At 49.5% G+C, this 142133-nt stretch overlaps 3 protein-coding genes, 1 long non-coding RNA gene and 1 pseudogene across 6 annotated transcripts; 2 read left to right on the forward strand and 3 right to left on the reverse strand.

Annotated features, from left to right (window-relative positions):
* Nucleotides 1–19510: 19510 nt before the first annotated feature.
* On the reverse strand, nt 19511–33232 carry LOC136147279 (uncharacterized). Its single transcript, XM_065906615.1, has 8 exons — nt 33083–33232; nt 28842–28934; nt 26923–27008; nt 26714–26787; nt 25292–25421; nt 22758–22864; nt 21601–21764; nt 19511–20201 (listed from the first exon to the last, which is right to left on the reverse strand). Exons 3-8 carry the CDS (start codon nt 26962–26964, stop codon nt 20110–20112), a joined length of 609 nt encoding a protein of 202 aa, XP_065762687.1. The 5' UTR covers nt 26965–27008; nt 28842–28934; nt 33083–33232; the 3' UTR covers nt 19511–20109.
* A 24569-nt stretch (nt 33233–57801) lies between these two features.
* On the forward strand, nt 57802–64207 carry LOC136147278 (liprin-alpha-1-like). Its single transcript, XM_065906614.1, has 5 exons — nt 57802–57922; nt 60005–60106; nt 60577–60741; nt 61392–61585; nt 63362–64207. The coding sequence occupies exons 1-5, from the start codon at nt 57875–57877 to the stop codon at nt 63726–63728; spliced, it is 876 nt and encodes a 291-aa protein (XP_065762686.1). The 5' UTR covers nt 57802–57874; the 3' UTR covers nt 63729–64207.
* A 3322-nt stretch (nt 64208–67529) lies between these two features.
* On the reverse strand, nt 67530–93287 carry RHCG (Rh family C glycoprotein). 3 transcript variants are annotated; one of them, XM_065906611.1, is made up of 10 exons: nt 93050–93287; nt 83961–84147; nt 80399–80549; nt 76905–77052; nt 75941–76107; nt 74277–74414; nt 73977–74113; nt 73526–73650; nt 73247–73320; nt 67530–68115 (listed from the first exon to the last, which is right to left on the reverse strand). In XM_065906611.1, exons 1-10 carry the CDS (start codon nt 93234–93236, stop codon nt 67882–67884), a joined length of 1548 nt encoding a protein of 515 aa, XP_065762683.1. In that variant the 5' UTR covers nt 93237–93287; the 3' UTR covers nt 67530–67881. The 3 variants fall into 3 exon arrangements, with proteins under 3 accessions (XP_065762683.1, XP_065762685.1, XP_065762684.1); XM_065906613.1 differs by having other exon boundaries at nt 67974–69542; XM_065906612.1 differs by having other exon boundaries at nt 67974–69584.
* Nucleotides 93288–93298: 11 nt separating this feature from the next.
* LOC136147280 (uncharacterized) lies at nt 93299–103802 on the forward strand. The gene is made up of 4 exons (XR_010659131.1): nt 93299–93722; nt 95247–95402; nt 95773–95827; nt 96038–103802. It is a non-coding gene; the product is annotated as an uncharacterized lncRNA (long non-coding RNA).
* A 26597-nt stretch (nt 103803–130399) lies between these two features.
* Nucleotides 130400–130500, reverse strand: LOC136147561 (U6 spliceosomal RNA; annotated as a pseudogene).
* Between the last annotated feature and the right edge of the window lie 11633 nt (nt 130501–142133).

The raw sequence follows: 142133 nt of genomic DNA on the forward strand, positions 1-142133 counted from the left end.
CACCACGCACCACTAGAGAGCAGCCCCCGCTCGCCTCAACCAGAGAAAAAGCCCACACAGCAACAGAGACTCAGCACAGCCAAAAATGCATAAATAAATAAAGAAAATTATTTCAAAAAGGAGATTCAGGACTGATGTACATACACCATACATACTATGTACGAAACAGATAACTAAGCAGAAAACCTACTGTATGGCACAGGAAACTCTGCTCAGAGCTCCATGGTGACCTACATGGGAAGGAAATCTACAAAGGAGAGAGAGAGAAAAAAAAATATATATATATATATATATGTATATATGCATCGCTGATTCACTTTGCTGCACAGCGGAAACTAATACATTATAAAGCAACTATACTTCAATAAAAAATTTTTTAATGTAGATTCATATGTCTGACAAATTTTTGAGGCACTGAGGGGCAGGGGTGGTGGCATACATGGCCCTCAGGCTGCTGAGTTTGAGAGCTTTGCTTGTGACCTCACCGAGACCCCCATCCTCAGTTCCCAGGACTGCAGGCGAGGCAGGTTTGAATGTGGCCACGGGCTTAGACTCTCCCGATGCCGCGGTCCCCGCTGGCCCAGAAGCCAGAAGCAACTGTGATGTGGGCTGGTGTCCGGGTCCCCACTCTGCTTCTCCTTGGTGCCCCAGGGCCTGCCTGTCTACAGCCCTCTGAGAGGGCGGCTTCTGCTTTCAGTTGTCAGCCCCGGCTGAGACGTCTCATCTCCAGTGACTGCACTTCCTCGCCTTCCCTGAGCCCCGCTGTTTTCCCCACTGGAGGCAGAAGTGACAGGTTAATGGCTGTCTGCACTGATCTCTGCAGGGCGCCCTGACCTTCCCTCTGGGCTTGGCATGATCCCACAACACAGATCAACCCCCAGAGGGGGCGAGAGGGAGGAGACCGCAAGGGACAGACACAGAAAGAGAGATGGAGACTGCCAAGACAGAGAAGAGCAGGAGGGCGAGGGAAGGAGACAGAGAGAAGAGAAAGAAAGAGAAGGGGAGTCAGGCAGATACACAGCGAGAGACAGCAAGAAGTCAGAGACGGGGAGAGACAAGAGATGGTACAGAGACAGAAGGAGAGATGGGGAGAGATAAACACAGGGGGCAAGACTGACAGGTGGAGAGAGAGCCAGAGGGAGGCGGCAGAGAAGAGGGTGTGGCCAGGGCAGGAGAGGACAGAAGGCTGGGGCCCCAGACCCCCTTCCCCAGACTTCCTCTGGCAGGGCCATCTCTGCAGTTTCCAGAGGCTTTGAAGGGTGAGAATTGGAGCCCTCTGAGACGTTCCCTCTGGGCTCTAAGACCTGGGGGTCGTGCACGCCTGCATTTGAAGCTCAGGTGAAGCCTCAATACCTCTGTTCTGGTCCGTGAATGACTCCAGGGCTGATCTATTTCAAGGGATCGGAGAGGCAGAAGGGCAGCTCTCAATGGGCTCCAGGGATCACCCCCCTCCCCCGACCTGTTAAAGGAGTTGACATTTATTTGGGAAGGATGAGACCAAAATTTTGAAGTTCTTAAAAAAAAATCCTTTTAAAAATTGTTATTCAACTTTAAGAAGATAAAGAAAAAAAAAAAAACCCTACTGTGACAATATGACAATATAGGAAGGGGTCAAGTGAAGGGTCAATTCTCCTCTCCTGCAATGCCCCCAGGAGCATTCTAGGGGACAGGATTCAAATCCAGAGCCATCTAAGCCAAATTCACAAGGTGTTCCCTAAACCTTCCCTCCCCTTGGCCGTGGGACTGGGGCTACTGGTTGGCATTCGTGCCAGATCTGCCTACAGGACCCCTCGGTGGCATCTCTTAGGAAGATACAGAAGGGCCAGATTCTCGATGAAGCTGCTTCTCACCAGCACCCACATACGTAAGTGCACATGAGCGCACGCGCACATGCACAACCCGTCTTCCAGGTGTGTCCAAAGAGAGCTCGGTGACCTTCCATTACAATCATTGGTAACAGTCAACCAGAGAAGCTAAAACATGTATCTGGCACTGTGCATGCGTGCTAAGTCATTTCCATTGTGTTCGACCCTTTGTGACCCTATGGACTGTAGCCCACCAGGCTCCTCTGTCCATACGATTCTCCAGGCAAGAGTACTAGAGTGGTTTGCCATGCCTTCCTCCAGGGGATCTTCCTGACCCAGGGACTGAACCCGCATCTCTTATGCCTCCAGCATTGGCAGGCGGGCTCTTTATCACCAGCACCACCAGGGAAGCCCATCCGACACTAATGTGCGGCCTATAACTATGATCTTTGGGACACTTGACCTGTGCGCCTTGGTACTCAGTGACTCAAGGGGGGAAATTTCAGGCACAAGAGAAAGATAAACAGTGCTGGGCCAGTGGGGGAAGAAGTTTGAGGGGATAACGAGCAGATGGGCCAGACCCATTCCTTTGTGTCTTTATGATTGATACCTTCTTCCAGCAAACATTTACAGTGATGTTTATCTCGTGTGCATTTAATTATGTGCATAGACATTAAAAATGTTTTTAATTAAAAATACTGTACAGGGACCTCCCTGTTAGTCCAGTGGTTAACAATTCATCTTCCAACGCAGGAGACATGGGTTCAATCCCTGGTTGGGGAAGTAAAATCCCACATGCCATGGGGCAACCAAGCCCACATGTCACAACTACTGAGCCCATGAGCTCCGGAGCCCTCTCACTGTACCAAAGATCCCACATGTCGCACCTAAGACCTGACGCAACCAAATAAATAAATAAAAACAAATATTAAAAAAATACTGTACAAATACATTTGAATACGGACTCTCTCTTATATCCTACATACTAGTACATCCATTTATACAGGTATGTTACTGTTCAAATTTATATATACAAAACCATGGATACTGACTCGCCAGGCAAATTTTAAAGGTTCATTAGGAGTAATTTTGGCTCTATTGGACATTGACCGTTAAGTACCGACTCTGATCCCACAAAATATGAGTCCACTGTGCCTGTTCCCTCTTCTCTGCCAAACCCTGCATCATGCCAGAGGGAGACTGAAGCAGAAGTCTCACCTTGTGGGATATTGTGCTCTATTGGGGGTAGCCGTGTAGGCATATGATGTGAATATACTGTGATGGGTGTTAGATGGGAGGTGTGCCCATGGGGAAATGGCACCCAGGGAGGCTTTGTAGAGCAGAGAATACTGGAGGAAAATCTCAAAGGTGGGGATAGGAGAGGTCATGGGCAGTAAGTTTCAGCCTTGGTCCAGATGTCTGGGAGAGAACCTAGGTTCAAATCCTGGCCCTGCCACAGACTAGCTGTGGGACCCTGGGCCAGTTCTCTCATCTCACTGGACCTAATGTCCTCAGCAGATGCTGTTGGTCACCCACCAGCAGCCATTGCTTTGTCCTTGTTGGCATGGCTCTAATTTTGTCCCTGGCTCAGAGAAGGGGAACCCAGTCCCCAACCCAGCCTCAGAAGGGAGGGTTCTGGAAAGTTTAAGTCCTAGTTCTGATGTCAGTGATTGGTTTAGGCACTGAAATGAGTTGCACCATTGGTACAACTCCCTAACAAACCATCTCAATTAAAACAATCATCTTTCAATGAAAAAAAAATTTTTTTTAAAGAAATTATCATCCAATTAAAAATTAAAACAAAAAACAAAACACCTCAGCACATCAAACAACAGTCATTTCTTTGGCTCAACACATTTGTGATTGGGGCAGGAATCAGTGGGATGGCTTCTGTAGGTCCCACGTGGTATCAGCTGGGTAGTTTGAATGGAACTAGAGGATCAATTGCCTGGCTGCAAGTTGGGGCTGGCTGTGGGCTGGTCACTCAGCCTAGCCTGTGGGCCAAGGGCCTCCATCCCTCATTGCTTGAACTTCTGCAGACAAGGCTGCTGGTTTCCTAGAACAAATGTACCAAGAGACAGGAAAAAGAAGCTGCCGCTTCTTAAGATCTGGGCCTGGAAGCTGACACAGTGTCATTTTGTCCTATTCTATTGGTCAAGCATCACTGATTCAATGGACATGAACTTGGGCAAACTCCAGGAGATGGTGAGGGTCAGGGAAGCCTGGCATGCTGCAGTCCACAGGGTGGCAAAGAGTCGGACACGACTTGGCGACCAAACAACAAAAATTGGCCAAGCAGTCACCAAGGTCAAATTCAAGAGGGGGCGCACTGACTGCACTTCTTGATGTGAAGAGTCTGGAAGAACTAGGGTTGGGGAGCATGCTTTAAAATTGCTATAGCCAGTGAAACATGGGGAGAAGTCTATTGAGAAGGATTTCTCTTTTTATTTCCGGCTGCGCCGCACAGTTCTCCCCCAGGAAGTGGAAGCTCAGAGTCGTAACCACTGGACTGCCGGGGAAGTCCACAGGGGATAGTTCTAGAAAAGTCTCCTTTGCTCCCCCAAAAGACATAGGCTTGACTGAATCACAATTGAGAGGCCAAGACTTCCCCGGTGGTCCAGTGGTTAAGAACCTGCCTGCCAATGCAGGGGACACGGTTTCGAGCCCTGGTCTGGGAAGATCCCACATGCCACAGAGCAGCTAGGCCCACCACTAAGAGAAGTCACTGCTATGGGAAACCTGCCCATCGCAACGAGAAAGTGGACCCCACTCACTGCAACTACAGAAAGCCCACACACAACAATGAAGACCCAGCACAGCCACACACACGCACGCACACACACGCACACACACACACAGACAGACACACACACAGACACACACACACACCCACAGACACACACACACACACACAAGCACACAGACACACAGACACACAGACACACACACACACACACACACGGACCCAATTAAAGAAACTGAGAGGCCAACATAAGAAATTCTGAGACTATCCCAACAAGAATAGGATGATCGTACACTTGATCCTTTGTGATTATATCCTTAGTTTCATAAAATCTAGGGAAAGAAGACCATTATAATAATATTTTCTGCAGTTGTTATATTTGGGATCATAACAAAGCATGCCTAAATTACATATAAGTATATGAATTACACTTAAAATCCTGTAGAATTTCAACAGTTGATGGGAAACTCAATACTGTCAAGATGCTGATCCTTCCTAAGTTAAAGTATATATACAATGCAATACCATTGAGACTGGAATTTAGAAACAGATTCTAAAGTTCATCTAGGGGACTTCTTGATGGTCCAGTGACTAAGACTCCACACTCCCAATGCAGGGGGCCCTGAGTTGGATCCCTGGTTGGGCAACTGGATCCTATATGCCACAACTAAGAGTCTGCATGCCACGACTAACACCCAGCACAGTCAAATAAATAAGTAAAAATAAATATTAAAAAAATTCATCTGGAAGAGCAAATGTGAAAAATTAACCAAGAAAATTGTGAGAGAGAAGAACTGTTCCCATAGGACAGAAAAATACATGTAAAGGGATGAGTTGTAACACAAGCTTCAATAATAAAAAACTGGAAAACCTTGAATGTCCAACCGCAGGGGAATAGTTAAAAACATTAGACAGTAGGTCTCAAACTTGGGCATGCATTAAGATCACCTGGAGACTGTCAGGCCTGCTCTCAGAGTCTCCGTAGACTGAGGGAGGGAAGGCTCAAGAATTTTGCATTTCACAGCCATGAAAAGGAACAAATTCGGGTCAGTTGTAGTGAGGTGGATGAACCTACAGTCTGTTATACAGAGTGAAGTAAGTCCAAAAGAGAAAAACAAATATTGTATATTAATACATATATATACGGAATCTAGAAAAATAGTACCGATGAACCTATTTACAGAGAAGTGATGGAGACACAGGGGACTCCCAGGTGGTGCTAGTGGTAAAGAACCTGCCTGCCAAGGCAGGAGACGTAAGAGATGAGGGTTCAATCCCTGGGTCGAGAAGATCCCCTGGCAGAGGGCATGGCAACCCACTCCAGTATTCTTGCCTGGAGAATCCCATGGACACAGGAGGCTTGTGGGCTGCAGTCCATGGGGTCCCAAAGAGTCGGACACGACTGAAGTGACTTAGCATGCATGCAGTGGAGACACAGGTGTAGAGAATGGTCTGGTGGACACAGTGTGGGAAGGAGCTGCTGGTTAGTTGCTAGGTCGTGTCCTACTTTTCGAGACCCCATGGACTGTAGTGCACCAAGCTCCTCTGTCCGGGGATTTTCCCCGGCAAGGGTATTAGAGTGGTTTGCCATCTTCTCCTCCTGGGGATCTTCTTGACCCAGGGGTCAAACCTGCATCTCTTGAGTTGGCAGGCGGATTCTTTAACACTGAGTCATCTGAAAAGCCAGTGCCCGAAGTATAATATCCAAATTGGCTTTTGAGTTGTCCCCTACCTTCCCCTCTGGCCACAGGCCTGGCCATTCCTGAGCCAGATGTTCTGTCGACCTCCCAGAAGGTGGTTTCTCCACCTCCAAACCCTTTGCTTGAATAAATCCTATTTATCCTTCAGGATTCCGATTAGACATCATGGCCTCTGGAAAGTTGGGCTAAATACTCTCCTGTTTGTCCCACCAAATCCACGGGTTTTGTGCGGGTGTTATCAGGAGGGAGGGGAGTGAGGCTGGGTTGTCGTCCTGTGGTCTCCTCTCCTCCCTCCCTCAAGGGTCACTTGAAGCTGGCTATGGCCCTTGACAGGCATCACTGATCTGTTCGAGGCAGCCATCTCCACGTAATCCCACCACCTGGGATCCTCCCTTCCTTTGTCTCCTCAAGTGACCTGAGAGTGGTAACAGCCTGTGCTACGTGCTAAGTCGATTCAGAAGTCACTTCAGTAATATTCGGCTCTTTGCGACCCTATGGACGGTAGCTTGCCAGACTCTTCTGTCCATGGGATTCTCCAGGCAAGAATACTGGAGTGAGCTGCCAAGCCCTCTTACAGGGGATCTTCCTGACCCAGGGATCAAACCCACGTTTTCTGCATCTCCTGCCTTGGCAGGCGGGTTCCCTACCACTAGCACCATCTGGTACATAGGCACAAAGAGTGGTCACAGCCTAGCTGTGACTAAAGTGTGTGACTCAAAGCTGCGTGGGCCTCTGGGGCCACAGTTTGAATGCCAGTTTTGCTATATATTTAGCTGTGTGACAGGCGCAAGTTACTCAACCTTTCTGTGTTTCAGTTTCTTCATGAGGTAAAATGGGATTAATAACCATTCTCGCTTCATAGAATTATCGTGAAGATTAAATGAAGTGATATATGTAAAGTGCTAAAAACAGCACAGAGTAAGTGCTCCTCATTGTCATTATTCACCTTTAGTCCTCTCCTAGCCTGACCCATTGCCGGATCTGTGCCCTCCACAGGGCTGTGGAAACTCCCTTCCCCCTGCCCCTCCCCTCACCCTTGTCTTCCAGCACCTGGCCTAGTAGAGTCAGATGACAACTGCCCACCAAATCGGATTTGCTCTAAGAAGGATTTCGGGCCATCATCTCTTTCAGGGATAAACAAGGATTCTGGCCTTTTCTCCCAGTTGGGGAGTAAGGGGTGCTGAGCTGTGACTGCAGACCCTCCCTCAAATCTCTTTTCCTGCCCCAATGCCCAGAGCCACCCTGCACCCCAGCCTCCTGCCAGCTTCCAGCAGGGCAGATCCTAACAGCCCTGAGTGGCACAATGAGGAGGTACCTGGGGTTGGGGGGTAGATGTGGGTAGCAGCCCTGTGAGCATCTATTGGGGGGAAGGACGGCAACAAGCCAGGAGGGTCCAGCAGGGAGCGGCCAGAGCGCGCAGGGCCCCATCATCTGAGAAACGGGGGTGTTGGGTTGCCACACCCAAGGGAGACAAGGAAGGTCCTCACATGCTAAAGGGGAACCTGAGGAATGCAGGGGAGCCCAGAGGGCAAGGGAGTGCCCTGGACAAGGGAGTTACCTGTATCTGGTCTGCTGACAACCATTCTTCCTGACATCCACCATGGCTCCCAAGCAACATGTCCAATGCCTGACCATCTTTGTGGCCGTAGCCCTGTGCTGACTGTAGAGGGTGACTCCAGCTCACGCCAGTGTGCCTGTGCTAAGGACTCCCATGACCCTGACCTTCCTGGGTCATCTTAGGTCTCTGCACCCTCCATGCCTTGTACAAAACCAGGTGTTTCTGTCATTTCTTGTTTGCTGCTTGAAGGAAGCAATGAACTCCTATGAGTTCATAGGAGTTGGTGGCTGGGGGTGGGGGTAGAGGCAAACGGACAGAGGGATCAGATAGACCTGGGTTCAAATTTCTGTTCCTCAGGACCTCCCTGGTGGTCCAGTGGTTAAGAATCTGCCTGCCAATGCAGGGGACAAGGGTCTGATTCCTGGCCTGGGAAGTCCCACATGCCTCAGAGCGACTAAGCCTGTACACCACAACTACTGAGCCCGCACACCCAGAGCCTGAGCTCTGCAACAAGAGAAGCCACTGCAATGAAACCCTCGCACCTCAACTAGAGAAAGCCTGAGTGCAGCAAGGAAGACCCAGTACAGCCATAAATAAATAAACAAACAAATATTTCTGCTCCTCACCCACTGGCTGTGTGGCCTTGGGCAAGTCACTTAGCTTCTCTGAGCCTCAGTTTCTGTGAAATGGGAAGCCCAGTGCCTACCTCCCTGGATTGCTCTCAGGTTCAGCGGGTTGCTGTATATAAATAGCGGCATAGTGGCTGGCCCTGCATAAAGGTTAAGTAAACAAATAAGAAGTTATTTCAAGTCTGCACATTCCTCAGTCTCACCCTTTCAGGATCCCATCTCTCTAGCATCTCCCAGGTCCCCTTTCGCAGTGGTCTTCAATCTTTTTGGCATTAGGGATCAGTCTCATGGAGGACAATTTATCCACGGACTGGGGGTGGGGGCATGATTTCAGGATGATTCAAGTGTGTTATACTTACTGTGCACTTTGTATTATTATTACGTCAGTTCCACCTGAGATCATCAGGCATGAGATCCCAGAGGTTGGAGAGGTTGGAGGTTGGAGATCCCGGCCATCTAGTTCCCAAACCGCTCCAGCCTCAGCCTGGCCCTCAGAGGACCAGGCATAAAGACAGCAAGCTGCCCACCTTCACCTTGAAGGAACCCGGAGGTCACCTCTTCTGTCCCCTATGGGGTCCTCGCCTCCTTCCCCATCCTTCATCTTGACAGGCCCCAAAGGATATCCCAGGGCACAACCCAAGCTGGAAGTTTCTGGAATTCATGGGACAAAGCCCCACAGTAGCTAGGAGAGAGTTCCCAAGGCCTGGGTGCCTACACCCCCAGCCCACCTGCTCCCTCGAACAAGGTCCGGCACCTCCTATTTTCCCAGCCAGGAGGCCTGCCGGTTCCCACATTACCACATGAATGGGCCACAAGCCCCCCTGTCCACTCGAGCAAACAATTTGGCTAGCAAATTGACATAATTACGAGAGACAGAGAGGGGAGAAAGCCGCCCCCACCCCCACAGCCCCCCAGCAGGCGGCTCCTGCCGAGCTCCTCCTGGGCTTTGTGGGCTGGGGCGCTCAGGGCTGATTAGAAACCTTGTGGCCTTTTCAAGAGCCCTAAGTGATTGGCCCCCTTAATCTGATTACAATTTGCAGAGCCCCTCCAGCCGCCTCTGAAGGGCCGTTCTCAAGCACCCTGCTCGATGGCGCGCACACACACACACACGCACACACTTAGCACCCACTCAGGCTTGCTGGTGGGAGCGCTGACTCTTCTCTCTCGCCAGGCTCACCTCTTTCGTCGGGGACCTCTGAGTACCTCTGGGTCGGCCTGCTCTCTGCCTTCAGGGACTGTTCCCCTCACGAGAGCCCCTAAATCTCAGACACTCACAAAGGGGCTGACGCTGCCCCAACACACTGGGTCACCTATCTTTTTTTTTTAATTTCTTAATACAATTTTAAAGGTTACTCTCCGTTTACAGTTATTACAAAACATTGACTCTATTCCCTGTGTTGTACAATACTTGCGCCTGTCTTACACCCAACAGTTCGGACCTCCTCTCCCCCACCCCATACTGCCCCTCCCTACCACCCACCGGTAACCACTAGTTTGTTCCCTGTATCCCGGGTCACCTATCTTTTGAGGGGCCCACTCAAGCACCCTGCCAGACCAGGGGCACAGGTGTACACTCACACCCATGGGCCTGCCTCCCCCTCACCCATTCCTCCTCAGAGCAGCCACCCCGGGCGTCCTGGACCAGCCTGCCCTCCACCCCCACTCCCACCAGGAGCAGCCCTCTCTCCAGAGCAGCTGTATTCCCGGGGCTTCTCGGCCTGCAGCTCCCAGGGGATTAGGCCCAGCAGGCCGCCCGGACACGGCTCGGGCACAGGCTGCTCCAGCCGCCCCCCCTGGGAACCCAGCTCGAAGGGCTACCCTCAATGGCCTCAGCCCTCCACTTTGTAGCTGTTAATCCCCGGGCTCAGCCACAATGGCCCCTTTTCCCAGAGCTGCTCCTGCCTCTCACAGGCCCCGGCCTGGCCTCCCACCCCGGTCGGAGCCCTCCTGGGTCACAGCTCCGGATGAGGGTGAGGTGGGGGACAAAGCTGAGCCAAGGCAGAAGGGGACAGAAGAGAGGGCTTGGCCTTGTTAACGAACCACCCCACTCCAAGAGATGCAAAGTCGGCAAGCATGCAGGAGCAGGGAGCAGGCCTAGAGGCCTCCAGAGTGACTCCAGGTTGCTGCACACCCATCTCTCAGGCCACTCGTCCTGGACGCCCGAAGAAGAGGTTCTCAGGGCTTCTCTGGTGGCTCAGGGGGTAAGGAATCTGTCTGCAATGCAGGAGACCTGGATTTGATCCCTGGGTTTGGAAGATCCCCTAGAGGAGGAAATGGCAACCCACTCCAGTATTCTTACCTGGAGAATCCCATGGACAGAGGAGCCTGGTGGGCTACAGTCCACAGGGTTGCAAACAGTCGGACATGACTGACTCACACACACGTAGGAACCCCACTCTTGTCTCACAGTGTCCTGAAGACCCTCATCTCCTGGCTGGACCAGGAGCCAGAGAGCAAGAAATGTGGGGTCCAGGCTCAAACACTGACATCAGAGGGACCTGGGCTCCAGTCTCACCCTAGCACTACCTTTAACAACACTGTGACCTTGGGCTGGTTACTTATCCTCTCGGAACCTTCGTTGCCCATCTGTGAAATGCACCCCCCCACCCCCTCAAGTTGCTGGGAGGTTATATACCAGGACTTGTAATGATAGCACAGTGCCCAGCACACAGTCAGGGCTCCATACACGACTGCTGGCATCACTTGTGAGTAGAGAACAGGAGGGGACTTGGGATACAGCCACCAAGCCACAGAAGGGGGACAGTCTCCGGGTCTCCCTACAACCGTGCTGAAAACTCTGGGCTCTGCAGGGCCCTGAGAAAACCTTCAGAGCTGGGCCTTCCAGGATAAGCCTCTCAACATTTTTAAGCCCTCACTCCCAATCACTTTGGAGTAGGAAATGGCAACCCACTCCAGTATTGTTGCCTGGAAAAGTCTACAGACAGAGGAGCCTGGCAGGCTACAGTCCATGGGGTAGCAAAGAGTCCACACAACTGAGCAGCCGATCACAAACAAGAGCCCACCTTAGTCCAGGTTATCTCATCTCAAAACCCACAGTCACCCTGGAGAAGGAGATGGCAACCCACTCCAGTACTCTTGCCTGAAAAATCCCATGGAAGAAGAAGCCTGGTAGGCTACAGTCCATGGGGTCGCAAAAGAGTCCGACACGAATCACTTTCCAATCACTTGACCTGAGCTAGTTTGGGCAACAGCGGTCCAGATCCGGGTCTCTCCCTGCTGGGGTCTGGGCTTGGGTTCCCAGGGCAGCCTCGACGATACAGAAGCGACTGCAGGACCCTCGCCCCCTAGAACTGCGGTCGTGTCATCAGGGGAAGGGGCCTGGCCCAGGACCCCCAAAACCTGGTCCTCGGCTGGGCCTCATACTGGGCGAGGCTGCCCGCAGGACCTGGAGGACTCGGGATCTCCTCACCCGCGCCGCCGCCCCTCCCGCGCCCTCGGGGGGCGTGCCGGGCTGGGCTGGGCCGGCTCCGCAGGGGGAGAGAGGCTGGGGCGCAGATCAGCTGAAATCAAAGCCGCCGCTCCCCGCCCCGCCACGCCGCGCCCCTGCCGAGCGCCGCGCACCTCCTCCTTTGTCACAATGTTTTTCAATCCGGAGAAGCAAACTGTCCAATTAGAGCCGGGGCCTCCGGCTTCCATCTTTGCCGACGTTTAATTAACATGCTCCTCTTGGCAGCTGCTGACAAGTTCCAGAAACAGGTTGTAAAGGCTTTTTGTCTTTACCCAGCATGGAAAATGAGGGGTGTTACATCGCGGGAACATGAATAGGTTGCATTTCAGCTCCTCCTCCCCTCCGCCTCCTCCCCCTCCTCTGGCAAGGGGAACGGAGGCCCGAGTGTGTGAGTGTGTCTGCACGTGTGAACTGTGAGGGGGGCGGGGAGGGTGGACCGCGAGGCAGGAGAGACCTTCTCCACCCCCTCCCCTCCCCTCACCCCTTCTTCTTGGAGCCTCTGCTCCACAAAGGATCTGGAATCTGCTTCTTATTCTCCGGCGTGCACACTGTCGCCTCACCTCCTTGTTACCCATGCCAAACCTGGCCACGTGGATTCTCATCTCTGGTCTCTGCTCAAGCTATTGGCCAGGCTTCTGGTGAACTCCTATTCAACCTCCAAAGCCCTGGCTCAGTTTGGTAAGCCCCCCGAGCTCTGAAGGCCTGCTGGAGTTCAAGGTAGATTCTGGATGTCAGGTGGAGCCCCCAGCTACACTGTGCGCCCCCAGGGGGCTGGAGCTGTGTGTTACCCAGACCCCAGTGGTGGCAGGCCTTAATAACTGGTGGGAAGATGTGAACGGCTGCAAGGTTCTCCCAGTGTGGAGGGAAAGCAGGACTGGTGTGGCGGGGAGGAAGGTGGGAAGGGTTGGGGGAGGGGGAGTTGACCACAAAAGCCCTATCTCCCTACCCCCTCACCCTGCCTGAGTGCCCTTGAAAGGGTTCCCGGTCACATGGAGGGCACATGGGCATGGTCTCATGCAATTGGTATTTCTGGACGGTCGTTGGATGTGAATGAAATAAGGAGGGGTCTTGGGGAAAGAGCCCAGTCTAAAAGCTGAGCTCTGCTAGGGGGCACTCCCGGCTGAGCCGACTCCAGCACCCCAAATTCTTCCTCTTGAGCCTAGGATGGTTTTCCCTGCAATGTGAGTGGCAGCTGGGTGTGCAGGGTCAAGACTGAGTCTGGAGGTTTCTTGGGTCTTATGCTTCCCTGGTGGCTCAGTGGGAAAGAATCCACCTGCAATGCAGGAGACCCAGGTTCGATCCCTGGGTCAGGAAGGTCAACTGGAGAAGGGAATGACAACTCACTCCAGTATTCTTGCCTGGAGAATCCCATGGACAAAGACTATAGTCCATGGGGTCGCAAAGAATCAGATACGACCGAGCGACTCACACCCCCTCAAACTGGCCCTGTTGGAGAATTCACACCCATTCTACAAAGAACACCAGGTATGTTTATTCACGGAGGCCGCCATCTGCATGGCACAGGGAGGTCTGGGGGATTCAAGGGGCATGGAAGACACTGGCTTACGGGCAGGCAGGGGGTGGAAGAGCTCAGCAGACAACTGGCAGCTATGTTGTCTCCGAGGACTTGGGTCCTCCTCCAGCCCCCAGCCCACTCCTGCCTGTTTTTCTCAGGATGTGACTGCCAAGACCCCCGGTGGTAGGCCTCCTGCAGCTGGAACCTGGCTTGGATGCCCACTTTGTCTACAGCTCCTCTTCCATTCTCAGACAGGCCCCCTGGATGAAGGCAGAGGGGGAGATGGAGGCGCCCTGGACCAGGCCAGCAGGCGGGGCGCCACTCGCCTTGCTCTTGTGTTCCCAGCATGGTCAGCACTGGCTCCTTGGGGAGCAGCAGGACAATCTGTGGAGCCTGCAGGGAGACAGCCAAGAGCAGCAGGCCACTGTCAAGTCCTGCCCAAAGCCCCTTGGGCACCTTTTCTTTTTCTGGACGAGATGGGCAGCATCAGAAGCAGCTGGTCAGAGTCTCGTTTTTCCCTTTCCTTAATCCTAGCAACCTCTCCTGCCACATCACTCAGCCTTTTATCCCAGAAACAGTTCTTTGCAAGCTCTAGTCTCCAAGGAGGTCAAATAGCTATGGTAAGAGCAATGATGCTAAGTCACTTCAGTCGTGTCCGACAATGTGTGACCCCATAGACAGCAGCCCACCAGGCTCCCCCATCCCTGGGATTCTCCAGGCAAGAACACTGGAGTGGGTTGCCATTTCCTTCTCCAATGCGTGAAAGTGAAAAGTGAAAGTGAAGTCGCTCAGTCGTGTCCGACTCTTAGCGACCCCGTGGACTGCAGCCTACCAAGCTCCTCCATCCATGGGATTTTCCAGACAAGAGTACTGGAGTGCGGTGCCATTGCCTTCTCCGAAGAGCAATGATAGTGACCTGGAAAGACCCCAGTTCCTCCACGTGTGCTGTGTTGGCTTTGAAGCACCTGAACCTCTCTGAGCCTTAATTTCCTCATCTATTAAAAAAAGCCCCCAGGTGGCACAGCAATAAAGAATCCAGCTACCAATGCAGGAGATTCAAGAGACGCAGATTCCATCCCTGGGTTGGAAAGATCCCCTGGAGGAGGAAATGGCAATCCACTCCAGTATTCTTGCTTGGGAAATCCCATGGATAGGGAGCCTTGTGGACTACAGTTCAGGGTGTTGCAGAGTCAGACAAGACTGAGCATGAATGCACGCACACAGTAAAAAGAGGGAAGTTGGGGTTTCCCTGGAAGTCTAGAGGTTAAGACTTCACCTCCAAATACAGGGGGTGCAGGTTCAATTCCTGGTGCAGGAGCTAAGATCCCACATGCCTTGTGGCCAAAATAAAACAAAACAAAACATAAAACAGACACAATATTTATTGTAATAAATTCAATAAAGACTTTTAGACAAATGGTTCACATCAAAGAAAAAAATATCTTTAGAAAAGTGGGAAGTAATTGCACTTGTAGAGCTAAGTTGTCAGGTGCAAAAGGCATGAAAAAGGGTTCAGTGCATCTCAGAGGGAGCAAGGAAATGTTAGTAGATGGGGGGTCAAAAAAAGGAAGGAGAGTGAGAAGGAAGGAAAAAAGGTTCTTGCCGGAGTTGATCAACTGAATAGAGCCAGCCCTGTCATTTCCATTTTTTATAAATGAGGAAACTGAGGCTCAGTCTCTGGGGTGAAGAGATCCTCAAAGTCATGTAGGCAGTAAGCAGCAAAGCCATGGGTGCACCCAGGTCACTTTCCATATATTCTTTCCAGTCCAGAATGCCTTCCACAGATTCCTGTGTCTGTCCAGTAGGCACATGGTCTGACACCAAGTGCCCCTCCCACCAACCCCAGCATGACGCTGGCGGGTAGAAGCTCACATCATCAGTTCTTGATGCTTTCTTTCTGCCCCTTAGATGGTGGCATCTGATTCCCAGAGCTGGGCCCCTACGGACAAGCCAAACCCATGCTCACCTGCTTCTCTCTTGCCCCGGGAGTTTAAGGTTCTGAGGGCCTGAAGCTGGAGTCCTCAGGATGGAGGGCAGTGCTTTTCGGCTCCTTGGGTATCTGCAGAGAGAGGAGGCGGCTCTGAGGGCCCTGCCCCACGTGGGGCAGGTGTCCCTGGTGGAACTAGAACAGCCTGGGCAAGGCCAGGAACGGCGAACGGTGTGTGGTGGGCGCCACCTTGTGGTCACCATGCAGTTTGCATGCCGTGAAGCATGGCAATCCACACACGTATCCTGCTCCTAGTTCAGTTAGCCACTGTCCAGGGTGCTTGGGCACTGCAAGGCCAAGCAGGACACAGTCCTTGGCCCACTAGAGCAAAGGAAAGGGGTCCAAGTGAAGTGCACAGTGACAGTAAGAGTGGTACATACACGCAAGAGGTTGATAACCCAGCCTGGGGGAATTCCAATTGTGCCAAACGCACTTTTGAAAGAGCAATAATAATGCACCAGGTAAGAGACAGCTTGGCAAGCTCCCTGAACTCCAGGATGGTCCAAGAGTGAGGTTGGGGTGGGGAGTGGGGATGTAGGGACAGCCGGAAGTGGACTGGTAGATGGATGGTTTTATGGATGAGGGAGATCAGCCCAGCCTTGGCCTCAAGGCTTAGATTTGATCCTAAAGATGTCCTCACCTGTGCTCCTGGGGGACATCTGCCTCACCTCTGTCCTCTGGGAAGTCACCTCATCTCCCAGGTAAACTGCCAGAGGCCAGGGGCCATGAGAATGGCCTGATGGTGGCTTACTTCCAACACCATGGGATTGTGTGACTTGAAACTGAGCACTGGTGATAATATAGCACAGAGAAGGTGTGAACTTGGAAGAAGTTATAAAGATCAAAGTCCCATGGACAGAGGAGCCTGGCAGGCTACACGGGGTCACAAAAGAGCCAGACACACCTGAGTGACTAAAACAACCACAATGTAAACGATCAGAACAGAACCAAGAGGGAATTCCCCAGGGGTCCAGGGGTTAGAACTTGGCACGTCCACTGCTGTGGCTGCCCGGGTTCAATCCCTAATGAGAAAACTAGAATTCCACAGAAAAGGAAGAAGAAGAAGAAAAAAAATGGAACCAAGAGTGAACTTCTATGTATAGAATAGATACATTTTTTTTTTTTTAGTTTATTTCATTAACTTTAAATCTGTGTGGTTTCTAAAATAATTTAAGTTCCCACTTCAAATATAGAATGAAAATAATTATGCTGCTAAAAAATAAAGTTTATTCATAATGTAATAACACAAAACAGTTCTTATGATAGAGGAAGAGCAGGATATGAAATCAAATATAATATCATCTTAGCTATTTAAGAAAAGCCCATGTAAATTTAAAAATGGGGGCTGGAAGAAAATATACCCAAAATATTAATAGTGCTTGAATGAGGATGATGGAATTTCTATTTATCTCTATTTCCAGATTTTCTTTAATGAGCTTCTATTCATGTTTTAATTTTAAAAATAATTTAAAAGGCTTATTAGTTATGTATATAATATTGGGTTTTAGTGGATATTAGTTAAGATTATCCTGAAAACTTCTGGTATGATTTTAAAAATACAAAGCCAGCTAATGATTAAAGATGCAAATCAAAACCACAATAAGTTATCACCTCACACCTGTCAGAATGGCTGTCATCAAAAAATCTACAGTGAGACCTGGGTTCTAGCCCTGGGTTGGGAAGATCCTCTGGAGGAGGCCATGGCACCTACCCCAGTACTGTTGCCTGAAGAATCCCCATGGACAGAGGAGCTTGGTGGGCTACAGTCCATGGGGTCGCAAAGAGTCAGAACCGACTAAGCGATTAAGCACACAACAAATGTTGGTGAGGATGTGAGAATAGTGAACCCATGTACCCGCCGCCGCTGGGGCCCAACTGTCCCCCGGGGATCCTTTCAGCCCTTGAGGTTGGGTGTTCCCAGCCCTCCACCACACCAGACTGGGACGCAACTCAGGATTTGGGCTTGAGATATCAAGGCGACTCTCAATCTGGAAGGACACGGTCCTGGGGCCCGTGAGAGAGCAGCAGAGCAGAGCCCCCACGGGGAGGAAGCAGAGGCGGGGAACGTGCCCACAGCCACGGCTCCCTCCTGCACAAGTGCCCCTTCGCCTCTCCTTGACCTGAAACAGACCCCGGCTGCTGCTGCTCCGCAGGTGATTCCTGGAGATGCACCTCCTGCAAGAGCCATTGTCCTGCGGCTCTGGGGCTGCCCAAGGGTGCTCAGGAGCATCAGACAAGTGGAGCTGCCACACCTCATACTGGAGGTGGGGGGCCTGATACTGGGTGACGGCCTGAGGCCGGGGGAGGGTCTGAGGGTGAAGGAGGGCCTGATGATGGACTAGGGTCTCATGCTGCGGGAGGGTCTGATGCAGGAGGTGCCTGACGCTGTGGGAAGGTCTGATTCTGGGGGAAGGTATGATGCTGGATTAGGGCCTGATGATTGTGGGGAACATCTGATGCTGGACTAGGGTCTGATGCTGGGGAAGGGCCTGTTGTTGGGCAAGTGTCTGATGCTAGACTAGGGTCTGATCCTGGGGGAGGGTCTAATGCTGGGGAAGGTCTGATGCTGGACTAGGGCCTGATGCTGGAGGAGGGCCTAATGCTGGGGGAAGGGCCTGATGCTGGGGAGTGTCTGATGCTGGAGTAGGGTCTGATGCTGGACTAGGTCCTGAAGCTGGGGGGGAATGCCTGATGCTGGACTAGGGTCTGATGCTGGACTGGGCCTCATGCTGGGGGGCAACCTCTGATGCTGGGGGGCAACCTCTGATGCTGGACTAGGGCCTCATGCTGGGCGAGGGCCTGATGCTGGGTAGGGTCTGATGCTGGACTAGGGCCTGATGCTGGAGGAGAGCCTAATGCTGGGGGAAGGGCCTGATGCTGGGGGAGGGCCTGATGCTGGGGGAGGGTCTAACTCTGGAGGAGGGTGTGATGTTGGGGGAAGGTCTGATGCTGGACTAGGGCCTGATGCTGGGGGAGGGTCTGATGCTGGGTAGGGTGTGATGCTGGACTAGGGCCTGATGCTGGGGGAGGGTCTGATGCTGGACTAGGGCCTGATGCTGAGACAGGGTGTGATGCTGGGGTAGGGTGTGATGCTGGGGGAAGGTCTGATGCTGGACTAGGGCCTGACTGGGGGAGGGTCTGACGCTGGAGGAAGGTCTGATGCTTGGGGAGGGACTGATGCTGGACTAGGGCCTGACGCTGAGGGAGGGTCTGATGCTAGACTAGTGTCTGATGCTGGGGGAAGGTCGGATGCTGGACGAGGGCCTGATGCTGTGGGAGGGCCTGATGCTGGGTAGTGTCTGATGCTGGACTAGGGCCTGATGCTGAGGAGGATCTGATGCTGGGCAAGGGTCTGATGCTAGACTAGGGTCTGATGCTGGGTAGGGTCTGATGCTGGACTAGGGCCTGATGCTGGGGGGGAGCATCTGATGCTGGGGAAAGTCCTGATGATGGTGGACAGCCTGCTCCCAGATATACACAGAGCTGTGATTATAAATCTCTATGAGAAAGCTTTTTCTCATACTTTCCTGACGACCTTGCTGTGTTCTTTTCTTCTGAAGCATAACTGCTGTGCAATATCAGTTTGATTTCTGCCATACATCAATATGAATTAGCCATAGAGGAACGTATGTCTCCTCCCTCTTGAATCTCCCTCCCACCTCCCCTTGCTACATTCTTGTTTCTATGGATATATGAATAATAAAGACTGTTGACTAAAATAACATAAAAAGCTCCCACACACAGGCGTGCACACACACACTCCCTGGTGCGTCATTCGGGTGCCCTCGGCCACCCCGCCCTGGGATCCACAGTGAGCCTTGACACCCGCACTTTGTTCCCATCCTCAGCCCGCTGCCCACGCCTCCGCAGCAGAGGGGCCCTGTCCCCGCAGGTGCTGAAGTGATGGAGCCTCTTGCCTCCAGAGCCAAGAGCATGAATATAAGGGTGGTCGTCCTCTGGGGACATCTATGCTTCCGCCTTCTAGCCTTTCCATTGTATCCATCCGTTTCTCTTAACAATGTCGAATGACTCGGGCTCCCATTACCAGCTCTGGTCTGTTCTAAGAGTACAGCTTAACCTCGACACACTCTATTGGCAGTGGGAAATTTTCCTTCAGTACTTTATTGAAAGAAAGCAATAAATAATACTGTGATAAAAATAGTTCAAAAGTAGACTGTACGTACTTTGTCACATATTCAGGAAGTTCACCAAAGATTAGTAGAAAAACAGAATGGTAACAATGAATTGTACAAGCAAATTAAACGTGGAACCCACATGTAAAGAGACATGCCGTCTCTGTCTACAGAGACATCACTGCATAATAAATAACGCACTGTGAACTGAACACATCTCTTGCTGGCTTTTAAATGTGCTCCTGGAAAAGTAAGTTACATTTGCTGCTGATACAATCCAAACTGGCTATGTCATCAAAATCTACAAACGTACGCCTAGGTCCATTCTTTAAACATGTTTACAGATATAAAAAGATGCTTTACATAAGAAAACTAAGGTCGATGTCAGAGTGCTCTACACTGTCTGTCTGTCTGGATGTGGCTCTTTCACCGTCCAGCGCATCGGCTCTGCAGCAGGTGAAGGGCATGGCGATTGGTCCCCGAAGAGTCAGTTCCACATGTTCCAGGGTGGCTATAGTCCAAAAAACTGGAAACAAGTTTGGTGAGGGTGTGCAGAAATCAGAAGGATCTTATGCTGGTGGTGGAAATGGAAAATCAAAGAATCTGGCAGTTCTTCCAAAGGTTGAAACACAGAGGTGCCACAGATCCCAGCAACTCCATTCCGAGGTATAGAGAAAACGTGTTCAGAGAGCATGACTCCCAGCAGCCCAAAGTGAAAAGAACCCAATATCCTTCTGAAGTGATAGACACGCAGCAGGTGGTCTATCCAATCAATGGAATGCGACTACTATCTGACGATAAAAGGAGTCAAGCACTGACATCCACTACAACATGGACAACGCTTTACAAATCGTCCACGCTAAGTGAAGAAGCCGGACACAGAAGACCATACATTCTACAGGCCCATTTCTATGAGACGGAACACGATACAGTTTCTCAGGTGATGAAACCACCAACACCGAGGTAGCCGTCCACGTGCCCACCCTCTCCAGTGTAGCAGAGGAAACAGCCCTCACACGGCCCACTCTCCACCACACCTCCGTGACCCAGAGGACTCCCCTCCCACCCTGCCTCCTGCACAGTCAAAGACAAGACCTCTGATGGACAAGGGCCCCAGGACGCAGCCCACTGCGACACAGGGCAGACCCCAGGGCTCCCGACGTTCTCTCTCAACCAGGCGCTTGCCCAGCCCCTGCTGCACTGCACGGACCAAAGCTCAGAATCACCAAGGACTCCATGCAAGTGAAGTCTCCTTCAGTCTGTTTCTCAAAATGCTCCAAGGAAAAGGTCATGGGGGACACGCTGCCAGTTACTGAGGGGGGTCTGCAGCAGAGCATCATAGACAACCCCGCACACCCTTGCCATCTCGGGTCTGGGAACACTTTCCACCCCGAGAGGCACGGGCCAGCCTCCGGCACCAGCTCCCTGACACAACCGCCGTCAGGCTCTGCCCAGCGCCGGCTTCTCCACTTCCCTCAGGCCCGGCCCCTTCCCGTCAGCTCCCCCCCAACACCCCACCCCAGTCCCTTCCCCAGAGCCCCCGGCCACCCCTGCCCTCAATCCCAGCCTGCTTCCTCAAGCCCGGGCCCTTTCCTCAGCCCCCAGCCCGCCTGCCCCTTCTCTGACCTCTGCCCCCAGCCCGGGGAAGTCGCGCCAAACCGCCAGCGGAAAAGCAACAAAACCGCTCACCGACGCCCAGGGTCGGTCTGGCCTGGCTCGACACTGCCCAGCCACCACCGCGCCGGCCGCTCCCAGGGGCCCCGCTCCACTTCAGCTTCCACAAATGGGGCGGGCCACATTTGGGTCTAGGGAGCCTCTCCTTGCATCAAACTCCTTTAGAACTGGGCTCTCCTGATCCCGGGGGTGAGGGTCGACGGTACAGTCTGGGAGTCAAATGGGACTGGACAAGGACGAGGACGAGGACAAAGAAAATACTAGTTCTGTGTCAATGAGGGAAGCCACCACCTTTCCAGATCTCACAGCGGGGCCTGCACCGAGGGCCCGGGGGAAGCAGAATCACAAGAGATAACTCCGAACCCCCACAGCGGGAATGGAGCCTACCTGGCAAGAACCTTCTCTCTGGTCCGGGCTCCAGTGTGCTGTGCTGCTGCTATCTCCACCGCTGATACACCAGGAGCAGCTCACACGTGTTCTAGAGAGTATGGTCACATGACCTGGACCAGGGCAATCGGTGTCTTCCACCACTCCACATCGTCCAGGGTGGCTATGGTCCAAAGAACAGAAAACAAGTTTGGTGAGGATGTGCAGAAATCAGAAGGCGCTTATGCTGGTGCTGGAAATAGAAAATCAAAGAATCTGGCAGTTCTTCAAAAGGTTGAAACACAGAGGTGACACAGATCCCAGCAACTCCATTCCTAGGTATATAGAAAACGTGTTCACAGAGCATCACTCCCAACAGCCCAAAGTGAAAAGAACCCAATATCCTTCTGAAGTGATAGACACGCAGCAGGTGGTCTATCCAATCAATGGAATGCGACTACTATCTGACGACAAAAGGAGTGAAGTACTGACATCCACTACATCACAGACAACACTTTACAAATCGTCCACGCTAAGTGAAGAAGCCGGACACAGAAGACCATACATTCTACAGGCCCATTTCTATGAGACGGAACACGATAAGGTTTCTCAGGTGATGAAACCACCAACGCCGAGGTAGCCGTCCACGTGCCCACCCTCTCCAGTGTAGCTGAGGAAACTGGTCGCACACGGCCCACTCTCCACCACACCACCGTGACCCAGAGGACTCCCCTCCCACCCTGCCTCCTGCACAGTCAAAGACAAGACCTCTGATGGACAAGGGCCCCAGGACGCAGCCCACTGCGACACAGGGCAGACCCCAGGGCTCCCGAAGTTCTCTCTCAACCGGGCGCTTGCCCAGCCCCTGCTGCACTGCACGGACCAAAGCTCAGAATCACCAAGGACTCCATGCAAGTGAAGTTTTCTACAGTCTGTTCTCAAAATGCTTCAAGGAAAAGGTCATGACGGTTTGAAGCAGGGGCAGGTTCCAGTACTGTCCTCTTCTGAGGTCTTAAAACCATCTCATGGGAGCTTCACAAATGTGCCAGAGAGAGGCACACACGATACATTTTTGGTAATGAAGCACTTGCGCACGGCCAGCACCCATGAGCCCCCTTCCTGACCCCCAAGGGGAAACCACTACCCGATTCTTGTCTGCTCACAACGCTTCACTCACCTGGTCCACTCTGTTCCACTGGACACCAAACTCGCCTCCAAACCCCCAGATGGAGTCAAGCTACAAGCAGAACTTGGAGAGCTTTGACTGATACTCATGGCCGAGAGCTGACTGAAACAGGTGCAAAAGTGAAGCATCAGACAACCACCAGCATGGCCACACTGGACCCTCCCCCCGACCCTGAGGCAGCCTGCACTTCTGGTCGGCATGGGTGATGCAAACAAAATCACTCAATGTGGAAGCCGGCCCACAGGGAGGTAACTCCAGGGGGCATCACAACACCAGGGCCCCCCAGTCACGTGTTCCTGAACCCTCTCCACAGCAGGCTCCCCAGAAGTCTCCCAAGAACCCCAGCCACAGGGGGCCTTCTGAGGTGCCTGGGTGTGAAGAACCAGGAAGCCAGCCCCAACCAGAACCACAGAGCCAGCAGCCTGCCAACGACTCCTAAGCCCACTTCCAGGAAGACTGCTGGCAGTGATCACCCTTTTCAGGTGGGACACTGTCAAAGCACGTGGCCCAGAAATCAGGGCACAGACTGCAATATAGATGGCATGCTTCAGGCACACCGCACGTTCAGTGTCAACACCTGCCACACACCCAGTCCACGCAGGTGTGCAGTGGGGCGTGCCACGGCCCCGCCACGCCCCAGTCAGGGAAGCGGGTCTGGTGACCTCTCAAGGCCACATGCACACCGAGCAGTCCACCCTGAGCTCCCGTTGTGTGGTCAGCAAGCCATGGCCCACGGCCCACATCCAGCACTGAGGTTCTTTGTAAAGAACATACAAAGAACATACAGATGTTTCTGAACATTGTTCATTCACAGAAAATCTATGTCTAACTTCGTGTCAAGACAATACAGGTAGTTCAGGAGCCACCAGAGACCCTGTGGTGGCCGGGAAGCTAAAAATATTTACACCCCGGACGCTGAGCGGCCCCATGCTGCTCCAGTCGCCCAGGCATGACCCTCAGAGTAAGGCAGCAGGCGCCCTCGGCAGAATGGAGAGTGATCACGGACCTCTTTGTGGACACTGAGGATGCAGGACAGATGACTGACGCATGACCCAATGCCGGGCGAGGAGGCGGCTCGTCCAGCCTAGCTCCTCCCCAGGGAATCACCCCCACCTTGGCCCCCTCCTTCAATACAGTGAGGGACCTGCCAGCGCACTACCAACTCCTCTCCTGCTTGTTTATCCGGAATTTCAGCGGCAGCGCTTAGGGTCCAACCCCCACAGGGTCACCACCACCTCTAGAGACAACTCTGCAGGCAACTCAGGGCACGCGTTCTTCCACAGCCGGGGAGCAAAGCAGGATTTACTTTCCAGTCTGGAGCTGTTACTTTCTCTCCCTCCCAGGCTGGATCCGAGGCCCACAGCCAATAGCCGATCTGGAGCACCGCAGCCTCCAAAAACCTGTGGCAGAGACCACCCATCTGCAGCTTCAGGGGTCTCACCCAGAAAACATCAGCAAGGTAACATGGAGGCAGCAGCATGCCCAAAGGATACGCCAGCGTGACTCTTCATCACCAAGAAGTCAGAGAGAACTGTTCCAAAAATATGGCCAGAGTGAAAGCTTAGCGATTCTCCCAACTTTCCGATCAAAACAGCTTTCTCCCCCAGATTGGCCTTGGTCTCACACTGACGAGACTCTATTTATGAGATAGTCAGCACCAGGCAGAGCACTGTGGGAAGCAGGGATGATGCTCTGGTCATGAGAGGCGCCCCTCTCTCAAGCAGGTGCTGGCTCACCAGTGTGACAAGCCCTGTCATTCTGGGCTGAGGCCGATCCAGACACAAGGCAGATGGGGTGGAATTACAGAGGAATCTGACCCCAGCTGATACCTCAGCACAGAATAAAGGCAGACATCTCAAGTTACCCAGCCTGGGAAACGCACACCCGCTTCACTGCAGATGCAGCACACCTGCTCCAGTCTACTGTCCTCTCTGCAGGGCGGACACAGCCCCCAGCTGATCCAGCCCCCTCCCTGAGTACCAGCAAAGGATGCTGCACTCTTAACAGCTACAGTCCCACCTACTTAGACCTGCCTGTCCTCAGCCTGGTGGGCCACGGTTTGACGCCGGAGGACAGGGTCCTCTCTGAAGGTCACCAAGTGTGCAAAGGACAGCAGCACGCTAGGTGGCTGACTTTCCAGTGAAACCAGGCACTGAAACTCAGCTCTGGGCTGCAGATGGGAACCACTAAGGCTGCAGCCTGAACTACACAGGACGCCCATGCCAGCAGTCTGGCTGCCTGTGGGCCTCTGTCCTGGTCACAGAGCTGGCCTCTGGTAGGACCTGATCTCCAGCTGCAGGCTTCCCCAAACACCTCCCTCCCCAGCAACTCAGAATCTGAAGAGCTTCCAGAAAGCACAGCCCTTCTCGGCTAAGGTCAATTGAGATAGAGTTACTTCTGGCAAATCTCGGGCTCAACAGGTGGATTCCCAACTTTTCAACAGAAGGGGAGGGCTGAGAGACGACCCTGCTGACCCTGGCGAGGTCAAGCACGCCAGGACTGACACCACGTGGGTCGGCACTTGCCTTGTCCATCCTGTCCTGCTCCACGCCAAACTTCCCTCCGTAGCCGTGCGAGGCTTTGGGTCCCATTTCCAGCTCTTTCTCCTTCAGGGTCTGGTGTTCTTGAAACACATTCTCCCACAGCTGGGGGATACTTGGGAGGGAAGAGATGGAACACAAACAAATCGGTCAGACAGACAGCCAAGACACGCGTCTGTGCTTTCTGGGAGGACAGACAAGGACGTTATCTCTGCAATCTGTGAGGGGTCGTTCCCCGGTGGCTCCCCAGCCCGGCCTCCCTTGTGTTCACTTTACTGCACCTCCAGCTGCCCCCAACTCCAGCAGTTTTCAGAGTCAGATGCAGGTTAATGGGGAAAAAAGCAAGTCTGAACACACACAATGAGGCATCTCCAAGCCCCTACAGCACCTGGGGCTACGACGTGGACAGCATTCCACCACGTGGAGGATAGCTCCTCGGGGTTCACCAGACACATGAACCGGGAGACTCAGCTCGATAAACGTCACCAGAGGCAAAGGGGAGACAAAGCCAACAGGCTTGCACCCGGACGACCCTAGGCCAGGAACCAAGAGACGTGGACTATTCAGACGGTTTCTCTCAACATGAAGCACCCCGGCTTTCCATTCTAAGGTGAAATGCGAGGCTTTCAGAACTTAAGATGTAAAAGCCATTTTCACTTTAAGCGCTAGGAGCAGCGGGACAGATCACAAGATGCAGCCAGAACCGGGCAGGCCAGGCAGCTGTCACCCAGGGCAGCCGAGGGCCACCTCACTCCACATCCGGGTGACAACCACACATGGACACTTAGAACACCAACCTGGACTGGCCACCTCCCAAGCCCCTGATGAGCTGGGGAAGAAGACTATTGATACCTCCCAACAAGAAAACAAGCTGCCCCGGAGGTGGCGAGTTAAGATGGGCCAAGTCAGGGACAATCCGTGCTTTGTGCAGTCTCCTATCTCGACCTTCATGACAACATGAAGTTCAGGATTCAGCTCACGGGATTCGACTGACAGCAACAGAATGATCACATTATAACAAAATAATACACATTAAGGAGGGGGTGTTTTTGATCTCAGGTCTTCAAAGACAGACCATGCTTTAGAAATCTCCCTTCCGCAGAGAGAACAGCTTAAGTAACTGTGTTCCTGGATGAAAACTACAAGGTTGAAAACCAGACTGGAGTGTAAGAAGTACAGCAGTCATGGGCAATGAGGATTTAAAGTCACTGAGCACGTCTTTACACCAGCACGTACACAAACACTTACGTATATACATGTCAGACCTCATTTTTATCTACTGTGTAAACAAGGGAACAGACAACGCAGAAGCAGGGCACTCGCGCTACCCAGCGGGGAGCGTGCCCCACCTCACCCCTTCACATTTCAGAATGTCACTGTCACACAAAGATCGAGAAAGTCTCTTACTTGATGTGTTCCTGGTGCCCATATCCTGGCACGACCTTGGCCCCCCGTCTCTGCTCTTTTTCACTTACGTCATTCTGAAAAGGAAAAGAAAGAACGAGTACACCCCACACCCTGGAGTGTAAAACAGCCCCCCACCCACCCACCCACCCGAAAACCTGGGAGGATCCACTTCAGGAGACGGAAAAGGTGGGCAGACTGGCGGCTCCTACCACGAAATCAGGATCGGTCCTCCCAGGTGTCGGCTCCCCCATCGTCCGGGATGATGGACACTGGGGCCGGTCGAGGCTTTCCACATCTGGAAGAGCAACACTGAGCGTCACAGATGCCAGGAGAGCCCTGCCCAGAGACCCACACAGATGCTCTGCCCGGGACCCCAAAACCCTGGACAGCCACAGGGAGGGCAGGGAGCTACATGCTCAAGAGGTCCACTCATGGGACTTCCCTGGGGGTTCAGCAGCTAAGACTCCTTGCTCCCAATGCTGCGGGCCCAGGTTCAATCCCCGGAGAGGGAAAAAAAGGTCACTCATAATCCCCATGCCTGAGTGATACCGGAAAGATCAGAAGAAACCTAACATGAGAGCAGTCACAGGGCAGAAACACAGAAGAAATACTCCTAGCTACAACTCAAATGAGAAAATTTTCTGCAAAATAAAAAAAGTCCTGTGTGCTACTTCACTCAATGGGAACCTCCCCGACTAAGTCTCCTGACAACAGGGTTGTCCAACACTGGGAATGGACTGTCGCCAATGGTAAAGATTGCTGTATTTTGTCACAATTGTTTTTAAAGCACCCATTTTGACTTAAAAATAATTACTGGAAACCCTACAATGATTTTCTTAACTTAGACTCCTGACAAGTCAATAAATCATTCAAGGGCTGCTTTGCCATCTACTTGGGGAAACGCAGAACACAGAGAATGCCAACTTCTGTGCCGGGCAGCCCCGAGGCAGGCCGCCCTGCCTCCTCAGCAGAGCCCTGAAACTCTGGAATTTATAGGCTCAGAAAACAATGACACAGCCTCACAGCTGGACCACACTGCTCTTTGCATAACTGCAAAGGCAAAATCTAGCCTTTCAGGACTTCAAAAGAAAGTGATGAGAAGAACGGTTTCATTCTCCCCAGAAGTACTCATAAAACTGCACACAGGCCAGGAAGAAACTGAAGGCTTGTTTGCACGCAACCAGAAGCCCCCACCTTGGTGTCTGAGCTGAGGACACTGCCAGTCTCACGTGGTGGGGCCACATGCTCTGTGCTCTGTGTGGATCCAAACAGGACGGGAGCCCTTCGCAGGCCTGAGACTCCCCCAGGCAGGTCCACCTGCGCCCCCAGCTCTGCTAGGTCACAAGTCCAAGGTGGTGGCGGGGATGGATCGAGGGGAACAGCTCTGATTCCCAGCTTGGACTCCTGCCACGTCACCTGGGCAGGGAAGCATGTGCCACGGTGGGCAGGATCAACGCAGTCCCCTGGACACTGTCCCACCAGGACCCTTGCTCCCCTCTGACTAGGTGAGGCAAGGCAGGAAGCGCCCAGACACAAACTGCTTCGGACACAATCTTCGGGAACTGACAGACCGGCACAGCACCGGCAGGCATAACCAGCGTGCCTGTTCACAGATGGAGACACAGTTCCCCGAAAGCCAAATGCTCTGCCCTAAGCCTCTGCCTCCCCAAGTCAAGACTGCCCGTGGTACCACACTGGCCTGAGAAGGGGCTGCCCACCCACAGGACTCCGGTTGCCTAGTGGTCTCCTCAGCCAGTGAGGGGACGGTCGGTCACGCAGAAGGACAGGGTCTCCAGCGAGACTCACTCCCCACCCCAGGCCAAGGTCGCCCCAGCGTCATGGCCACAGGCTCCCCACCCCCCCAGGGAACAGGAAGAAGGGGCCAGGTGGCTGCCCGGGGGGAGGTGCCCCGAGTCCTCCACTCCAGAGTCCTGTGGAATCCCCTCCGCTTTCTAGACCACAGGCAACACCAAAATTGACTTTATCTTTCAAACAAGAAAATTTCCTCCCAGAAAGTTATCGTCCCTATCTCTGCAAACCCAGTGAGAAAACACCCCTCGCATTCCTTGTCCAAGGGGTTTCCCTGCCTGCCCAGTGGAGCATAGGAGCACGCTCAGGGTGCACAAACCTTTCTTCTCCAGGTGCAGATGTGAGACGCTCACAAAACTCTGCTGAAAACGCAGTAATCCAACGAAGAATTCCCAGGCACTGGGGAGAGTTTCTGTCTTAAAAAGATTAAGAGTAAAAAGCTCAGAAGGATATCTGCTGACAGGCACCCTGGGCAAATCTTTGTGTGCTGAGATCCTTTGAGAATACCTCTGAAATCCTCCCCAACATAACAAGGTTTTGTAAAGAAATTTGTATTTCCCTAACCAAAGACTTCAACTAACTTTCAGCCACAGTGAGAAACTACAGGAAATAACCAAAGACTTCAACTACCTTTCAGCCACAGTGAGAAACTACAGGAGCTAAAGAAGTTCCATAAGATTTACAACTGTATGAAGTTTCTTCTTAATGCAAACAGAAATCATTGCTTCAATGGCTGGTGTCCATTTTTGTTTGCTAAAATCCTGAGAGCTTTCCATTTCTGGTTCATCCTAATTTATTCTGCGATACAATTACTCTGGGTGTGTGTGTATATGTGTGTATGTATATATATATACATATATATATGTATGACTTCCCCAGTGGTTCAGACAGTAAAGAAGCTGCCTGCAATGCAGGAGACCCAAGTTCAATCCCTGGATGGGGAAGAGTTTCCAGAAAAATGAATGGCAACCCACTCCAATATTTTTGCAGGCAAAATTCCATGGATAAGGCAGCCTGGCGGGTCATAGTCCATGGGGTCACAGAGTCGGACATGATGAGTGACTAGCATTCTCACACTTTCATATAGATGTATGTATGAGAAGCACTCCCCAAAGGGATGGTGACATGACTGGGCTAGAAATCAGAGCAGTGACTGCTATCGGAATGTGAAGAATGGTGACTCAGGGAGCAAAAGAGAAGCAAGCTGCGTCTCTAATGAACAGGTACGGTTACTTCATAAGACCAAGACTCCAATACTCCGAGCCACCAGCTCAGCACCTCTTCCCTAAGACCACAGGGCAGCCCTGACTAGACACCGCACTGACATTACAGATGCCTAGAATCCCCTTGTTCCCCAGGACCAGACTAGTCACAGGCATACACCGTCTGTGCTGACATGTGGCCTGGCATGCATTAGCAACCAGACAGAAGATGCTCTGTTGGCCTTCCTCAATTCTGCCATTAGAAATCCTAATTTGTATAGGGTGCTTAGTACATTCTGTGTACTACAGTTATCATCCAGCATCTATGAAAATCTTGCATGGGTAGCTAGTGATAGGCTCAAGTCTATAATAATCTATTCCATCTCAATATTTTTAATTAAAAAAATCATGAAAACAACTCTTTGAAAAATTAAAGGCCTGTTTTGGTTTTGTTTTGTTTTTTAAACCGAAGATAATGCCTCTAGAACCCTACCTCACACCACACACAAAAATTAACTGGAAAAAATGGATCAAAAAACCTAAGTGTCTGAAGTAAAACTATTAAATTCTTAGGGAAAAAAAAAAAAACATAAGCATAGATTTTCATCACCTTGAATTCGACAACAGACCTTAAAAGCACAAGTGAAAACAGAAAAGAACAAATTGGACAAAATTTTAAACTTTTGGCTTCAAAAGACACCCATCAAAATGAACACTATTTACAGAATGAGAGACACTATTTTCAAATCATCGATCCAGAATATATAAAGAATTCTTACAAGTCAATAATAAAAGGGACAGTTAACCACATTTTTAAATGGGGAAAGGATCCGAATATACATTTTTCCAAAGACATATAAATGGATGATAAGCTTGTGAAAAGACAGTATCATTAACCATCAAGGGAATGCAAATGAAAGCCGACATTTGAGATACCACTCCACACGTTCCAGGGTAGCTACATTCCAAAAAACAGAAAACAAGTTTGGTGAGGTTGTGCAGAAATCAGAGGCTCTTATGCTGGTGGTGGAAATGGAAAATGAAAGAATCTGGCAGTTCTTCAAAAAGGTTAAACAGAGGCGCCACCTATCTCAGCAACTCCATTCCTAGGTATATAGAAAACTTGTTCACAGAGCATCACTCCTAACAGTCCAAACTGAAAATAACCCACTATCCTTGTGAAGTGATAGACACGCAGCAGGTGGTCTATCCGTTCAATGGAATGGTACCAATATCTGAAGATAAAAGGAGTGAAGTACTGACACCTACTACAACATGGACAACTCTTTAAAAATCTTACGCTAAGTGAAGAAGCCGGACACAGAAGACCATACATTATACAGGCTCATTGCTATGAGTGGCCAGATCTGGTAAGTCTACAGCGAGAAAAAGTAGATAGTGTTGCCTAGCGTTGGGGAGTGAGAGAACATGATAAGGTTTCTGAGGTGATGAAACCACCAACCCTGAGTTAGCCAGCAGTCCACTTGCCCACCCTCTCCAGAGTAGCAGAGGAAACAGGTCTCACACGGCCCACTCTCCACACCACCATTACGCAGAGGACTCCCCCCACACCCCTGCCTCCTGCACAGTCAAAGACAAGACCTCTGATGGACAAGGGCCCAGGACGCAGCCCACTGCAACACAGGGCAGACCCCAGGGCTACCAACGTTCTCTCTCAACCAGGCGCTTACCCAGCGCCTGCTGCACTGCATGGACCAAACACCTGACTCACCAATTATCCCATGCAAGTGAAATTTTTTACAGATCTGTCACTCAAAATGCGTCAAAGAAAAGGTCGTGGGGACACACTACCAGTTACTGAGGCGAGAATGGAGCAGAGCATCAAGGACAACCCCGCACACCCTTCCTCTCGCGGGTCTGGGAACACTTTCCACCCCAGGAGGCGCGGGCCAGCCTCCGGCACCAGCTCCCTGACTCAACTGCCCTCAGGCTCTGCCCAGCGCCGGCCAGCGGGGCGGCGGGGCGAATCACGCGGTCGGCCCCGGCGGGTTAAGCCACTACCAAGCTCGGGGGCCAGGTCGCAGCAGAGCCCAGCGGGGCACGCTCGCCCGGGACACCTCAGAGTTCTGCCCAGCGGGAAGTGCGTTCCTCACCCCCGCTCCCCCGGGCCAGACGCGGACAGATTCCAGGGGGAGGAAGCCCTGTCCCCCTCGTCCCAGACCCTCTGCAGGGGCACCAGGCTCCCACGAGACTGACTCCCTTCCAGGTGACTCCCAGCCCGCACCCTGAGGGGCTGTTCCCAATCCAGAGCCGCTCCACTCTGCCGCCGGGCCGGTCGCTGCCTTTCCACTGACCTGGCTGCAACATCTCCCCGTCGGTGTGGGACCCGGAGCTGGGAGGGAGCCGCCCGCCCGGCCTTCGAGAGACCCCGGCCCCTCCCCCTCGGCTCTCCGCCCCACGAACTCCCGAGTCCGGGACCCTCTCCTTGCGGTAGGGCTCCTCTCTTTCCCTAGACCCTCTAGGCTCTCCGCCCCCTCCCCCTAGCCCTCCGGTCCTGGACCCCCTCCCCGGGGTTCCCCGTTCTTCCCGGGACCCTCTGGGCCCTTGGCCCCCTTCCCCGAACACTGGGGGTCCGGCCTCTCCCCCACCCGTTCCTCCCGAACCCCAGGTCCTGCACCCCTCCTGGAGGGCCCCTCTCCTATCCTAGACGCCCTCCTCAACTCTCTGGCCCCTTCCTCCCAGGAGCCCGGGCATCCTCCCCTCAGACCCCGGACCCTCCTTCCTAGCCACCTAAGGACCGCGGGATCTGACCCCTCAGGCTCTGCCTCTTCCCCTTTCCCCAGCCCGCCCCGCTTTCTCCAACCTCATTCCCCTCCCCAGGACTTCCCTCAGGCCTGGTCCCGTCCCCTCAGCCGCCGGCCCATCACGTCCCTCAGCCTCCCAGTCCCCTTCTTTCAGCCCCCGGTTCCTACCTTTCCCTCACCCCCCGGTTCCTTCCCTTCCCCTCAGCTCCTCATTCCCCTACTCTTCTCTCAGCCCCGGGCCCCTTCGCTCAGCCTCCACTTCCCTCAGTCCCCCGGTCCCCTTCCCTCAGCCCAGCCCCTTCCCCTCAGCCCCACCCCGTCCCTTCCCCAGAGCCCCGGGCCCCCGTCCCTCACTCCCGGCCGGCTTCCTCGAGCCGGGGCCCTTCCCTCAGCCCCCGGCCCGCCCATCCCCTTCTCTGACCTCCGCCCCCAGCCCGGGGAAGCCTCGCCCACGCTTCCCCCGCGCGCCAAACCGCGAGCGGAAATGCGACGAAACCGCCGCTTTCTTGCCATTTCGGGACCTGGGGGCGCCCAGGGACCGCAGCTGAGGAACAAGCCCGTCCCTCCGCCCGGCGGAGGCCGAGCTCACTCACCGATGCCCAGGGTCGGTCTGGCCCGGCTCCACACTGCCCAGCCACCGCCGAGCCCGCCGCGCCCGCCACGCCCGCCGCTCTGGAAGTGCAGCTCTGCTTCTGCCGGAAGGGGTGGGGCTGGGTGAGGTCTGGCTACAGCAGTGGGAGGGGCGTGAGGTCAGCCTGGGGCAGTTGCTGGCCTTCCTGCACAGGTCAGGGCAGAGCCGCCGGCCTGAGAATGAGGGCGCTGCTGAGCCCAGCGGTTGACAGCGCTGGTTCCTGCTGTGGTCCCGGAGCTCCACCTGAAACCGGAGGGAAGCGTCTGCCCGTGAGTCCTCCGCTGCTTGTCTGTCAGCTTGTTTGAACCAGGCTGGGTTTTCTGCCCCGCTGGCTAATAAGTGTTGACCCTGGAAATGCAACTGTGTGGGTTTTGGCTGATTCAGGGAAGAAATGCCAGATGACACTTGGAGACTCCAGTTTAATCTGGATTCAGGTCATCCCTCTTTTTTTTTTTTTTTTTTGCGTTTTTTCAATGAGTTTATTTATTTGTGGTTGTGCAGGGTTTTCATGCTGTGTGGGCTTTCCTCTAGCTGCGGCGAGCAGGGGCTGCTCTCCAGTTGGGGGGGCGTAGGCCTCTCACTGCGGTGGCTCCTCTTGTTGCAGAGCACGGGTTCTGGTGCCCACAGACCTCAGTACTGTGCCTTCCACGCTCCAGAGCACCGACCCAGAGGCTGTGATGCATGGACTCAGCTGATCTGCCATCTGGGGTCTTCCCAGACCAGGGGTGGAACTCGCGTCCCCTGCTTTGGCAGGGAGGCGATTCTTTACCACTGAGCTGCCAGGAAAGCCCTCAGGCTATTTGAGATTCTAGTTTTCCACGCTCCTATCTGGTGAGAGAGGCCTGGGACGTGGCAGTCCTCAGCCACAGTCCTGGCTCTGCCGTCAAAAGCGCCGGGGCCTCTGGCAAGCACCTGCTCCTCCCTCAGTCGTGTCTGACCCTTTGCGACCCCTCGGACCCTAGCCCGCCAGGCTCCTGTCCATGGGATTTCCCAGGCAAGACTACTGGAATGTGGTGCCATTTTCTTCTCCAAGGTCATATCTCTTGAAAGTGAAGTGAAAGTCCGTCATTCGTGTCCGACTCTTGCGACCTCATGGGCTATACAATCCATGGAATTCTCCAGGCCAGAATACTGGAGTGGGTAGCCTTCCCCTTCTTCAGGGGATCTTCCCAGTCCAGGGAATGAGCCCAGGTCCCCCGCATTGCCATCAGATTCTTTACCAGCTGAGCCACCATGAAGCCACCAGAGATGTCCATGAAGACTGGAGTGGGTAGCCTGTCCCTTCTACAGCGGATCAGGATTCCCAACCCAAGAATCAAACCGGGTCTCCTGCATGGCAGGAGGATTCTTTACCAGCTGAGCTATCAGAGAAGCCCAGTGTCTCTTAAGGCCAGCTATTCATTGATCTCTCTGAAGGCCAGCTATTCTTTGTAGGATTTCCCTAATTAGTCTTCACAGGATTAAGGTAGCAACCTGCTAAAGTCGCAATTGATGCCCTTTTTCTAGAAAACAAAAGTGGGGCTCAAAGGAGTGGGTAACACAGCTACAGCAAGGAAGTGTGTAGCTAGACAAAACCCCCAGATTCTGCTGTTAGAACTCAGGGAAGCCATGTGGTGTGGCTTGTTCATGTGACAAGGGCTAAGGCTCCCAGCCCACACTGGATACTGTGGGGACCCGGTTTGGTAACTGCCCTCTGGCAGCTCTGAGACTCACAGAAGCAGTTTGCACTGAAGAGAGGAAGGACACGTCCCTTCATCCTCCCAACCACACCCTCTGGGTACTCCCACACCCTGCCCCCTTTCTCTGACTTTGTGAGGGAATAAGAGTCACGCTCAGGTGACCACATTGGCTGTCCACTGTTCACGAGCTACCAACTGGAGCTGCTACAGGAGAGGCCAAGAGCCTTTGCCCCTGAGTACCTCTCTTTCCTTTGCACTGTGGGGGCCCTGCTCCACACTTGCACACCAGAGGCCTATTCTGAGACATGCAGGGAACCTCCCTCAGTTTGCAACAGGTTGCATCCATCGCTGTCCATTCAATGCCTCCCTTGATATTCAGCTCATGAGCTCCGTTGTCTGCTTCGCGGCCCACCTGGCTGCCACAGGACCGACAGAGCTGACAGTGAATCCAAAGCTCAGATCTGACAGCTGGGAATCTGTGTAGAAAGGACCTGATTTTTCTCGCTGTAGAGGCTGTAGTAGGCTCCAGGGATCCGGGCCAGGGCTTGGGCCAAAGTGACTCCACAGCTGTTTTAATGCCTGGGGAAGGTTCTGGCTATAGTGGGGGTGGGGTGAGTGTCCTGAGGTTCTGAAGGCCCACTGTGTGTAGGTTCACTGCGCACAGAGAAGAGAAGGCAGAGTCCTGCCCTGGAGGTGGTCACAGCTCATGGACGAGCCAGCCAGGCAGGCAGGGCCCGATAGCACCTGATCTGACTTCCTGAGTGAATGGTGTGGGGGCAGCGGAAGAGAACCAGGTCTGCTCCCTTATGTGGTGCCCGGGGAAGGTTGTCATCAGACTAAACACGAACTATGGTGATGACCATCACTGCTGTGTGCAAAGGGTTTACATTGGTGTGTGTCTTCATCTGAGCGCTCAGGCTGTCTCTAGACAAGACTGGCCATGGGCATTACCTCTCCTTCGAACTTGACATGTTTCATCTCTTCCTTACTGAACATTCATTTCCAAGAGGGTTTCTGGGCCATAAGGATATTGGGATTTTCTCTAGCTTTGTCTCAGGAGGAACGCGTTTCCAGTTGTTGGTGTGGTTTGTTTTTCCCGCACTCTTTCTTGGTTTATTTTGTGAATTTGTTTCTGCCAGAGGAATAGCTCAGACTCTGCCTTCTGGCTGAGATGTGACACTCACAACAGCAAAGCCTACCTGGATATCATGACCACATTTGCCGAAAGGGCTTTGTTTTGCAGAAGACCTCTTGAAAGTACCTACACGGTCCTTTCAGATACCCAAAGGCTATTTGAAATGAAATAAAAAACAAGAATTCTCAAGTTTAGTCTTACAATATGTGGGGAGTCAGCAAAATCCGCTGGAGAAGAGAAACACTAACCCACTCCAATATTCTGGCCTAGAGAATTCCATGGACTATACAGCCCATGGGGTCGCAGAGAATGAGACACAGTCGCATGACTGAGCCACAACAGCAGTGAGGGTTCAGCGTTTGTCAAACAGAGACACCAGCAGTGTTTCCATGGCTCTGCGCGTGCTCAGGTGCTCATTCGTGTCCGACACTTTGGAGCCCTGTGGACTGTAGCCCCCAAGACCCTCTATCCGTGGAATTTTTCAGGCAAGAATACGGAAATGGGCTGCCATTTGCTCCGCCAGGGGATCTTCCCGACCCAGGGTTTGAACCCGGGTCCCCTCCAGGTCCTACATTGCCTGGCGGGTTCTTTTCTGCTGAGCCACCTGGGAAAAAAGTCATTACATCCCTGGCTTATCCTAAAGTGCTTCACTTAGCGTCTGGTACTCGGGAAATTCTCACTGGTGATGTGAATATTCAGTCATCTATCATTATTGCTCATAAAATAATGGAATGGCCATGCTCACAAAGGAGAAAGAAGAGCCTGTCCAAGTCCAATCAAATCCTTCGCCACACATATCTTTTTTAAAACTTCTCACTTTGAAATAAACATGAAGCATAAAGACATTGGTTATGGCCACCAGAAAAGGTCGAGTCGTACTAATAAGTGACGAGGCTTCTCCCGGTTCCAACATGCATGCGTTGTTTCCCTGGCACGACCCAGCACTTCTCTGACAGCAGCTGGGGGTCCTGCAACTTAACTCAGTGTGGACACTGCCTATCTGGGGGTAGTGCCAGACCCCACAGGTTAAAAGCCCAGCCCTACAAGAGCCTCCCACCACTCCAGCCATCATTTGCAAGCCCAGATTATCACCTGCACCTAGACCCACCGGCTACCTATTCAGAGGTTCTAACTACTTTGGATTCTATTCATTTGTCGAGTGGTCAGGGAACTCAGAGAAACAAGTTGCCTACTAGGTCACAGCTTTAATGTTAAAGGTAATAAACTCAGGAAGGGCAGATGGAAGGGGATGCACAGGACAGGCTGTGTGGAGGGGAGGCACGGAACTTCAAGCTCTCCAAGCCCCGCTTTCCCCAAATCTGCGTGTGTTCATCAACCCAGAAGCTGTCCAGACCCTGTTTGGGGGTTTTTATGGAGGAGTCATCACACAAGCACGATTGATTAAATCACTGGCTGTTGGTGATGGCTTCAACCAGAAGCCCTTCTGGCTTTCCCAGGAGTTGGTGGGGGAGGTGGTGTGGGGGAGGGACCGGAAGTTCCAATCCTCTAACCAAGTGCTTCCTTACCCTGGCAAGCAATGCCCCTCTTTGGAAAGGAGGCACTCTTGGAACAGTCACCTCATTCACCTACCAAGAGACACCTTGATTGCTCTCCCCACTTAAGAGATTCCCAGAGTGAGGAGCTCTGTGCCAGGAGTGGGGGACAAAGACCAAAAATATCTTTCTTATTATTAGTACAAATCACAACATCACAGTGACCCCAAATTTCAGTGATAATTTGGTTCTAGAGCCTTAAAAGTTTCTCAGCAGTTGGTTGGACCTTTTTTAAAAAACAATTGGGGGGCCACACCTCGAGGCTTGCAGGGATCTTAGTTCCCCAACCAGGGACTGAACCCACACTCCCTGCATAGGAAGGCAGAGTGTTAACTGCTGGGCCACCAGGGAAGTCCCTGATTGGGCCTTTTTTAGATGAAACTGTTACCGTGGCATAAACGAAACGATTCAAGATTTCAAAAAGCTGGCGCTGAGCATGGGCCATCTTCCTGTGGTGTCTTCAGATCATAACCGACTCTTCCATGGCCGCTGCAGCCCCAAGCTTTCCCCTGAGATGAGTCAGGCCCCAGGAAGCCTGTTGCCTTCCCCTGCTCTATTCAGGGGCTGCCAGGCACAGGCAGCGTGCAGGGTGTGCGCGGGTCCAGCCAGCACCATTAGCGGACAGATGCCCGGGATGACTCATTCATGGGGTGCTCTGATTACAAGTGAGAGGGTTTGGAGAACAAGATAGCCTAGGAGAGAGCCCAGCCCCACCACCTTGCTCATTGTGAAACGAATTTGGGGCTTATGCGTCTTCCCCAGGGAGAAAGAAATCCATGGACTCCATTGGATACTCAAACAATGACCCCCAAAAGATGAAGAGTCTTAAAGTGGGATTTCTCAGCTTGGGGTTGCTGGCATTTGATATCTTGCAGCATTCCTAAACACAACCAAAAATGTCCTCAGATGTCACCAGTGTTGCTTGGACTCCAACATGAGGGCTAGCTGGACAGGCTTGACCAGGAGCAGGGATGAATGAAATGAAAGTTGCTCAGTCATGTCCAACTCTTTGCGACCCCATAGACTATACTTATAGAGTCGATGGAATTCTCCAGGCCAGAATACTGGAGTGGGTTGCCTTTCCCTTCACCAGGGGATCTTGCCAACGCAAGGATCGGACCCAGGTCTCCCGCATTGCAGGCAGATTCTTTACCGGCTAAATCACAAGAGAGGCCCAAGGGAAGCCCAGGAGCAGGGATGGGGGGATGCAAAAGGACAGTGAAGCAAGAGGAATGGGGGCAGATGAGCAAGTCCGCCCTCCTGAAATGTCTGCTGGCCTGGTCGTCTGCAGTTGTGACCAGGCAGGGTGTGGAGGTCACAGGGGCGCAGAGGGGTGTGATCCCCTTTGCTCCCCCTGGGCCAGCAAGTGTGTGAGGCTGAGCCGCTCCGAGGCAACATGGGCTTTGAGCCCCACACAGGCGAGGCCCCTGTGTGCAGCACGAGCCTTTCTCCCAAGTCAGGAGGTTTATTGTTGAGAAGACATCCCGTGATGACCGGGGGAAGACTGGCCTGGCTGAGGTCGTGATCAATTGGTGGATTTTAGGGACACGGAACATTGAGTGTCCCAGGTGGGGCTTCTGATCCCGACATCCACAAACTGGGGTGGCGGGGAGGCTTAAAACAATACGAACCGACTCTCTCCCAGTTCTGGGGGCCAGAAGTCTAAAGCCGAGGGTCAACAGAACCGGGACCCCGACCCGGGCTCTGGGGGAGCATCACTCCCGGCTCTTCCACTTTCGGGGGCTCCAGGCATTCCTGGCTTTGTGGCCATAGCCCCCCAGCGTCTGCTTACCCCTCACACGGCCTCCTCTCTGTGTGTTTCTCCGCCTCTTATAAAGACACCCATCACTCTGCATAAGGCCCACCTAATCCTCTGTAACCTTACCTAACTTGATTTCATCTGCAAAGATCCCATTTCCGAATAAAGCCCTCCTCGCAGATATGAAGAGTTGAGGTGTGGGTGTCTCTTTTGGAGGGCACCAGTCATCCCGCAACAAAGCTGAGACTTTACACACGAGCGGTTATCCCAGGAGTGGGGGGAGTTCATGCGGGACCCCTCGAGTACAGCCTTGGGTAGGGGAGGCATGGCTCGTGGTTGTTGGGCTGAGCAGGGCAGGTGTTCTGGCGGGGACCAAGCCTTGGCCTGGCTGCCTCGGTGCAGGGTTCCAGGGTGTGCACGGAAGCCCCTCAGGTCGTCAAGATGCAGGTTCTGAGTTAGCAGGTCTAGGAGTGCCCCACACTGCGCTTCTCACCTGCTCCCAGGGTGTATAAACTGCTGACCCTGGTCCATGCTTGGAGGTGCGAGGAGCGTGCAGGCCTGTTTCCCAGGCGCCGTCACAAACTTCCCCAAGGAATGCCCCTCCGCAGTGTCCACGCAAGTCCCCGATCCCCTGTCTGGTGCCCCAGAGGTAGCCCAGACACAGACCCGCACACACACTGGATGCCCCGGGCCAGGGACCCAGCAGAGCGGGGAGTGGTGGGTCAGGAAGAAACGTGCTCATAACTTCGCGTGCAGAACGGATGGAGGCTGAGCCTGGCCGACTGGCAGTGATCAGAGGTGACCCACTTGCCCTCCACCCTCCACCAGGTACTGTGGGCCCAGAGGAAGTCAGCCTAAATATTGCTTCCCCAGCCACCCACAAGAGGGGCCCTGGTTGTCAAATTAGGATCTGATACCTTGATCCAGAAGACGGCACCCTACGTCAGTTTCACACATGAGGGTCCAGGAGGGGTGTCATGTCAGAGACCCCTGTGACAGTAGAGAGGATGGAAATGGTGGGAGAAAGGTCCTGGAGGCAGGCGGCCTAGGCCTTCCTTCTGCAGGAGCGCCTCTTCTGCACATCCCCCACCACCCTGTCCCTCCGATGGCATTGGGGTCTGCAGCCAGGGTTCCCAGGAAACGGACAAGAGCCGCTTGTGGGCCAACATGTTTCCTTGCAACTGGAACCCATCAGCATTTTTCAAGTCCAACCTCAAAGCCAGGGCATTATTTATGCCCAGTGGTCATTGCCGAGAAGGCCACACAGGAAAATCCCAGCTGTGTACCGGAGGTGACAGAGGCCCGCACTGCCCTCATGTTGAGCTTGACTCCGGTTTTGGCAGAATTGTGAAGGCTGCAGACACGTGAACTATACAAGGCCAGTTTGCTTTCATGTTGCCGTTCGGGGCTCGCCACCGCACCCCAAGGCTGGCGGGCTGCAGTTTCTCCCCGTTCCTCCCCAGAGCTGGTGTGAGCCACGGCGGCATCTCTTTCCCGGCTTTGTGGATGTTGGTTTTTGAAAAGCAGGCGAGGAGCTGCCTGTTGGAGGATGAAAGCCGCCTCCACACCAGACTCCAGGACCCCCGGTTAGGCGGTGAGGGTACCTGAGCTCCCAGGCCAGCTCAGACCCCACCCAGCCCCTCTGAGGCCATGTGTGTGGGTCCAGACCCCGCCCGGCCACTTCCTGGGGCTTGAGCAGCCTCAGGCAAGTGGCTTCCCCTCTCGGGACCTCAGTTTTTCCGTCTCTAGAATGGAGGTGATGGCACGTCCTCCCTGCTGGGGGTGGGCAGGGCTGCCGTGGACACGGGGTGGGGGGAAGGGCACGTTTCTTGCCCTTTCCAGTTGAGGCCTTGTGGGCATGAGCTGGTGTCCGAGACCGTTCCCAGACTTGGCTCAGTGTGGTGATGCGTATGGAGTTGGGGGGGCGGTGGTCCCTCCTCATAGCCTGGACATCGGGGTGGGGGTTGTCGACTTTGAGGCACCTGAAGTCTAATTTCAGCAGCTCCATGTGTAAGGACAGTGCAGCACCAGATGTTCTCAGGGACTTGTCGGCCCGGACGCAGAACCCCATTCCCACTGCACCCGGTGTGGGCATCCTGACCCGGATTGTGGTAGAGGGGTCAGATCCCTTTATCGAGGGAAGGAACTGAGGCTCTGAGAGGTGGGGCAAAGAGATCAAGGGCCCTGGGCCCCACAGGGGCAGAGCCAGCACTTGAACTTGGATGCTGGGTCCTCACGTGAGACTCTGCCCTGAACCGTGAGAACTGGACTGTAGAGAGGGCTGAGCACCAAAGAATTGATGCTTTTGAACTGTGGTGTTGGAGAAGACTCTTGAGAGTCTCTTGGACTGCAAGGACATCAAACCAGTCAATCCTAAAGGAAATCAGCCATGAATATTCACTGGAAGGACTGATGTCTGAAGCTGAAGCTCCAATACTTTGACCAAATGATGTGAAGAGCTGACTCATTGGAAAAGACCCTGATGCTGGGAAAGATTGAGGGCAGGCAGAAAAGGGGGCATCAGAGGATGAGATGGTTGGATGACATCACTGACTCCATGGACATGAGTTTGAATAAGCTCTGGGAGATGGTGAAGGACAGGGAAGCCTGGTGTGTTGCAGTCAATGGAGTCTCAAAGAGTCGGACGTGACTTAGTGACTGAACAACAACAAAATGTGGTCTTCAGCCCCCATCTCACTCCTATCCCCAGGCTCAGTGCCTATGCCATGAACCTCTCCTACAGTGAGGTGTCAGGGTCCGTTGTCTAGTCCCAAAGCTATTCATATTTATATTCATAATTCCACCATTACACATTCACTTCTTTATCCCTAAAGTTTTTATGTCTCTTGAGTCTTAAGCGCTAAGGCTTTTATACACCCCACCTGGCTTCCTTTGGGCCTCTCTTGGTTTTGTGGAAGTATACTTGTTATAAAGTGAATTCTGGACATGTTTTCAGACTCTAGTCTTTAAAGTTCCTCAAGGACAGCTCCGCCCGGGTCCCAGGTGGTCGGGCTGAAATCTGTGCCCTTCAGGTTGGGGTTCTGACGTCCTCCCATGTCTCTAGGCCGGTTGTGTGCCAGAGTCAGCTCTTTCTGGCTCCTCGGGAACTCTGCCAGCCAGGTGTAAACCCTTTGGTACATGAATCAGGCCACGGCAGGAGTATGTGCACCTTGGAAATTGGCACATGATCCAGCTGCAGATCAGGGTTGGGCTTTCTTCCTGGAGAGCAGGGGGCGGGCAGGGGCTGCATAGTTACCAGGTTGCTCCTGCTCTGTGCCCATGCGTCTCCCGTTCCTGAAGAGGTCAAGGTCTTCAAAAGTGTCTACTATTTTCGCTTCTCGTTATGACACTTTTTTATTTCTGCACGTTCTGTTTGGTTCTTTTCCAAGTTGGCTGTGTCATTTTTTTAATGGTTTCCTGTCCTTTGCAGGACCTTTCTATCTTGAGGTTTATTTCTGTAAACGAGGAAAGCTTAACCAGTTTATTAGATTTATTATCCATCTAATCCTCTCAGGATCCCAAGCTGAGGGGGTCACTTCTGCTGGTTCTCCTCCAGCTGTCTTTCATCCTGGTGGGCCTGGCGCTTTCCCCACTGGCCACCAGCCTTCCACAAACCGTGGGGTAGTTCCCAAGCCTGGGAAGAAGGTGCCCTTATCCAGAAAGACTTGGCACTTGCATTCTCCACTCATCTGAGGGCGTTATGGATAGGAACACATTGAGCCAAGGTCACAGGCTGACGTGCCTGGACTCACTGGGTTCCTCACCCGTTCCTTGTCCTGCTTGGCACCAGGACCACCTTCCTTGTAATTCCCGGGGCTGGAGGAGGGAGGCCCTTTCTGGGTCACCTGAAAGTGTCATCTCCTGGGAGTCCAGCTCCATCCGGAGGGAGGTATCTTCTGTTAGACTCCCCATCTGGGCAGTTGCTCCTCTGGGTCTTCTCAGATCTTCGGCAACTTTAGTGAGTGACACTATTTTTTTTTTCAATTGTTTGCCATGAGAGGCTGGATCTGAGTAATCTACCCACTCATCATCAAAGTAGGCCTGTGAATGAATACATGTCTTTTATTCCTTCAACAAGCCAGGCCTTGGGAGCCAGACCCTACGCCAAGAGCTGAGGGGTAAATCCGCCCGCCAGTCCGGCGGCCCCAGCTCGTTCAGACAGCGCGTTCTGCGTCCAGGCTCACTGGAGACAGTCAGGGTACCATGTCCAGGATGTGTCGAAGGCATGCTTATGCCAGTGCCCCATGTGACCGCGCCCGAGTAACTGCAGCAGCTCCTCCCGGGCGGTGCAGATGTGGTCAGCAGGAAGCACGGTGCAGAAATGCCTCCCTGCTGACCCTTGCCCAGGGACTGAGCACTTTCCTGTCGGCTCTGGGAGCCTTCCAGGTGGAGGGCGGGCGTGAGCAACGCAGGGTCAGACCCCAGTGGTGGTCCCATCCTACCCCTTGTCCTTGAGTATTATAGTGAACCCAGCGATGCGGCCAGAGGTCGGGGAAAGACCGCAGGGGGACTGTCCCCCCGGCCCTCCTGGATCACTCAGCAGATATCATCAAGCCGGACTCTCGTGAGATGACATGTTCAGGTGACCGAGAAAGGGTCGCTGTCTTCCACCTCTGAGACTGGACGGAGGGTGGTCCTGGCGCCGATCAGGAGAAGGAGGATGAGGCCCACCCTGCGCCAGACGCTGTCCCTCCTGGGGGCACGTCGGTCACCTGAGCTGATAGATCCAACGTGGAACCAACCTTCCAGCTCACACCCACACGGGACCCCGGTGCCAACATGAACAGCAGGCAGGCCCCAGGGCTGCCAAGAGTGCGCCCGGTCATTAGGGACTGACCGGGCATCACGTGCCTTGAGCACATTCGAGGCGAACACGACCCCTCCCACAGAGCAGCCCTGGCCTCAGAGGCCCTCCTGCGGTGGGGTTACCCTTGGTGCTGAGGAAGCCGAGGGCACAGAGGGGGAAGTGGTCAGATGTCCAGCCCAGGCCTCCCACCGGTGCTCTGGAGCCGTCCTGTGTGTCCCTGCCGTGTACACACGCTTCCCGTAGCTGGACCGTGAGCCGGGGAGGGGTGCACACACAGGATGCTGTGGAGGCCCCCCAGCACCCTCGGGCCTGAGCTCTCGGCACCCCCTAATTCCCTGATGGCAGTGAGGGAGCCCTCTGGGTTAGGCAGCAGCTGTGGGGTCAGGGTGGGCGGGGAGGCGTGCTGCCCGGAAGCCCTCTGGGGGCAGCTAGGGACCCCATGCTCAGTCTCACTGAGGCCAACCTTGCAACAACCTTGGAGCCCGCCCTTCAGCGGAGACGGGTGGCCATGATATACAATACGCAGGCTCGGGCAGCCGAGGGGACGGAGAGGGGCCCTGGCGTCCTCGAGCACCAGGAATCCCTCGCGGGGACGTCTTTGCTTGTTTTGTGATTCCCTTCTTCCTTCTCAAATAAAGTGCCGGGAACGACTGTGGTTGGGTCTCTGTTCCTGTGAGTTGAGCCAGGAGTGGAGGTTTAACCCTGTCCAGTCTGTGCTGGGCGAGCCTCCCCGAACACTCCCCACCTTGGACGGCACAGTCCTGATCACTCTTCTGGGCCTTCTTGGCTCTTTAGGAACATTAAGGTGTGACATTTGTTTTATTTCTTGTCTTTGTCCAGCCTTTGGTGGCAGTCCATTGCAAGTCCACTCTGACTCTGTCCCTTCCCCGAGCCCCTTGGCTCTCCACACGTCCATGCCAAGGCTCAAGGCCCCTGCGGTTCTGTGGCCTCCAGACTCCCCACCCAAGGGGCCGGTCTGGACAGAAGCCTCCGCTCTGGGGCATCTGGCTCGGGGAGCGGACCGGCGTCTCTCGGTTTCTCCCCATCGGGAGCAGACTGCTGTCAGGCTGGCCGCCAGGGTTTAAAACCTCCCATGTGTGTAAGAACGAGGACATCCCGTGTTCACCGAATCCCACGACCCTTTCCCGATCCTGCCAGCTGTTTTTCTGGGAGGGACCCTGTCGCTCACATAAACAGCGGAGCGTGTTTCCCAGCGATGCCGGCCCGGCACTGCTTCTTGACCACCATTGAGAGAAATCTCCACGGACTCGGGGGAATGTACTTTGGGTCTTTGCGTGAGGCTGAGCAGAGCACTAAAAAATAAACCTGGGCTCTAACAGGAACTTATGGGGGCATCTGCGGTCATTCCTAGCGCCCCATGTGGTCAGCCCCACCCAGGAGCCCCCAGGCTAGAGGCTTTGGTGCCCCAGGTCTTCCTAGGGCAGGTGAAGCACCTTCCAGCTTCTTTGCAAACAGAGTCTGTGCAGGGGTGGTCTTAGAGGCCTCAAGGTCATGGAGAAGAGGCAAGCCTCAGCCACCGGGTTGGGCGGGGGTGCTGAGAGCACCAGGAACTCCCCCCGCCTGTGAAGCAAGTCACGGATGGCGAATTTTGCAGAGGAGCAAAAGGTGGGCTCACAGAGGCCGAGTAATTCTCAGAGACGGCAGAGGAGCAGACTGACTGCGATCCAGGTCGCTGAAACACGGCTCCCTCCTGTGCTCTTCTGACCTGCCCCTTGAGGGCAGCAGGACGGTCTGGGCTCCCCTGGCCTGAGCCCCCGGGCCTGCCTCCCCTCGTCCGAGCTGAGATGTGTGCATTCCCAAATGCACACGCTGTGTCCCCCTGCCCTGGGGCATCATGGCAGGCCTCAGGCTCCCTGCAGGCGAGCCCCACGCCCTCCAGCACACCTCTGAGCCCTGCTCATCTGGTCGCTGTGCCCGAGGGGCCTGATCCTAGCTGTCTTCTTGAGGCAGCCTCGGGACTGAGGTCCTAGAGTCCTGCTTCTTCGAAGCTCCCTGCACCAAGCCCAGTGAGGCTTCCTGACAAGTATGGTTTCTTCATGTGGCTTCATGACAAGTATGGTGGGCTGAGTGGTGGCCCTGAAAGCCGTCTATCCTTCTGCAGCCTGCAAAGGTGACTTACTCCGATGAAAGATCTCAGCAGATGGAAGTAAGTTACTGACCTCTGCACCAGATCACCTGGGACGCTTGTGGACCCTAAATTGAATGACAGGTGTCTTTGGAAGAGAAGAGGGGGTGATCTGAAGCACAGAGCCACCCAGGGGAGAAGGTTTGTGCAGATAGACGTAGAGGTTGGGGTGATGTGGCCATAAGCCCAGGGAGGCCTGGGGACCCCACGGGCTGGACCAGGCCGGAGGGACCCTCCCCTGGAGCCTCTTGAGGGAGTTCAGCCCTGCCCACACGTTGATCACAGGTTTCTGACTGTAGAACTTGGGGAGAATGAATTTGTGTTAAAGTTGCCCAGTCTGTGGCCAGTGGCTGTAGCCGCCCCTGGACACTGAGAGTGAACTTGCCGGCTCCGAGGTGAGAGCACTGGCAGGACCTGCCATTCCCCCGCCCCCCCATATGCACACAACCTTGTCATGAGGTTAAATGAGTTCATACGCACAGAGGCCTGAATCAGTGACTGACACTTGGATCTCAGCCCCCTTCACCTCCTCCTCGTCGTCGTCATCACTGTCATTGTTAGGGGCCCTCATCCACTCGTTCAATGGACACGTGGTGCCCCTGCACGGCCCCGAGGTGTGCGGCGAGGCCCGAGACCTGGGAGGCTCCACACAGGCCTCACCCTGCCTGCTGGGGCCGCGTCGACAAGGCCTGTGCAGTGACACGGAGGCCCTGGGAGAGGCTGGGTCCTCCGGTCGTGGGAGGCACGGGGGCCTCCGCATCAGAGGTGGAGGGGTGAGTTGGGGTCATCCAGGCGGGTGCAGCCCTTCACTCAAAGTGGGGGAAGAACCCCACGTGGCACCCGGTGTCCAGGAGGCCCCCCTTGCCCTGGCGGGCTGCAGGCATAGCCAGAGATGACCAGGAGTCTGCATCTCACTAGGGCCCGAGGCTGGCGCTGAGTGAATCCTCAGTGAGGTTTTTTCCTTAAAAGCCACCCTACATGACTTTGGCTCCATTGCTGTTTGCCACAAACCTACAATGATCCCAAGAAGTTTGTACACTTCAAGGGTGGTGACTGGACGTGGAGCCCAGCACTGACCCAAGTCAGTCCTGCCCTGAGTCCCACGGCCTGGCCACACCACCCCCCTTCCGTGGCCTGGCTTTCTTCTGCCAGGACCTTCAGAATGGTGGAAAGGCAAGTGTGACCTCAAGCTGGGGGGCCCAGTGTGGGCTCCTAGCCCCTGGGGTTCACCTTGGTGGACCATAGTCTGCACTGCCGTTGGGCAGCTCTGTCCCGGCGAATGTCGTGTTTCCTTGCTTTTTTGTGATGCGGCACCCCAGTTATCTCAGGGCAATTGGGAAGACTGCTGGTGTTACATGTGCATGCCTTAGATGGGGAAAGATTATTGCTGCATTGACCCTGCTCACTCGATACTGAGAGTCTGTTAAACACAAATGGCAAGGGGAACAGAGAAAAGAGAAAAATGGAGAGTTGCTGGGTTGCCTGAGGTCTCACCTGTGGTTAAGACTGTACAGTCTGCACGTGAGCCCGGGTTTCCACACCTGCCAGCTACCAGGTGCCAGGCGCTGATTTTAGAACCCCAGCTTCACTAAGGAGTCATTGACAGACACGGTTTCTGTGTGTTCACGTCTACATTGTGATGAGTTGATGCCCATGGACGTCATGGAATGATTGCCCAACATACACATCACCTGACACAGTTAACTCTGTGTGTGTGTGTATCTTAATGTTGTTCTTATAATTCATGGAGAAGGCAATGGCAACCCACTCCAGTGCTCTTGCTTGAAAAATCCTATGGACGGAGGAGCCTGGTAGGCTGCAGTCCATGGGGTCGCTAAGACTCGAACACGACTGAGTGACTTCACTTTCACACATTGGAGAAGGAAATGGCAACCCAGTCCAGTGTTCTTGCCTGGAGAATCCCAGGGACAGCGGAGCCTGGTGGGCTGCCGTCTATGCGGTCGCACAGCGTCGGACACGACTGAAGCGATTTAACAGCAGCAGCAGCATAATCCATGAATACAATGTATATATGTAGCTCTCCATTTTGTTAGATCTTCTTTAACTTATCTTAGAAGTTTGTAGTTTGCTCTGTGTCTTGTACATTTTTAATTAGATATCTTGATATTTTCAGTGCAATTATAAGTGCCTAATATATATAGAACTGACTTCTATATTCACTTCTTAAACCCATTTATTTCAAATAATTCTTATTGTATTTTTTTATGTATACACAGTTATGTCTGCAAATAAGTGCTTTTCCCCCCTTTCCAACTGTGATAACCCTTTTCTTTTTCTTACCTTGTTGTACGGACAAGGATCTCCAGTACAGTGGTGAACAGAAGTAGTGAGAACCAGTGCCCTTGTCTCTTTGCCATTATCTGTTGGTCCTTTAATGGAGCGGAACTTGGTGGTCCGGAGTCGACGATGAGAGAGTGAAGGAAGTAAAGAGGCTAACATTCCCTGGGTCACGTAGCCGGCTTCCGCGCTCCAGGGAATCAGCCAGAAAGAGAGAGAGAGGAAGAAAAAGAAAGACAGACAGACACGGGGACCAAAGCTCTGATGGAGCAAAGCTGTTTTAATCAACATGGCATGCGCATATATACTGTCTTACAAAGTAGTTATTCTCAGCAAAGATAAAGTTTAAAATTCCAGACTTAAAAAACACAAGGCGATCCCTACCAAAGAGAGAAGAGGGTACTTATCACCGTAATGAGAAACTAACAAAAGAAATGCCTGGATTCCTCAGCCCCAGGAAAGGTGTGCCTCTCCTCTTAATTCCTGAATATTCAGGAATTAATAAGGGCCAGAGGTTTCCTGACAATTACCAGAGGAAAAGCCTTCAGTATTTCACCATCACCTATGGTATTAGCTTTTACGTAGATATTTTTATCAAAATATGTAAATTCTCCTGTTAGTGTGCTATGACTTTTTTCTTACTCATGAACTAAAATTATTACATTAAATTTTCTTCAGTTTATTTTCTGCAGATTTTGAAATGGGTGATTGTTCTTTTATATGGTGATTTAACTTTAAACAAATTTTGTGATTGTAAAACCATCCCAACCTGATCTCAATATATTCTCCTTTTATTGGATTGTATTTGGTAGTGTTTTATTTAGGATTATTTCATCTGTCCTCAGAGTCAGTAATTTGACCTTCTTGTACTTCTTTTCCTTGTTGAGTTTAGTATCACGGTTATGCTAGTCTTATAAAACGAGGAGCATATTCCTTGTTTACCCCGAGAGTTCCTGTGAGATTGCTGTTTCCTTCCCTCGATGTTTGGAAGAATTGATTGGCAACACCTGTTGGTTTCATTGTGGGGAGGCTTTTATTTCCGATTTAATTTTTTTCATGCAAATAAAAATTTCTGATTTTGTACGTCTTCTCGGATCTTTTTAGGTAAAGCATTTCCCCCCTGCTAGGAATTGATGGAGGCCAGCAGACTCTCCAATAGTAAGTGAACTGTGGCTCATGATATCTTTCTTATCTGCAAGACGTGTTGTCTCCCCTTTTAAAAAATCTTGATACTGGTGGTTTGTGCTCTGTCTCTTTTTCTTAATCAGCTTCTCTAGGGCTTTTTCATTTTTATCAGTCCTTTCAAAGAGCCAACTTTTGGCTTTGCTTAAAAAATTTCATATTTGCTTTCTGTTTCCTTATTTTCTGCTCCTTTTTCTTCCATCTGCCTTGTGTTTCATGTGCTATTCTTTATTTCTGGTTTCTTGGGCTAGAGGCTTAATTGATTTTTAGCCTTCCTTCTTTTCCAGTATATGTGTTTAAGGCTTTAAGTTACCCTCTAAACACAGTTCGCTGCGTCCCAGAAGTTTGAATGAGGCAGATTTTCATTATCTTTTATGGAAAAGTCTTTTCTAATTTTCATTGTGTTTTAAAAAATTATTATTCATGAAATTCTTCAAGAAGTATGAAGTATGTCATTTAACTTCCCAGTGTTTGGGGAGGTTTTTCTAGTGACCCTTTTATGATTCCTAGCTTAATTCCGTGAAGAGCCCCATCTTAGTCTTTTTGGGCTACTGTTACAAATCCCACAGACTAGCTGCTAAACAACAGAAAGTTGTTTCTTAGAGTCCTGCAGGCTGGGAAGTCCCAAGATCACCAGCAGGTGCCACGTCTGGTGAGGCCTGTTTCCTGATTCCTAGACTGCCTGCTTCTCTCTGTCCTCCCAGCACGGGAGCCCATTCCCTCCTGACCTGACGCCTCCCAGAAGCCGTGCCTCCTAGTATCATCTCCACGTGCAGGGTGAAGTTTGAGGGCACGTAAATCGTCATCCCATTGCAATCCCTAAGTATACCCTGCATTATTTCAGTCCTTTGAAATAATTCAACCTTCCCTAATGGCCCAATATATCTTCATTTTCTTATTTCTTCCTTGGGCTCTAGAAAATAATGTGTATCAGGGGGAATGCAGTGTTTCGTGCATATCAGTTAGGTCAGGTTTGTCAATTCAGATTTCGGTAGCCACGTTGAGTAAGCAGAAGTAGGTGAAATTATCTGTAATATATTTGATTTTATCACACCCAAAATATGATCATTTCAGTGTGTAATCAACATGATAAAACCTAACGAACTATTTTCTGTTCTTTTTTTTTGCTACGTCTTTAAACTCCAGTGTGTGTTTCACGCTTGCAGCACATCGCATTGTAGAGCCAGCTGCATTTCAGGTACTTCATGGGTGCAGGTGACTACGTCCCAGGGAGCCCAGTTCCATGACAGATGTGTCTTTAACGTCTCCCACTGCGATTGTGAACTTGGCTGTTAGTCCTTTTCTCTTTCTGTCAGTATTTATGTATTGCTATTTTGAGGTTATATTATGCAGTTCAGTTCAGTTATTCAGTCGTCTCTGACTCTTTGCGACCCCATGAATCACAGCACGCCAGGCCTCCTTCTCCATCACCAACTCCCAGAGTTTACTCAGACTCATGGCCATCGAGTCAGTGATGCCATCCAGACATCTCATCCTCTGTCGTCCCCTTCTCCTCCTGCCCCCAATCCCTCCCAGCATCAGGGTCTTTTCCAATGAGTCAACTCTTTGCATGAGGTGGCCAAAATACTGGAGTTTCAGCTTCAGCATCAGTCCTTCCAGTGAACACCCAGGACTGATCTCCTTCAGGATGGACTGGTTGAATCTCCTTGTAGTCCAAGGGACTCTCAAGAGTCTTCGCCAACACCACAGTTCAAAAGCATCAATTCTTCGGTGCTCAGCTTTCTTCGCAGTCCATTTCTCACATCCATACATGACCACTGGAAAAACCACAGCCTTGCCTAGATGGACCTTTGTTGGCAAAGTAATGGCTCTGCTTTGTAATATGCTGTCTAGGTTGGTCACAACTTTCCACCCAAGGAGTAAGCATTCTTTAATTTCATGGTTGCAATCACCATCTGCAGTGATATTGGAGCCCCCCAAAATAAAGTCTGACACTGCTTCCACTGTTTCCCCATCTATTTCCCATGAAGTAATGGGACCAGATACCATGATCTTAGTTTTCTGAATGTTGAGCTTTCAGTCAACTTTTTCACTCTCCTCTTTCACTTTCATCAAGAGGCTCTTGAGTTCCTCTTGACTTTCTGCATTAAGGGTGGTGTCATCTGCATATCTGAGGTTATTGATATTTCTCCCGGCAGTCTTGGTTCCAGCATGTGCTTCTTTCAGCCCAGCGTTTCTCATGGTGTACTCTGCATATAAGTTAAAAGAGCAGGGTGACAATATACAGCCTTGACATACTCCTTTTCCTATTTGGAACCAGTCTGTTGTTCCACATCCAGTTCTAGCTGTTGCTTCCTGACCTGCACACAGGTTTCTCAGGAGGTAGGTCAGGTGATTTGGTATTCCCATCTCTTTCAGAATTCTCCACAGTTTATTGTGATCCACACAGTCAAAGGCTTTGGCATAGTCAATAAAGCAGAAACAGAGGTTTTTCTGGAACTCCCTTGCTTTTTCGATGATCCAGAAGATGTTGGCAATTTGATCTCTGGTTTCTCTGCCTTTTCTAAAACCAACTTGAATATCTGGAATTTCACGGTTCACGTATTGCTGAAGCCTGGCTTGGAGAATTTTGAGCATTACTTTACTAGCATGTGAGATGAGTGTAATCGTGCGGTAGTTTGAGCATTCTTTGGGATTGGAATGAAAACTGACCTTTTCCAGTCCTGTGGCCACTGCTGCGTTTTCCAAATTTGCTGGCATATTGAGTGCAGCACTTTCACAGCATCATCTTCCAGGATTTGAAATAGCCCAGCTGGAATTCCATCACCTCCACGAGCTTTGTTCATAGTGATGCTTTCTATGGCCCACCTGACTTCACATTTCAGGATGTCTGGCTCTAGGTGAGCGATCACACCATGGTGATCATCTGGATCGTGAAGATCTTTTTTCTACAGTTCTTCTCTGTATTCTTGCCACCTCTTCTTAATATCTTCTGCTTCTGTTAAGTCCATACCATTTCTGTCCTTTATCGAACCCATCTTTGCATCAAATGTTCCCTTGGTATCTCACATTTTCTTGAAGAGATCTCTAGTCTTTCCCATTCTGTTGTTTTCCTCTATTTCTTTGCATTGATCACTGAGGAAGACTTTCTCATCTCTCCTTGCTATTCTTTGGAACTCTGCATTCAAATGGGAACATCTTTCCTTTACTCCTTTGCTTTTCACTTCTCTTTTCACAGCTATTTGTAAGGTCTCCTCAGACAACCATTTTGCCTTTTTGCATTTCTTTTCCATGAGGATGGTCTTGATCCCTGTCTCCCGTACAGTGTCACGAACCTCCATCCATAGTTCATCAGGCTCTCTATCAGATCTAGTCCCTTCAATCTATTTCTCACTTCCACTGTATAGCCATAAGGGATTTGATTTAGGTCATACCTGAATGGTCTAGTGGTTTTCCCTACTTTCTTCAATTTAAGTCTGAATTTGGCAATAAGGAGTTCATGGTCTGAAGTACAGTCAGCTCCCGGTCTTGTTTTTGCTGACTGTACAGAGCTTCTCCATCTTTGGCTGCAAAGAATATAAACAATCTGATTTCGGTGTTGACCATCTGGTGATGTCCGTGTGTAGACTCTTCTCTTGTGTTGTTGGAAGAGGGTGTTTGCTCTGACCAGTGCGTTCTCTTGGCAGAACTCTATTAGCCTTTGACCTGCTTCATTCTGTACTCCAAGGCCAAATTTGCCTGTTACTTCAGCTGTTTCTTGACTTCCTACTTTTGCATCCCAGTCCCCTATAATGAAAAGGACATCTTTTTTGGGTGTTAGTTCTAAAAGGTCTTGTGGGTCTTCATAGAACCATTCAACTTCAGCTTCTTCAGCGTTACTGGTTGGGGCATAGGTTTCGATTACTGTGATATTCAATGGTTTGCCTTGGAAACGAACAGAGATCATTCTGTCATTTTTGAGATTGCATCCAAGTACTACATTTTGGACTGTTTTGTTGACCATGATGGCTACTCCATTTCTTCTAAGGGATTCCTGCCCACAGTAGTAGATATAATGGTCATCTGAGTTAAATTCGCCCATTCCTGTCCATTTCAGTTTGCTGATTCCTAGAATGTTGACATTCACTCTTGCCATCTCCTGTTTGACCACTTCCAATTTGCCTTGATTCATGGACCTCACATTCCAGGTTCCTATGCCATATTGCTCTTTACAGCGTCGGCCCTTGCTTCTGTCACCAGTCACATGCACAACTGTGTCTTGTTTTTGCTTTGGCTCCGTCCCTTCATTCTTTCTGGAGTTATTTCTCCACTGATCTCCAGTAGCATATTAGGCACCTACCGACCTGGGGAGTTCCTCTTTCAGTATCCTATCATTTTGCCTTTTCATACTGCTCATGGGGTTCTCACGGCAAGAATACTGAAGTGGTTTGCCATTCCCTTCTCCAGTGGACCACATTCTGTCACGAGGAGATACCCCTCGTCCAAGGTAAGGAGCAGCCATAAAGAGATACCCCACGTCCAAGGTAAGCGAAACCCAAGTAAGATGGTAGGTGCTGCGAGAAGGCATGAAAGGGCAGACACACTGAAGCCATAATCGGAGAAAACTAGCCGATCTGATCGCACGGACCACAGTCTTGTCTAACTCAATGAAACTACGCCGTGCCGTGTGGGGCCACCCAGGACGGACGGGTCATGGTGGAGAGGTTATGTTATTAGGTACAATCAAGTTTAGAATCCTCATCTTCTTGCTAGACTGAACTTGTGTCAGTATGAGATGCTTCTTTTATTGCTAGTAATGCTTCTTACTTTAGACACTATTGGACAGTGATATTGCCACATCAGTTTTCTGTCCTTGTTTGCCTGGGTATCTTTTACTTTCACCTGTCTGTGGTCTTCCATCTTAACACATATCTCTGTGAATAGTGTATGGTTTTAATTTTAATCAGTTTGGCCCTTTTTATCTCTCAATGAGAGTATTTGCTCTTTTTATAATTTTGATATTTCAGTGTATAGGTACCATGTTGCTGTTTGTTTTCTGCTCGTCCCACCTATTCTGTGTCCTTCTCGCGTGCCTTCTGTTAGAAGGATGAAGTGTTTCTCTAGGTCTCTACGCCTCTGTCAGGTGATCGGGTGTACATTCGCAGATACAGCGCGTGTTCTACATTCAAGTCTAACTTAGTACTTTTACTGCCTCCCTGACACGACTGTTTCCTCCTTGTCACTGTTATCCTTTAAAATTTTAGGTATATTTTTGGCATTATCATCATCGTAGAGTTAATATTTACCCTCAGTGTTACCTCACTGTTGGTCTCTACTTGTTTCTTATATTTCCGTCAGAGACTACTTTTCTTTCTCTCAAAGGACTGCCTTAATATTTTTTAGTTCCTGTGTGTGGGTGATGAGTTGTCTCATTTCCATTTGCCCTAAAAGTCTTTATTTTGCTTTCACTTTGGAAGAGTGTTTTTGTTGGGTATAGAATTCCAGGCTGGTGGGTATTTGTTTTTCAGCATTTCACAGGCGCCAGTCCATTATCTCCTGACTTCCTTGTTCTTGAAATGTCAGCCCTCAGGGTTGCTGTGCCATTCAAAGCCTCGCCTTTTTCCTCTGAGCGCTTGGATAGTTTCTTTTTGCCTTAGGCACCCGCAGAGCTGCTGAAACCAATGTGTGGTTTTCATTTTTGAGTCAATGGTCTGATTCTCGAGCCAACTCTTGCCCCCGCCCCTGTCAGTCAGTTCAGTCACTCTGTGTCTGACCCTTTGCGACCCCTTGGACTGCAGCGCGCCAGGCCTCCCCGTCCATCACCAACTCCTGGATCCTGCCCAAGCTCATGTCCATCGAGTCGGTGATGCCATCCAACCGTCTCATCCTCTGTCATCCCCTTCTCCTCCTGCCTTCAGTCTTCCCCAGCATCAGGTTCTTTTCCAAAGAGTCAGTTCTTCGTATCAGTTGGCCAAAGTATTGGAGCTTCAGTATCCGTCTTTCCAATGAATATTCAGGACTGATTTGCTTTAGGATGGACTGGTTGGATCTCCTTGCAGTCCACAGGGCTCTCAAGAGTCTTCTCCAACACCACAGTTCAGAAGCATTGATTCTTTGGCGTTCAGCCTTCTTCACGGGCCAACTCTCACATCCATACATGACTACTGGAAAAACCATAGCTTTGACTAAACGAACGTTTGTCGGCAAAGTAATGTCTCTGCTTTTTAATGTGCTGTCTAGGTTGGTCGTAGCTTTCCTTCCAAGGAGCAAGTGTCTTTTAATTTCACCATCTGGAGTCATTTTGGAGCCTAAGAAAATAAAGTCTGTCACTGTTTCCATTCTTGCCCCATTTATTTGCCATGAAGTGATGGAGCTGGATGCCATGATCTTCATTTTTTGAATGTTGAGTTTTATGCAAGCTTTCTCACTCTCCTCTTTCACTTTCATTAAGAGGCTCTTTAGCATCAACCCCTGGAGGCATTTCTTATTCCCCTTTCTGTCTTTTCTCCCCCATGAGGGGCCTCATTTATAGTTTTGAACAACATAGTTTAACAGGCGGGCTCCCTCCATATAGTCTAAACTTTCTTCCCTCTTATATATATATTTTTAACCGATCCATCCTTCAGTTCACTGATCCTCTCTTCAGCTGTGTCCAATTTGATGTTAAGACCAGAGACTGAGTTCTTCAATTCAGTCACTGTTATTTTAAATTTCTAGCATCGGTTTTCATTCTCAGAAATATTTCCTTTTGTCAGGTATATTTTTGAACTGGTGAAGTTTGCATCTGAATCCTCTAGCATACCTCTCATATGCTGATATACATCTGGCACCTCTGGATCTGTTTCAGTTCTTTTTCTCTTGGTCCTGTTTGTTGTTACACCCTTTTTTTTGCTTTTTTGGTTGCATGTTGGACATTATGTTTGGAAAATCCTAGAGGTTCTGGTGATGCTGTCTTCTCCAGAGTTTCTTCTGATGCAGACCTCTAGTGGGGACAGAGCTCTCTGTTCACTCAGGGCTTGAGTGACTTGAGGCTGGGGGATCCTTGTAAGCTGAGTCTCAGCAGCCTTCACCCACTTTCCCTCACTTACCCCAGGGAGAAGCCCTCCAGCATCTCCGTCTGGAAGTCTGGGGTGCCTCCCAGGGCCCCCCCTTCTTGGCAGGTCTTGAAGCCCACCTTCTGTCTTCTGAGCACCACAAGGTGATGGATACTCAGCGCTCAGCCGATTTGGGCAGTGTTGGGTATGTTTTCTGTGCCTCCCTTTTCTTGGGGAGCTTGATCTCTAACATCTGGACTGACATGTCAGGCCTGCACTCGAATTTTTGTCTTCCCAGCCCAAGGAACCGTCCAGAGCTGTGTTAGCCAGTCCCCTCTGCTTGACTTTTTCCCTGCCTTTTCTTCTCAGAGTCAGCTTTATTCAGATGCCCCAAGGGAAGGAGCAGCCCTCTCAGACTCCAGCTCCCTCACTGAGCTTCCCTTTAGTTTGACATCTTGGATTGTGGCTGCCTAAGGACTCTTTACTGCCAAATTCAGACTTAAATTGAAGTAGGTAGGGAAAACCACTAGACCATTCAGGTATGACCTAAATCAAATCCCTTATGACTATACAGTGGAAGTGAGAAATAGATTGAAGGGACTAGATCTGATAGACAGAGTGCCTGATGAACTATGGATGGAGGTTCATGACACTGTACAGGAGACAGGTATCAAGACCATCCCCATGGAAAAGAAATGCAAAAAGGCAAAATGGTTGTCTGAGGAGGCCTTACAAATAGCTGTGAAAAGAAGAGAAGTGAAAAGCAAAGGAGAAAAGGAAAGATGTTCCCATTTGAATGCAGAGTTCCAAAGAATAGCAAGGAGAGATAAGAAAGGCTTCCTCAGTGATCAATGCAAGGAAATAGAGGAGAACAACAGAATGGGAAAGACTAGAGATCTCTTCTTTCTTGAAGGAGAGATACCAAGGAAACATTTGATGCAAAGATGGGTTTAATAAAGGCCAGAAATGGTATGGACCTAACTGAAGCAGAAGATATTAAGAAGAGGTGGCAAGAATACACAGAAGCACTGTACAAAAAGATCTTCACGACCCAGATGATCACCATGGTGTGATGGCTCACCTAGAGCCAGACATCCTGGAATGTGAAGTCAGGTGGGCCTTAGAAAGTATCATTATGAACAAAGGTAGTGGAGGTGATGGAATTCCAGTTGGGCTATTTCAAATCCTGGAAGATGATGCTGTGAAAGTGCTGCACGCAATATGCCAGCAAATTTGGAAAACTCAGCAGTGGCCACAGGACTGGGAAAGGTCAGTGTTCATTCCAATCCCAAAGAAAGTCAATCCCAAGAATGCTCAAACTACCGCACATTTGCACTCATCTGACACGCTAGCAGATCCCTCATGGCTCAGACGGTGAAGTGTTTGTGTGCAATGTGGATGACCCGGGTTCGATCCCTGGCTTGGGAAGATCCCCTGGAGAAGTAAACGGCAATGACCAAGCTCAGGGTGAGAGTGAGGGGCAGCCAGCGCGGTGAGTCCTCCTCACCGGGATGGGTTCTGGGGACACTCTTGAGTTCAGGGGTGCCCTTAAGTTCAGGGGTGCCCTTTCAGTAGCCTCACTGGAGGCTTGTTTCAGGGGTGGAGGGGGCAGAAGCCCCCTTAGAAGATGTGCTCATTCCTAGCGGTGGTGGTTTCTGAAGCAGTTTCTGCTGTTCGGTTCGACTGTGACCCAGTACATTGCAGGGTCATGTTTGACGTTGGGCCTGAGCGGTGGGCACGGCCTTCCTTCTCCCGCACCCCACACTCACCTGCCGTCTTTTCGGCAGCCCCTCCCCCCTCTCTGCACCCTTGATGGTGGGCCTGAGCCCAGCCCCCCCCGTTACCACGGAGCCCCTTGTGACGGAGTGGGTTCCAGGTTCCGGGCTCCTGGGAGACGTGCTGGAGGCAGAGCCTTCGTGCCATTTCTTCTTGAGATGCAGTTGCTGGTGGTCATAGTGTGAGAGCAGTGGTCATAGTGTGAGAGCAGTGTGTGAGAGCGGTTTGTGAGAGCGGTGTGTGTGAGAGCGGTGTGTGAGAGTGGTGTCTGAGAGCAGAGTGTGAGATCGGTGGTGTAGCTCAGGCGCTGAGCTAACTGCCTGGGAAACAGCAGTTGCCCCCGAGTGGGGCGCTGCCCCCATCCACGAGGATGGGTCGCAGAAGGGCCCGCCTATGGGCGCTTTTCCAATGCTGCAACCCCAAGGCAAAGGCCAAGAAGACGAAGAAGTTGGCCTCGGCCCAAGTCCTGGAAGCAGAGTGTCCTGAGGTGAGAGCAGCCGGGGACTGGGCCCGTCGGATTGGCCCTCACCCGATGAAGCGTTGGGGTTGTGTTTCATTTGTTAGCATGTCCGTGGGCCCTGCTGGCCAGGGCGTTTTGGCCTTCATGGGCAGGATCGACCCCAGCAGGTTGACTTTGTTAGAGGTTGTGCAGTTGCTGCGTGGAGGCTGGGCGGGGGCCCCACAAGAAGGGATCCACTGGCTGCAACAGTCTCTGGGGCATCTGGATCGAGCTAGAGAGTCAGTCCTTGAAGCAGAGAGGCTAAGCCCCTTAACGTCTCCCGTCTTACAAAGCACAGACCAGTGTGTCCAGCATGTTAATAATGTACCTACTGCTTACGTGTATAACATATACCCTCATGGCTTCACATGTCTACTACATGCCTCTTACAAGTGTTGGGCAGTGTTCTAGGTGCTGAATACTCAGTCTGTAGTGGGGGATATGTAAGCCAGGGTTTTATCCTTGTGCAAAGAAAAATAGAAGAATGAAAGTCTCGTTGTGGTTCGGTTTGAGCAAGTTCACCATGTGGATGGCCCCGCGTGCACATGAATTGTGATAAAATACATATAACACGAATTTAACATTTTAGCCAGTTTATTGAATGACTGGGTGAGTTCAGTGGAGTCAGGCTAACAGACGGCCTTGGGGTGCCTTCAGCCTCTTTCCCAGAGGAACTCTCCAAAACCTGGTGGCCTTGTAGATCTTACCTTTCTTCTTCACTCTCCCCAGGGGTCCTAGGTCACTTGTCTGTGTGTCGTTTAAGAATCTGTTTATCCATTTTGTTGTTTGGTTTATGTTTAGGAAAGTTTCTCAGACTTCCCTGGGTCTGGAGAAGGCAGGCTGGATTCCAGGTTCTCTTCTCCGCGTGCCTGCCAGGTCGAGGTGGAGGTTGAAGGCCAGTCTGAGTTGTGCTGGTCTGTGTGGTCTTGGGGTCAGCGGACCCCCTCTTCTCCGGAGGGGCAGGGAGATCCTTTGTGTGGAGCCTGGAGAGACTTGATAGGGTCAGCCTTCACGGTCTCACTCTCTTTTTCATTTGTGTTTGCATTTAGTTCCCTCCTCATTTAACTGTTTTCTAGGAGCTGGCAACATCTAATGAAGAACTGAAGGTGTGCAGGGAGCAGCTTCGTGCCAGGGAAGAAGAAATTGCGGAGCTGAAAGCAGAGAGAAACAACACCGGGGTCAGTAGGCGAAGTCTCCCGAGTTGACCTGTGCCCGCGGGGCTCACCGCTGGGCTCCGTGTTGCTGTCTTTAAAGTCTGTCTGGTTTTCAAGTCATTTTTCACATCTTCCCACTGGGCAGACCGAGGTGGATCAGCTTGGGGTTCTCATAGTTTGCTTCCAATTCATGATGAGAGCTAATGTAATTTTAGTACATTTGAGGGGGGAGTTCTCTTAACTTACATTTTTGGCCATGCTACAGTTTCTGTGGGATCTTAGATCCCCGACCAGGGATTAAAACCCATGAGCCCTGTAGAAGTGTGGAGTCTTAACTCCTGGGCCACTGGGGAAGTCCACTCTAACTTTAGACTGAACTGGTGGGATTCCGACGTGCCTTAGCATGGTTTTGGCTTTAGCGTGAGGCTGAGAGGAGTTCTCAGCCCTGAATTCAAGTGTGAGGTTGAAGGTGCTCCTTTGGCCCCGCCCTGCAGCTGCTGCTGGAGCACCTGGAGCTCATGGTTTCCCGGTTCAGGCCGTCCCTCCAGATGACGGCGGACAAGCAGCAGGCGCAGTCCCCAGCCCGCATGACCAGCGATGTGGAGGTGCTCAGGGCGCTGAAGTTTCTGTTTGAGCACCACAAGGCCCTGGACGAGAAGGTACCAGCCACCCGGCCGGCCTGCATGAGTACACTTGCTGCCTGGTCAGGTGGATGATGCACATATTTATGAAACTAGTTGACTTTTGAGCTTCTTGAATTCTTGTAAATACAGTTTTTCTGTAAGAAGTCAGAGCTTTATATGGTTTAACAGCATTGCCTGAGTACACGCTGAGTCTTATCCAAGTCTTTGCAACCCTGTGGACTGTAGTCCAACACATCCTCTCTTCCTGGGACTTCCCAGGCAAGAATACTGGAGTGGGTGGCCATCTTCTACTCCAGGGGATCTTCCCGACCCAGGGATCCAGCCTGTCCTCTCGAATTGGCAGGCGGATTCTTTACCACTGAGCCACCTGGGAAGCCCCCTGTTAAAAGTATTAGTTGGCATAAATGTCTCAAGGTTTATTATATTCTGGCTATCAATTTGCAATTAAAAACTGGGTAATAGAATGGTTTTAGGATAACATTTTTTCCCTCTCAAACTGAGAGTTTAAAGCTGTGAATAAGCAGATTCTCTTGACATTGAGATCAATGAGAGACACTCGGTGTATTCTGTTACAGTAGCCATCTCATCAGGTGAGTATACAATAAGAAGTGCACTAACGTATATGCCCACATCAACACACAGTGACTCGGCCCCTTTTATTTCAGTTGAGACAGCAGGCCCCCATGCCAGCCACCGTGGCCCAGGCCTTCCAGAGAGACGAGGGCGTGTCTGACGGCGAGGGCGACGGGGTCACCCTCCTCAGTTCGGCCGCTCAGCTGCCGCCCAGCGGCCAGGCTGATGTCGAGACTCTGCCTGCTGTGATTGAGGAGCAGCTGGACACCATCAGCCAAGAGATCCGGTGGGTGTGCCCGAGCTCAGCTCCCCAGAAACTGGGCTTCTCCGAGGAGCTGTCTTCTCCTAGAAGTCTGAGTGTTCCCTAGTGAGAACACTGACTACAGGCCTGCTTCAAGGATTTTCAGTTCTGAGATCGCCCTTGATGAGAGAGCTGAGTCAGCCAAGGCGTTCTGTGCGCAGCTGGTGTCAGCACTCTGTGGGGGGGGGGCGTTGTGGGGTGTCCACCCCCAGCTCTGAGCCCCAAGGTGGGAGAGGTGCCGAGGGAGTGTCCCCTGTGGCCCGTGAACCCACCAGCACTGAGGGTTCACCCTCGTGTGTCCCTCGGAGCCGCCCACGCTCTGGTGAGAAGGCACCTGGGACAGAAAAGCTGAGGTTTGGGGTTGGCAAATTCCTACTCAGATCTGCATTTTCCTTTTTAACTTAGCACAGTGTGAAGATTGGCTTGTTGTGAAACACTGGTCCAAGGACATGTGTTTGAGTTTTTCTCAACTCATCAGTATGTTTAAGATGTTTTCTTTAGACACTGCCTTGGCAGTTGTAACAGTTTACAAAGCGGGATAGAATCCGAAGGCCCGCCTCGTGGTGAGCAGGGGGCCATGGTCTGGGTGCAGCCGGGTGGCCGGGGGCCCAGAGGCCTGCCTGGGCCACACCCGCACAGCCGTGCCTCCTGTCCTGAGGTTACGTTCAGAGTGGCCGCGGGCCGGTGACCCTTCGCAGGACCCGGCAGAGCCGCTGCTCAGATTGTTCTCGTCACGTCAGCCCAGGCCGAGGTGCCCGTTCCTGTTGGCCAAGCGCGGGGGGTTCAGGGGGAAGGCAGGGGTGAGCGGCACAATCAGCGGCCTGCAGTTTTGGCGCCGAGACAGACTGCTTTCTGGGTCATGTTTGAGCACAGACGAGCTCAGAAATGTCTTTCCCCGTCCCCGCAGGAAATATGGAACGGTTACATATTAATGTTTCTATTTTTACAGCACGTTGTCAGGTAAAAGTGATTTTTCCTTATGCAATATGTTGCCTTGATGTAAACGGTAAATTCTGTCCTTCAACTTGTCACCAGTGAAAATCTTTCAGGACGTATAAGTAGTGAAACTGGAGAGGTTACGACCTGCAAGAATCTTGTATTTTTTTAAAAAAATCATTTTGTATGCATAATCTAGTATTTAAACTGCTATATAAAATCATCCTTGACACATTAGGGGAGAAGAGCAGTAACCGTGAATTCTAGGTGAATGCGGCACATTGACATGAAACCAGAAACTCACACAAAGCTGGGGGAGAACTTCATCAAGTGATGTGTTGGTACATGTACACCCTTAAAAAAAAAATGGTCAACTAGCACTTCATCTGGTCTGGAGCCTTGTGTTTAGAAAGTCAAGCTTGTTCGTGAATCTCTGTTTTGATGGTGCAGAGTTCCTGATTCCCAGTGGAAAAGACTCGAGGCTCTGACGTGCACCTCAGCCGTGAGAGCAAGGATGGTGAAGGTTGTCCATTTCAGGTGTCTCCTCACGGGGAGAGAGTCGCCACCCAGGCCCCGTCAGAATGTTAGAGTCAGTGAGTCAAATCAAACGTGAATGATCAGGGGCCAGTTTGTAAGACTCAATGCTAAGTTATACTAAGCTTGAGAATATTCAAAAGAGGGAAAGTCGAACCTTTTTGCTGCGATGTTAATTGAGCAACTGTTCCTGGAATTTGCTAATCATGACACAGAATGCAAGCCCAAATTTGTTGTCCAGACACGTTCCTGTGCTGACAAAGGCAGGTGACGAGTTTTGCTCTCTTTTAGGTGGATCCAAGGCTTGAAGGAGAACACGGAGCAGCGGGCCAAGGAGACTGAGGGCAGGGTGGGCAAGGCGAGCTCAGGCAGCCTTCGTCGTTGTAAATCAGTGAGCTCCCTCGACCTGTATTCGGCCTCCTCGCTTGCCAGCTCCTGCCCGCCCAGCAGTGTGCCCTCCACGCCCCGAATGAGGCGTCGAAGGCCAGCGCGGAACATAGGCCGGCTGGGCACCATGCCTCTGGTATGTGTCTGCCTCCTCCCTGCCGCGTCCCTCCTCCAGCACACTGGTTTTCTTTGTTTGTTTTTGGTTATTTTCTCTTTTTACCCAGAAGAAAATCAGGTACATTTGCCACACTCAGAGGTCTATGATTTTTAAAACTACCTAGTCTTTAATCATTCTGTAATCGCACAGCGACCAATTAGTCTTGATATTTGGACCACCGGCTTAGCACCTCATCATGAACTCAGCCAGAGCCTGCCTCTGTAACGCTGGGCCTGGCCTGTGCTGGGTGCAGCAGCTGCAGGAAAGTTTCTGTTCTCAGGGGGCAGACAGCTTTGTGAAAGTAACCACAGGCAGTTCTCATGGCGTGTGAAAAACATGCAGCACATTTTCCACTGGGGATGCCTGGCTGCAGGGTGCAGGGCATGCAGTGGGAAGAAAACCAAAAATCTAAACTGGTCTGCTTGCTGATGGACCTGGCCGCGCACTCAGGCCCGCTCTGCGTGTGAAACCAGGTTCAAAGCCCGGTGCCCCAGGACCCCAGGGAAGAAGTCGGGCTTCCTCACTCTTCGGAGTCTAAAAACGGGAAGACGACCTAAGGCTTTTTGTGACAGAGTGTGCGGCTCTAAAGCACATGTTCCAGCTTTCTTGCGTGTATAGCTTAGGTTTCTGAGTGCATTGCTTTTTACCCCATGAAACCACGTTTACAACCCTCTGCTTTGTACCTCCACTTTTCTGTGTTACCACCCATTTCATGTTAGCTGCATTGTTAGTCAGCATATCATTAAATTAACTGTGAATCATTTTAGATGCATGTGAAGTGGTAACTAGTCCATTTTGTGGTCTTTTGACACACTTTTTATAATTTGTGTCTTTGGCTAATTAGTTGATATTTAAAATTCTTTGACGATTTCTCTGTGGTTTCATGCTTGATTTCTTTCCGAGTGTTTGTAAAAGAACAGTTGTGTATATTTTGTCCCTGTTGTTGGAGTTCTCTGACGGTGTGTCTGCTTTCATCATTGGTTTGAATTTCCTGTCCCATCCTGTTGTCTGTTTAGCTGTCGTCAGTCCAGACCCCAGCCTCCCGTCCCCCCACCCCAGGCTGTAGTTTCCCCATCCATCTCCCCTCGCCGTCCTCCCACTTGCTCTGGTCTCAGCAGTGCTGTGTCCACAGCGTGTGCCCCTTTAGTCGTGTTTGTGCTTCTCTTCATGTCTCATTAAATGGTGTTTTTCCCCCATAGCAGTAAGTTTGAATTATTGTATCACTATGCAGTTACAAGCATAATGTAGATGGATCATACACTACATAACCTGTGCAATTTATAAATGAGATTATGCTTACATAAAGAAATGATCCTCTAAGTGTAGAATTAATGGGCTTTTGACACAATATCCTTTCTGTGTTGGTGCTTGTATTTAAGACTGTAAATCTTATCAGCTTTTGCATGGTTAATGTCTCTACTAGACTCTTTTACAAAGTATCTTCTATGGTTCATCAAATGTGAAGACTCCACATTCCATTATGCTAGCTTTCATTCTTACACATTTTCATAGGGTACCTGCTTTAATGAATTTATTTTCAGAAGTTTTAAATCAAATTCTAGGTAAGGATTTTACATTAATGTCTAATAGGTGGTTAGATTTGTTCAGTGTTAAAATAGGTATCATGGTAACTTCCTCATCAGTTAAATTATTATTTGAAAGTATAACATGTTTTTATTAAGAGAAATAAGTTAGAGAAGTTTGGCTGAGAACAGACAGCTGTTGAGGCCCTTTGTTGTACAGGATGCTCTGCTTTAATAAATCACGGAGTTGTAACAGAATTGTATCTTCCTGAGTAATAATTTATAGTGTTTCTCTAGTAAATCTTGAATAGCTTATTTAACTTCTGTGGTCAAAATAGAAAATGTTCTGTTTGCAGCTACTGTTCTCTAAGTCGTAATCTCACTTATAGGTTTGCCATCATTCTTGCTTCCCTGTATTTGCCTATACTGATTCTTGAACTTTTAGCTTCAAAGTCGCAATCAACCTGGTTTCTCTCCATTTCTTTGCATGCATCTATCAGCCTAGTGATTTAAGGAAGAATCCTTGAAAGGTAAACTATTTAGTAATTTAGCGTGCCTTTGTTTCTCTGTGAAGTGTTAAAGAGTGCTTGTCGTGTCACGTGAATGAACACTGTGTGGTTATGTACTGGTGAATAATTGACGTTTTAATGGAAGTTTTGAAACTCACCCACCACTTAAAATATGCTGATGGTTCTGTTGGAAAAAGGTCATTCGTTGAGATAATTGTGACAGTTTCCCTTTCTCCCACTTGTTTGCTTTCTAATCATCTCATGCTTATTCATAATAGACATAGTAGTATTTATTATTTTGAAATTTTTATTTTTTTGGCCATGCTGCACAGCTTATGGGATCGTAGTTCCCCAACCAGGGATCAGACCGCTGTCCCGGCAGTGAAAGTGCCAAGTCCTACCGTCTGGACCACCATGGAATTTCCGCTTAGTGTTTTCTTAAAAGCAATGACTGAATCAGAGCCATAGATATTAGGTTTGGGGGAAGCCCTCTAATGATGGGGGTAGCAGTGTGCAGGACACTCTGCCCGCCAGGCACCGTGTCGAGTGCTCTCCGAGCCTGTCATCGAATCCCGCAGACACCCAGGTGAGGTCCAGACTGCTGTTATCCCCATTCAGCCGATGTGGACACTGAGGCTTAGAGAGGCCGGGCCCCGTGCCCAGGCTCACACACCCAGCAGTGCGGTGCGGACTCGTCTGATCAGAGCCTGGACACTTAACCGTGGTGCCGTCCAGCCCACTTCCCTCCAGACGCTCTCGTGTCCCTCACAGCATCCCTGATGGAGGGAGCACCAGTAGGGAGCTCGCTTCCTCTCCCCTCTGGTCCCTCGGATGAGCCCCTGTTGTTGGAGTCCAGTGCCCGGAGGGCTGGCCGTCCTTGTCCCTCTCCCGCTCCCAGCCGACTGACCGACCACTCCTGGGACCTTCCCGCAGGACTCGGGCAGCCACGCTCCAGTTCAGGCAGCTCAGTGCCCGGGAGCCCTTCTGCTGGGCACCGCGGAGCTGCTCCATCACCCTGGGGCTGGTGGCCTGCTCTGCCCTCCTGTTAAGTGAGGACACAGTCCTGCCCATCCTAGTCACGTGGGCACCAGGGGGCGGGCTTCCTCCTGGGGGAGGGCGGGCTTCCCTCCCAGGGGAGGGCAGCCAGGCTGATGGCCCAGAGCCCTTCCTCAGGAGGAGGCCCGGGGAAGGGGCTGGCCGCGGTCCCTGACTCTGAGGCAGGTGTTTGTCTCCCCTGAGTCCACAGTCAACCCAGGCGTGTCACTTGCCCGCTCTGTTCTGTGTTGTTTTCTAATTTTTATAAATGCTTATTGTAACTTGAATTTGAGATTGACCCCTGTTCAGTTCTGTGGGGATAATTTCTAGCCTCTGTAGCCTTCTGTTGCCTGAGGCTTCTCGTTAGAGATCAGGGGAGGGTGCAGTTTATCCAGCCGCTGTTAAACGGGCTCAGCTGTATTTTGCACTAAGTCACTTTGTTGTCACCAAGCTCCTGTGGGGCTGCAGTGGATCAGTATTCTTTACAGAATCCCATTCAAAAGGCACAGGTTAGTTGGTTAAATCAACGCACTCATTGTTTATAAAAATACTAGCCGTGCATGTTTCTACAGACTTCCCCTGGCTTAACCACAACCCAAATGTGTAAGTGAGACCTGTCTGGACCCTGAAGGGGTTAATCCGTTCCCCACACTGTTGCCACCACTGTCTTTCCTGTCCTCACACCCAGGACCAGCAGAAAAGCTGGGACTCCAGGAGAGATCATCTTTTTTTGTTGTTGTTTTAATTAGTTTATTTTTTAATTGAGTATATTTGCTTTACAGAATTTTGTTCTTTTCTGTCAAACCTCAACATGAATTAGCCATAGGTATACATATATCCCTTCCCTTTTGAACCTCCCTCCCATTTCCCTCCCGATCCCACCGCTCTAGGTAGCTACAAGATCATCTCTGAGTGAAGACCTGGGGGTGCTTTATGTAGACCACAGTGAGCAAATTACACTGAACTGCGTGTAAGCACTTCACTGTGTAGCCCCCAGTCTGTATGTTACTGAGAAATATGAGCCAGACACATGGTGTTCGCATGCCGGGTTAGGTACTTTTCCTGTGTTTCACTTGATGTCACGGGTTCCAGTAACCTGCATCATCACTACAAATGATCTTGGGTGGTGGTACAAGCTGTTTCCTTTTCTCCTTCAAACAGAAAGTTCTGGAAGGCTTGCTGAGAGGTTCCTTACCCTTGCTAGTGGTGTTTCTGAGCAGCATCTGGCGATGAGCACAGTCCTTTCATCAGGGCAGTTCCTGCCATGCAGGGTTCAGGGTGCTGGCGTCGCTCTGCTGTCCTGCCCGGCAGGGCCATCTGGTCGCTGGATTCCAGGGAGGGTGGAGCCCCGCTGCAGGGAGGCTCCGGTCCGGGGCCTCTGCACTCAGTCAGGTGCTCTCGCTGCCTCACGCCCCGCTTCTCTACAAGACAGCCCTTTAAGATGGCATTAAGTTAGTACAAGGCACTTTTTTGTACTTGGCGGATAGCATAGCTAATAGATTTTCAAATATGTTTCTGGTTATAATGTAAAGCCTGTATGATTGCCTTTTTGGACACAGTCTCTTGTTAGCCAATTTTACACTAAGCTCATCCCCTCAGATGCCAGCTCTACGGGAAGAGGTGGAAAATGACAAGAACACCATCGAGTGTGAAACCTCGAGCCCTGCCTCGCCTGAGTCCCTTCGGCTGGAGCAGCTGCACTCGGGGGCGCTTCACGCGGCCAGCCCCGAGGACGTCAGCGACGCCCGCAAGTAAGGGGCCTGCGCGCCTCGTCAGTTTCAGGAGCCCTGTGCCTCTTGTCTTGAGAGAGGTGGAAGGGTGATTTTAAAGGAATCGCACTGGATGCAGTGCCTGTGTTTAGTGGTGAACTTCAGATGCTGGGGGAGAAGAGCTCAGGGACCTCAGTGATTTTAGAAAATGTCCATCTCTCCTGATAGACTCCTGTGGGAGCTTTCTTCCTGCTCTTGCTAGAGGTCTGCCCGTCCAGGGCACGTTCCTGATGGTGATGGCCCCGTGCCTCTCAGGTTCTCTCTTGAGGGTCCCTCCCTTTTCCTCAAGTGTCTCCTCTCAGGAGACTCTGTCCCCTCCTGTGGCTGACACTGTCCTCATTCAGACCACCACCTGCTGAACTCCCATCCTGAGCCAGGAAGCCCCCGATGGAGGGCACGAGTGGTCTCCTCACCAGCAGCCCTGCACGGTGACCGTCGCTCTCCTGCCGCGGCCGGGGACAGTCACCCTGCGGGAGGCGGGGGAGCTACCCAGAGCGGGGGAGCTCGCCTTCTCTGGGAGCCTCGTCACCCGCTGAGCAGCAACCCTGAGGGAGGGTCGGAGCGCCCTCTGCACCAGCTGGCCTGGAGTCAAGCCCTCCTCGGGGGCAGCTCCAGTCAGAGACTCTCAGCTTCCTGGGGCAGATGTCTGTGGCCAGGAGCCCCCACTGCTCATGTGGAGTGTGGTTGGTGAAGCAGACGCCACTGTCTGCTCGAGGTGGAGGCGCGGGTGTTGCTGGTGGCTGGTTCTATCAGTCGGACTTGGGGAGGGGTGTGTGTTTGCATGAGGGCGCTGGTTAAAGGGCGTTTTCTCTCCCCAAAGCTCCATGGACTCTCAGGACGGCCCTGGGGGCAACCCCAGCAGCAGCAGCAGCCAGGACTCCACGCACAAAGCCCCAAAGAAGAAGGGCATCAGGTACTCCATCGGCCGCTTGTTTGGCAAGAAGTAAAGGGGCCGGCCTGGACACGCCGGCAAGGAGGCCTTAGGACCAGGTGGGTGCTTCCCCGTTCAGAGGAGCAGGGCCTGCAGGCATGTCCCTTCTGTGTCTCCCCCGCTGCCCCATGAGGCTCCTGTCACTCACGCTCGGGGTCCTCCTGGGAGCAGGAGCAGAGGAGGCATCTGTCTTCTCGGTGGGTCTGAGATGATCGGATGAGTTAATGAGTGGGTGGGTGGATGGATGGATGGATGGATTAGTGAGTGGATGGATCGATGAACCGATGGCTGGCTCGATGGGTGGATAGAATTTGTGAGTGGATGGATGGATGGATTAGTGAGTGGATGGATGGATGAACAGATAGGCTGGCTGGATGGGTGGATGAACGGAGGATGGAATGAATAAAGCAGATGTTTTTATACCAGTGCTAGAAACATATTCTGTGAAGTTGATTGAGTAGGAGCTGGGCAATGATTGTTTCCCCCGGAACAGTGACAAGTGTTTGGAAACGGCCCAAGGGCTCATCAGTGAGGGGTGAGGTACGATCTGTGGACACACCCTGCAAGGAACAGCCCCTCCTCCTCCTTCCTGCTACCTTCCCCATCCCCAGGAGCTCTCAGGGGTTCTGCCCATACCCCCCACCCCACCCCAAAGCCACACAGGCCCTCCTGGGTCTCCTCATCACACAGTGTTATCATCAGGCCCCATCTCGCTCGGCTTCATCTCCTTGAGGACAGGGTATGTTCATGCCTCTTCAGGGAGATATGTGTGAGTGTCTTGTTTGTGCTGGGTATGGGATTTACAGGGGTAAGTAAACCAGATGTGGTCTGGACCACAGTTAAGTGACAAGAGAGAAAAAGGAGCAGGTTATTAAATGCTCTCCCTCTTATTAATAAATGCAACGCTGAGATGGTGGTGCATTGATTATACACCAGATGCTGGGTGTGCCCCTTCCCAAGCAGGGGCTGCTGCCACCTCACGATTTACAGAGGAAGACACAGAGACGGTCACGCGCTCAGGGAGTGTGAGGGCAGCTTCACACCCACGCGGTGGGACCATGCACATTGCCGAGCCCCAGCCACCTCTCTGGTGGATGCAACAGGAATGAGATGGTTCTGTGGCATCACTGATTGAATGGACATGAGTTTGAGCAAACTCCAGGAGATAGTGAAGGACAGGAAAGCCTGGAGGGCTGCAGTCCACAGAGTGGCAAAGAGTCGGACACAACCGAGTGACTAAACTAAAGCCTGAGTGTGTGCTAATCTGCTTCAGTTGTGTCTGACTCTTTGCGACCCCAGGGACTGTAGCCCACTCGCTCCTCTGTCCATGGGATTCTCCAGGCAAGGATACTGGAGTGGGTTGTCATGCCCTCCTCCAGGCCACCTTCTTGACCCAGGGACCGAACCCACATCTCTCATTATCTCTTGCATTGGCAGGCAGGATCTTTACCGCTAGAGCCACCTGGAAAGCCCCATTGAACACTGACAACTAGGAAATGCAGAAAATAAGGACTGCTCCTAATTTAAACTGGAAGAGCAGCAGGTACAGGTTGTAACGAGGAAAACACACGATGAGGGACAACAGTGCCGACAGAAACATGCAGGGATGTTCACCCACATAAAGAAAACATCTGTGCCATTCGGAAGAGGAGCCCATCAGCCCTTGGAGGGACAGTTGGAACCATAATGAAACCCGAGGCCATGGTCAGCAGTGCCCACGCACACAGCCCATGTGGCATGGTTCACTCACCGGGCTTCCTGCGTCCCCAGAGCTGCTGGCGGTAACATCTCTGAGCGCTAGGCCGGGCAGCGTCCCCGAGTGAGCTAAGGCATCGCTGCTGTCCTTCCAGTGCTGCTGCGGGGCCCTCTGTGGGCGGCCACCCTCATCCCCTGCCTGTGAACCCATGTACACTGTTGGTGGGAATGTAAACTGATGCAGCCACTATGGAAAGCAGTATAGAGGTTCCTTAAAAAACTAAAAACAGAACTGTTATATGATCCGTCAATTCCACTAGTGGATATATATCTGATGAAAATGGAAATACTAATTTGAAAAGATATATGCATGCCGATGTACACAGGAACATTATTTACAAGAGCCAAGATATGGAAGCAATCTAAGCACCCAACAACAGATAAATTGAAAAGGAAGATGTGGTGAGTATATAGATATACAGTGGACTATTACTCAGCTATAAAAAAGAATGAAATTCTGCCATTTACAACAAAATAGGTGGACACGGAGGGTGCTTAGTGAAATAAACCAAAGACAAAATACTATATGTTATCACTTATATATGGAATCTAAAAAATAAATATTTTTGAATATATGAATATATTAATATTCATATGAATGAATATAACAGAAACAGACTCACTGATATACAGAACACCTAGAGGTTACCAGTATGGAGAAGGAAGGCAGGAGGGTCAAAGTGGGGTAGGGGATTAAGAGGTACAAACAAGCAACTATGTATGGAATCAATAAGCTACGAGGATATATTGTACAGCACGGGGAAATACGGCTATTATTTTATAGCAACATTAGAGTGTAATCTATTAAAATGTCAAATTACTATGCTGTACAGCTGAAGTTAATTTAATATTGAAAATGAACCATACTTTAATCATAAAACAAATAGCCAAAAGAAGGATCATGTTGGACAGACCCTTGTCCTAGGAGCCACAGACACAGGCCGGGTCTCTGCCCTTGTCATGAGGGGGAAGGCTGGGAGATAAGAAGGACCCTGTGTATCCCTCCCCATCTCCTAACACAGGCACATACCTGTCATGATGATTCGTGGGGAGGAAGGCCACCCTGAAGTCACAGAAAGCCCGAACTGTGGCCCATTTTTAAAGAAGCTGAGTTGTGTGACACTCTACTACTTTCAGCTTCTAGAACAATGTTTCTCAAGGTAGATTTTGTACCAGTGCTGTTCTAGAGGCTGCTCTAGAGGCTTAGGGGAGTGTCAGTACAAGATCACCCGGGAGCTAGTTCCCATGCAGAGTCCAGGCCCCACTGAACTTGAATTTCTGGGCTAACGTCTGGGAAACTGAGTTTTTACCAGGTCACCAGGTGGTTCTTATGGCTACAGAAGCTGAGGACTGCACGGTGATTGTTAACCCAGGCTGTATATTAGATTCACCTGGCAAATTTTAAATACAATGCTAATATCCAGGCCCCACACAAGACCAGTGAACTTCAAGTCTCTGGAGGCTGAGACCTGGGAAGTTTCTAAAGACCCTCAGGTGATTCCAGTGTGCATGTAAGGGCCCAAGCCCACTGGTCTTAGGTGATTGGTTCACAGATGAGTTTTTCATCAGAACCATGTGGAGGGCTTGTAGACAGAGGGCTGGGCCCTGCCCCTTGGGCTTTGAAATCAGGAGGTCTGGGTGGCACTTGAGAATTTGTATTTCTCACAAGTTCCCAGGTGCTGCTGCTGCTCCAGGGGGCACTATACTTCGGGAAGTACTGCTCTAGAATGAGGGCTTCCAAGGTGGTTCCGCGGTAAGAGAACCCACCTGCCAGTGCAGGGGATGCAGGAGATGAGGGTCTGATCCCTGGGTCGGGAAGATTTCCCTGGAGAAGGAAATGGCTACCTACCCCAGTATTCTTGCCTGGGAAATCGCATGGACAGACGAGCTTGGCAGGCTACAGCCCATAGGGTTGCAAGGAGTTGGACATGACTGAGCATGCACACACACTGTAGAATGAAGCTTTTAACCCCCCAGGGGTCAGCCTCCTGGATAAAGGAGCAGAGGACACAAGCTCTGTCTCCCGACCCTCAGCTTCCGGCTTCCCAGGTCCCATCCCAGCTGATGGGGTCCCGGGAGAGGAGCCGCGGGACAAGTCAGTAGAACTCACCTCCCAGTAGACTGAGTCATCAAAGCAGTTCTCATCAGGCGGTTGTCCCCAGAATGGTAATCTCAGAATGAGCCCTAAAGGAAGTTGGAGGTCCCAGAGGTCAAGAATGACTTCTCTGCCTACCCAGACCTTCCCCTCAACTGGAAAAATCCCCCCGGCCCCAGAGACATCAGTGCAGAGACAAAGGCTTCCTGGGGGCTCCAGGTGACCTTTGGTACATACTCTTGGGTCCCCCAACCACAGGGCCCCACCTTCTCTGGCACGGTCACCCCCACTCACCTACGATGATGCCGCCCACCAGGGCCATGGCCAGTGACACAAACAGCCCAGCAGCCTGTAACCTGCCCTGCATGTTTGGGTTCCAGCTTGTCTTGCTTCTTTCAACACCAAAGGTATAGGCAAGCCTGTGGTAGAGACAGGGGGCAGGTCAGGATCCCTGGAGAGGCCAAGTGACTACCCGATGTCACCCCACACGCATGAGTGGACACGAAGGCTCAATAACCTCTGAGCCTTAGCCTTCCCATCTGCAGAATGGGGGCACTAGAAAGATCAGACGGTCTCTAAGATTCTTATGGAAGGACAGAGGTTGAGGAGAGAGGCCCATGAAATAGTGGTCCAGAGCGGGCGAGAAAGGGGACAGAGATAGTCTTGGACCCTAGAGGAACAGTAGGAAGGAGGAATTGAGAAGGAAGGAGGGTGGTCAGCCTCCCTGCACCACCTCCATTCTTACCCTTCCTCCCCGTACAGATCAATGTTGGCGATGCTTGCTATCACCGCGCCCGCAGCACCGCCTATGATGCCAGGAAGGCCGTGCAGGTTGTGAACACCACACGTGTCCTGGATGCGCAACCGGGACTCCAGGAATGGCTGGAAACAGGGGGATGAGTGTTGCCCAGGCAGGGAGCTGTGGCAGGCTGTGGGGAGTCCAGGATTCTGGAAGCCCCAAATACGCAGAGACCCAGCCCCCACCCTCTCCCTAGAGACTGACCGCCCCCCTCCCACCCCCAGTCCCTGGCCCTGGGGCCCTCACCGTCAGGTACACAAAACCCAGGGTGGAGACGATGCCGCAGATGAAGCCGATGAGGAGGGAGCCGAAAGGCAGGATCATCAGCTCGGCAACGGTGCCCAGGCCCACTCCTCCGGCGAGCGACGCGTTCTGGATGTGCACCTGGGCAGGGCAGGCAGAGCAGGCGGGAACTCAGTCCTCTCCCAGAGTAGCATCCTGGAGGAGCTGACCTAGAGCCCAAGTTGATCTCCTGTGTGTGGGGGCCCACCTGGGAGCCAGAGATGGCTCCCATGCATCTCAGTCAGCCAGGAGGCTGCAGAGGACTCCAGCCTGAGCCCAGGCTTGGGACAGCCACCCATGCTGTCTGCCACCTGCCACTCTCACCAGCACTCGGGGCATCTTCTCTCTGCAGGAGCAGTGTGCATGTGTCCGTGAGTCCCTTCAGCCCACCTGCACATCCCCTTTGGATCTGGGTGCCCAGACACAGAGGTGTGCCCAGGTTCGCGTGTCTGATGTCCCATGTACGCACGTGTGCTGGCGTCAGAATCTGCGAGCCGGCTGACACTCTGAGGACCTACCTGCGGTGGTGCTGGCTTGCGAGGAGTATGTTTCATCTCCACAACAAGCCCAGGAGGCGAGTATGGTTACCTTTTCATGTTTGCAGGTGAGGAAATTAAGGCACGGGGGAGGTTCATGGACTTATCAAAGACCACACGGCCAGCCAAGGGCAGAAAGGAGTCTTGATCCGGGTCCGTGTGGAGCCAGAGCCCCTGACCGTCACCCTCTTCCATGTCCCTCACTGCACATGCCCACAGGGGTGTGTCTGATTCTCTCCCCCTCTGCCTGTGTCCCTATCTCTCTGTACGGTGACTGTCCAGTGCATCCTGGGGCTCAAGGCTGTGTCCCGGAATAACACACACTCCTGGCAGCATCTTGGCACATAGGTGCCTGGGTCTAGAAGCTAGTGTCAGAGTATTAGATGGTGGGACTTTGCGGATAGTCCAGTGGTTAAGAATCCGCCTTCCAACACAGGGGATGCAGGTTTGATCCCTGGCCGGGGAAATAAGATCCCACATGCCTCTGAGTAACTAAGCCTGAGCACTGCAAGGAAGACCCAGTGCAATCAAAAATAAATAAAAAGGGTATCAGAGAGAGGTGGTCCTCTTTCTATAGAAAAATCTACCAATACCCATCACTTCCCCAGGAATGACGGGAACACATGCCCAGTGGCGTGATATGAAGGACGCTGGGGAACACTGCATTCCCACGTGTCCCAAGTGCTTTGAAGGGGTTCTCTTTTGAGCGTGTGGAGGCGGCAGGTAGGGGCAGAGCTAGGAAGGCTGAGGGCTGGAAGCTGCTTTTTTGTGGGGGTGTTGCTCAGTCCAGAACTAATGTCACCACCCAGGTTGTGGGGAGAGGAGGATGAGAAGGAGCCAGTTCATCCAGGGCAGCCGGCATGATAGAACCTCCACGAATCTGGTTCTGGGCTCTGCCTAAAGCCAGCTGCATCATCTGGACAAATCATTTCTCTCGGGGCCTCAGTTTCTTCATCTGCAAGATGGGTGCGATAATGCTTATGCTGCCTGCTTCACTGAGTTGTTGGCAGGGCGCGGTGATCAGCGCCCACTGGGCACAGGCAGATGTGGCCACAGCTCACCCCAAGGTTTGCCCGCCCCCACCCCACTCACCATGTCCAGCTTGCCCTTTCTATGTAGGGCGCTGGAGAGCGCCACGGAGGTGAGCACGCAGGCTGCTAGGGAGCAGTAGGTGTTGATGACCGCCCGGTGCTGAGCATCTCCATGGTTGGATATAGCCGAGTTGAAGCTGGGCCAGTACATCCACAGGAAGAGGGTGCCTGGCCAGACCAGACAGGGCCGGTGGAACCAGGAGAAGGGGCGTTAGATGGGCCTGACAGAGTTCGGACAGACATGCTGTCCTTTAGCTCCAGAGATACCAAGTGACTCACACACCCCAGCCATTTCCCTCCCCTGGAACTTTATTCGTGCTGGGGGCTCATCTTAGAAGGCCCTCCCTGCCTTACTCACTACCTAATGCCGTCATAGTCTTCCACTCCGCTCTAGGAAGTCTACCTGACCCCATAACTGGGTGAAATGTCTCCCACTCTGCTTCCCAGGCACCTTGAGGGAGAATCTTTTTCTCCACTGTAGGGAGATAATCAAGTAGCATAGCCACTTGTTCCACTACCCTGTCCGGAGCTCCTTGAAGGTAGGGCTGGGTTTTAAGAGACCAGAGAAGGTAGCTGATGTGTGCTCTCTGGAATGAATGGACACAGGAAATAGGCATGTACACCTTGCTGAGATCAGGGATGGACGCACTTTCTGTTTATCACTGTGTCTGCCCTGGGGCATTTGAGGATGAGTGACCGACTTCTGCATTGAGCAGGATGAGTGACCGACATCTTCCAGCCCCATGGGGAAAAGGGACAAGTAACTGGGATCCTTGAAATATCTATAGGCAACCTCTCCTTGCCCGTTCTCCAAAGGGAACTGGCAGCCATGCACCAGACCATGTGGGGATGAGGTATGATCACCGCAGCCTGAAATGCTTATGGTGACCCTCACCCACCACCAGGGTAGCACGGCAGCCCTCGGTCATCACAGGGGCCCCCTCAATCGCTATGGAAGCTCTCACCAATCATGGCAAAGAGGTCCGAGTGGTACACAGAACTCTTCCTCTCCTCGCTCTGGTTTAGGTTAGGGCGGTAGAGGATCCAGGCCACTGTGAGCCCAAAGTAGGCGCCAAATGCATGGATGGTCATGGAGCCCCCCGCATCCTTCACCTGATGGATGGGTACAAGGGTACTGTCAGGATCTGACCCTCCTCTCCCTCCCTCCTCTGACACTCTCCCACCCCCACCCCCCCACACACAGACAGAGGTGCAGCTGTCCCCAAGGAGGTCCAGGCTACAGAAGGAAGCCCGGGCCCGGGCAGACCCATCAACTGGGAAGGGGAGGAAGTGGGGATCCCCTCCTCAAATATACTTCAATGAAAATTAAAGTGGGGAACTTCCCTGTGGTTGAGAATCTGCCTGCCAGTACAGGAGAAATGGGTTCAATCCCTGGTCCGGGAAGATCCCCTATGCCACAGGGAAACTGAGCCCATGCCCCACAGTTACTGAGCCTGTGCCCCTGGGCCCGTGCTGCACAAGAGGAGCCACCGCAATGAGAAGCTCATACATTGCAGCGGAGAGTAGCCCCCGCTCGCTGCAACTAAAGAAAAGCCTGTAGAGCAGTGACAGCCCAGTACAGCCAAAATAAATTAAAAAAAAAAAAAAAAAATCATAGACCTGCTTCTTCCCTTTAGATGGGAAACCCAACCAGAGATGTAAGCGTGTCATCCAATGCCACAGGGCTAGTTGTTGAATTGTTGACATACCTCTTTCCTGACTCCCAGCCTGGTGGGTGCCTCTACAAGCTATGTGACCTCGGGGAAGCCCCTTACCCTCTCTGAGTCTCAGTTTTCTCATCTGTAACATGGGAGTAATAACTGTGCCTAGCTCAGAGAGAAGGAGTGAATGAGATAACCCACGTGAAGCATTCAGAGCAGGGCCCAGGCAAGGGCAAGGGCTCCTTAATTGTCAGCAGCGATTCCTGCGTTTCAACTTGGCTGCAGGAGAGGCCCAAACACTGTCATGCATTTGAGGCAATTTCTGCAGCAGATCGGAGAGGGGTTTTGAGGGTCAAAGAAACCTTCTTTGCCTCTAAACTCACACCCAAGGTACCAGTTCTCAGCTAATTTCAGATCTCATCTACTGACTCCCCTGTGTACCCCCTCACCTAGCCTAGCTTCTTTCTCTCTGCCCACCCCAACCAGTCTCCAAGGCTGGTTTACTCACCTTTTTTATAACTTGCATATTACCCACTTTCTTCTCTTTGTCCTAGGCCAGACCTAGTCCCATTACTTCTCACCAGGGTGACTAACACAGCTTCTTAACTAGACTCTCTGCCTCCAACTGTTCTCTTCACCACAGCCAAAGTGACACTTCCATAGCATGCATTTGACGGTGCCGCTCTCCTGCCGGGAACTTTCCATAGCTCCCTATTGCCCTCACAATAAAGGTGAGACTCTAACACAGTCTATGAAAGCTTTGATGATCCATGCTCCTTCCTCCCCTCCCTAGCTCCCCACCCCCATTCCCTCTGCCTCAAATACCTTTGCTCACTCCTTTGCCTGATTATCTCCTACTTGACTTCTGGCTTTAACAACGCTTCCTCCAGGAAGCCTCCCTGGCCTGCCGTATGCTGGCTCAGGTCCTCCTCCCCTCCCCGCAGGGCAGCTATCCCTGGAACTCCATCCTTGTCTCACTGTCTGGTCACTGTCTATTTGCTTCCTGGCCCCCTCACTAGACTGTGAGTTCCTTGGGATAGAAACCAAGAGTCCTGCCCACTCCTATATCCCACTGCCTGGAGCACTGCCTGACAAGTAAATCCAAAATTATTCCCTTGACAAATACTTCTTGATAATTTATTAGGCATTGGGCCAGGTGCCAGGAATAGAGATAGTCTCCAGACAGATAAGATAGTCTCCAGACAGATAAGATAGTCTCCACCCTTATTTTCCCTTAAGGATAAATGCTCCGAAGAAAAATAAGTCAAGGATAGTGACTAGGAGGAGGTAAGGGAGAGGGCAACACTGATAGGAGAACCTGGGCTGGCCTCTCTGAGAGGTGAGACTGCAGCTGAGACCTCAATAATGAAAAGGACCAGGAAGATGAGCACTCCAGGCAAAAGGAACAGTAAGTGCAAAGGCCCTGAGGTGGAACCAAGCTTGGGTATTTGAAAAGCAGACCAGAGGATATAGTCAAATCACAGAAAGATGGGGAGAGAGTAGATGATAAGCTTAGAGAAAAGGCTGAGGCCAGAACATTTAGGGCCTTAAAACAAGTTTAGATTTGATTTGAAGTGAAATTAAAAAAAAAAAAACAAACAACAGGGTTTTCATCAGAGGAATGGTCTTACATGCATTATTAATAGGTCCCCACAGCTGCTGGTGGAGACTAGCTAGCTTGAGGTGGTGGGTCGGGCAAGGATGAAGACAGGGAGGGACTTCCCTGGTGGTCCAGGGCTTAAGACTCTGTGCTTCCACTGCAGGGGGCACAGGTTCAATCCCTGGTAAGGGAACTAAGGTCCCCCATGCCACCTGGCATGGCAAAAAAAAAAAAAAAAGACAAAATGAGTGACTGAATGTAGGGTGGTCTGAAAGCAAAACCCCGGGGGGTGGCACTTCCCTGACAGTCCCAAGATTAACATTAACACTGTGCTTCCACTGCAAAGGCACGGGTTCAATCCCTAGTTGGGGAACTAAGATCCCGCATTTGGCACAGCACAGAAAAAAAAAAAAAAAAAAGAATGGAAATTATATGCTCAAAATAGTGAAACAAAAAAGACTGGATCTCAGATGATACTGAGGAACCACTGTGCAAGTCCTGATCACCCTGTTTCTGAGAAATTCTATGTTAAAAAAAAAAAAAAACCCTGGGGGTTTCTAGGCAGAGTCCAAATATACAGAAGTTGGAGAATGAGAAAGGGATGGGGTTCCTGAATAATCCCTACTCCTGCAAATATGCCAAAGAGGAGTCTAAACAAGAGTAGAGGCCTAAGATGCTCTTTACCTTGGCCAGTGAATTAGCCAACCTCAGGGGACATCATTCCTGCCATAGAGGTCCATGTGAAGGGCACCTCCAGAGTTGTGCAGTTGCAACCCATGCAACTGTACATGTCTGATTTGACCACTCCCCTGGGAACTTTCCTTACAGATGAGCCCCCTCAGTATACTGGGTCATTTTCTTGGCAGAGCAATCTGGGAATGTGTGTGTGTGCAAGATGATATGCAGCAACATCCCATTCTTTCCCTCTGATGTGCCAGAAAGAGAAAGGAGGAAGAAAACAAACACGCGAGGAACTTCTGCTCTGTCTAGTTGCTGGATTGATGTACCAGGTGGATGCTCAATATATGCCATTTCTCCTGCTTTACAGCTGGGGAAACTGACACTCAGAAGATTAAATGACTGGTCAAACTTGAATTGAATCCAGCTGGCTTGTCTCCCCACTCCTTTCTTTCTCTGTCACCTTCCTGTCCCCCCAAGTGCCCCTTCCACTGCCATCCCTGTTCTGAGCTCTGCTCACCTCTAACAGGTTGAGGAGAATGTACTCATTCACTGAGAAGAGGGTCACTTGCAAGAGAGTCATGATGAGGAGCTGGACAGGGCTGACCTTGCCCAGAACTGCACCAAAGGCCACACAGACAGAGCCCACGCAGAAGTCCGCATTGATGAGGCTGTGGGGAGACAGGTCAGGGGAGGGGCTGAGGCCACAGCAAGAAGTGGCACTCAAGCTCTGGGGTTGAATCTGAACTTTGGTCACCTGTGGGTTTGGGCTTGTGGTCTAACTTTGCTGAGCCTCTGTTTTACCATCTGTGGTAATGGGCACATAGCATCTTAAAGCTACTCTAAGAATGCAAAGAAATAGCCTGTGAAGTATCCAGCACAGCAGTGGCACATACTAGATGCCACCTCACCCTTCCTTTGAGGGCCCAACTCAGGTCCCACCCCCTTCCTTGCAGGCAGCTTGTACTCAAGGCACCCAAGTGATCTGGCTGCTGTTGTTGAATATGGTCCAGTCCGTATTTGCGACCTTATCCTGCCCTTCATTTTCTACCTACCCTTCCAAAACCTCTTCTCACCCACCACCTCTTCAGGAAGCCTTCCCCAATACCTCTAATCAGATGTGGTCTGTGCCTCCAAATCCTTATTTCTACACACACTTCTCCTGCTGGCTACCAGGGCCTTGCTTGGGTTTGAGTCATCATGACCTCCTCTTCACCTTACCTGGGAGAGAGGATCTATGTCCAGGGAAGAAGGAAGGACCTTCCTGCAGGCAGTAGGGAGCTGGGGGCTGGGTGGAGAGAGGGGACAGGAAGGCCAACAGAGAGAATGCAGACCAAGGAGCATGCAGGCCCTTCTTAAGTCTGGACCCTGAAAACCCAGCCAGCCAGCAGAGGCATGCCATGTGATCAGAGGGGATCCTGATTTTATCCACATGCCCACTGTGCCTAACCCAGGTCTCCTTGGGCCCTGCCAGCAGCAAAGCTGTCCTGGAGTCCAAGGCAGACTCTCAGTGTGGCCTCCAAGCCATGAGCGTTGTCAACCAGGGTCCTCATAAAGACAGCAGGGGCTACTGCTTCCTTAAGGCAGTCACAGCCACAGGAGCCTCCTCCCCCATACTCAAGTATGTGTGTGTGCGCGCGTGTGAATCGGGAAGTAAGAAGTAAGAAGCCAGCTGATGGTAGCGAAGGTGTGGAGTGGGGGCGGGGCACTGTCCCCTCAGGGCCCCTCCCAGACAAAGGATGTCCACTGGAATGTCTCTTCACTATAAGCCTTGTTCACTGCTGCATCCCCCGGGCCTGGCTGAATGATGACAGGTGCTAAGTGCCAGGCACTTCAATGCAGCACAGGCCCTCCTGTATCACACCTGGACCCATGGAACAGGTACTATTATTAGCCACATCACAAAGATGGGAAATGGAGACTTAGAGAGGCCGAGTTATTTGCCCAAATTTCCAAAACTCAGCCAGAAGACCACCTGGCAGAGATCACCCCCTAGGAAGGAGTGAGAGGGAATGCACATGAGCCCACAGCTGGGCCATCAGCCCCTGGGAGATGGATATCTGGATGTCACATCTCAGGCAAGGCCTGAGAATGAAGGCTGAGGAGCACACAGGTCCTCCTTGAGTCTGGGGAACAACCCTGGAGGGACAGGTGGGATCTGGACCTCCTCAGCAGGGACAGGACAGAAGCTAGGAGAAGGATCCTCAGGTGAGGTCTAGGGGGCGACATGTTCATCTCAGCCCTGGGCACCAGAAATCGGCTCCCACTAAGTTGCTGAAAATCATTTCCCCAAAAACCAAGTTGCCAAAACTCAAGTTGTCAAGTGACTAACCTGTTAAATAACTGGTTCAAAAAATTTAACCCACAAAAGTTTCTAATAATTTCCTTTGAACATTTAAAAAAGCTCTATACTTCTGTTTTGCATTTGGCCATAGCTATTTTGCTGTGGTGGCCAATTAAATATATCACAGGCACTTTTATACTTTGGGTCTATGGCTTTGGGAATGAGAATTTCCTGTGTAGAGTGATATGCATGTATGTCATAGATTTTATATACAAAAAGACTGACTTCTTGGTTCCAAAACATTTTCTACCTAGTCGACTATTTTTTCTGTTTCTCTTAATTCATAGATTCATTAATTGGCTCAAATGAATTAATATTTTGCAAATATTTGTCATATGTTTAAAATTTCAGGCCCTGGCCTGTGATATCTAATTGGTGCCCTGTATGTGACATCAGGGATTTGCACTTTAAATGTAGTTTTGGGGAGGGAGGTTCAAGAGGGAAGGGGCGTAAGTATCCCTATGGCTGGTTCATGTGATGTGCGGTGGACACCTACACAATATTGTAAAGCAATTACTCTCCAATTAAAAATAAATGTTTTTAAAAACGTGGTTTTGTACCAATTTGCCTCTAAACCCTTTCTGCGGATTTGGTTTTCCAAGCAGGCTAATGAATGCTTGTTTTTACACACCAACGACAACTTTCTCAAGTTATGAAATGTACTTTTCTTTAGCCAAACTTGTCATATGTCTACAGAAATCAAAAACAATCTAACTGGACTGAAAGAAGAGCCTTCAAAAAACCAAACCTTGACTGAAAAAGGAAGGGAGGGCGGAAATCTCCCAAAGGCTGTTGATTTTGTACCATGCAATGGAAACTGTTGTAAGTTTCTTAGGTTTCCCTGGCTGGAGAGTTTGAGAAATGAGTCATTCAGTGAGATGACTGCTTGGCAAGTTGGTTTTTGGCAAGGTGTATAAATTTACTGTATAACCTGGTGGTGGTGTTGAGGGGAGAAACATGCTAAGGCTCCTAGGAGGTCTCTTCAGACAGAGGGAGGGGCTGAGTTCCCTGATAGAAGGGAGTGTAGTACTTATCAGACCAAAAGATTATCACAGACAAAAGTGATGAGGATGGAGGTGAGAAGAGATAGGGATCGGGGCCCCCTCGGAGGCTGAGGCAGAGAGGGGCTTCAGCCCTAGGATTCCACACATGCTTCACAGCTCTTTGCTCTGTTCCCTGGGTGGGGACACAGGCAACCGGATTCCCCATTCAATATTCCCTCTACAATGAACCTAAGGAGGCTGGTTCAGGCAGTCCCACACTCCTTCCTCTCGCCTGCCACCCACTCCCTCCCCTTCGTGGGTCCTATGGCCTGAGGTCTCTCAGGGCAAATTTTGATGTTTGACGTGTCAGAGCGGAGTCCAGACTTGGACCCTGGGGAGAGGCCTTGCATCCCTGCAGCCTGTGTGTCTTAGGAGGAAGAAAACCCTCCAACAGCACTTGGTTACCATGAGAACTCCCACCCTGGAAACTCACTGATCAGGAAGTCAGTGTGTGTGTGTGTGTGTGTGTGTGTGTGTGTGTGTGTGTGTGTGAGTGAGTGAGTGTGTGTGTGTGTGTGTGTGTGTGTGTGTGTGTGTTGGGGGTGGGGGGTGTATGTTGCAGGGCCCCTGGGTACCCTGGCTGGATGACGAAGACCCAGCTCCTCACAGCCCCAAGCCTCCGGGCCACGCCCCCGGCCCCGCCTCCCGCTCGGGCCCCGCCCCCGCGCCCCGCCCCCGGCCCGAGCCGCGCTCACTTCTCCACGTTCACCAGAATGTAGCGTCCATCGAAGGAATGAAGCCAGCCCTGCATGAGCAGCGCCCACTGGATGCCGAAGGCCGCCAGCAGAAAGTTGAAGCCCAAGGAGCTGTAACCGTAGCGCTTCAGGAAGGTCATGAGGAACCCGAAGCCCACGAAGATCATCACGTGCACGTCCTGGAAGCCTGTGGGGAGAACACAGCCCAGAGTCCCGGTGGCCTAGCGAAGCCCCCCGCTGCAGCCCTGCGTCCGGCCCAGCGCGGTCCGCCGCGGAACCTGTGTCTGCTCCACCACTGGCCGGACCTGGGCCACCCTCCAACCCCCATCCCGCCACCCCTACATCTGGATCCTGAGGCTCCTGCAGCAATTATGACTGCTGCGAGTAGAAGAGCCACCGATACCCCATCACGTCATAAGATACGAACTGCTATGTATACGACAGATAAACAATGAGGTCCTACTGTATAGCACAAGGAACTGTAGTCAATATCCTATAATGAACCCTCATGGAAAAGAATATGAAAAAAAATGTATTTATAAATATGTATAACTGAATCACTTTGCTATACGCCACAAACTAACGTAACATTGTATATCAACTATACTTCAATTCGGAGAAGGCAATGGCACCCCACTCCAGTACTCTTACCTGGAAAAATCCCATGGACAGAGGAGCCTGGTAGACTGTAGTCCATGGGGTCATGAAGAGTCAGACATGACTGAGCAACTTCACTTTCATTTTTCACTTTCATGCATTGGAGGAGGAAATGGCAACCCACTCCAGTGCTCTTGCCTGGAGAATCCCAGGGACGGGGGAGCCTGGTGGGCTGCCGTCTATGGGGTCGCACAGAGTCGGACACGACTGAAGCGACTTAGCAGTAGCAGCAGCATACTTCAATTAGAAGAAAAAATGCCTCTGGGATGGACTGGGCTGGGGGGATGGAGATGAGACCCCCACTTTAGACCACTCAGACCACTGGGTTTTAAGGCCAAGGAATGCCTCTGTTGAGAGATGATAGCCCCTTTCACTGCCCTCGCCAAGGGCCTTACCCACGCAATTCCATTTGTCTGCTGTGGAGAAGTTAGTCTCATTTGGCCTAGGAGTCCCTTGACTGGCCAAAATAATTAGGTACCATAACAAATGAAAACTATAAAAAACAGGAACAGCTTTTTTTTAAAAAAAAAGAGAGGTAGCATAGAGGGTTCTTGCTTACAACAGAATGCTGACAGCCCAACAGTTAAATGTGGAATGAGCACTGAAGTTGGAAAATCATAATTTTCACAATGAAGGTTTCATCACTGGATGTTAAAATCCAGGGACAAATTTTGAGGAAGAGCAAGGTATTTGTGTTGTCTTAAAGGACTCTCTCTGTAGACTGCTTATGAGTTGTAAATGAGGGTGAAAAAATATCCGGTAACCATACAGTGGAGAAATTGGGCAACATCTTGACGGTGTGATCAAAATTAACATCACCAGTGTGGGACACGCGGACATTGTGCACCTTCAGGAAGATATTCTGAAAAAGACACATCACCTATGTGGTGCTCTGGCTGAGAAGGCATAATCCCAATCTAATCATGAGGAGACACCAAAGGAACATGCTATTATAAAGGGGTTGAAGCTGGACTCTTGAAAAATATCAGTGTCTTAAAAGATAAAGAAAGGCTGCCCATTGTGAACATCTGTTATGGGACAGACACTGTGCTAGGTGCTTTACCTACACAGGGATGTTCTGGGTTAAAGAGGCTAAACAGACAGGTCAAATAAATCCAATACTTGACCCTAGATGGGATCCTGGATTTGGCTGGGGTAGGGAGTGGGTGCGGGTACAAGGGAATGCCACAAAGGTTTTCACTGGGTCCACTGACAAAATTATATAGGGACAGTATATGAAAGTAGCATAGTGTAAATTCAGGAAGTTGATTACTGTGGTGATGGAAGAGAATACCTCTGTCTTTAGGAAATAGTGGAGTATTAAGGCAGCCAGACCACAATATGTATAACGGACTCCCAGTTCAGGGGGAAAGAACTGTATGTATGTGCTTGCTTTTATGTGGGAAAAGAGAGAGATGCTTAATGGGAGTTAAATAGAGTATGTAGCGTTCTTTGTACTATTTTTGTTTTAGCAACTCTTTGTAAATTTGAAATGATTTCCCCAATTAAAAGTTTTTGAATAAAAGAGAACTGCAGGGCTCACCGAGCTTGGCCTGGCCCCACCCGCCAGTCTCCTCCTCCTTCCTTTCCGAGGTCCTCCCTTCCCTCCCGTGCCCCAACCGCACTGGCCTCCCTCTGCTCAGTCTCACTCTGGTTCTTTTCCTGTGATGGTCCCTCCATGTGGGATGCTGTTCCCGCAGAATGGCCAGCAACTTCTTGTTTAGTCGCTCAGTCGTTGCCTGACTCTTTGTGACCCCATAGACTGTAGCCTGCCAGATCCCCCTGTCCATGGGATTTCCCAGGCAAGATTACTGGAGTGGGTTACCATTTCCTTCTCCATCTCTTCTTGTGGATCTCAGCAAAAAGTCACCTCATCACAGAGGCCTTCCAGACCCCTGGGTTTCAACTTGGTTCACTCCCTCATGACTTTCTTTTCTAGTTCTTACAACAATTTATAGTTAGGTAGTTAGGTTTGTTTGTCTAGCCCACTAGACTTTAAAGCTCCAAGGAGTCAAATGGTGGCAGTGGTTTATTTGCTAAGCCATGTCCGACTCTTTGCGACCCCATGGACTGTAGCCAGCCAGGTTCCCCTGTCCATGGGATTTCCCAGTTAAGAATACTGGAGTGGGTTGCCATTTCCTTCTCCAGGGGATCTTCCTGACCCAGGGACTGAACCTGCACTGCAGGGAGATTCTTTACCACTGAGCTACCAGGGAAGCCCCAGGAGTCCAGGCCAAGTCTGTTTGGTTCATGCTGGTATTCTCCACGGCCTAGGGGCATTCCCTAGGTGGATGCTCCATAAATATCCCTGAAGGGATGAATGAATAATTACTGTTGTGATCTCAGGAGTAGCCAGATATGCCAGTTGAGCAGCAGCCAAGGGCCCCGGGTGGCACTTCACCATCAGGGGAGACTGCAGACCCTCTCCTATCTGATGTCTCCTACCCACTGGGTAGTTAGGTCCTGATGTCCACAGCAGCCTGGCCAGCCACAGTGCAGGCGGGCAGCGATGCTCAGGCTATCCTGCCCCTCCCCTGTTACCCTCATCTGTCTCCCCTGCAGGCTTTCCTGAGGCTGGTAAGGGTTGAGGGCACAGAAGTTGATGCAAGAGAGCTGTGGGTCTCGCCCCAGCATGGTGCTCTGAGCTTTGAGCTTCTTTTGCGCAGACTTACACAAACAAATTAGCAGCTCGGCTTGGGTTTCACAGTGTGTGAGGCTGATTTTGTGTTGTTATCATGTTTCATGGTTTATCGTGTTTCTGTTGTGGAGGAAACTGAGCTAACATATGTGAAGTGCCATCCACGGGGTCACAGGGTCATGGTGACTCTTGGGAAGAACTGATGGGTGACAGACTGGAGAAAGAGGGAGGAGACACCTTTAGACCACAGTTACAAAAGCAGGGAGGGGAGCTGGCAGCATTGTTGGTAAATGCAGGGAAGGAGGAAGAGGTTGCCGGGGAGGGAAGGAGGTGCTGGGTCTAGGGCTGGTCATGGGAGTTTGAAATGACTCCATGACCCCGGGAGTGGGTGGTGACGGTGAGCGTCAGGCGGGGTAGTGTGGGCGCAATGGAGCCTGGCCATTCGGGCTGGAGCTGGGGTCTGAGGTCCAGCAGATCTGCACACAGGGCTGGGAGTGGGAACAATGAGTGGGAGACAGGAGCCGAGCACTGGCTGGCCCGGAACTGAGCAGATTAGACAGGGACGGTGCTGGCAGGGAGGTGAGGGGAAACCCTGGGAAAGGGTAGCATCGCAGACTTCCATAGCGAGAAGTGTGAGCTGTTTGGAGGTGGGGGAAGCAGGCGGGCAGGGGTCAGGGCTCAAGAGCCTGGAGGCGGCCTTCCTGGGGGCTGCCTTCAGTTCTCCCTGTGGCCTGGGGCGCAAGAGCAGAGCGCACAGCTTCTCAGCGCTTCTCCCTGCCGGTCCCCACCTCGCCGGTTTTCTGTCCTTCTCCGTGACTCCCCGGTTGTCCTGGCCTCTGTCTCTAACCCTTCTGAGGATATGTTTCTTGCCCCCCAACCTCAGGCGCGCAGACTCCAGCTTTGCTCTCTTTCCGCACCTTCCTTATTCGCTCTCTTACTCCCTTCTCTCTATCTCCTAAATTGGTCCTTACTGAAATACGAATGTTGTTCAGTCACTAAGTCATGTCCGATTCTTTGCAACCCCATGGACTACAGAACACCAGGCTTCCCTGTCCTTCACTGTCTCCCAGAGTTTGCTCACACTCATGTCCATTGAGTTGGTGATGCCATCAAACCATCTCATCTTCTGTTGCCCCCTTCTCCTCCTGCCCTCAATCATTCCCAGCATCAGAGTCTTATCCAATGACCTGACTCTTAGTCTTAGGAAGCCAAAGTGTTAGAACTTCAGCTTCAGCATCAGTCATTCCAGTGAATATTCACAGTTGATTTCCTTTAGGATTGACTGCCAAACGAGTTTGATGCTACTGAAAATGCTTTTAATAGCAATGGTCCAGAACTTCCCTGATGGTCCAGGGGCTAAGACGCTTTGCGTTCAATGCAGGGGTACTGGATTCGACCCGTGATCAGGGAACTAGATCCCACATGCCACAACTAGGACCCGGGGCAGCCAAATAAATGAATAATAAATTTTTTTTTTTTAAAGGTCTGAAGGTCCAGATTGTATGACCTTTAGCAAGGACATAACCTCTTTGACCTCAAGTTTCTTCTTCTGTAAAATGAGGAATAGTAACAGAACTCAGAGGTGTGTGGTACACATTTAATGTCATCCAATCAAAGCCCTGGGCATAAGCCTGATTCCTCGGCAATTGCTTGCTGTTGTTGTTCAGTTGTTCAGTCATGTCTGGCTCTTTGCGACCCCATGGACTGCAGCACACCTGGCTTCCCTGTGCTTCACTATCTCCTGGAGCTTGCTCAAACTCATGTCCATCAAGTCAGTGATGCCATCCAACCATCTCATCATGTCGTCCCCGTTTCCTCCTCAGCAATTGCCTAATTATATTAATTACTACTTCTCTTTTCCTCTTTCAAGACTGACCAGGTGCTTTGCATTGGGTTGGCGACTTGCTGGGGGTCGGTGGAAGTTGATAAGGCAACGCCGCTCTTCCGCTACTTTCCCCAGGCTGTAGCGAGTGACCCAAGCAGCCAGGCAGGCTCCCTCCACCATGGGAGGTCCCTGAGGGGTGAGCCTGGCTCCTGGCGGCCAGTTCTGAGAGCGGCCACCAGGGAGCGCCAGTACACAGCTGTTCTGCGACCCCTTCCTGGCTCACTTTTCTCTCCTGGGATGGTCTGATGAAGGCCAAGTTTTGAAAATTTCTGAAATCTGAGGATCAAGTTTCCCATGCTGGTGGGCAACAACAGCTCTCTCTCCAACGCTTCCTCAGCCCTGCAGCAGCCTGGGGACCGGCCCTTCCCAGGCTCTACAGGCCAGCCCAGCCTAAACTGTTGCCTTTCAAGTCCACTGGCCAGTCCCTCAATTCCCCAAGGCTCTGTGTCCACCTCTCCCACAACTCGGAGCCAGACACAGAACCATCCCATCACTGCAAAACTTCCTGGGCAGGTGGCTGAGGAGTGGCAATGCCACAGAGACTGGGGGAAGCAGGTTTTGTGCAGTGTGAGGGCTTGGCCTCACCCCTGCCTGTGCCACTGGCCAGCTGGGAAAATCTCTAAGCTCCATCCCTGGCAACATAAAATAGAAACAAATGCACTCCTCGTCTGACAGAGCATGCAAAAAGCGCTTGTGAGTGGGAAGAAGGCTTCTCTGGTGGCTCAGTGGTAAAGAATCTGCCTGCCAATGCGGGAGACATGGGTTTGATCCCCAGGTTGGGAAGATCCTCTGGAGAAGGGCAAGGCTACCCACTCCAGTATTCTTGCCTGGAGAATCCCATGGACAGATTCCCATGGGATCTGTCCCATGTGACAGAATCCCATGGTGGGCTACAGTCCACGGGGTTGCAAGAGTTGGACATGACTTAGTGACTGAACAAGTGGGAAGAGCACAAAGGAATTTAAATGCTATAGTAGTTCAAACTCACGTTCACAGAGATATTCCTTGGCCACATCCCTGAAGTGACGTGAAGTGAAAGTCGCTCAGTAGCGTCTGACTCTTTGCCACCCCATGGACTCGTCCATGGAATTCTCCAGGCCAGAATACTGGAGTGGGTAGCCTTGCCCTTCTCCAGGGGATCTTCCCAACCCAGGGATCAAACCCAGGTCTCCCGCATTGCAGGTGGATTCTTTACCAACTGAGCTATCAGGGAAGACACATCACTAAATGGATGCTAAGCCTGCACTTAAACATCTTCAGGAACAGCATCAATCCCTTCTGAGGAAGCTTGATACCAGCGTTTACTGTCCTCTGATTCTGATTCAGGAGACAAGCCCTCCTGGCTACCCATTATCTTCAATCTTCCAAGAGTTCATGTGCGTTAAATAACATTCCCACTTCACAGATGGGCATACTCAGACTCGGTGTGATTAGGGAGGTGGCTTAATCTACTTTGGGTTTCCCTGGTGGCTCAGATGGTAAAGAAGCTGCCTGCAATGCAGGAGACCTGGATTCAATCCCTGGGTTGAGAAGATCCCCTGGAAAAGGAAATGGCAACCCACTCCAATATTCTTGCCTGGAGAATCCCATGGACAGAGGAGCCTGGCGGGCTATAGTCCATGGGGTCACAAAGAGTCAGACACAACTGAGCAACTAACAGTTTCACTTTACTCCATTTAAAGTGATGGGCCCATATCTGTTTAATTCCAAAGTCAACTACCAGGCTACACCGCCCTCTGCTTGAGGAATGCACGAATCTGAGGTTTAGGTTCCCAGGAGCGCAGGGCGAACCTTGCTGCGTCAGTTTTATGAACCAGACCTTCAGGTGTTTGAAACTGTGGCATCCTCAGCCTTAGGTCCTTTCCTTTCTCCCTCTGTTTTCCCAGGAAGCTTTGAGAGCCCAGGCCCCGATGGCTTCTCCTCAGGCCAACCTCCCCAGATGCTGCCTGGAGCATCAGCCCAGGAGGAAGTTCATGTTCAGCAGCTTGGGCTCTCAGGGCACTGCCAGGGCGGGTCCCCAGCTGGTTCTGTGCCTGCCATTTGCCAAGGGGCCCATGCCCTGGGAGCCATCCTCAGGCACCCCTGGGCCCCAGCTTAAGCCAGCTGGAGCTAGACTTCTCTGAAAACTGAAACTCCTCTAATCCTCTGGGCAGGAATGAAGCCTGCACAGGTGTTGACAGCATGGAGCCAAGAACCCAGAAAGTACCAAAAGGGACTGCCCCCACTCCGTGCCCCGGGAATTGCCCTGAGGCCCGGGAACCCAGGCTTGGGGCCACACCTACATTCCAACTCCTAGTCACAGCCACCGGTAGGGAAGGAGAAGGGCAGAAAGGTGAGATGCAAGGGAGGAGGGCAGTCCAGGAGGCGGGGTTCAGGTCCCTGGAGCTCCTACTCTGGCTTACTAGGTTTCTGGATGAGTGACTTTTGCAAGACATGTCCCGTCTCTGGCCTCAGTTTCCTGGTCTGTGAAATGGGAGTCATAACACTGCCAATAGTCATGTACAGATGTGAGAGTTGGGCCATAAAGAAGGCTGAGTGCCAAAGAATTGATGCTTTCAAACTGTGGTGCTGGAGAAGGCTCTTGAGAGTCCCTTGGACAGCAAGGAGATCAAATTAATCAATCCTAAAGGAAATCAACCCTGAATATTCACTGGAAGGACTAATGCTGGAGCTGAAGCTCCAAAACTTTGGTCCCCTGATGCTAAGAGCCAAGGCATTGGAAAAGACCCTGATGCTGAGAAAGATGGAGGGCAGGAGGAGAAGGGGGTGACAGAGGATGAGATGATTGGATGGCATCATGAACTCAGTGGACATGAGTTTGAGCAGACTCTTGGAGATAGTGAAGGACAGGGAAGCCTGGGGTGCTGCAATCCATGGGGTTGCAAAGAGCCAGACACAACTGAGCAACTGAACAACAACAACAACAAAGTCATGGAGGGAAGATCAGTTTGCATAGGTGACTGTTGGAGATGAACTTTAGGGTCCCTTCTAAAACGGTCCATGACTATGTGAGTACCAACAGTTAGAAAGAGACTGTCATTGGCTATTGGCAGATGGTGTGGAAAACTAGAAAGCACAAAGGCATGAAGAGAGTCCTGGGCTGGGGGTCCAGAGGTTGGGCCAACCCAAGTAACCTTGCACCAGTTCTTCTAACTGCTGAGTCCTAGGGCCTCTGCCTTTAGTACTCATCTAGTAATTGCTATATTATAAAGTGAGGATTCCACGCCCAGCACAGTGCCAGAAATTTATGTGCAATGTCTCATGCCAGTCTCACCCCACTCCTCTAGGATAAGTCTCATTATTATCCCCATTGGACAGATGAGGAAATCGAGTCTGTGTATTGTTGACCTTTGCCTACAGGTCACCCACCTGGTTGATATAGGTGAGGTGTGGTGGTTCTCCGGCCATGCTGTTAATCACAGCACCACGGATGCCAGGGAATTCAGGGGTGTTTCTCTCCCTCTCCAAGCCAAAACATGGCTGTGCTGTGGTCCTCCACGCCAGCAGGGCTGGTAGGCCAGTGAACCACCCCTGCAGCCCTTGACGTTGGAACTATCCTATTAAGGTGGAGAGTTTGGGCGCAGTTGTACAAGAGAGCCAAGGTCACCCACTGGGGTCTCCTGAAGACATCAAGAAGGGCTCTCTGAAGGGAGGTTGGAGGTCTCCGAGGACACCTGGAGGGAGCTCTCTTCCTGAGTTTTCACGGATTCAAAGGAGCTTGGGCACGCCTGGCCATTTCCCGAGCTTAACCTCCAGGCACTGCGAAGTCTCCATAATGGGGAGCCTGAGAGGGGCGGGGCAGGAGGTGTGGGCGGCATTTCCTCCTGCAGCCCCCTCCAGAGGTGAGGCAGGACCCTCCGCCGGGATAGGGGGACCTGCAAAGTGGACCTGCAAGGGGGCGGGACTTACTCGGGTAGCGATAGTAGAATTCGTTTTCCAAGTCAGTGGTCAAGTTCTTGATCGCCTTCTCCTCCACCCAGTGGGGATCGGCATCCATGTCGTAGCGCACGAACACGCCGAAGAGGACTATCATGACCACCTCCAGGAGCAGGCAGACGACCGGCAGCCGCCAGCGGAGATTAGTGTTCCAGATCATGCTGCAGGGGGCGCCTGGCCGGGGCGGGCAGCGGGCAGTTCGGAGGCTCGAAGCAGGACAGGCTTATAAGACCTGGGGCAGGGGCGGGGCGGGGCGGCCGAGTCGGGTTGCGGAACAGTTGATCCGGGTGCCGCCCGCGCGCTCGCCCAGCAGCCGAGGGGACCCGCCGTCCCGGGCTCGCCCTGCACCCGAGGGCCCCCGCATCGGGGTGGGAGTGGGGGACGGTAGCGGGTGCGGGAACCGAGAGGGCAGAGGGCAGGGAGGGATTAAGGCGCCCAACCTCTGAGCATCCCACAGATGCCAGGCAGCAACTGCTTTCCCCGTTTTGTTCCTGTGAACAGAGAAAGGAAAAGATCCCTTGCCTCCCACCGAGATAAAAACGAAGGTATTCCAGGACATCACTCTTCACCATCACCACCACCATCATCACTTTCTTTTCTTCTTCGTCCTCATCCCTTTCTTTTCCTGATTACAGAATTCATACAGGTACATGAAAAACCAGGAATGTCCCAGAAACTGTCACAGTCTAGGGAAGCCTGAAAAGAAAGGGACAGATCAAGGCCATGTGGTACCCAGGGATTGTACCCCGGCACAGAATGAGAATGTTAATGGGAAAACGGGCGAAACCCAAATGAAGTCTGAAGTTTAGTTACTAGTGCTGGTTTCTTAGTTGTGACAAGTGTACCCTGCTTTTGCAAGTTAGGAGGGATGAGGTGGGGAACAGGGGCACTTTATGTACTACCTTTACAACTTTTCTGTAAATTGACATTATTCCCAAAGAAAAGGGCGTTAGGAATTTACATATATATGTATGAAAGTGAAAAGCGCTCAGTCGTTGTGTCCGACTCTTTGCGAGTCACTTGGACTATACAGTCCATGGAATTCTCCAGGCCAGAATACTGGAGTGGGTAGCCTTTCCCTTCTCCAGAGGATCTTTCTGGTCCAGTAATCAAAGATCGTAGGGACAGTTTAAAAGTTTTTCACAAGTTCATTGAGCTATGATCAGAAATTATCTATAGGTTAACATAAGTGATCTAGACATAAGATAAAATTTAGCTATGAAATTTGTTATATCTCTGCTTAGTCTGTATTTTGAAAAAGTGAGTTTGATTTTCTAATTTTTCTTTAAAAGCAGGTAACACAGGAAAAAAAATGCAGAAAAGCACAAAGAAGCAACTAGAAAACATTTGTAATCCTACCATCTAGAGGCAACTTTAGTACGAGAAAGAGAGGGAAGCAGATTCATACTATAATACTCATTTATATTTGCTTTACTCATTTAATATTTTGTAAACTTCTTCCCATATTATTCCTTTTCCATAACTATTTTTAATGGCAGGATATATCATATGTTTTATCTGGTCAATCCCTAGTGTTAGGCAATGAAGTTTTTTTATTTTTTGGTATTATAAATAACATTTTCATGAACACCCAGGTCTGTGAGTCTTTGTACAGGTTTCAGTGAATTCCTAGAGGCTGAATTGTTTTGATAGATATGGCTCCTCTGTTCATGGGATTCTCCAGGCAAGAATACTGGAGTGGGTTGCCATGCCCTCCTCCAGGGGATCTCCCTGACCCAGAGATTGAACCTGTTGTTTCTCTTATGTCTCCTGCATTGGCAGGTGGGTTCTTTACCACTAGTGCCACCTGGGAGGCCCTGAGATATCACTAGATTTTCCCAAACAAAACACATGCCTCATGAGCCAGGTGTGAGAGAGGGAAGCATACACCCTCACCAATGCTGGATTTTAAAAATTTATCGCCAGGTTGAATCTCAGATTTGTAAAAGCCACGAATGCTGGGTGGAACACCTGAGGTTGAGTGCCTGCCCGGGGTGCTGAGGACTGGAGTGTGGCTTCCCTGTGCCAGCACGGGGCCCCCGGCTGTCCTCTCTACAGGAGGCAGGCGGCTGCAAGTCACGGCCAGACACCGCAGGAACAGTGTCAGCAAGAGGAGCCTTTTGATTACTACCTGCTCTGGCCAAGCCCTTTAGACATCTTCTACTTTCAGTGGAACCCTTACAAGGTGGATATTGGAGTCCCATCCTGCAGATGAAGAAACTGAGTTCTCAGAGAAGCCAGGGAACAGGATGGAGAGTCAAATTCTGGGCTGTCTGATTCTACTGGACCAGGCTGCTTGTCGGCTCTGAGCAGAGCCAGAAGGAAGGTTTGCTTTCAGGGATGCGTGCTCACTGTTACAGGGAAAGGCTTCCCCTCATTCACACAGCAGCGGGGGGGGGGGGGGGGGGCGGGGAAATAGAGGGGAACTTTGGGAATGAAGTGGGGGGAGGGGCACACAGGTATCTGGCGCCATCCATTCCCAAGGATGGCTCCCAGGGGCCATGAGCGCCTTAAAGAGAGGAGTGATATCTTATTGGTTATTTATTTTTGGGCCTGGTCGAGTTGCTTGAGGGATCTTAGTTCCTCGACCATCGATCGAACCCATGCCCCCTGCAATGGAAGCACAGAGTTCTAAGCACTGGACTGCCAGGGGACTCTCAGGATGTCTTATTGATGACTCTCACCCCCGCCCACAGCACAGTATGGGCACAGAACCAGCACTCAAGGAACTTTGGAAGGATGAAGGAAGGGGTGAGTAATATTCTTTGAGCACCTACTGTGTGCCAGGCACTGTTCTGGGTGCTAGAATGTAACAACGAGCAGGAGAGGTAAATCCCTGCCCTCATGGAACTTGCATTTGGGGTCTGGGGGGTTGTTGACAAAAGCAAACACAATATGGGAATAGAATCTAAAGAGTGGGCATATGCGTGCGTGTAACTGACACATTTTCCTGTACTGCAGGTCATCACAGAGTATTGAGGAGAGTTCCCTGTGCAAGGTGATTCCACTCAAGTATGATGTCAGCAGGCAACTTCTTATCTGTTTAGATTATTTAACTTATCTGCTGTTCCTGTTTAGTCACTAAGTCATCTCCAACTCTTTTTCGACTGTAGCCTGCCAGGCTCCTCTGTCCATGCGATTTCCCAGACAAGAGCACTGGAGTGGGTTGCCATCTCCTTCTGCCGGGGATCTTCCCAACCCAGGGATCAAATCCATGTCTCCTTGTCTGAAAGATATCAATTAAAGATCTAGGGAAGTGTTGAAAGTTTTGATCCTGTATAGTATCATACTATCTAATGGATCACTAAAGCTTTCTGTATTAGATACATTAATGCTGAGCTCCTTCCTACTACTCTTGCTACTAGCATTGTCACATCGAGCTAAACTGGCCCGTTGTTACTGAGTAACAAAAATTTAATTTTAAAAAAGCAAGAACACAATAGATAAGTAAACTATATGGTGTGTTAGAAGGTAATAAGTGCCACAGAGAAAAATAAAATGGGAAGTGGAAGAGAGAAGGCTGGGAGTGTAATATGCACACAGTGGCCAGGGAAGGTCACACTGAGGGAGGGAGGGGGAAGGAAGGAAGAAGATTCTTCTGGTCCCTCTAGTCCCAGCTCAGCCCTGGCCTCGGGGAACACAGCCTCCTCGGCAGCATTTTGACGCTGCTGGACTTTTCTGAATGTCCCAGGGCAGCTGTCCCCTTTACTGGTTGCCCTTGGTCTTAGTGAATTCTGATTTTCCTTTGAGGCCAGCAGTTTCATTTCTGGTGCCTCTGGGTGGGGGTGCAGGGGGGTGATGGCCAGTGCTGTAAAAGCCTAGAGTAAATATCTCCTCCTGGAATATCTTCTCTCGGGCTAACACAAGGCCAGGGCAAAAGGTTGCCCCAGCTCCGGCGAGGGCAGACTCTCTGCAGAGCGCCCGTCCTCCTGAGGGACGGCAGGAGGATGGGAATTTCCTCCCTAATGGGAATTCCCTCCACTTTCTCCTCTCCTGCATCGACAATTTGTTCACTTACTCACTCATTCTTTCTTCCTAGCGTTGGCCTCACATTATCTGCTTATTTATCTGTCTGTGATCCGTCTCTCCACACTAGAATGTCAGTCCCCGAGGGCGAGCGCCCCTAGAAGAGATTCTAGCTCAGAGTAAGTTGCTCGTTTAATGATGTTAATGATTTTTTTGAGTGAATGAATGGATGAATAGATAAAGTCTTTCATTTTATTTAGCTAATCAAAACATGTGCTGAGTAATGGAAGCTGGAGTCTTGCCTACAAAAACTTTAGGACAAAAAGGCCTCCATGTCCAGCAGCCCCACAGGGTCGTGCCTGGCATTAATCACCCCTTTGCTTTTCTTTCTTTATTAAACTATCACGTTTGTTTCTTTTTAAAAAAGATTTATATATGTATTCATTTTTGGCTGCTCTGGGTCTTTGTTGCTGTGAGCGGGCCTTCTCGAGTTGCGATGAGCAGGGGCTGCTGTCTAGCTGTGGTGTGTAGACTGCTCTCTGCAGTGGCTTCTCTTGTTCACTACAGCTCAGGCTCTGGGGTGCGCGGGCTCAGTAGTGGTGGCTCATGGGCTTACTTGCCCTGCAGCCTGTGGAATCTTTCCAGACCAGGGATTGAACCAGTATCCACTGCATTGGCAGAAAGATTCTTAACCACTAGACAACCAGGGAACTTCCCCCCCCCCTCCCTTTTCTTTGATACCCCTCAATCTTGAGGAGCATAGAATTCTTTCCCTCTTTCTTCAAGCTGCTGGTCAGGGCATCTCTCTTTTTCACACTTTCAGCAGCACCTGGCTTCCTGCTTTGAAGAGAGGGAAGGGAGCTTCCAGGTGAGAGAGAGACCTGGTGGAACACAACATATTGAACATACTGTTTAATTTTACCTCCTGTGTTAGACATGGTTCTCTTTCTACTTTTAGGAGCTAAGCATGCGTGCGTGGTCAGTCACTTCAGTCGTGTCCAACTCTGTGACCCTATGGACTGTAGTCTGCCAGGCTCCTCTGTCCATGGGGATTCTCCAGGCTACAATGCTGGAGTGGGTTGCCATTTCCCCCTCCAGGGGAACTTCCCCACCCAGGGATCGAACAGGGGATGATCCCCACCCATGTCTCCTTCAGCTCCTGCATTGCAGGCAGATTCTTTACCACTAAGCCACTGCAGAAGTCCGGGAACTAAGCGTGGTCTCCTATATATCCTCTCATAAGGGCTCATTCCTAGTCCACTTCTAGGGTCACTGGTATATGGAGATCAATTTGTAAGACTTTTTCCATTTCAGGCTTCCCTGATAGTAATTTTAAATGAGTTTTCAGGCATAGCTTGGTGAGAGTTTTCTTAACACTGTCCTTAAGAAGGGTTTTTGTCAGTTGGGATGCTTTTTCCATTTTGGCTGGAAAGTCTTCTATTCAGCCTTGATCCTTTCAAATCTTTAGCCAAAATCTTGTTGAAGAGGGTGAGGGAATTTTTAAATCCTTGTGGAGTCTGACATATCTCAGAAAATTCAAGTTTGCAACAATACAGGAATGAATGCATCTGAAATGGCATCCACGATGGTCACCTAGTTTTACAAAACACAAAACAAAAACCCATGCACTGAGCACCTGCTGCATACATGACTGAGGATTAGGCCCAGATAGCTGCACAACGCTGCTGCCCAGCCCCTGCCTGCCGCCAATTAGTACTATATAAGAGGAAAGTGAAAGTGAAATTCCCCCCCTTGTGTCCAACTCTTTGCAACCCCATGGACTATCTGGAATGGGTAGCCTTTCACTTCTCCAGAGGATCTTCTCAACCCAGGGATTGAACCCAGGTCTTCTGCATTGTAGGCAGTTTCTGTACTGGCTGAGCCACAAGGGAAGCCCAAGAATCCTGGAGTGGGTTGACAATTACATAATTACATACAGTGCTTAGACAGGTCCTTGATCAGCTCCTGGATCAAAACAAAACAAAACAAAAACTATTAAAAAAAATCACAATTGGGACAACTTGGGAAATCTAAACAAGAACCACAGTTAGATAAGGGATTCATCAGCATCATGTGTTTTGAATATGATCACCGTGTTGTGGTTTTAAAGGAGAATGTCCTTGTTCTGAGAGGATGCCTGGGGAAACATTTTCAGATCAAGTGTCATGATGTCAACTTTCAAATGGTTCTGAAAAAAGTGTGTGCATGTATACAGACAGGGAATTCTCTGGTGGCCCAGATTGGTGGCCCAATCTGCCTGCCAACGCAGGAGATGTGAGTGAGTTCAATCCTTAGGTCCAGAAGATCCCCTGGAGGAGGAAATGGCAACCTACTCCAGTATTCTTGCCTGGAAAATCCCATGGACAGAGGAGCATGGAGGGCTACAGTCCGTGGGGTCACAAAGAAACTGACATGACTGAGCGACCTAGCACGAACGCCTGTGTGCAGACAGAGATGAACCAAAAGTGGTGGATCCAGGTGAAAGGTATATGTATGCTAATTGCACCAGTCTTGCAACTTTAGGCTTGAAATTTGCAAACAAAAGGTTTGGGGAAAATCCCTCGTGGAGCCCTGTCACTGGGAGCCTCTGATATCTGAGAGGAAGAGTCAGCCTCCACAAGGCCTGGGGCAGAAGGCCCAGAGTCAGAGGCTCAAGGAAAGGCCCACCCACACACTCTGCCCAATTACAGTTCAAACTCTGCATGACCCGCAGGGCTCCCTGTGTTCCTTCCAGCACAGGGACCAGCAGGTACCAGGGACTCAGCACTTGGCACCCACCCCATGCCAGGCCCCTGCTCAGCCCCTGCCCTCTCAGGGGGCACAGTTCTCATTTCTCTCTGCAGTTCACTCCATGGCAGAGTGTTGTTCTGGGTGCTGTCCTCAGTCGTGTTCAACTCTTTGTGACTCTGTGGACTGTCCCCCACCAGGCTCCTCTGTCCATCGGATTCTCCAGGCAAGAATCCTGCAGTGGGTTGCCATTTTCTTCTCCAGGGGATTTTCCCAACCCGGGGCTTGAACCCTGGGTCTCAATCTGACGCATCTCCTGCATCACCTGCGGATGAATTCTTTACCACTAAGCCATGTTCTGGATATAGGAGTCCCAAAACCCACAGACCACAGAGGTCTCGGGGAAGAGAGAAGCAGGGATTAGCAACAGCAAGCTCTGTGAACTGGGTTCTTCTGGGAGCCAAGCACAGAGCTGGGCCTTCTCTGGGCATCATTGTGTCTCCTTCTCACAGCGTCTGGCCGGGGGGAGGGAGTTTGTTTTTTTAATTTTTTTTTTCTAACCAGGTGGAAACTCTGGCTCAGAGAGGTCAAATCACTTGCCTAAAGTCACACAAGGGCTTCCCTGGTAGTTCAGTTCTTAAAGAATCCACCTGCAATGCAGGAGACCCTGGTTTAAGACTTAGGTCGGGAAGACCCCCCGGAGAAGGGATAGGCTACCTACTCCAGTATTCTTGGGCTTCCCTGGTAGTTCAGATGGTAAAGAATCTGCCTGCAATGTGCGAGACCTGGATTCAATCCCTGGGTTGGGAAAATCCGCTGGAGGAGGGCATGGCAACCCACTCCAGTATTCTTGCCTGGAGAATCCCCACGGACAGAGGAGCCTGGTGGGCTACAGTCCAAGGGGCCACAAACTGTCGGATACAACTGAGTGACTAAGCACGCAGCAAAGTCACATAGCTAGAGGATGGCAGATCCAGAAAAGCAAGTGACATGATCTCAGCCTTGAAGACGTTTGACAGGCTGACTTAATTTTTTGCTTGTCAGGCATGATGTGGAGGGAGGAAGGTGTGGGCAGGGATCCTCAGCCTTGGCCCTGGTGGTATTAGGAGCCAAAGAATCCCTGTTGTTCAGCTTCCTGTTCATTGCAGGATATGTGGCAGCAGTCCTGGCTGACATAAATATTTAAAAAGCCAAATGAAAACAATGGTCATTGTGGAGGGAGGGGCTTGTGCAGAGCCCCCTGGGGGCATTTTGGAGGTAGGGAAGGTCCACATATGGGGGAGTGTCAGAGGACTGGGTCTTGAAGAATAAGTGGAAGATGGTAGGGAAGGACAAAGTGGGAAGGGAATTCCCAAAAGAGGGACTGGTATGTGTCAAAGAACAGAGATCATCCACAGGATATGGAGAGAAAATGTTAGAACTTGTATTTATATTCATTTTTTAGAAGGTTTTTATTTCTATTTCTTTATGGCTGCATCGGAGTCTTAGTTGAAGCTCACAGGCTTAATTGTCTTGAGGCATGTAGGGTGTTAGTTCCCCAACCAGGGATAGGACCTCATTCCCTGCATTGGGAGGTGGATTACCTCTGGACCCCCAGGGAAGCCTCTTATATTCATTTTTAGTCTCATGTTTTTATATTTCCTATTTTATAGACACGCTAACATAGTAATACATATAATTTGGAGGGATGTTTTTTTGCTGAGCTGCTCGGCTTGCAGGATCTCAGTCCCCCAACCGGGGACTGAACCTGGGTCACAGCAGTGAAAGCCCAGAATCTTAACTACTAAGCCACCAGGAAACTCTCCTGGTTTATTTTTTAATATGTGTATTTTGAGGCACACACCCACACATTTTCTACCGATGAATGATCATAACTGTTGCCAAGGGGCTTCCTGGGTGGCACAGAGGATAAGATTCCACCTGCCAATGAGGAAGATCCCACATGACCCAGAGCAACTAAGCCCATGCGCCTGTGCTCGAGAACCCGGGAGCTGCAACTACTTAGCCACATCCTGTAATTACTGAAGTCCTTGCGCCTAGAGCCGGGGCTCCACAACAAGAGAAGCCACTGCAGTGAGAAGCCCGTGTACCACAATGAAAAGCAGCCCCAGGTCGCCACAAGTAGAGAAAACCTGCACAAAAGCAGTTGAAGACCCAGTACAGTAAAAAAATAAATAAATAAACTGTTGCCAAGATTGGCTTGAGACATGTTGTGTTTGAAGGGCCTGTGAGTGTCCAAGAGATAATGTCTAGGCTTGGCGCTATATATGGGTGTGAGTCAGGGAGACAGCCTGGGGTGCCGGGAGTGAGGAAGGGAGAGGGGTTTAGATTGTTTAAAGTCCAGAGAGACAAGGCAGAAAACAGCAAGTGGTTTTTAGCCTGGCTGTACCTAGGGAGTCTTTAAAAAGTACTCACTCCCAGTTTCTTTGACATAATCAGCCTGGAGTGAAGCCCAGGCATCACCATCTTTTAATCTCCTCAAGTGATTCCAATTGCAACTAGAATTGCGAACCACTGCCCTAGATCAGCGTTCTTCAACTTTTCATGCTGTGTATCCCCTCAAGGAATTTTGGAAAACTACATACTCTAATATTTTTAAGTTGACATCTAAATTTTTTATTATAATTTTAATAGCAGCAAAAAATATAATTTCCTGCATGTTGTATACATTTTCTCGAGAACCTCAGAGTTGCAGATTTGGTTTATTTAATTTATGGGAAATGTCTGCCATATAAGTTAATTGGCAAAGCCAGAATTCATTGTCAAACCAGTCAGCCCAATTAGACTTACTCTCTGTCAAAAGAAAAATCTGGATTCATTTTTCAGTTCAGATAAATGTATTAATACATAACCTCATGACAACCATCTCACTTTCATATTCTAAGCTAAATAGATAGACAGTGCACAGAGCATTGTCACCTAGAATCTGTCCCTCACATGGAATAAGATGCTGTCCCTTCAATATTTATTGCTGATGCTCTCTGTGCTTTGTGGAGGGGGTCTCTTTCCTTCAGAAGTATGCAGTCTTTAATTGCTCCTTTGTTTGGGGCTACAGTGCTTTGCACTTGTCTAGATGACAGACCATGTTCCCACAGGAATTGAGTGAAAGGTAAGCCTTACTTGGAAAGATAAGTGAAGCGGGAAAGGACAACTGGCTTGATGTTTCATTGCAGAGGCAAACAGATCCATTTTAGAAAAAAAAGACATACAGAAGTTGAGGATCTGGAAATTAATGCCTTTAAAGTTGTTTGTGGAGTTTCCCTGGTGGTCCAGTAGTTAAGAATCCACCTTGCTATTCAGGGGACCCTGGTTCAGTCCCTGGTTGGGGAAGATCCCACATGCTGCAGATCAACTAAGCCTGTTGCTCCACAAGTACTGAGGGCTGCAAGCCCTGGAGCCTGTGCTCTGCAATAAGAGAAGCCACCACAATGAGAAACTCGTGCACCACAACCAGAGAGTAACCCACACACAACAAAGACCCAGCGTAGCCAAAAATAAAAATAAATCAATAATAAAGTTGCTTGTGATAGATCCATACATATATGGTAACTTCATTCACTATAAAGACATCTATGCAATTCTGGGGAGAAACCAATTTTTTTCTATGCACACTCATAAGGGGGAAAAAATGAAGTCTAAAAAAAAAAAAAAAAAAAGAACTCTAACCCCTTCCTTACACACCATATAAATTAATTAATTCAAGATGGACCATAGACCCAAATGTGAAAGCTAAACTAATAAAGCCCTGTGAAGAAACCATGAGAGGAGAGCTTCATGACCAAAGATCTTTTAGTGAGTGTTAGTCTCTCAGTCAAGTCCGACTCTTTGCGAACCCATGGACTATAGCCCGCCAAGAATTTGTCCATGGAATTCTCCAGGCAAGAATACTGGAGTGGGTTGCGATTTCCTTCTCCAGGGGATCTCCCTGACCCAGGGATCGAACCCAGGTATCCTGCCTTGCAGGCAGATTCTGTACCATCTGAGCCACCAGGGAAGCAGCATATGCTGAGTACCCACAGGTGCTACGACTGTTCCATGACCACCCATCAAAGACCAAAAAGTGGGCAGTGGTTCAATTCCTGGAAATCTCCATGCCTTCCCCCGAATAGTTAGAATAATCTTCCCACTCATTACCTTATGAATTTGTCCAGCCGATAAAAGCTAACCATACCACATTTCAAGGCTGTACTTGCCCTCTGTGACGGCCTATACTGTCTGTGGAATGTGCATCTCTCTAAATAAATCCACTTCTGACTTATCAGTTTGTCTCTCATTGAACCCTTTCTGCAGTGTGACATCAAGAACCTGAGTTTCATTAAGTCCTGAGACCAGGAGTGTGATCTCAGTTGGAAGATCGCAGGATTTGGCCGGGTTCAAGGCCTGGCCATATGAGTTTAAGTCCCAGTCTGAAGTGAATGGTTTCAGTATGACTCTCTTCCCTGAATATAAAGGAAAGAAAACTCACGATTACCAATACAAATAAAGGAAATAATACAAAAATGGGCTGAAATCCCAGAGATAACTATTGTCAACATCTTGCTGCATGTCATTCTAGAATTTACATAAATATATTTAAATATTTGTATATTAAAATATGTAATACATTTCTAAAGCAAACAAAAATGGAATCATACTGCACACAGCGGTTTGTAACCTCCTTTTTTCCTTAGGCAATGCCTTATGGACACTTTTCCTATATTGAAAGTGAAAGTGAGACTTGATGAAAGTGAAAGTTGCTCAGTTGTGGCCATCTCTTTGCAACCCCATAGACTATACAGTCCATGGAATTCTCCAGGCCAGAATACTGGAGTGGATAGCTGTTCCCTTCTCCAGGGGATCGTCCCAACCCAGGGATCGAACCCAGGTCTCCTGCATTGCAGGTGGATTCTTTACCAGCTGAGCCACCAGGGAAGCCCTTTCCTGTATTAGTAAATAAAATTTCACATCATCATAGTTTTTTTTATTTAATCTCTTTGAACATTTAGAGATATCCCCCTCTTTTTTTTTTTTTTACTGTTAAAAACAAGTTTGGGGAAAACTTAGCCCTTGCAACATCATTTGAAAAATACACTTATATAGACTATAAAAGACAGTTGATTTTGCATGTTGGTGGGAATGCAAAATAGTACAGCCACTATGGAGAACAGTGTGGAGATTCCGTAAAAAACTGGAAATAGAACTGCCATATGACCCAGCAATCCCACTGCTGGGCATGCACACCAAGGAAACCAGATCTGAAAGAGACACGTGCACCCCAATGTTCATCGCAGCACTGTTTATAATAACCAGGACATGGAAGCAACCTAGATGCCCATCAGCAGATGAATGGATAAGAAAGCTGTGGTACATATACACAATGGAATATTACTCAGCCATTAAAAAGAATACATTTGAATCAGTTCTAATGAAGTGGATAAAACTGGAGCCTATTATACAGAGTGAAGTAAGCCAGAAAGAAAAACACCAATACAGTATATTGATACATATATATGGAATTTAGAAAGATGGTAATGATAACCCTGTATGTGAGATAGCAAAAGAGACACAGATGTATAGAACAGTCTTTTGGACTCTGCGGGAGAGGGCGAGGGTGGGATGGTTTCGGAGAATGGCATTGAAATATGTAAATTATCATATGTGAAACAGATCGCCAGTCCAGGTTTGATGCATGATACAGGGTGCTCGGGGCTGGTGCACTGGGATGACCCAGAGGTATGGGATGGGGAGGGAGGTGGGGGGGTTCAGGATGGGGAACACATGTACACCCATGGTGGATTCATGACAATGTATGGCAAAACCAATACAATATTGTAAAGTAATTGGCCTCCAATTAAAATAAATAAATTTTTTTAAAAAGGAAAAAAAGATAGTTGATTTTGAACCACAAGTTTTAGAAATAACTTTGTAAATTCACAGCAATATCATTCATTAAGTGCAATCTTGTGGGGAAAACAAAGAATTGGGCAATATCTGAGACTGAGATGATTGATAGTAAGCCATGGAAAGGGAGATGTTTTTCTGAAAGGAGCACTGAAGACTTTTTTTCCCCCAAAACTAGACCTCTGAAAATATAGTTGTCTTAAACAAGCTGTTGCAGCAGCTGGAATCAAGGAGTTCCTAGGCTCTGACTCCCTGCTACCCCCTCCCTGGGAATGAGATGCTTCTAACAAACAGACCAGGATGCTGGCATCCCCTGCCTCCTCTTGCAGCTCCTTCACGATAACCTGCCCCTCCCGGAACACCACAGCACGATACACTCACCTTCAGGTGCAAGGTGTCGGGGTTGTTCTTGAGTCAGGCAAGTTTTAGACTTGTTTCCATTAGGCTTGAAGACAGCTTAAAGGTCACCTGTCTGACTGATCCGGACCACCGAAGACTGATTCTGCTCTCTAATCGCTCTCCACCCTTTCAGAGGACACCTTAGGTGGCAAGAAGCACTTTACTTCTCAGTTCGGTTCAGTCGCTCAGCCGTGTCTGACTCTTTGAGACCCCATGAACCACAGTACGCCAAGCCTCCCTGTCCATCACCAACTCCTGGAGTTTACTCAAACTCATGTCCATTGAGTCGGTGATGCCACCCAACCATCTCATCCTCTGTTGTCCCCTTTTCCTCCTGCCCTCAATCTTTCCCATTATCAGGGTCTTTTCAAATGAGGCAGCTCTTTGCATCAGGTGGCCAAAGTATTGGAGTTTCAACTTCAACATCAGTCCTTCCAATGAACACTCAGGACTGATCTCCTGTAGGATGGACTGGTTGGATCTCCTTGCAGTCCAAGGGACTCTCAAGAGTCTTCTCCAACACCACAGTTTAAAAGCATCAATTCTTTGGCACTCAGCTTTCTTTATAGTCCAACTCTCACATCCATACATGACCACTGGAGAAACCATAGCCTTGACTAGATGGACCTTTGTTGACAAAGTAATGTTTCTGCTTTTTAATATGCTATCTAGTTTGGTCATAACTTTCCTTCCAAGGAGTAAGCGTCTTTTAATTTCATGGCTGCAATCACCATCTACAGTGATTTTGGAGTCCCCCCAAAAAAAGTCAGCCGCTGGTTTCACTGTTTTCCCATCTATTTGTCAAGAAGTGATGGGACCGGATGCCATGATCTTAGTTTTCTGAGTGTTGAGCTTCAAGCCAACTTTTTCATTCTCCTCTTTCACTTCCATCAAGAGGCTCTTTAGTTCTTTGCTTTCTGCCATAGGGTAGTGTCAGCTGCATCTCTGAGGATATTGATATTTCTCTCGGCAATTTTGATTCTAGCTTGTGCTTCTTCCAGCCCAGTGTTTCTCATGATGTACTCTGCATATAAGTTAAATAAGCAGGGTGACAAAATATAGTCTTGATGTACTTGTTTTCCTCTTTGGAACCAGTCTGTTGTTCCATGTCCAGTTCTAACTGTTGCTTCCTGACCTGCATACAGGTTTCTCAAGAGGCAGGTCAGGTGGTCTGGTATTCCCATTTCTTTCAGAATTTTCCTCAAAGGCTTTGGCATAGTCAATAAAGCAGAAATAGATGTTTTTCTGGAACTCTCTTGCTTTTTCAATGATACAGCAGGTGTTGGCAATTTGATCTCTAGTTCCTCTGCCTTTTCCAAAATCAGCTTGAACATCTGGAAGTTCTCGGTTCACATATTGCTGAAGCCTGGCTTGGAGAATTTTGAGCATTACTTTACTAGCGTGTGAGATGAGTGCAATTGTGTGGTAGTTTGAGCATTTTTGGCATTGCCTTTCTTTGGGATTGGAATGAAAACTGACCTTTTCCAGTCCTGTGGCCACTGCTGTGTTTTCCAAATTTGCTGGCATATTGAGTGCAGCACTTTCACAGCATCATCTTTTAGGATTTGAAACAGCTCAACTGGAATTCCATCACCTCCACTACCTTTGTTCATCACCTCCACTACCTTTGTTCAAGTGGGCTTCCTAAGGCCCACTTGACTTCACATTCCAGGATGTCTGGCTCTAGGTGAGTGATCACACCACGGTGATTATCTGGGTCGTGAAGATCTTTTTTGTACAGTTCTTCTGTGTATTCTTGCCACCTCTTCTTAATATCTTTTGCTTCTGTTAGGTCCACACCATTTATGTCCTTTATTGAGCCCGTCTTTGCATGAAATATTGTCTTGGTAATTCTAATTTTCTTGAAGAGATCTCTAGTCTTTCCCATTCTATTGTTTTCCTCTCTTTGTGTGGATCGCCGAGGAAGGCTTTACTTCTCAAGGCAGCCCAATCACTCATTAGATACTGCTGTTCAGTAGTTATCTGTTTGATCAAATGGTTCATATTGAGTACTATGTACTGAGTACTTACTTTGCACTAAGAAATAAATCAGTGAATAAAATATACAAAAGTGTCTGCTCCTATGAAGCTGTCATTCTAATGGCATGGAGTAGGGAGGACAGACACTACAAAATTATAGCATGCTAGAAGGTAATAAATGCTACAGCAAAAAAAAAGTGGGGGAAGAGTGCTAAAATGGATCAGGATAGCAAGGATCAGATGACAATTTTAAATAATATCAAAACATTAATGTATGGGGAGCTGCTGATCAAGAGGCATAAAGTCTCAGTTACTCAAGACAAATAAGATCTAGTAATCTGGATATCTGCTGTACAATATTGCTCTTCTAACAATAGACTATTTTACACTTTAGATCCAAAAACACAAATAGCTTGAAAGTGAAAGGATGGAAAAAGATATTCCATGGAAATAGTAACCAAAAAAAAAAAAGGGCAGGAGTGGTTATAGTAATATCAGACAAAACGAGCTTTAAATTAAAAACTGTTCTAAAAGGCAAAGAAGGAATTATCTGTTAAGAAAAGGCCTAATATAGCAAAAAGATATAATAATTATAAACAAATGTGCATCTAATAACAGATCATGAAAATATATAATAAAGCAATGGAATATTGTTCAAGCTTATAAAGGAAGGAAATTCTGACATAACATGGATGAATCTTGAAGATTCACTGAGAGAAATAAACCAGACACAAAAGAACAAACACTGTATGATTTCACTTGTATGAGGTACCTGAAATAGGCAAATTCATAGAGACAGAAAATAGAATCATGGTTGCCAAAGGCTTGGAGAAAGGAGGACTGAGAAGTTACTGTTTTAATGGGCACAGATTATTAGTTTGGGAAGATGAAAACCATTCTGGAGGTGGATGGTGGTGATGATTGCACAAGAATGTGAATGTGCTTAATACCACTGAAGTGTACACTTAAAATTGGTTACAATGGCCAATTTTATGTTAGGTATATTTTACCACAATTAAGAAAATAAATTTTAAAAACCTAAAAGGAAATAAAAAACCTATGGGAAAAAAAAAAAAAAAACCTATGGGAGCATGTACAGGCACTATTAAGAAGAGTTGGAGAAGGAAATGGCAACCCGCTCCAGTATTCTTGCTTGGAAAATCCTGTGGACAGAGTCTGGCAGGCTACAGCCCATGATGCCACAAAGAGTCCGACATGACTAAGCACCTAAACCTCCACCACCATTAAGATGACTATCTGGAGTGGAGGTGGGGAATAAGCTGAAAAGTAGGCGGATAGGTAACAGGGGTAGGAGCAAGACTTTCACTGCATTCCTTTTAATACTTTTTCAAATAATACATTGCCTATTCAAAACATTAAAAATAGAAAAAAATATTTTTTAAGTTCTTTCTGATATTGGGCCAAAATATATCCCCCAGCCATGTTGAACAAATCAAATTCTCCTCTAAGCGACAGCCCCTCAAGTCCTTAAGACAATATTCTGCTCCCTCTGAGTGTCTTTTTCAGCTTTCTGTTCCTCCTTCTCAGTACCGGGGGCACAGATCACCGCAGAGGGGTGTCTGAGTCTGTGGGCTCTCTGCTGGACACTTTGGAGATCTTAAGCACCTTCTTCCCCCTGTCCTATAGCACCCTATGTCTCTTTGGGAGAATTTTCCCACTGCGTTGGAGGCTGGAGCCCCACTGTGTAGTCTTTGTGGAGAACATCCCAACCGGCCACTAGGAAAGCAGAAGGTACCGATGAGTCCTCTCTGTCTACACTGGCCCAGTCAGGAGGAAAGCATGTGACTCAGCCCATCAACTTGACTTTCCTGGGCTTTGCGCTTTAGAGTGCTGCAAGGAAGCTGAGTGCCAAGGGATTGTATTTATCTGAGTAGTGGTGGGCTAGACATCTTAGATTGTACAGTTCTTATGTTCCTCCGTTATGTGCATACCTCTTGCCCAGGCCTCCAGACCTCCTTGGTTCTGGCTTATTTGACAATCCTGGCCTTCTAGCCTCCATCAACTCTATAAATCCTGCTGCTGTTGCTGCTGCTGCTAAGTCACATCAGTCGTGTCCGACTCTGTGCGACCCCATAGACGGCAGCCCACCAGGCTCCTCGATCCCTGGGATTCTCCAGGCAAGAATACAGGAGTGAGTTGCCATTTCCTTCTCCAATGCATGAAAGTGAAAAGTGAAAGTGAAGTCGCTCAGTTGTGTCCGACTCTCCGCAACCCCACGGACTGCAGCCTACCAGGCTCCTCCATCCATGGGATTAAAGGAGTCCAGTTTTTTTGCTTAAGCTAACCAGAGCCAGCTCCTGTACTTTGGGACTTACAACAGCCTTGATTTCCACATGAATTGGGGACAATGTGGCAGATTGTATTTTCCCAAGATGGCCTTGTCAATTTCTCCCAACCCATACACTGATCAACAATGTGTGTGCGTGTGTGTGTGTGTGTGTGTGTGTGTGTGTGTGTTAGTTGCTCAGTCATGTCCGACTCTTTGTGACCACATGGACTGTGGCCTGCCAGGCTCCTGTGTCCATGGGATTTCCCAGGGAGGAATACTGGAGTGGATGATGATCCCGTCTCTGGGGGGTCATCCCAACCCAGGGACTGAACCCAGGTCTCCTGCCTTGCAGGCAGCCTCTCTACCGTCTGAGTCACTATAGTACTGACATCTTATACCCTGTGACAGGCAGAGACTCAGCTGCAGCTGATTTAGTTGTGTGCCCAAAACATCATATGATAAGAACGTGCAAGCTGAAGAAGGGTCCCCCTGGGGTGGGGCGTATGAGAGGAGAAAGTAGCTGACAGGCAGCAAGGCCCTGCTGGCATAGAACCCTGAGCAGAGACACAAGCCTAGGGCCCTGGGAGCTGTGGGCGCAGGGAGCAGGACCTGGAGGAAGAGTTGGCAGAATATGGGTCCCCAGAGGCCATGGACGTGGCCATATGATCATCAACCTATTGATGGGGCAGAACCCCCAGGGACCCACGTCTCTTGTTCATCGACTCCCCAGGCTAGAAGAGGCCTGTCTCATCTAACTCCTTCAATTCAGAGATGAGGCAGCGGCAGCCAGAAAGGACTTCCCAAGGTCCCCCTGCTTGTCAGCAGTAGGGCAGGACAAGAGCCCATATTTCTCACTCCTGGACCAGTGCTCTTTCAGAGTCACCTTCCCTTGGTTCTGGGGATCAACCTTGGGTTCTAAGGTGACCCTAGTTATCATCCAAACCAGAGTGAGAGGGGGCATTATTAATCATTACACCAGGACGGCAGGTGTAAACAGGACTGCCCAGGGCAAGTGGGACATATGATCACCCTAGCATGACAGCTGAATGCCACCCACTTGCCGTCCAGGAAAGTGTCTTTGTAGGCTTATGGCTGAAGGGACCTGAAAACTCGTCATCACCCTCATTACCCAGGGAGGGGCCAGAAGACAAAGCAGGCTTGAGGGTCTGGCCTTCCCAGAGATTACCGGGGTGCCCTAGAACTGGCTGCTCCATAAAAGGCCTCCTTGCCGTCTGGAGCTGTGTGTGTATAAACAGGCCCCATTTGTACTGTTCCCGCCTACCAGAGAGCAAGTGCCCTACCGAGGCCAGCAGAGCTCCGGTTTCGGGTGCTTCCCTCTGGGTGATGCCCACTGGACCAAAGCCCTTCTCACCGCAGAGTCATGATCATGGGGCCCTCCACTGCTCAGGGCAGTGGAGGAAAGGTCTCTCCTGGCCTAGTAGCTAGGTCACAGTAGAAATTTTAGAACTGAGGAGCACACCTGAATGTCTTGGGCTAACTGTGTTATTTCCTTCCCTCTTTCTTACACTTCTACCTTCTCTCTGATAGTCACAAGCTCTCAAAGATCATAGTGCACACGAATGCCTTGCTAAAATGCAGATTCAGCAGGCCTAGAACAGAGCCCAGGTTGCTGGTTTTCTAACAAATCCCAGGTCATGCCGATGCTGCTCAGCCAGGAACCACTTTGAGAAGCAAGGTCCTAGATGTCCTCCTGTCAGTCCTTTCCCTGCATTCATGTGGCTACTCCTTTACTGCATGCATGCTAGGTTGCTTCAGTCCTGTCCAACTCTTTGTGACCCCATGGACTTTAGCCCACCAGGCTCCTCTGTCCATGGGATTCTCCAGGCAAGAATACTGCAGTGGGTTGCCATGCCCTCCTCCAGGGACTCCTTCCTTAGGCATCAGTGCAAATGACCCTCCTCAGAAAGGCCCCTGCCCTGACTCCCACCTAAATGTGGTCCTTCCCATGATCCTCTCACAGCATCCTGATCGCTTTCTTTAGAGCAGTAATCAAAACTTGTTATTGGCTTATGCGTTTGCTACTGATTGCGGGAGATTATTACAGTCTGTCCCCAACTGATCATCTCTCTCCATACCCACATTCTTGGGAAGCCTCTCATTGTAATGATTCTGGGCCTGGCCATGTGAATCTGCTTGGGCCAGTGGCACATTAGCATGATGACACAGTCACAGGCTTGGAAACCACATGCGCTGGACTTCCCTGGTGACTCAGTGGTTTAAGAATCTGCCTGCCAATGCAGGGATCCAAGTTCAAACCCTCATCCAGGAAGATTCCACTTATCAAGGTGCAACTAAGTTGGTGTCCCACAACTACTGAGTCCGTATTCTAGAGCCCACATGCCACAACTACTGAAGTCCTTACTCCACAACAAAAGAAGCCACTGCAAAAAGCCTGTGCACCGAAGCTAGAGGGTAGCCCCTGCTCATGCCACAACTAGAGAAAGCCCACAGGCAACAGTGAAGTCCCATTGTAGCCAAAACTAAATAAATACTAAGTTAAAAAAAAAACAAGAAAAAGACAAGTACATGTGCAATGGGCTTGTATTCTTCAAATGCTGCTGTCAAGTGAAAAAGCCCAGTCTAGCCTGATGAAGTGCCTGGCCCAGTGAACAACAACGGCCAGACCCAGTAGGAAGGTCACCCTAGATCAAGTAGCTCAGGGTGCCCCACAAGCTGGCTGAAGACATGGGGGGTGAATCCAGAAGAATCGTTCCACTGAGCCCAGCCCAAACTGCTGACCCACACAATGCTGAGCAACTAAAATGGTTGTTGTTTTCAAGTCACCGAGTTTGGGGGTGGTTTGTTCAGTTCAGTTCAGTTGCTCAGTTGTGTCTGACTCTTTGTGATCCCATGAATCGCGGCACGCCAGGCCTCCCTGTCCATCATCAACTCCCGGAGTTTACTCAAACTCATGGCCATCGAGTCGGTGATGCCATCCAACCATCTCATCCTCTGTTGTCCCCTTTTCCTCCTGCCCCCAATCCCTCCCAGCATCAGGGTCTTTTCCAATGAGTCAACTCTTCGCATGAGGTGGCCAAAGTATTGGAATTTCAGCTTCAGCATCAGTCCTTCCAATGAACACCCAGGACTGATCTCCTTTAGGATGGACTGGTTGGATCTCCTTGCAGTCCAAGGGACTCTCAAGAGTCTTCTCCAACACCACAGTTTAAAAGCATCAATTTTTTCAGTGCTCAGCTTTCTTCACTGTCCAACTCTCACATCCATACATGACCACTGGAGAAACCATAGCCTTGACTAGACGGACCTTTGTTGGCAAAGTAATGTCTCTGCTTTTTAATATGCTATCTAGGTTGGTCATAACTTTCCTTCCAAGGAGTAAGCGTCTTTTAGTCTCATGGCTGCAATCACCATCTACAGTGATTTTGGAGCCCCCCCCCAAAAAGTCAGCCGCTGGTTTCACTGTTTTCCCATCTATTTGTCAAGAAGTGATGGGACCGGATGCCATGATCTTAGTTTTCTGAGTGTTGAGCTTCAAGCCAAACTTTTCACTCTCCTCTTTCACTTCCATCAAGAGGCTCTTTAGTTCTTTGCTTTCTGCCATAAGGGTAGTGTCAGCTGCATCTCTGAGGTTATTGATATTTCTCTCGGCAATTTTGATTCCAGCTTGTGCTTCTTCCAGTCCAGTGTTTCTCATGATGTACTCTGCATATAAGTTAAATAAGCAGGGTGACAATATATAGCCTTGATGTACTTGTTTTCCTATTTGGAACCAGTCTGTTGTTCCATGTCCAGTTCTAACTGTTGCTTCCTGACCTGTATACAGGTTTCTCAAGAGGCAGGTCAGGTGGTCTGGTATTCCCATTTCTTTCAGAATTTTCCACAATTTATTGTGATCCACACAGTCAAAGGCTTTGGCATAGTTTGTTGCACAGCATTAAATACACTCATTTAATTTCTCCATTAGGGATGGGACTAGGTCTGTTTTGTTTGGTATTTTCTACCCATTGCTTTGATCCATGAATGAATGAACTAACCAGGATCTGATTCTAAAGCTCATGAGTTTCTGATCCATCACTTTGTTCCCAGACAAGGTGCTCATCCAGGGACTGGTGGAGTCAGGGATAGAACATGTAATCTAGCTTAGGTCAGTTAGTGCTTTCTAGCTCACAGTGATTGGTTAAGGGGAGTGTATATGGCCTGATGCTGCTGCTAAGTCACTGTAGTCGTGTCCGACTCTGTGCGACCCCAAAGACGGCAGCCCACCAGGCTCTCCCGTTCCTGGGATTCTCCAGGCAAGAACACTGGAGTGGGTTGCCATTTCCTTCTCCAATGAATGAAAGTGAAAAGTGAAAGTGAAGTCGCTCAGTCATATCCAACTCTTAGCGACCCCATGGACTGCAGCCTTCCAGGCTCCTCCGTCCATGGGATTTTTCAGGCAAGAGTACTGGAGTGGGTGTACATGGCCTAAGCAAGTACATTTGCTGAGGATGCTGGGGAAAACACCTTCTCTTCACCCAGACAATACAGAGAAAGTATAGTTAGGGACACTTTTCAAAATTTGACTAATCAGAGCAAGCCAGGGCAGGAAGCAAGGGTTTCAAGACTCTTGACTACACTGGGCGTTAACACTTCAGTTGCATTTTAGGGAGGCCCAGGGTGGCTACGTGTGTTACTCAGGGCTTTGTGAGATTTATTATGAGGAACTGTCTCACATAATTAGGGAGGCTGAGATGTACCATCTGCAAGCTAGAGACCAGGAAAGCCAGAGGAGCCAACAGTACAAATTCCAGTCTAAGAGCGGGAAAAGACTAATGTCCCAGCTCAGGGGACAAGCAAGAGGCAATAGGGGTGAATTCCTCCTTCTGCCATCATTTTGCTCTACTTAGTCCTTCAATGGATCGGATGATGCCTGCCCACATGGGGGACTGGAGCAGGAGGAAACTGGACTTTACTGAGTCCATCATTTAAATGCTAATCTCATCCACAAACACCCTTACAGACTCACCCATAAATAATGTTTAACCTGAGTACCCCTTGGTCCAGTTAAGTTGAACATAAAATTCACCACCACACTAGGGGATGGACTTCCTTGGTGGCTCAGCAGTAAAGAATCTGTCAGTGTGGGAGACACAGGAGACATGGGTTTGATCCCTGGGTCAGGAAGATCGCCTGGAGGAGGAAACGGCAACTCACTCCAATATTCTTGCCTGGAAACTTCCATTATCAGAGAAGCCTGGCGGGCTATGGTCCATGGGGTTGCAAAGAGTCAGACATTACTGAGCACACAGATACACACACACACACACACACACACACACACACACACACACACACACACACACACGGTGATTCTCAGATGGCTTGAGATGGTCCCTGTTTATCATTGAGTAAAGAAATGTTCTAAAATTCTAACTGTTTGTATCAATGTAACCATGTGTAGTGCTGTCAGTTCTGAGAACTGTTGAATCTGTCTGAGTATGAAGACAACACCCAGGAACTGGTCCTCAAAATGTAGAGAAAGAAACCAGGCCCTTTTCAGAGCTCTTAAGTCCTAGGTAAAGCCTCCCGTGTGTAGTCGCTCAATCATGTCTGGGTTGCCATTTCCTCCTCCATAGAAGTTTCCCAACCCAGGGATCAAACTGAACCTCCTGTGTGTCCTGGGTTGGCAGGTGGATTCTTCACCCCTGAGCATCCGGGAAGCCAAGCCCCAGGTAAAGCCTTGTCTGATCCTAAAGCTACCGCTGATCTTTTTTGGTCACAGTAACCCAGAAATGTCATTTTGTTTTAGCCGCTAGGATTAAAGTTTCGGTTGCTTGCAAGTGTTAGGATCCTAACTGACACGTCTTTTTTTCTGGTAATACAGCTGTCTTTGAAGGTCAAGCAGATAATCCAATCCAGATACTTTAAAACTAACCCAAGCTTAAAACAGATCACACAGGATGAACTCCAGAGCTCATACTCCACTCCCTGCAGACTCGCCTTTAATCTGCTGTGCTTCGCCAAAAAGAAACAGAATGAAACTTGGCCCTGAGTCCATTGTAAAGCTGTTATGGAAGGGGTGGCTCCCTACTTTACACAAGGTTATTCTGGTCTTTTAACTGCCTCTGCTAAGTAGTGGATTAATTTTTTCCCACATGAACCCTGTGAAGTATGTAAATAACTAGTTATCTTTTCTTCTCTTGCCTGCCAGGAAACCCAATACTTGCAGCAAAAATATAGAACTCCATAGTGTTGTGTGTGTGTTTTTTTTAAATAGTAGCCTTGTTCCTGGTTTAATCTTATGTTCTTATCCTTGTTTTCCCTGTCACATTCTCACTTACTTTTTATTTATAAAATCCTGCTGGAATTTGGAAATAGGAATTATAAATCTAAAAAAACATTGCTTTGATTTAGGTTTGGTTAAAATGAAAAGATACTCTAGGGAAGAGCACTGTTGTATCAATTACTTTGAATTTTAGTAAAGAAAAGGGAAGGGGGATGGACGAATATTTAAATTCCAGGGATCTCAATAGCATAAGGAATCACGACACCAGATAGGTGGGAGAAAGATCCTATTTACATTTTAACCTCTGTCTCATTTACATTCTGCCAAGAAGAAGCAAGAAGTCTCCTGAGCAGACTAATACAGAGTTCCTCCTGAGATGGTTATTTACTGTTAAGTACAGAGTCTCCACAGAGCTTCCCAGGTGGCTCAGCAAAGAATCCACCTGTCAAGACAGGAGACGTAAGAGATGTGAGTTCTACCCCTGGGTCAGGAAGATCCCCTGGAGGAGGGCATGGCAACCCACTCCAGTATTTTTGCCTGGGAAATCCCATGGACAGAGGAGTCTGGCGGGCTACAGTCCATGGGATCCTAAAGAGTTGGACATGGCTGGGAGCACTTGCACACTTTAAAGTTTATGGAAAATGAGATCCAAAGGAGTCAAAGTTGCCTTGAGAAGTGGATGTCTAGGTGTAGAAATGGGTAAAGGGATTTTGGCTGACATTGGCAACATTGGTTGCCTTGCCCTCCTCCAGGGAATCTTCCCAACCCAGGGATAGAACCTGCATCTTTTATGTCTCCTGCATTGGCAGGCGGATTCTTTACCCACTGAGCCACCAGGGAAGCCCCTAAAAGCTATTCTCATAGCACCAGTGGCACCTGGAAGCATGTTAGAAATGTGATATCTTAGGCCCTGTCGTATGCAGGATAATGACCCCTCAAAGATGTCCTCATCCAATCCCCAGAACCTGTGAAGAAGTTGCTTTACATGACAAAGGGAATTTTGTTGATTGACACAGGGGGATGATCCTGGATTAGCTGGGTGGGCCCAATATAATCACATCATCACACAGATTCTTTCTGTTTTTAAACAATGTTTTGATGTGGGCCATTTTAAAAGTATTTATTGAATTTGTTACAATATTGCTTCTGTTTTATGTTTTAGTTTTTTGGCCCTGAGGCATGCATGTGGGTCTTGGCTCTTTGACCAGGTACTGAACCCACACTCTGCATTGGAAGGTGAAGTATTAACCACTGAACCATCAGGGAAGTCCTTACACATAGCTTCTTATAACTGAAAGAGAGAGGCAGGCAAGTCAGGGTCAGAGAAGGAGATATGATGGCAGAAGGTTGGTGTGATGCAGTTCCTGGCTTTGAAGATGGAAGAAGGAGCCCATCTCCTCTTTGAAGAAGGAGCCTGAAGCCAAGGAATGTAGATGGACTCTAGAAGTTGGGACAGGCAAGAGAGAGGCATCTCCCCGAAAGCCTTCACAGGGAACTCAGCCCTGTCAACACCTTGATTTCAGCCCCATGAGATTCACTTTTAACTTCTGACCTCAAGGGTCTAAGATAATAGATTTGTCTTGTTTAAATCATTGTTTGTGGTGATTTGCTAAAGCAGAAGTAGGGAACGACCACAGGCCACATCCCAGACCTACTGAGTCCAAAACTCTTAAGGGTGAGCCCTGCATCTCTGTTACCCACTTCTCCTCCCACCTTTAATCTTTCCCAGCATCAGGGTCTTTTCCAATGAGTCGGCTCTTCGTAGCAGGTGGCCAGAATATTGGAGCTTCAGCTTTAGCATCAGTCCTTCCAGAGAATATTCAGGGCTGATTTCATTTAGGATTGACTGGTTTGATCTCCTTGCTGTCCAAGGGACTCTCAAGAGTCTTCTCCAGCACCACAGTTCAAAAGCATCAATTCTTCAGCGCTCAGCCTTCTTATGGTCCAACTCTCACATCTGTACATGGCTACTGGAAAAACCATGCTGCTGCTGCTAAGTCACTTCAGTTGTGTCTGACTCTGTGTGACCCCATAGACGGCAGCCCACCAGGCTCCCCCGTCCCTGGGATTCTCCAGGCAAGAGTACTGGAGTGGGGTGCCATTGCCTTCGCCAGAAAAATCATAGCTTTGACTATATGGACCATTGTTGGCAAAGTGATGTCTCTGCTTTTTAACAAGTTTGTCTAGGTTTGTCGTAGCTTTCTTTCCAAGTAACAAATGTCTTTTAATTTCATGGCTGCAGTCACCATCTGCAGTGATTCTGGAGCCCAAGAACATAAAATCAGCCACTGTTTTCACTTTTTCCCCATCTATTTGCCATGAAGTGATAGGCCCAGATATCATGATCTTAACTTTTCAAATGTTGAATTTCAAGGCAGCTTTTTCACTCTCCTCTTTCATCCTCATCAAGAAGCTCTGCATGCCCTGAGGACTCAGAAATTCCCATCTGGAGGGCTGGAATCACTGATTATTGTGACATCCTTGTTTACAGATATGGCAGGAAATGCTCCATTTCTCACAACAAATAAGGCACAGAGCCTGAGTCGTCTGGTTCAAAGCCACTGTCCTTCACTCCTTCCCACCCCACCCCCCCAACCACTTTCACTCTGACTCTGTTCCTTGGGGTGGAAAGTATCCACAGAAGATTCCAGGAAAGGATCTGGCTCTTTAAAACCATCCCCCACTTCCAGGCAGAAAAGGGCCTGTTCAGTGAGTTCACGCCAAATCCCGTGTAGGTGACCTTGGGGGAGGGGGGGTGCTGACCAAAGAGATTCTGATGACAAGAGATAAGGGAAACCTGCAGGGGAAGGAGGGGCAGCCAGCTGAGACTATCACCTGGAAAGCAGAAAGCCCAGAGCCCTGCTCCCAAGCACCTACCCCCACCCTAGGGCGGGGGGGGGGGGGGGGGGGGAGGGGGAGGAAGAGAAGGGGCGGGGAGAGGAGAGCAGTGTGGGGAGGGGGAGCTGGTGGGGAGGGAAGAGACACAGTTCAGGGACCTGAGATAAATAGCCCCATCCCCACTGCAGGCTCATTGGGAAAGACCCTGATGCTGGAAAGATTGAAGGCAGGAGGAGAAGGGGACGACAGAGGATGAGATGGTTGGATGGCATCATTGACTCCATAGGCATGAATTTGAGCAAACTCCAGCAGATAGTGGACAGGGAAACCTGGCGTGCTGCAGTCCATGGGGTCACAGAGAGTCAGACACAACTTAGTGAAGGAACAAGGACCACTGCAAGAGTCCCGGACTGACAGGCCTAGTCTGTGCCTCTCTTCACCCACCCACTAACACCTGCAGACCCTCCCTCCCCTAAAGGATGAGATGAGGGAGGAGGCCTGGGCGGGGAAGGGACTAGACCTGGCTGCCAAGTGTGCAAGGTTGGGAGGAGGGCAGCAGTTTGGTGTCCTGAAAAACACAGGCAGCATTTGGAATCACCTAGTGAAAGTAAAAAGAAGAAAGCGCTAGTCGCTTAGACTTGTTCTACTCTTTGAGACCCTATGGGCTAGCCCACCAGGCTCCTCTGTCCATGGGGTTCTCCAGGCAAGAATACTGGAGTGGGTTGCCATGCCCTTCCCCAGGGAATCTTCCTGACTGATCCCAGGGATCGAACCCAGGTCTCCTGCATTGCAGGCAGATTCTTTACCATCTGAACTACCAGGGAAGCCCTGGGAATCATGCAGATGCAGATTCAAACCCTAAATCTGCCACCTCTTTCAACTTGGAGTGTGACCTGGAGCAAGTCTCTGAGCCAGGTTCCCTCGTAAATAGCAATAACAATGCCTGGTCCTCGAGAGGATTCTGAGAAAATACACATGCTGTCAGGTGATTCTGCTGCTCCAAAGACCACACTGTGAGTGGCATCATCTGGGAAACTTCACACTGAGCCCCTGAGCTGTGCCAGGCATTGTGCTAGCTACTTTCTATACATTTACTAATGGAATAATTTCAACAAGTCTCTGAAATGGAACTGTTATAGCCACGCTTTCCGGGAAACAGACTCACTCAGAAGGACAATGCAGATAGTGGAGTGCAGTTTATTACACCGGCGGGCCCAAGGCAGAGTCACCTCTTAGCCAAGGACCCCGTCCAGCATTTGTGAAAATCTTTTATACCCCATGTGTACATGTCCAAACCCACCACCTACCCCATGTGTACGTGTCCAAACCCACCACCTCAATTCCCTTGAGACTTACATAAACAAAGGCAGGGTAAATACAACTACAATAACCCCATCATTCCCGTGTTATGTGTTCAAACAGTCAATAATCAATCAGCCCACAGTTATATTCCAAACAGTTAATAACCGATAAGCCTGTGCTTACATTCTGATAGATAGTGTCCGGAGGCAGGGGTGATTAGTGTCTGTTTTCTCTTAGGCGATGAGTAACCTGGATATGATCTTCAAGGTTCCCCTGTCCGGAGGGGGTCTTATCCTTCCATTGTCGTTCCCACAGGCACTAAGCAGAGAGTTCAGAGTCCACTGGAGAGGCAGCCGAGCACGATCAGCACGGACAGGCCTGAGATGGAGTCCAGGCCCTATGAATTCCTTCTTCAGAACTTACTCTTTTTACTTTCCAGAATAGGGGGCTGAGGGTCAGAAAGATGAAAGAAAAAAAAATTGGGGGAGCCACCTTGCAGCTTGCAGGATCTTTAGTTCCCTGACCAGGCCACTGCAGTGGGAGTGCCGTGTCCTAACTACTGGACCACCAGCGAATCCTCAGAAAGATGAAGTATTTAACGGTTAGTAAATAGCAGCACTGGGCTTTGAACTTGGGTCTGTCTGATTTTATAGCTCATACTGGGCCTCCCAGTCAGCAAGACTGCTGTGGACTGGACTGTGTCCCCTGCCAAATCCATATGCTGTAGCCCTAACTCCCTGTGTGGCTATATGTGGAGTAAGGAAGTAATTAAATAAGTCATGAGGGTAGTACCCTAATCCAGAAGGATTAGGGTCCCCATGAAAGGAAACATCAGAGAGCTCATTCTCTTTCACTGCCACGTAAGGGCACAGTGAGAAAGGGCCATTTGCAAACCAGGAAGAAAGTCACACTAGGAACTGAATCAGCTGGCACCTTGATCTTGGACTTCCCAGCCTCCGGAACCATGAGAAATAAATGTCTCCTGTTTAATCCACCCAGTCTCTGCTATTTTGTTATGGTAGCCCAATTAGACTAAGGCAGGGGTTCAGCTGCTGCAGAGCAGCCAAAGATGCTGATTAAAATGAACAGCTCTCCTTCTGTGGAATGTCGCTCTGCTCAAAAAGAGCAGGACTGAGGGAGAATCAAAATGATGATCATAACGATGATAATTCACACCCAAGCCAAAGCCACCTGTACCATTCACAAGTGAACACACACACACACACACACACACACACACACACACACAAAACAAGCTCAGAACAATAAAACTACCCAAAACCTCACAAACTAAATCCAAACATTTTCCTTGAGAAGACAGGAAGTGGCCCAGCAATCAGGTATTACCCACTAATTTGCTGCATATATTGAGATGACTGAGTCTGCAGTCTTATAGAATGGACAGGTGAAGTGAATAATCTAAGCCCTGGCTCTTAAAGTTTAGCAGAGCCCCCTCTGCCTGCAGGTCATTGGACAATGTGAGTGTGGTAGATTAGCTATCTGAATGATTCTCCCAGTGAGAAAGTGAAAAAACTAAATGCTGAATAAAATATCGAACAAAATACCTTCTTTTTTTTTTGGCCACATGGAATGCAGGATCTTAGTTCCCCGACCAGGGGTTAAACCTGTGCCCCCTACGGTGGAAGGACAGAGTCTTAATTAACCACTGGACCACCAGGGAAGTCCTCAAAATATCTTTTAAAATGTATCACTGAATTGACAAAAAAATGAGTAACCCACAGATATCAAAACTGGGGGTAAAGGAGTCCCAAGGCCAGCTAGTACTCTGAGGCTTTCTGCTGGACCCTGGAGGCTTTGAGCTTGCACTTTGACAGTTGCTCCAGGTGAGAGATCAGAAGACAGATCTTAGAGTCCACCCAGTGATGTGGGGGAAAAAATGCATGCATATGTATGTACATAAATTCTACTGACATAAATTGATGTATGGCTCCAATTTACAAATAATAATAAAACACACAACACACCTTATTGTAAATTCTATATAGAAAATTGATCCTACAAAACACTTGCTGATTTTTGCCAAAATGTTTTATCCATAGCCAACCTATGGTTATAATTCACTGTAATTCTAACATGAATATTGGCTAACACTTATTTATGTTAAGGAGGAAGATAAAATGAAACAAGACATATGTTGGCACTTCCTTCATTAGTCAATAATGTAACCAACTTCTTTACTCAATCAGATAATAATTTTGAATACTAGAAGAGTACTTCCTCACTTTTTCTGTGCTAATCTCAACATAATGGCTGCAGACACAACATACTTTTAAGTTTGATTTAAATTATTAATATTTCATCACTTTCTTAAGGCTAGACAATTAATAAAACATTAAACCAAGTCTTCCTTTGTAGCATTTGCTGATTTTCAGGTGTAAATACTTTCACCATGGTTGATTTCAAGCTATCAATGTGATTTCACTGAAAATGAAGTTGGGAAGAGATACACAATACTATTATTAATATGTAGGATTTTCAACAGCGAATGGTTTAAATCAGGGGTTAGCAAACTTTTTCTTCAAAGTGCAAGATAATAAATATTTTAGGCTGTGTGGGCTACATAGGTCTCTGTCAAACAACATTATTTGGCTTTCTCCACAACACATGAAAACATTTTAAAAAACATTCTTAACTTGAGGACTATATTAAAACAGGCTATGCACCAGATTTGGCACACAGGCTACAGTTTGCCAACCTCAATTTCAAATAAAAGATTAGATATAGCATAAGAGAGAATTAGTGAACTAGAGAACTAGTGAATTAGACTAATTAGGCTAATTTCTCAATGGCAACAATTGAAACCTAGAGTGGCTGGAATGATATCTTTAATTTGCTAATAGAAAATAACTGCCAACCTATAATAATTCTATACCTGGTGAAATTATCTTTTAAGAAGAAAGATGAAATAAAACCATTTCAAATAAAAGCAGAGTGTGCTGCCAAAATTCTTTCACTAAAGAAAACCTAAAGAATGTACTTCAGATATCTCGGATGGAAGAACCAAGTAAAAAAAAGAAGAAATGGTAAGCAAAGATGTTAGTCAACATGTGTATAAAACTAAGCACATATTGTCCGTGTAAAAATACTAAATACTGTGAAATTTGCGTGTGTGTGAAAAGGGAAACAGGCTAAAGTATTGGGTGAGAATATCAAATAAATTAGGAGAGTGTGATTGGAATGAAAGAATTCTAAGACCCTTACCTATTTGGGAAGAATGCACAGATTCTGATTGGACTTTAGACTTCACTATGTTAGGTATGCGTTGTTTTTCAGATGGGTGGTGAGTATATTCATTCTATTATTTTTCTTTAAAATAGTTCAATTTTTAAATAAACTTTGTATGTACTAAATATTTTATAATTATAATTACAAGGATAACTTTTTTCGAGAAAGAAGGAAAAGGCAGTTGTAAAATCAGCTTAAAAATAGACTCTGCGAAGGACCCGCAGCATGGGGGTGAGCCATGCTGGGTGTCCAGCTTCAGCATCAAGGTCTGAAACTGGAGGACAGTTTAAATGCAGCCTCATTTGCTGTCCTGTCCTCTTTGGTTCTCCATAGATGGGGACAGTGTCTGCTCTACTCTCTGACCCTATAGTTTCTTATCCCATGGTCCAGGCGGGGCCATTGCATACCCACCCCCACTCCTTACTGGTTTGTCTTCCTCTGATACTTTTCACTTGTCTTCTATGATTCCCAACAGCAGGCCAACATTCTGCAAGTGTTTGTTCAAGTTCAGTGCTGTCTGGTGAACTCTGTCTCGCTTAGCCTTTTTTTTCTCCTTTAAATATTTATTTATTTGGCGGCTCCAGGTCTTAGTTGCAGCATGGGGGGGTCCTTACTGAGGCATGCAGGATCTAGTTCCCTGACCAGGGATCGAACCTGGACCCCCTGCATTGGGAACTCAGAGTCTTAGCCACTGGAACACCAAGGAAGTCCCTGCCTTCCCTCAGTCTTTGGTGGTTTCCCAGTCTTTTGTGGGAACAGGAAAGACTTAGGCAGCTCAGAGTCTCTCCACCGGTCCTGTACTCATTACACTGAATGTAACTCTGGGGTGTGCATATGGAGAATAAGGAAGACAATACATCTAGTAATTACAGTGAACATTTATTTAATCTGTAAAAGCACTCTGCATGCATTATCTCATTTAATCCTCACAGCAACTCCAGGAGCTGAGTAGTAGTAGCATTCCTAATTTACAGTTAAGGACATGAAGGCTCAAAGTGGTTCAACGAGGCCACACAGTTGGTCAGAAGAGGGCCACACAGTCCTACCGAGACGCTCCTTTGGCTCCTTAGGTGTTCCTGTCCGAGGAACTGAACACCCAGGGGAGCCACTGAAAACCCTTGAGGATCATGAGAAGTGATCCCTCATGTGTTCACAGAAAGCCTAGAGAGATGGCCTCATCCTCCAGACATTCTCAGAGTAAAAAGCCCTCTCAGAAATTAGGGCAGAGTTCTACAAACTCACTTCTCCCTCTGCTTCTTCCACTTGTGAGTAAATAGACAGTAGAGAGTCTGTGACCGAGATGATGTGCCTTCCAGCAAGTCACTTAACCTCTCTGTGCCCCATTTAAATGGAGAATACAATGACATTTACCTCATGGAGTTGTGAAATGAAATGTTAATATGTATGTGGTTCTCAGGACGGTGCTTGGTTGCTTGGCACTTAGTAAGCACTAACTGTTGGCTGTTATTACTTTACTAATATCTGCAGTCCAATCATCCAGTCACTCCACCTGAGTTTCGGTGTGGCTGGCCACCTCATTGTCTCCTCATGTGCCTGCGGAGTTAAGTTCCTGTTTCAAAGGCCAGAGGGAGGCAGGAAGGTGGGCAGACCCAGGAGGTTAGGGAAGAGATGGGGTTGGGTGAGCTGAAAAGGCAGTAAGTCATCAGGTGACGGAAATCTTCCCCTTTAGCTCACTGTGTGCAGTGAGGGCACCCCTGGGTGATGGCTGGGGCCCAGGATGTGCATGGGTCCCATTCCCACAATGGTACCAGGAGGGCTGAATCAGACAGCATTGTTTAAATATGGCGGCTACCAATCATTTGGTGAACTGATCTGAAAAATTCTATATACTGTCTCTCAATATTCTGAATTTATGACTGTGGTTTTCTTTTTCTTCTCTCTCCCACCCACCCCCCCCCACCCCGGAATCCACTGAACTTGGCCTCTGGGAAGCATGGGAATTATAGGGAATCATAGTGTGCTGGGACCAATGTGATACTATTCACTGAGCTTTGGGAGCATCTGAAAGAAGTATTAATGATAGGAGATCCTTCCTGTCAAACAGGGCCAAGGGAAAATCTACTAGGCTGGCTTGAAGAAGTTTAGCCTCATCTGATTAGTGACACTAACTCTTCCAAGCCAAGAAACAGGAAGTTAGTTGCCAAAGTAGACAGGACAACGCTCTTTTTGGAGACTTCAGCAATTGACAGCGACCCCTCACACCCCCAATGCCCTGCCACTGCAGCGCCTCTCTTGCTAATTCTTCCGCAGCACCCTGGGACTTCACATCTCATCAGGGGTGGGCGTGGGGGTTGAGGGTCGGGGATGTCTCCCAAAATGACCCAGGGTTTGGGGAAGTGGAAGACTTGGATGAAAAAGGCTCTGACTGCATCCCATGCATGCATGCTAAGTTACTTCAGTCGTGTCCGACTCTGTGACCCCATGGACTGTAGCCTGCCAGGCTCCTCTGCCCATGGGATTCTTGGGGCACGGATATTGGGGTGGGTTGCCATGTCCTCTTCCAGGGGATCTCCCTGACCCAGGGATCAAACCCAAATCTCTTATGTCTCCTCCACTGGCAGGCAGGTTCTTTACTACCAGAGCCACGAGGGAAGTCCCTGACTGCATACCAGGCAGTATTATCTCATTCCCTCTGCAGACGTAAGCCTAGAGAGATAAGACAGCAAATCACTCCGGATTCTTGGTTGCAAACAACAGGATCCACTCTGGCCAGCTTAAGCAGAAAAGGCTTTAGATACCTCTAAGAATCTCTTCTCTGATAGCTAAGCTTGTAAGAATCTGACTGCAATGCAGGAGGCTCCAGTTCAATTCCTGGGTCAGAAAGATCCACTGGAGAAAGGATAGGCTACCCACGCCAGTATTCTTGGGCTTCCCTGATGGCTCAGCTGGTAAAGAATCTGCCTGCAATGCGGGAGACCTGGGTTCAATCCCTGGGTTAGGGATACGTCTACCCGCTCCAGTATTCCGGCCTGGAGAATTCCATGGACTGTATAGTCCATGGGGTCACAAAGAGTCAGACATGACTGACTGCCTTTCACTTTCAACAATCTGTGAAGGCATGAGGCTAGGTTTGGCAGCTGTGAGAAGGCAGAGCTGCTGTAAGGAGATACCATTGCTACCTTGACTGAGTGTGGGCCAGGGGCAACCCCTGGCAGGACTGATGCTGGGCTCACACTCTGCTGCTGCCACCTCTGGAAGCAGAAGCAGGACACGTCCAGACCACCCACGCCAAACTGGGTGGGGCTCAATTCCCAAACAGGCAGGCTCTGAGGCTGCATCTGATTGGTGGACACCAGGGCACATGTGTGGGCCCTAGCTGCAAAGGAAGCTGGGAAAGTGCGAGTGGGGTTTCTACTTCAGTGGAGGTGCAGAGTGAAAGGGGGGTGGGCTTCCTAAACATAAGAAGAGTGTTTGGGGGTGCAGGAAGAATGACGAACTTTCACATGTAATCAGGAACTTTAAAAAGCACAAGACTAACAATCCTTCAGAGGTAACCATACTGCTTTGAGAGAGATCTTTGAGCTCTGACATGCTACGTGGGTGTGAACCCACCCTACACGCCCTCAAATTCTTGCTCTGCCCCAGGAGTCCACAGCATAAGGGTGGATGCCCCTCCTCACCCGGGGCCTTCTTCCCTATGTATCTCAGGAGCAATGGTTTAATCCTTGCTGCTTTTATGGTTGGTTGGGCCTTTTTAGGCAAACTCAAATGCCTTCAAGGGCCAGGCAGGTAAACAAACATATGAAGTGAGCAGTGGGAAGGGCAGGGAGCCGGCAGGAGAGGAACTGAAAGAATGGCCACTGCCTTGTTCAGTTGAATTTCATTCACTCTGCCAACCAGACTCCAATAGAAGACTAAAGAGTTGAATTTGGTTGTTCTGGGTCTTAAGTATCTTTAATCTAGAAGAAACAATGGGCTGCTTGTTTTGTTGTTTTTGTGTGTTTCTACTGACAATGATTTGAAGAAGCCATACCAGTGTCTTGTTGACTGTCTAAATATACGTGCTGTTTCTTTGTGATGTCACTCTGTTTCCTTAATCCTTGCATATTCTGAAAACTGAAAGTTTAGAGCTAAAGGCTTGAGTAAATTTGGCAAGAATATATCCAGGTGATGCTGACTCTGCCTAATTCATCATCTCAGAAAGCAGGGGACAATGTCCTACTAGTAGTGATGAAATGGAATAAGACCTTATGGTCCTTGCCACCACCCCAACCCCGGCCCCAACCATGACCTCTGTCTGCCTTTTGTCTGTGAATAACTTTAGTCAAAGAATAAGTTTAATCAGAGCAATGAGACATGTGGATACAAAGGAAAACAGTCAAAGGAGACTAAATAATAGTAATGTAGTCATTAAGCATAGTCAAGCCCTTTTGTTCTTTCTCAAGGGCTTACAGATAATATTCTGAGCCATAGCCTGCAAGCTGTCTTATAAACACTAAAACACCAGGTGGAAAAAGTTAATGACATGATGACCAGACTGTACCCACGACTTGAGCTGCCACAATTCTGAAAATTGGCTTCAAAGAAATGGAAACAAACGAACCCTAGAACTGAAGATTAACTGTAGCTAAAACAATCAAGATGACGCTGGTCAGATCATTGATGACCAGTTTGAAGATGACTGTCAGGGCTGACTGCTGTTTCTGTATGCACTCCCCTCCTTCTGTCTCTAAAAGCTCTCGCCCCTCTGGTTGCCATCTTATGTGGGGGAATCGGCCTTTGGACAGATGTCTGCCCTCCCAAGTTGGTGGCATCGGAGATAAAGCAAACTTTCTTTTCCACCAACTTGGCCTGTTTATTGGCTTTCAAGCGGCGAGCAGGCAGCCCCACACACTCTTTCAGTAACAGTGATGTTAGATGAAGGACTAGGTTTAGAAGGCCCCTGCCATTGTAACTTTATATTTTCTTCCTTAGAAAAATCATTTCCCCAAGAAAGCTTTTACCTAATGATTTTAGCATCCATTGACTCTCCTTTCCTGAATTAATTATTTCAGTAGGGATTGCAAGAGGATGTTTTTCTAATGCTACAATTTCTTTGATATTTATTAGCTGGCATTCCTGGTAGCTCAGCTGGTAAAGAATCTGCCTGCAATGCAGGAAACCCCGGTTCAATTCCTGGGTTGGGACGATCCCTTGGAGAATGGATAGGCTACCCACTCCAGTATTTTTGGGCTTTCCCAGTGGCTCAGTGAGTAAGGAATCCACGTGAAATGTGGGAGATTGGGGTTCAATTCCTGGGTTGGGAAGATCCCCTGAAGGAGGGCATGGCAACCTACTCCAATTTTCTTGCCTGGAGAATCCCCACGGACAGAGGAGCCTGGCAGGTTGCAGTCCATGGGGTCACAAAGAGTCTGAAATGACTGAGTGACTAAGCACACAGCACATTCTTCTGTAAATAAGAATTTTCTTAATCAACTTGAACTATTTGGTTATCCTGAAACAGGAACTACTGGTTCCTACTAGACTGCATTGTCAGGAACCACATCACAGGCTTCCAAGAGATTATCTCTGAGTGATTATTTCAATTGATTCAATTTGCTTATCTAAATCTTCTATGATAAGCAAATATCACTTTTTAATAAGAAATAATATTTAAGGAAAGAAATCAGGATAAATACACAAGGACACTGAAAAAGCTAGCCATACTAGGTAAGAAAATAAGAACTGGACTGACTCAGGACCATGCCTTTAAAGTCAGAACCACTTAAGACAGGAGGATACCAGGCCTGTAGATACTTGCAAAGATATTACACATCTATTCATCAGCCCTGATTCTCGCAGTATTCACTGTCATCCTCATCATTCACAGTTACCACACTAATCATAGGGTGGGGATGGGCAGGATGGGGTGACCAGGAAGGATGCCATAGGTACTTAGTTGAGAGAGTCAAGTCATCTTTGTCTTTGAGAGCCTTTAGATCATCTGGTCCCATCCAAGAAGAGGGCCTTTCCCAGCTATTGCTACCCCACTCTAACCCCTGCCAGTTCTGGCAAGAACTACCCAGGATGATGCCATTGTTCCTAGGTCAACTGAGCAGCCACCCAATCTAGTAGTAAAGTCAGCAGGCCAGGGGTCAGGATGGTGCCCCAGTGACTTGTGGTTTTCAGCATGTAAGTCTTGCACATCATTTGTTAAATTTACCCTTAAGTAATTTCTGTTTTGTTGTTGCTGTAAATTGGATTGCTTTTTCAATTATCTACTGTTAAAAAATATGGAGGGGTTTCCCTGCTGGCTCAGCGGTAAAGAATCTGCCTGCCAATGCCGGAGAAGCAGGTTTGATCCCTGGGTCAGGAATATCCCCTGGAGTAGGTAATGGCAACTCACTCCATTATTCTTGCCTGAAAAGTCCCATGGACAGAAGAGCCTGGCAGGTTACAGCCCATGGGGTTGCAAAGAGTTGGACACAACTGAGTGACGAAAACAACAAAAAATATGGACTGCTTCACAAATTTGCATGTCATCCTTGAACAAGGAAGAGGATAATCTTCTGTATTATTATAGTTTTGGTATTGAGTAAGTGAGTGAGTGAAGTTGTTTAGTCATGTCCAACTATTTGCAACCCCATGTACTGTAGCCTACAAGGCTCCTCCATCCATGAAATTTTCCAGGCAATAGTACTAGAGTGCGTTGCCATTTCCTTCTCCAGGGGATCTTCCCCACCCAGGGATTGAACCCAGGTCTCCTGCATTGCAGGCTGACGCTTTACCATCTGAGCCTCCAGGGAAGCCCATGTTTTGGTATTAGGCTGGCCAAAAAGTCATTTCTGTAACATCTTATGGAAAAACCTGAATGACCATTTGGCCAAACCAATATATGGGCTGCCAAAGTGATGTTATATGTGTTTTAAGTAAAAACATAGTAAGATCCACTCTTGTGAATTTTTAAGTAAAAATATACTCCAGGCAGGTAAATCCTGTCTTTTCTGAGGCTTCCTGTGCTCCTAGGACACTGCAACAGACCGCTATCTGGGGCGTACAGGTTTTCTGCTCAGAGAGTGTACCTCCTGCTGCATCATTATCTGGCTCTTTCAGCTTAAACGCAGCCTATGTTCCCCACTGCAAACTTCACACACTCACACCAGCTGAGATTCTGTAAAATGGTTCAGCAGTCCTCAAGCAGGCTATAGAAATGCCAGGGCCTGGCTCACTGGCTCAGCTCTCACATTCACCCCCAAATATTACTGGAGAGGAGACAGACAATCCCATCTCAAGGATCTAAGGACAGCCAGAAAGGGTGAGAAGGGAGGCACCTCTGTCAGGCTTTTAAGAGTCCATTTCTAGGGACTTACCTGGCAGTCCACTGGTTAAGAATCTTCCTGCCAATGCAGGGACGTGGGTTCGATAACTGAACTGGGAAGATCACGCAGGCCGTGGGGCAACTAAGCCCATGCGTCACAACTACTGAGCCCACGTGCCCTGGAACCCGTGCTCCCCTACAAGAGAAGCCTGCGCACAACTAGAGAGGAGCCTCTGATCTTGGCAAATAGAGAGAGCCTGTGCGCAGCAACAAAGACCCAACACAGTCAAAACTAAATAAATATCCAAATAAATAAAAATTAAGGGAAAACAAAAAGAATCCCTTTCTAAACTCAGGGGCAGGTCATTTTGAGCCTTGTGGGGAAGACAATGCCTTCCCTGGGACCTGCAGGTGCTTCTGGAAACCTCTCTTAACCTCAGATGAGATTGGTGCTTTCTGATCTGATGTTCTTTCTAAACTAAACACAGCTTCACCTCCTCTTGTTGTTGCTTAACTGTAGTAAGGGCTTCCCTGGGGGCTCAGATGGTAAAGAATATGCCTGCAGTGCAGGAGACCTGGGTTGGATCCCCTGGAGAAAGGAATGGCTACCCACTCCAGTATTCTTGCCTGGAGTAAAATACACACAACATAAAATCTACTATTTTAACCATTTAAAAGGACAGTTCAGTAGTATTAAGTACATTCACTTGGTTGTATAACCATCACCACCATCCATCCCTGGAACGATTTCATCATCCCAAATCAGTTTCCTCTTATTAAAATATTTTTAATCTGATCTTAGGCTTTACCTATTTGAATATTTACTTATTTAAGAGTGAATTAGAGGCTTCCTTGGAGTCTTCCAGTGGTTAAGACTCCACACTTCCAATGCAGGGGGAACAGGTTTGATCCCTCGTTGGGGAACTAAGATCCCATATTTAAAAAGAAGAAGAAGAATGAATTAAAAGCAGGCTCCCCAGCCCTTCACTCAAAAATGACCTGGCAGCCCCGAGATGAAGGTGTGATAGAAATCTCTCCCCTTGTGGCTGCGATTAGCTGGTTCAGGCCTCGCTGGCTTAGCCCAGCTTGGGGCTGTGAAACTGCAGGTCTACTCTAAGCAGAAGGGTGGGTGGATCCCTAAGGGGACAGGCCTCTTGATTAGCTCCAGCCCTTCCCTCTGCTCTGGCCATGGCTCCATCAGAGAGGCTGCAGTCCTGCCCACCCCGTAAATTGTCTGGGGTTTGCGTTGCCTCTACCTTTCCACCCCAGACCTCACGGCTTCCCTGAGCCTCTGCAAGGCTCTCTAAGAGTTGTTGGTTAGTCACTAAGTCGTGTCTGACTCTTTTGACACCCCACAGTCTGTAGCCCGCCAGGCTCCTCTGTCCATGGGATTTCCCAGGCAAGAATACTGGAGTGGGTTGTGATTTTCTGCTCCAGGCAGTCTTCCTGACCCAGGGTTTGAACCTACGTCTTCTGCATTGGCAGGTGGATTTTTACCACTGAGCCACCTGGGAAGCCCCCCTCCAAGAGCAGGGAGAGGAACATGTGCTCCTTCCTTGGAAGCCAGGCTATCCCGCCTTGGGCGACCCTGGGGCTGATGGCTGGTCGTCAGGGTGAAGCCTGCCAGTCTTTGAGCAGCGTGACTGGCTTCCAAGAAGGAGCTCGATCTTAGAAGGAGTTTCCACTTTGCTCAGTGGTTCCAGAGGCCCCTCATTCGCTTTAGTCCCATCTCTTGACAGCACTTCCCTGAGGTGCCTGGGCTGCCTTCCCCGGGGACCTTCCTTTTGTCCTTGGGTTCTCACGAAAGTGAATGACCCAGTGTTCCAGGCCATTTCCATAGGACTTGAGGAGAAGGGTTTCTGGGCTCTGTGCGGTCCTGATAAGGCAGGCCTGGACAGGGTTCACCAGTTTCAGTCACGGCTTGGCTCACTTTGCCAGAAAAGGGAGGGCTGGTCCCACAGGGTGCTGGGGTTATACCGACCCTCAGACAGAGTTTGCCCAGGGACCATGGCTGGGTAGGAGTGGGGGTGGGGGTAGAGCAAAGCGGTAGGGGTCCCAGGCCTCAGGTCGGCTGGGGTCAGAAAGGATGGGACAGAGGTGGGGGCAAGCCCCACCCAGCCTTGTTGTTCAGTCTGTAAGTTGTGACTTATAGACGCTGCGGCTCCATGGACTGCAGCACACCAGGCTCCTCTGTCCTTCGCCGTCTCCCAGAGTTCGCTCAAGCTCACGTTCATTGAGTCGATGATGCCATCCAGCCATCTCATCTTCTGTCGCCCCCTTCTCCTCCAGCCCTCCATCTTTCCCAGCATCAGGGCCTTTCTTTCCCACCCAGTCTTACCCCTCCACTTCTGCACCCCACACCGCCCTCCTCCATGTCTCTGAACTGCAGCACTGCCCCTCCAATAAGTGGAGGAGGGACCAGTCAATCAGTTGTGTGCTGTCCAGAAACTTATTTAAGCTTTCTAAGCTATATTAAAAAAAGGGGGGGAGGGCAGATTCTAGAAAACACTTACCCAGAGGATTTTTGGAAGGTTAAATAGGAAGCTCCTTGTATAATGCCAGACACTCAGAGAGTGTGCAATACACATCACTTTCTCTCTGCTTTCTTCTCTGTAACAGTCTCGTGCCCATTGTTTTGCTTTATCAGGGAAGCTAGGCAAGCTGGCAGTTCACGGCAGGAGTGGGGAAGCCACTGTTTTCTCTTTGTGCCCGGAAATACTGCTACCGCTGGATGGCTTCCCCCATCAGGTAACACTGGAGTATCGAGACCCCGGGCAGAATGGATGGATGGACAAATGCTTCTGTGAAGGAGAAACAATGTCCCCAAAGACCTGCCCTTTACCCAGACCCACCAAGGACACCTATTATTCACGTCACTGCCAGTAAAAATTTCCAACCTGCAACCTCAATCCAGTTCAGTTAGAATCTGTGGGTGTGTGGCCAGCTTTGGGTATTGTTAAAAGTCCCCAGGTGCTTCTAATGTGTAACCAGGGTTAAGAACTACTGGTCTAGTCCAACCTCCCCATTGTAGAGATAAAAACACACACGGGGGAGAAAAAAGTAATCTCAGCAAAGTTAAAAGTAATAAAATATTTAAAGGGACAGGCAGAATTTAATATAAAGTAGGACCCCCAAAATCCAGTGCATTCGTGCTCAGTCCAGTCTGACTCTTTGCGACCCCATGAACTGTATGCAGCCCATCAGGCTCCTCTATCCACAGAATCTTCCAGGCAAGAATACTGGAGTGGGTTGCCATTTCCTCCTCCAGGGAATCTTCCTTACCCCGGGACTGAACCCTCATCTCTTGCAGCGAGTTTTTTTCTTTTTTTCACCACTAGTGCCACTTGGGAAGCCCACCCCAAAGAGGGAACCAAATATTATTTCATTATTTCTATTATTACTCTAGATAGAGCTGGCATCAGGGACAAATGACTTGCAAAATCACACAGGCCCTCATGCCTTGAAGGGTCCTGTGTTGGTTTAAAGCTCTGTTGTTGCTGTTTTGAATTTTTAAAGTTTTTTTTAATAAAGGGGTCCCACATTTTTGCACTTTGCACTGACCCTGGCCCAAGATCATACAGCTCTTAAAAGCAGAGTGGATTATCACCTCATTAAAAAAAGAGGAAAAACACGCTTAAAGCAAAGAGACTTGTTGGTGTGGGGCTGGTCTGGGTCTACTCCCCAGAGAGGTTCCTTCTCTTGTTCATTCCATCACAGGGAGGAGGCTGGCCTTGCCTCTCCTGGAGGAAGTAGGGTAAGAGCTTCAGAACTTCCTCTTACTAGCTATAAGAGGCCCTCTGAGCCTCACTTTTCTTCATCTACAAAAGGGAGGGAATAATGCCTGTGAAACATTGTGAAGTGTGTTCCTCTAGATGCTGGAATGTGAGGTGTGTCCCTCTAGATGCATGGCTGTCTCTCAGTTCAGTTGCTCAGTCGTGTACGACTTTTTGGGACCCCATGGACTGCAGGACGCCAGGCTTCCCTGTCCATCAGCAATTCCTGGAGCTTACTCAAACTCATGTTCATCAAGTCAGTGATGCCATCCAACCATCTTATCCTCTGTCATCCCCTTCTCCTGCCTTCAATCATTCCCAGCATCAGGGGCTTTTCCAACAAGTCAGTTCTTCAAATCAGGTGGCCAAAGTATTGGAGCTTCAGTTTCAACATCAGTCCTTCCAATGAACACCCAGGACTGATCTCCTTTAGGATGGACTGGTTGGATCTCCTTGCAGTCCAAGGGACTCTGAAGACTCTTCTCCAACACCATAGTTCAAAAGCATCTTCAGTGCTCAGCTTTCTTTATAGTCCAACTCTCACATCCATACATGACTACTGGAAAAACTATAGGTTTGACTAGTCGAACCTTTGTCGGCAAAGTAATGTCTCTGTTTTAATATGCTGTCTAGGTTGGGCATAGCTTTTCTTCCAAGAGCAAGTATCTTTTAATTCCATGGCTGCAGTCACCATCTGCAGTGATTTTGGAGCCCAAGAAAATAAATCTGTCTCTGTTTCCATTGTTTCCCCATCTATTTGCCATGAAGTGATGGGACCAGATGCCACGATCTTAGATTTTTGAATGTTGAGTTTTAAGCTAGCTTTTTCACTCTCCTTTTTCACTTTCATCAAGAGGCTCTTTAGTTCCTTTTCATTTTCTGTCAACTCTAGATGCTGGAAATATATAACTCCCTACCATGTGCTCCAAGTGCAGCCTTGTCAGGTTCTTTTCTTTCCCGCTGCAAAGCTCAAGCACATTAAGTCCCAGACTCCAGCTTTTCTCACACAAACTAAGACGGAAGCAATTGTGGGGAAAGTTTTCATTCTGGAGCAGGGTGTGTAGGCTTCAGAGCCCTTAATGAAGTGTTGCTGCTACTGCCCTCTGGTGGTAACATATCTGTATCTGCACAAATTCATAACATCCTTCGGGGAAATACAAAGATGCTTGATAACAAAAAAAATGATGTTGATGTTTGGTAGAAACCAACACAATACTATAAAGCAATAGTCCATTAAAAATAAATACATTAAAAAAATAAAAGGGAATAGCAGAGGAAAAAAATAACTGATTGCTACTCTTCCAGACACTAGGGATACAAAAACAAATAAAACACAGTTCTTGCCTTCACAGTTTAGATGTGAAACAAACTCTGAAAGAGATAGCTTAAATACAGTACAACAGGGCTTCCCTGTGGCTCAGTGGTAAAGAATCTGCCTGCGATGTGGGAGGCCTGGAGTCAATCCCTGGGTGGGGACATTCCCCTGAAGAAGGGAACGGCAAGCCACTTCAGTCTTCTTGCCTGGAGAATTCCATGGATAGAGGACCCCAGCTGGCTACAGTTCATGGGGTCAAAAGGAGTCAGACACAACTGATCAACTAACACTTTCACTTTTCAAATACAGTGCAATGTGATGTTTTAATAAAAACAATGACTCCTGACTTCTGGTTCCAGACAAAATGGAGTAGACATATTTATTCCTAGTCTTCTGACTAGCAAAAGCTAAAGTTTCCCTGGACGTTCTACATAAACAAACATAAGAATATCCTGACTTTGCAAGAAGAGGCAGACCGGTCAGACCTCTTGAGACCCAAGAAATGACATAGTGGTGTGTACTCTGGATTTCTTTTATGCCTTTCATATCCAACTAGGTGCTGGAGAAGTGGTAACCTAATACACCAAAGGATGCAGGCAAAAAAACCCCAACAAAACAACAGCAACAAAACCTGCTCTCTCTAGTCAAAAGAAGAGGAAAGGGGCAGACTAGTAAGACAGAAAACTTTTAGGCAATAATAAATCACTTCCGTCTGGCCAGAATTTAAAAAAAACCCAAAGCAATGGCTCAGCCCCGTAAGAAAAGGCTGAGTGGGAGTCTCCAATTCCAGACTCAGACATCATGAGGTGGCCCCCTCCCTGGTCAGGGTGGCATCAGATTAGGCCAAGTGGGGAGCTGGAATTTTTTTTTAAGGGTATGAGAGGATGTTTCTTTATTTACTTAGGGCTGTGCTGGGTCTTTGCTGCTGCATGCAGGCTTTCTTGAGTTGCAGCAAGTGGGGGCTACGCTGTATTTGTGATGCACAGGCTTCCCACTGTGGGGCACTCTCTAAATATGTGGGCTTCTCTTGCTGCCACATTGCCTTACTATAGAGAGAGGTTGTCTCCTTCCACTCTAGGTCGATATTCAATGCATGTATTAAATTCTTCCTGCTTTAAATACCTAGAATGGTTTCTGAGTCCTACACTGACTGAACCCTCATCCCTTCTTTTTCCAGGCTTTCCAGGTAACCTTCATCACCTGGATTTTAACCCCTTACAGCTTCGTATTTCCCCTAGGACCCCATCTCCCACCCTTCCTTGACCCCCTATAGTGTTTGCTGGAATGGCAGTGTACTGTGAACAAACTTAACTATGTCCTCAGATCTTCACCTTCCTGCTCTCTTGGAAACCTAGCTAACGCCTGCTGATATTACTTCCAATGTAGTTTCCCCAAGTATGGGCCGTTTTCCCTCTCACATCACTCATTCCACCTGGCCTGCAGGTAGGGGGAAGCTGTCCTTCTTTGCCCTTCTCCATAAAACCCCAGCCTTTCTGACATTAAACCATACCCTATCTCCTTGTCACAGTCATCTGTAGATCCTTACCTCATTCACTAAACATTTGGGCCACAGGCTCACTGTCTCTCTCTACCACTGCCCCTGTCATCATTCTTAGTAACTTCAGCATCTGTGAAAATGATCCATCCAACATAGACCTCTCAGTCGGTCTTCCCAAGTTCCCCAGGCTCCCTCGCAGGTAGAGGTAGTGCTATGTGACCCACTGAGATTGAAATCAAAATCTGATGGTGGGATGGATTCTGTGAAAGCTTTGCTTTCTTGCCTTGGGATCTGCTCTCTTCTTCCGACCTTGAATACAAATGGGGTATAATGGCCAACCCAATAAAAGAGTAGAAGACAGGGAGAGAAAGAGAAACAAATATTAAATAAAGAAACTTTAAGGGAGATTGTTGAATGCAGCGGGGAGAAGAAATGCAGAATAGCCAAATCCCTGTCATTGTTTTAAGTGAAGACCTAGCCAATCAACTTTACTCTTAAAAGTATTCTATAATAAGTCCCTCCTTATGAAGCTGATATTTCAATCTAGGTTTGCAAGCATTGTACCCTGGGAACCTGCTTTTTGGAATCTGAATTTGATCCCATTTGCGATTCTGCTGTGTATAAAATCAAGGAGGAGGCTCTTCAATTGCTCTGAGCTTCAGTTTCCTCTATTTGTCAAAGCAAGAGTCTAATAATAACTCTTCAGAAGTTAGCTTGGTGAATAGGGAGCAAAATCCTGTCCCACGACCTTTGCACCTGCTTTTCCCTCTTCCTGAAATCCTCTGCTCCCAGATGTTCACAGGGCCTCTCTCCCTTTGTGTCCAAGGGGCCTCCCTGACTGCCCTATTTGAAACTGCATACTCCTACCTACTCTATGTTACTTTTTCCACCTAATTCTACTCCAAAGCTTTTATCATCACCTAACATGTATGTTCCACTGCCTTTTCTAAAACCAGCTTGAACATCTGGAAGTTCACGGTTCACATATTGCTGAAGGCTGGCTTGGAGAATTTTGAGCATTACTTTGCTAGCATGTGAGATGAGTACAATTGTGCGGTCGTTTGAGCATTCTTTGGCATTGCCTTTCTTTGGGATTGGAATGAAAACTGACCTTTCCCAGTCCTGTGACCACTGCTGAGTTTTCCAAATTTGCTGGCATATTGAGTGCAGCACTTTCACAGCATCATCTTTTAGGATTTGAAACAGCTCAACTGGAATTCCATCACCTCCACTACCTTTGTTCATAATGATGCTTTCTAAGGCCCACTTGACTTCACATTCCAGGATGTTTGGCTCTAGGTGAGTGATCACACCATGGTGATTATCTGGGTCGTGAAGATCTTTTTTGTACAGTCCTTCTGTGTATTCTTGCCACCTCTTCTTAATATCTTCTGCTTCTGTTAAGTCCATACCATTTCTATCCTTTATCGAACCCATCTTTGCATGAAATGTTCCCTTGGTACCTCTAATTTTCTTGAAGAGATCTCTAGTCTTTCCCATTCTGCTGTTTTCCTCTATTTCTTTGTATTGATCACTGAGGAAGGCTTTCTTATCTCTCCTTGATTCTTTGGAACTCTGCGTTCAAATGGGAATACCTTTCCTTTTCTCCTTTGCTTTTCACTTCTCTTCTTTTCACAACTATTTATAAGGCTTCCTCAGACAACCATTTTGCCTTTTTGCATTTCTTTTCCATGGGGGTGGTCTTGATCCTTGTCTCCTGTACAATGTCACGAACTTCCATCCATATTTCATCAGGCTCTCTGTCTATCAGATCTAGTCCCTTCAATCTATTTCTCACTTCCACTGTATAGTCATAAGGGATTTGATTTAGGTCATACCTGAATGGTCTAGTGGTTTTCCCTACTTTCTTCAATTTAAGTCTGAATTTGGCAATAAGGAGTTCATGATCTGAGCCACAGTCAGCTCCTGGTCTTGTTTTTGCTGACTGTATAGAATTTCTCCATCTTTGGATGCAAAGAATATAATGAATCTGGTTTTGGTGTTGACCATCTGGTGATGTCCATGTGTAGTCTTCTCTTGTGTTGTTGGGAGAGGGTGTTTGCTATGACCAGTGCATTCTCTTGGCAAAGCCCTATTAGCCTTTGCCCTGCTTCATTCTGTACTCCAAGGCCAAATTTGCCTGTTACTCCAGGTGTATCTTGATCAAATTGCCAACATCCGCTGGATCATTGAAAAAGCAAAATAGTTCCAAAAAAACATCTATTTCTGCTTTATTGACAATGCCAAAGCCTTTGACTGTGTGGATCACAATAAACTGGAAAATTCTGAAAGAGATGGGAATACCAGACCACCTGACCTGCCTCTTGAGAAACCTCAAGATATGCAGGTCAGGAAGCAACAGTTAGAACTGGACATGGAACAACAGACTGGTTCCAAATAGGAAAACAAGTACATCAAGGCTGTATATTGTCACCCAGCTTATTTAACTTATATGCAGAGTACATCGTGAGAAACGCTGGGCTGGAAAAAGCACAAGCTGGAATCAAGATTGCCAAGAGAAATATCAATAACCTCAGATATGCAGATGACACCACCCTTATGGCAGAAAGTGAAGAGGAACTAAAAAGCCTCTTGATGAAAGTGAAAGGGGAGAGTGAAAAAGTTGGCTTAAAGCTCAACATTCAGAAAACTAAGATCATGGCATCTGGTCCCACCACTTCATGGGAAATAGATGGGGAGACAGTGGAAACAGTGTCAGACTTTATTTTTTGGGGCTCCAAAATCACTGCGGATGGTGATTGCAGCCATGAAATTAAAAGACGCTTACTCCTTGGAAGGAAAGTTATGACCAACCTAGATAGCATATTAAAAAGCAGAGACATTACTTTGCCAACAAAGGTCCGTCTGGTCAAGGCTATGGTTTTTCCAGTGGTCATGTATGGATGTGAGAGTTGGACTGTGAAGAAAGCTGAGCACCGAAAAATTTATGCCTTTGAACTGTGGTGTTGGAGAAGACTCTTGAGAGTCCCTTGGACTGCAAGGAAATCCAACCAGTCCATCCTAGGGGGATCAGTCCTGGGTGTTCATTGGAAGGACTGATGCTGAAGCTGAAACTCCAATACTTTGGCCACCTCATGCAACGAGTGAACTCACTGGAAAAGACCCTGATCCTGGGAGGGATTGGGGGCAGGAGGAGAAGGGGACGACAGAGGATGAGATGGCTGGATGGCATCACCGACTCGATGGACATGAGTTTGAGTAAACTCCGGGAGTTGATGATGGACAGGGAGGCCTGGCATGCTGCGATTCATGGGGTCGCAGAGTCAGACAGGACTGAGCGACTGAACTCAACTGAACATAGATGTTACTTCCTTCTTTGCCTCCCCCTACTGGAATGTAGGGGGATAGCTGGATCGTATCACCGACTTTTGAGGTTGAGTAAACTCCCGAAGTTGGTGACAGACAGGGAGGCCTGGCATGCTGCAGTTCACGGGGTCACAGAGAGTCGGACACGACGGAGCGACTGAACTGAACTGAACTGAACTGGAACGTACGCAGAAGGCAATGGCACCCCACTCCAGTACTCTTGCCTGGAAAATCCCATGGACGGAGGAGCCTTGTAGGTTGCAGTCCATGGGGTTGCTAAGAGTCAGACACGACTAAGCGACTTCACTTCACTTCACTGGAATGTAAGCTTCCCAGGGCAAGGACAGTTAGCTCTTTTGTTCCCTGTAATGATTATTTATTGAATGAATGATGAACAACAGGTGTGTGTGTTTTTAGTAAGCAAGATCTTCTGGAGAAGCTTTTGGCTACCCACTCCAGTATTCTTGCCTGGAGAGTTCCATGGACAGAGGAGCCTGACAGGCTACAGTCCATGGGGTCCCAAAGAGCTAGACAGGACTGACTGATTTTTACTTTCACTTGACACATTAACACTAAAAAAATGTTTGTTGCTCTGACAGTCGATGGATCAGGAAATGTCCAGGAATAAATCTACAAAGCATCATTGGTGGTCTTTCTTGAGACGATTGGCTGAGAATCTCAGGATTGGAAGAATATTTAAGGTAGCCCAGTTCTAACTAGAAAGTTTAGATTCTCCTCTGCTGTTAGAACCAATAATAGGAATCTCTAGGATCTAGAGCCACAACTTTTTTACAATTGAGGATTCTTCTATTTGCAAACGAAGGATCCTTTTCATTAAGAATATTCTCCCTGAAAAGGAACATATGTATACCTATGACAGATTCATGTTGATGTATGGCAGAAACCAACACAGTACTGTAAAGCAATCATCCTTCAATTTAAAATAAATATATTAAAAAAAAGAATATTCTCCTCAAGTGTAAAGGCAAAATAAAAAATATAGAACTGTAG

This window comes from Muntiacus reevesi, chromosome 15, assembly GCF_963930625.1.
Source record: "Muntiacus reevesi chromosome 15, mMunRee1.1, whole genome shotgun sequence".
NCBI lineage: Eukaryota > Metazoa > Chordata > Mammalia > Artiodactyla > Cervidae > Muntiacus > Muntiacus reevesi.

Coding starts and splice junctions, on each gene's coding strand:
- LOC136147279 (XM_065906615.1), bottom strand. CDS start 26,964: ATGGGGGAGCCGACACCTGGGAGGACCGATCCTGATTTCGTG. Junction 26,788..26,922: donor GGACCGATCCTGATTTCGTG/GTAGGAGCCGCC, acceptor TTTCCTTTTCAG/AATGACGTAAGTGAAAAAGA. Junction 22,865..25,291: donor AGCAGGACAGGATGGACAAG/GCAAGTGCCGAC, acceptor TGTTTCAGTCAG/CTCTCGGCCATGAGTATCAG.
- LOC136147278 (XM_065906614.1), top strand. CDS start 57,875: ATGCCAGCAAATTTGGAAAACTCAGCAGTGGCCACAGGACTGGGAAAG. Junction 60,742..61,391: donor ACAAGGCCCTGGACGAGAAG/GTACCAGCCACC, acceptor CTTTTATTTCAG/TTGAGACAGCAGGCCCCCAT. Junction 61,586..63,361: donor ACCATCAGCCAAGAGATCCG/GTGGGTGTGCCC, acceptor GCTCTCTTTTAG/GTGGATCCAAGGCTTGAAGG.
- RHCG (XM_065906611.1), bottom strand. CDS start 93,236: ATGATCTGGAACACTAATCTCCGCTGGCGGCTGCCGGTCGTCTGCCTG. Junction 84,148..93,049: donor ATTCTACTATCGCTACCCGA/GTAAGTCCCGCC, acceptor TTCTCCCCACAG/GCTTCCAGGACGTGCACGTG. Junction 80,550..83,960: donor ATTCTGGTGAACGTGGAGAA/GTGAGCGCGGCT, acceptor GTCTCCCCACAG/CCTCATCAATGCGGACTTCT.